This window comes from Cryptomeria japonica, chromosome 10 (assembly GCF_030272615.1).
Source record: "Cryptomeria japonica chromosome 10, Sugi_1.0, whole genome shotgun sequence".
Taxonomy (NCBI): Eukaryota; Viridiplantae; Streptophyta; class Pinopsida; order Cupressales; family Cupressaceae; genus Cryptomeria; species Cryptomeria japonica.
The window spans coordinates 268250229-268394407 of NC_081414.1; the positions used below are offsets into that span (position 1 = coordinate 268250229).

The 144179-nt window shown below is 35.9% G+C and overlaps 1 protein-coding gene and 2 pseudogenes across 1 annotated transcript; all 3 read left to right on the plus strand.

Annotated features, from left to right (window-relative positions):
• Nucleotides 1-26019: 26019 nt before the first annotated feature.
• Nucleotides 26020-72898, plus strand: LOC131858895 (cytochrome P450 750A1-like; annotated as a pseudogene).
• A 20046-nt stretch (nt 72899-92944) lies between these two features.
• On the plus strand, nt 92945-94748 carry LOC131039155 (cytochrome P450 750A1). Its single transcript, XM_057971824.2, has 2 exons — nt 92945-93880; nt 93982-94748. Exons 1-2 carry the CDS (start codon nt 92990-92992, stop codon nt 94618-94620), a joined length of 1530 nt encoding a protein of 509 aa, XP_057827807.2. The 5' UTR covers nt 92945-92989; the 3' UTR covers nt 94621-94748.
• A 14929-nt stretch (nt 94749-109677) lies between these two features.
• LOC131039110 (cytochrome P450 750A1-like) lies at nt 109678-112080 on the plus strand (annotated as a pseudogene).
• The last annotated feature ends 32099 nt before the right edge of the window (nt 112081-144179 follow it).

The following is a 144179-nucleotide window of genomic DNA, read 5'->3' on the forward strand; positions in this document are numbered from 1 at the left end:
AATAGTCTAACAACTTCAATTCTAGCTACAGGTGCAAATATCTCACCATAATCAATTCCTTCCATTTGAAAATATCTTTTACAAACCAATCTAGCCTTGTTTCTTACAACTTGACCATCCCCATTTAGTTCCAATAACATTCTTATTTTTAGGTCGGGGAACTAAAGTCCAAGTTTCATTCTTCTCTATCTGATCTAAGTCATCTTCCATAGTCTTTAACTAATTTTTATCCATACAAGCTTCAAGAACAGTTGCTGGTTCAACTTGAGAAATAAGACATACCTCTTCATTAGTCAGTCTCCTTCTAGTCATAACTCCCTTGTTCCCATCTCCAATGATTTTATCTTCAGAATGATTTAATCTTACATACCTTGGTATCTTCTGAACTTCAGGTTCACTGCTTTGATCATCAGTCATAGTTGAATTTTCTGATTGTGTCGGTGTAACTGTCTCAACTTCTTGTACCGGTTGAGGCATTGCTGGTTCAATTATGATCATTTCCATTGTCGGTTCCCTGTCATATGATATAGAATGATTTATGTACTATTCATCTACTTTCACATTAGCACTCTCCATAATTTTCTGCAATCTTTTGTTATAACATCTATATTATTTTCTTTGAATTGAGCAACCAAGAAATACCACTTCATCACATCTATGATCAAACTTTCCAATTGAGTCATCTCTTTTGATATAGCATTTACTTCCAAAAATTCTGAAATACTTAACAGTAGGTGTATGTCTAAACCATAGTTCATAAGGGTTCTTATCGATTTCACCTTTGATGTGAACTTTGTTGAATGTGTAGATTGTTGTACTCACTGCTTCTCTCTAGTAGATATGAGGCAATTTGGCTTCCATCATCATAGATCTTGATGCATCCAAAATGGTTGTGTCTTTCTTTCCACTACTCCATTCTACTGAGGAGTCTTAGGTGCAGATAGTTGTCTCTTGATTCCATTTGTCTCACCCTAACTATTAAATTCATGAGAAGTGAACTCACCTCCCTGATCTGATCTTAGACATTTTATTTTCAATCCATTTTCAGTTTTAACCTTTGCTTTAAAGATCTTGAATTTCTCAAAAGCTTCAGACTTCTCCCTTAGAAAAGCCACCCACATCATTCTAGAATAGTCATCAATAATCAGCATGATATACCTATCACCTTGAAAGCTTCTAGTCCTTGTTGGACCACATAAGTCAGTGTGAATCAAATCAAGTACATCATTAGATTTATCGTGTATTCTCTTAAAAGAACTTCTAACTTACTTTCACAATTGACATTCCTTACATACTGAATTGTGAGGCTTCATAATCTTAGGTATAACTCTAACTGCTTTAGTTGAGCTGATCTTAACAATACAATCAAAATTAACATGACACAACCTCTTATGCCATAACCAACTATCATCAATATGAGCAATCAAACATGTCTTATTACCAGTGTTCAAGTGAAAGATATTGCCTCCAATCTGAATACTAGTTTCAATCTCCAAACCAGTCTTGTTAATGATTTTGCATTTTCTATCTTTAAACTAAAGTTGGAAACCCTTGTCCACCAATTGACCAACACTCAAAAGATTATGCTTTAAAACTTCTACATAATAGACATTATCAGTGTTGTGCTTCCCATCCAAGGAAATAATACCTCTACCTTTGATCATACATGCTTTGTCAACTCCAAATCTAACTTGACAACCATTGTATTCTTGCAGGGATGGAAATTTCTCTTTATCTCCAGTCATATGATGTGAGCATCCACTATCAATTACCCATTCATCCTTATCTTCAACTTTTGCTGCCATGGACTTTTCTTCATTCTTGATAGCCACTTCCGGTTCATCTTCCTTCAAAGCATATAACACCCATTCCTTTCCATTGTCAGATCCACTAGCAGAGTCTTCTGTCAGTTCATCTCCAGAGTCATTAGTTACTCCTTCCTCATCTGCTATGTAGCATTGTTTACTTTTCTTGAATCTATATCTGTTAGGGTTAGGCTTAAAAGATTTCTTAACTCTTTCCTCAAACCTTGCATTCCTTTCAGGATATCTAGATGCAAAATTACCAGTCTTATTACATGCAAAACATTTAAAAGGTGATTTTCCTTCATACTTACTTCCTATAGGTCCTTTAGGTACTCTTCTAGCAAATAAGGCTTCAAGTTGCTCAAATTCTTCATCTTATTTCCTCATGTCTTCCAATTCTTTTGCATATAGGAGTTTCCAATCACTTTTTCTCGTAGATGATGATGATGATGATGATGCATGAAAAGTAGGTTCAGACTTTACAGCTCCAGAAGATTATTTCCCAATCAGAATGTCTCTATTAACTGAAGTGTTTGCCATTGTTCTCAACTCATTAATTGCAGTTGCCTTCATCTTGTAAGCCGGTGGAAGGGCTCTCAAGACTTTGGAAACTATTTCATCTTCACTTAGAAATCCTCCATGACATTGAATTCCCATAACAATCTCATTTACTCTTTCCATAAACACAACAATTATTTCATTATCTTTCATTTTCAAGTTTTCATATCTTACCCAGTAACCATCAAGTTTAGAAATTTTGACAATAGGATCACCTTCATTTAGAGTTTTCAATTTGTCCCACATGACCTTTGCCAATGATTTACTAGTCAATCCCATGATCTTTTGATCAGTTTGTGCATACAAGAGGGCTTCTCTAGCTCTGCAATCATTTTTTAATATTCTTATCCAAGTCTACAGGAGCAAGATTGCCAGATGTTGGATCATAAGGCATGTATCCTTTCTCAGCCATCTCCCAAATATGCTTTCCAAGACATCTAAGATGAGTCTCCATTCGAATCTTCCTTATCCCATAATTTGTTCCATCAAGCTTAGAGATTTCTCTTCTGAAAATAGTTGCCGGTGGATTAGAAGTGTTAGCTGTCATAGGATCTACCTCAAGTGGTTAAGCTTCTGCAAAAGAGGACCAAAGCTTTGATACCAATTGTTAGGATAACCAGTGAACAACTGAGAGGGTGGGTGAATTAGTTGTTAACAAATTATAACATTTAATCCACAATACAACCTTAAACCGGAGTACATAAATATTTAAATATCGATAAAACAGAAGCAGATGTCGATACACACATATACCGGTAAACAATGCAACTCAACAATTAAACAGATAATCAATGCAAAGCAATCATACCACATAACACCAAGATTTGTACATGGAAAACTTGGAAAGGGAAAAACCATGGTGGGAATCCTACCCACAGTCAGACAATACTTTTGCAGAAAGTATGAGATACAATGAGGAGCCTACACATGCAAGAAGGCACACTACCTAGAGAATATTGCTCATTACAAAAGAGTCTCAATGACTACAGAGGTTAAAACCACCTCAAGATATTTGGACAACAATCCAATAGAGTGAATTGTCAAAGATAGAATCTACCATGCCTGATTATAGTTCCTGTTAAGCTCAATACCAAAGGCCTTTGACCTCTTCCTTAATCCCAATTTGAGCCTCAATGATCGACCTAAACTCCTTCACATATGATATTACAATTCATGATCATGATTCCCAATCTACAATGATATCTTACATCATTTTATACCAACCCTAAGACCTAACCCAATTAGGTCGGCCACCTAAAAGATATTACAATAAGATCATTACATAAATCCATTTTACAATGATACGCCATGTCGGCTTAAGACCAAAACAACAATTACAAATCTATAAATCATCCCTAAACATCCCGGTAATGTGTAGAGTACACATTATCATGATACCGATCTATAACCTAGATAGGCATCAGACCTATTCTTGGTCCACTACACCAAAGCAATGTCTTCAAGCAGTTGAAGCATGATCAAAGAACATCTTTAGCATCCTTAAATCCATTTAGAAGCCATACCAACACCACTTATGCATCCTGTCAAGATTCCTTAGTGAAAGCTTCGCCAGTAAAACCTTAAACCAATGTTGGTAAGGGTTTACAAGAGTGTATGATAGCATCTGATTACCAAGTCAATACCAATTGACCAAAACATTCTCCAGAAGCACATACTACATGTAACCAAACATACTCCATAGATCCAAACATGTCAGAATTGTCCAACAGATAATCTCTTCTATCGGTAACACTAGATCTTCTACTGGTAACGAAAACCTGTCTGTTGGTAACTGTCCTTAACAACTAGTGTTGACATCAATGACAAAACATCAGTGCAACACATAATCAATTCATCCATAATGCCAACATATTTTTTTGTGAATATATATTTATAATTATTTTATGAGAAATCGTCAATGGTATGCTATAATTGTTGCATTTGTTGATTTTCGAAAAAATAGATTCTAGAATTTCTTTTGATTTTTTTATGGAATTGAGTGCAAAAACTTAATTGATGTTTTCTCATCCTACCATCTATCAGGGTGGTATATGTGAAGGTGTCATATATAATAATTTTAATATGTATGCATGGGTTAAACAAGCTTCTTTGTAATGTTGGTAGTCTCAGCTACAACAATTGAACATTAGATGGTTTAAAACTTAGATAATCTACCTAGTATGTTTGGCAACCTATACATACATTGCAACACTTGAATATGATTGTTGAAACCCAATATCGCCTCTCTATACACTTGGCCTATATTTTAACCATATTAGATACATTTAGAAATGTTATGTTGCAATTAGTTTATGGAAAACATTCAAAACTTGAAAAAAAAAAAAGACATGGCATTGTGGTCAAGGGTGTATATTTTCAAATCGTTGATTTGAGGTTCTATGATGTTGGAAAAAATGAATGATGGAGATATCGAGAGGAAATATTTTTTTCCCTCCAAGGAGAGATGAAAGTTTCACTTCGGATTTTCCTTCAAACACATTTTCCACATTACATTGGAAGAGGGAGGAAAATACACTAGATTCAACCTCTAGAGAAAGAGATTGAATTCTGAGTGATGGTAAGTGAATCCCCGCTTTTGAGATTGAGATTTGAATTGATTGAATTGTGTACTTATGATCAAGTGTAAAAGTGACAAAGATATGATTATAACTCAAGATAGAAGCATAGGATGAAGTTGTGCACCTAGATCTAGCAATAATCTGTCGAAACAAAGTCACCCTGTAAATTTGGGAAAAGTTGTTCGGACGATGGTGGGAATGTACACGATCCTCTAAAAAAATCCGCAAAATGAAAAGGGTTTTCCTGCCTTTGCAAATGGATGGTGAATCTAAAAGTATAGTTATGCACTTGCAACCTACACATAGAAAAGAGAGGGAAAGGTGTTGGGATTGGGGGTTTGCCTTCAAGTCAAACCCTAGTTTTCAAATTAACCAAATGATGAAGGAAATTAATTGCAAGTAAATGTAAATGAAAGACTGAAATGTAAGTCACCTCAAGGAAGGTTGTGATAGAAATGTTGATAGAAGTGGTTTTGTGGAATTGAATGTTGGAATGAATCTCCTCTTCAATGGTTGAATCCCTGACTTGAATGCAACACCTAGCCTTGAAAGGAGACTTGAGAATGCTCAATGCTGGAAAAGAATGCTTGAATGCTCTTGAATGCTTGAATGCATTATCTCATGTATCTGTCTTATGCCTATTGAACTTATGCCAAATGGGAGGGGAAATGAGACTTAAATAATTATCAATTAGGGATAATTGATTGATTTTATGTCATAGGCCAACATTGGGGGAGTCTTCCCGCTCAATGTGCAACCTCCAAAGCACATTTGAAAAGGGTCCTGCCCCAAAATGGGGTAGGGGACATGGGTGCCATGCCCTTGTCCAACCCTTTTGTGCAGGACAAGATGCAGTCTAGGCAGTGCAGAGGGAAAGCAAGATGCGGTTCTTGGGTTTTGAGCAAGTCTCTGGCCTTCAATCATGCTTAGGGATTCAATTTGCATGCATGAGGACCCTAATATAGTCAAAAATTGTGAGGGACACAATTTTATGACACTACATTTAGCTCTCACTTTAACGAGAGTATAAGCATACACCAATACTATCGGTAAAGTACAAGGAAACAATATTGAAAGACTTCTACCATGTCAAAGAGGCAAGATGCACCAAGCCCTCAGTGGACTTAGGATCTTACGAGATCGATTGATAAAGTAAAAGTGAATATCAAGAAGGGAAAACCATGACTGCAATTAGCAAGGTTCCCCTCACTATGAGTCACGAAAAAGATACCAAGATTATTAAGCAAAGCCAAGTTCATTAAATAATTCTAAGTGTCAAAAAGGAAAATATGAGCGAAGCGTATAGACCCATGTTAAAGCGATTGCGCGTGCCTTATCAGGAGTGATTGCTTTAAGATAGGATACACCTAGGAGAGAGAGAAGAGAAGGACCACATTATCGCAAGGATTTAACCCCCAAGTGAGCAATAAACCCAAGGATAATGAACACAAAACACAAAGGAGGTAGTTTCTCTTTCCTCAGGGCCAGTATATTGTATGATAACTCATGTATATCATATATGTATATGTGCATATAATAATCACCATTCCCCAAAGAAGGACACTGCCTTGGAAGAAAGCAAAGAGAGGATGTCTTTCCAAGTCAACACAAAAGAGACCAAAAGAGATCTCAATGTTTTGCATCGTCTCCAAGTAGAAATTGAGGGAACAATAGAAGAATAGAGATACACATAGAAGAATGGTCACAAAAGAGCGAGCAAGAGAGAGAGAGAGAGAGAGAGAGAGAGAGAAGATCTACTATGCTAATATTGCTAATCTAGCATGACATCTGCCTCCTCATCTTGCTGACCACTATTTTGGGAAGGCGAGCAACATGCCAGAGGAGCGACCTCAACCACAGTAGGTGGAGCTATCAAAAGATCCAAACAAGGACTATGCTCATGTGGTAAGTAACTTTGTTCAATTCTAGGAGCTAGGATTAGGGTTTGTGAAAATTCAATTGATAAATGCTTGTCCACATCAACAAATTCATACTCACTATCATAACATTAGGAGTTGTATTTCCATCATGAATAACATTTTCACTCATTTCCTCATCAAAATTTAGAGAAAGAGGAGCAAGAACATGAATGGGAGTAAAACCATCACATGTTTTATCCAGCTTATGATTTAGAGATGTAGGTTGAACATCTTTCTTAGGAGAAAAGGGAATCATTTCAACTATTGGAGTCTTATGAGTGATTATTTTGAGGGACAACTTCACGAGCTCAAATACTGTGTCTTCATCAACATTCTCTCGCACAACGATTTTGTCGAATCTTTGTGGAAGGTTCAGAAGGAGGAGGAACACTTGAAAAAGTAGGAATGTTTCTCTCCTTGATATTTGAAGGTTTAGGTTGACATCTTTTAGGTTGAACAAGAGGAGAAGAAGGCCTCTTCTCTCAATAAGAGGAAGAAGGTGGAAGTGCACCATATAAAGGAGGAATTTTAGGGGTAGGAAGAAGACTAGGTCCATCATGAGGAGGCTGTATAGGTCTAACCTTAAAGGATTATTGTTTTTCTTCTTAGGAGAAGGTATAGTCACATCCATAGGAATACATTGAAGATCGTCCTTAGGAGGGAGATTAGTTCTATCTGTGAGGGGAAGAACTTCATCTTCAAGTGTGATAAGAATGTCAAGTGTTGGGGATCTAGGCTGACTTGAGGATAAGATCGTATCTTTCTTCCATTTTTTATAAGATTGAAAAAGATCATCGCTCCTTGATGGAAGAGATTGAAATTGTTCAGGCCAAAAGAAATCAATAGGAACACTAGGGCTTCTTTCGAATGGACGAAATAAGCTATGGTTTACGGTTAAGATTTCTCCATTGTGAGGAAATTTCAAACACTTATGGATAGGAGAAGAAATAGACTTCATGGAAGATAGCCAAGGATAGCCCAACTTCACATAGAATTGCTCAAAAGAGGGTATGATAACAAATTCAACATCCATGGATTTAGTATGAACTTCAACAAGAAGGATGATAGAGCCATTGGTAGGACAAGAGAATCCATCAAAGAACTTCACCACTACATTAGAGGCATCATATATGGTTTTATACAGTCGTAAAGTGAAAAGATACTCCTTAGTGATAATGTTAACCATGCAAGAGGGATCAACAAGAGCACCACGGAAAGGGATATCATTAACCTTCGCAACTATGTATAAAGGACCATCGAGTTCTCTAACGGTCTCACTAGGGTCAAATGTAAGACGAGAATCCTTAGGCGTATGTTTTTTTCTACCATATTTACTAAGTTCGGAGCCACAGATGTGAATTCCTCAGAGGAGAAGGAAGTATACTCAGTCTCAATCATGTTAGAGGTATGAGAAGGAAAAGGATCAGTAAAAATTTTAAGATTTTGATTAGGAGGAGCTACTGATTTATTGCCCTTATCATTCACACCTGCCACAGATATAGTATTGTTGTCAATCAAATCTTGAATCTTATTTTTCAATGTGAAACATTTCTCAGTATCATGACCAGGCTGATGATGAAATTGAGAAAAGGAATTGTTATCAAAATAAGGGGATGCAAGTTTAGAAGGATCAAATTGTTTTATAGGAGGAAGTTTGATAAGATTTATTTGTAATAATTGAAACATAATACTATGTAAAGATTCATTCAAAGGAGTAAATTGTCTTTCTCTTTTAAAGAATTTAGAAATAAGAGGCACACCTATTGTAGCATTCACATCGTTTTTGTTGATTGTATCATTGGACTTGATGAAGCTTTTTGTTGGTTTGAATTTCACAAATAGTTGTTGAACACTCTCCCCTTTATCACTCAGAGCCATAGGAATAGATTGCTCCATTTGACTCATAGTCGGTTGATAATTGTGGAGGGTTGCACACAACTGCGAAAAGGAAGTAAACTCAAACAAAAGAATCTTTTCCCTGATATATTTTTGCAAATTAGAAATGAAAATTTGTTGAATATCATTATGATGTACATGAAAAGAAATTTGAGCACACAAATGCTTATATCTACCAATGAAATTAGTCACTTTTTCTTTAACACCTTGTTTAGAATGCATTAAATCAGTCAAAGTGATTTTAGGACCAATGTTATTTTGAAATTGTTGTATGAAAGCATTTGCTAGTTGTTGAGAAGAAGTGATGGAATAAGAAGGCAAAGAGAAATACCATTGTAAAGCCTTATCTCGTAATGTTCTTGTAAACAGTTTTGCAAGCATTATTTGATTATAAGCAAAATCAATACACAAGGTTTGAAATGTTTTAACATGTGTAAGAGGATCACCTTTTTCATTATAGAGTTCCAATTGAAGGACCTCAACATTCTTAGGTGGCACAACTTTAACAATATCTAGAGAAATTGGGCTCGCAACATCAAAGGTGGGCACACTAAACTTGGATTGACTCATAGAAGCAATTTGTTGTTATAAGGAAGACACAATTTGAGCAAGATTGTTGATGGTTGCTTTGGTAGAAGAATTGATGTTAGATATGGTTGATTGAGAAGGTGGTGTGATGTTATCGAAGGAAGGCATGTATTGAGAATAAGGTGGTGGGACATTATGATAAGTAGGCATAGGTGATGATTGCATAGGAAATGGGACACTTAAAGAAGGAACAAAATTGTTGAGTAAATTGCCCCCTTGTGTCATAGTGATTGGTTGAGGGATAATAGGAATACTTATGGAAGACATAGGTAAAGATGGAGGATTAAATGAAGAAGAGAGATTTCTCCCATGACCAATGGTTGTAGGAATGACATTTTGAGTTGATGTAGCCATGATGTTTGAAGTAAAAGTAGGAACACTAGCCATTGAAGTGTTCAAAGGAATAGAAGAATTGATTTGATTTGAAGGTTGTGAATAACCTAAGTTCTCATCACAACTCATGATAGGCATGACATTAGAATCAACAATATGAGAAATGTCACACAATATATCAATTTCATTCTTATCACTTTGAATCATGCGTTTAAGGCCTTTAATTAATGGAAGAGCTTCACTATTAAGGTATTCTTGGGACATCCATTGTTGAAATTTATCAAATTGATTGTCCAATTTGGAAAGTTGATCTATGGAAACTCTAATCAAAGCTTCTTCGTGTTCATCATGGGTTTCATCGATTGGATGGATAGGAAGTTGATTAGGATGGGAAGAATTAACATTATCCTCATTAAATAAGTCACCCAAATTTTGCTCTATCTCCTTGGTAATCAAACCTTGGGAGGCCTTAATTCTAATGCTTCATCTAACGGGGATAGTGTAGGTAGGACTAATAACTTAGTGAAACTCATGCACTAGAGGGAAAATTGAAATTTTGAAGTTTGAACAAAGCTTACAAAATTGAGTAATGAAAAATTTAAGAAAATAATGATTAAACAATTTGAACTTTGCTGGAAGAAGAGGATGACACAATTTCCAAAAATGAAAAGAAATTGGAATTTTAAAATTAGGGCCAAGGGAATACCACTTAATTTTAAAATCAGAATTTTTAAAATCAGTGATCCTTATTCTTAATTCTACTTCCTTTTCCCCTACAAATGATTACATAAAATCATATTTATACCCACCAGAACATATCTGGGTCGGCCTCATACGATTGCATTTACCAATACAAGAAAATGAAACGTGTAACTAGGTTGTCCCTAAGAGTTAAAGAAATCTTTCTGGAAAATAACAATCATGAAGTACGATTCAGCGGGAAGGTAGGCCACATGCCAAAGAACATTGGACAAGACCCAAGATAGTTCCACACACCAAGAATCGCATTGGTAATGAAGGAAAACCAATCAGTAAGCATAAGAATTATCCCGAAACCCAGAAACAGTCAACCAAAAGTGATAAATGATCGGAAAAGAATCCAAATGAACTAAAAATATGGAATCAAACACATGAACCTTCTTGGAAATCGAAAATAAGTTCTCCCATGAAAAAGAAACCAACTACTGGTGCCAAACGGTAAGAACACAAAAAACTACATAAAGAACTAAACAAGAATAAAACTAAAAGGAAGTATTTTTGGTTGATGCAAGATTACTCATCGATTGGAGATGCTCTTGCATCATGAAGAGACTGAGAAGGATGATGAGGCTGATGATATATAGGCTCCACAAGATGAATCTATCTAAGATCTAGCCATGGGTGATGAGGTTGAGATTATCCAACATGACAGGATGGTGAGGAACATAGTGAGGTATCAAAAAGAGCATATTACAATGCTACAAAGATAGGGAGTAGCCTTTTAGGTTGCTGGGATATCTTGGAATTTTGAGCAAGCATCTTTGATTTCAGGTATGGAGAGGTTGATAGTGGAAGGGGATCAATTGACAATAGAGAGGGATACCCTCATAGCCTCTTGAGATATAAAAGATCAGATAGCCTGGGATGGAGAGTACATGCATATTCGATTGCAGAGAGATCAATTGACAATAGAGAGAGCATCACTATTGGTAGAGAGGAACAAGTATATAATAGAGAGAGCTTCATTGATAACCTCTTGAGACACAACATTGTCTAGGGCACAGAGAGTTGATAAGGTTATCGAGGAGTTTATGCAAGACATCACAGGTGGCGGTATACATGAGGTAGAATGGGAGTTAGGAGTGATAATGAAGGAGGACAAATATTAGAGGGATTTGTATGAGTGTGGTACCAACAAAGAAGATGACACCATCACATTGGGTATAGAATAGATCACACAACATGACACACTCTCAAAGGACAAAGAGTAGTTCAAGAGTGATAGGGATAATGGGGTATGAAGGACTAGGGATAGGAGGAGCTTCATCTTCAGTACAAGATAGAGGCAAGGAGGATTGAGGGAGCACCAAGTGATACTGGCATGCGTTTCTTTTGTAGACACTTTTTAAGATTGTACTAAGCTTGTGAGCTCCACTTGACACAGATACTCTAAATTTTTCACTCTAATACTTTTTTTGATATATATGAGATGTAATTTCTGATAGCGACTACATGATGTGTTTATACTATATGCATGTTTTACTTTGATAGGATAACATTTTCTTATATGTATATTATCATTTTCTATTTGATGTTGTTTATATAATGCCATGATGTTATTATGATGTAATTGATATTTTATGCCATTATTGAAATGTATGCGTTAGATAATGATACTAACATGTAAATCCATGATGATATGATATATGTATTATATTCATGTGATCTAACATCTTCAATGCAGGATGCTTGTGTGTTTTTGGGTACCAGAGTATGAAACTAAGAGGACTACAAGGACTGAATGAAGAAGTGTTAGTTAATTTAGATGAGGAACAATTAGTAAGGACGAATCCTTTCTTTCATAAGTGCACTTTATCAGTAGAGAGATTTATTTAATATGATAAGTCGATGCATTGTGTCATGACATATAAAACTAGAGAGATAATGTGATCCCTTTGCCTAAAAACATACATATTGCAGACAAGGAATGTTTCAATCTATCCTGAAATGTTTTTGGATGCTAAGGGTCAAGGTATGTGTGATAATTATGAAGTGAATCTACCAACATAGACACTCAAAAATTACTTGGCTCAAAACATCATGAAAACATCCCACCAATAGAAGACAAAAACAAAAGACCATGAACCATCACAAACACTCTCATCACTTGTGGATATCCTTGAGTAGCATAAGAACATGACCAAAGATAAATCAATGAAATATAATACTCACTATCCACCAAGCGAGTCAACAATCATTCTGATCTTTGTTTTCAAAGTTGATAGTTTGTGTTTTATTGGACAATCATATGTCTGGTTTCAAGAATGAAGTACCTTGTTTAAGATGGACATAATCTATTTTCAAGAATGAAGTACCCTGTTTAAGATGGACATAATCTAGTTTCAAGTATAGCATACCTTGTATAAGACATATATTATAGTTTGGATAATGTTGAAATATTGATTGATTGATATGACAAGTTGATATATCTAATTGTTGACTTGGTTGATAGTTTGTCTATTGTTGGATGATTTGTAAGCATAGTGTTGTATGAGTTTAACATCTATGTCTACTCAAATGTTTGTCTATTGTAATGGACAATTTATTGATGAACTGAAATGAGTGTATTATGATTTTTGTATTGTTTTCCAATTTTATGGTATTGTGGTTATTCAATTTTTTTGTGATTTGTTCAAAACGTTTTATGAATATTTTTTGATTTTTTTAGGACATTATATGAATATTTTTGGAGTTTCTTCAGGAAATTATATGAATGCTTTTGGAATTTTTTTAGGACATTATATGAATGATTTTGAATTTGTTTTTCAAGATACTACATGAATATTTTTTAATTTGTTTTGAAGACTATATTATTGTTTTTGGAATTTTTTTCAGCAATTTTTAGATATTTTTTTAGGACTTTATGCCTATGCACATATTGGATCCTTCGATATTGTTGTAAGAATGACTCCATATGTTAATCATGGTACAATGATTACCCCCAATCTAGTTTGAACAATACACAATGGTCAAACAAAAGCAAACTAGCATATGTACAAATTGGTTACGCAAAGGAATGATAGTAAATAACGACCAATTGTAGGCCACAAAGGATGAAAAGGGGCTAACAAATTGAAAGTGGATCACAAATGCAGACGTAATACATATATAGTGGGGATAGATGATGGAGCATTAACTTACTACACGATCTGTTTGCCAAATTTTCACTGTGCAGTACTTACCCAAAGTGCCTGTTTGCTAGGTTTTCACTAGTGGGTGAATGATTTATCTTGACTATTTATCATGATCCAACAACTAGTAAGGTATTTTATTCTTATGAGTTCATGCGAAAGAGAATAAGGAAATAAAGATTCCATGAGCTAGAAAGCTATATTATGCTAGGTGATCTGTCGGAGGAAGCAAGAGAGAACGTGGATTTCTCAAGATACCAAGTTGTGTTATGCTAGGTGATCCATGGAAGTACAAATTCTAATAGGAGAACAAGTTGTATTATGTTATGTGATCCATGTGGAAAGGAATAGTCAAAGTAGAAAGCCACATTATGCTAGTTCCATTTATCTTGAAAAAGGGAAAGGAAGAGTCAAAAGCTCTAACTAATTGTGTTATTATTGTAAACTCATCCTACAAAATAGAAAGGAAGAGTCAAAAGGTATAGAAATTATGTTATTCTAGTCAACTTATCTTGCAAAATGGTGCAAAGTGATGACTAGGAAATCGAGAGTCAATCATAAACATGATAAAAGAAAATAATTAAACTCATAAAATAATGTTAGTTCAATCCTAATCTAAACAGTAAGACCATCAAAACAAAACGTGAATGAAAACATGAATAAAAGCATCATTCCTACACTCCTTTTATGAAGCCTCAATGCTTTTTCTTTCTTCTCTAATGTTGGTTTGTGACTCTCAAGTTACAAAGTGCACAAATATGAATGAAAGCAAGGACAATTAATAGCGATAATACTAGAAATCATGATTCTAAGATTATTTAGACAAAATAACAATGGAAATTATAAAAAAATAATTCAATAGAACAACAATGAAAATATTAGAAAATTAGTTCGACAGAATAACAAAAAGAATATTGGAAAGTTCATTGAATTGAATGAATAATGAGGCTTAATTTTATAGAAATTTAGATTTTATTAAATTGCCAAGATCAAACTGATTTTAAGAAGTTAAATGGACATGATCAAATGCAACTCAAAGTTGCCATTTAGAAGATGTGAAAAAATGGAAAAGCCAAAGAGATCAAGCCTATCAAGAAAAGAGGATAATATGAAGACTTAATAAATAAAATTTATTAATTATCTCCTCATTACAATTAAATTAGTAGGTAGAAGAAGATATTTATGACAAATTTATAAATCTAAGTTATTAATTTTCTCATCATATTTATCGATTAGAAAATGAAATAAAATAGATTTATTTAATTGTGGAAGTGATAAATAAATAAACATTTTATTTATTTTAGAAGAATATATTTATGATCCATTAATAAACATAATTTATTAATCTATTCCTCATATTTATTGATTAGGCAATTAAATAGAATAGATAGATAAAGGGATGAATAAACAATAATCATTTATTTATCGTAGAAGAAGTGTTAGTATGAAAGAGGTTTAATTAATAAAATAATTAATTAAACCTAGGAGGGAATCAAGTCAAATTGATGTCAAGGGACAAATATTTGGTCACATTGACTTAAATTGGGTGAAATTCAAAAGAATTAAGAGGAATTTGGAAGAATTGGTCAAAATGATTTAGTATAGGAAATAGGATCAAAATGATGTCATGGGACATGAAATGGGATCAAAATGATGCCATAGGACCTAAAATATGGTCAAAATGACATCATTAGGATAGGTTCTAGGACTAATTGATATCATACAATCGAAATGGGGATAAAATAATATCAATAGGATAGGAAATGAATAAAAAGGAGAGAAGAAATGAGACAGGATTGTTGAATAGTTAAGACCAAACACACGATGAGAAAACATGTTAAAAATATGAGATGTAGGCATTGACCATTTTTTAGTACTTGTCTACAGAAAGGATAAGGTCAAACAAAGCATTTTCTATAAGGAAATCCACAACATAAATTTGAAAAGGATAACCAAGCAAAGCATTGTGTGCAAGGAAATCCAAAAACTTAAATTTGAAAATGATAACCAAGAAAATAATTATATGAAAGGAAATTTGGAACTTGAATTTGAAAAGGATAACAAATCAAAGCATTGTATGCAAGGAAGTATCCAACTTGAATTTGAAAAGGATAACCAAGCAAAGCATCGCAGGCAAGGAAATTCACAACTTGAATTTGGAAAGGATGCATTGTACGCAAGAAAATATGCAACTTGAAATTGAAAAGGATAACCAAGTAAAGAATTGTATGCAATGAAATCAATAATTTGAATTTGAAAAGGATAACTAAGCAAAGCATTATATGCAGATAAATCTACAACTTGAATTGAATATAAGCTACAAAGAAGTTGTGATGCATTCCCCCCCCCCCCCCCCCCCACTTAAGATGTCAAAATATCCCTATGTTGTTGTCCTAAGGTAGAAAGAGAGACAAGGATAAACACCTTTGATGCTAAGGAGATATTTTTTAGGAAATAATATACATGCAATCCAAGCCAAAGAGGGCATACCTCTTTTGAGGCAAGTAAGAGATAGTTGTAATAAGATATCTTACATAGCTATAAAGGGATCCTTTCGAGGGATGCAAGGAGGAATATATATTTACCCAAAGATATCTACCTTCGAAAAAATAGAGGAGATCTTTAATAAGGATAACATATTTTAAAGGAGAAAGTGATTTGGAATACACACCTTCTCCACTACCAAGCCAAGGTGGATCCTTAGGATGGATTAAACACATTCACTAAGGAGGGATTATTCATAAAAATACATATCATTTCAAACAAAGATTAAGTCCAAACCAAGGGACACACATATACTCATATAGAGGACCACTATATGCAAGAGCAGACTTCAAGTTATGAAAGATGCAATTCAATAAAGGAAAAATGCGATCCTTGAGAAAGAGAGGGAATTGAAATATTATTCTTACCCCCAAGCATGGAGACAATTAAAAGACTATTATGTTTCTATCAAAGTATTATTGCACATGAGATTGTACCATTGTGAAAGACAAAGAGTCCTCAATAGGTAAGCTACTAGGATCACATAGTGAGGAGAAACATAATAGACAAATATATTGTTATTCATCTATCATTTTAATAATACCACTATCAATGAGCCTTTGCATTGAATTTTGGAAATTAAGAAATTAATTTGTGTGATGGTCATGAATTTGATGATATGTGCAAAAAGTGTTATTGTCAAAATAATGGGTAAGTATTTGAACTATAAAAAGATCATCCATATATGTTTGAGGTGATGAGGGGGGATATAATATTTCCCCTCTAGTGCATTATGATGGAGGATCTATAGGGACCTTAATTCTGTGTTCCATTTTTCCAAGTCCTTGTCCACTATAACCTTGTTTAGAAATCATATCATAGCCAACATCATAAGATGCTTTCAATTATGAAGGAGAAGGACTTTCAATATGGATTTATTTGAAATTTTTTGTGTAAGGAAATGTTAAAGGATTGAAGGGGTGAATAGTGGAGGAAGGAATATCCTTTGTCAAAAGATCCTCCTTTGTATCATGATTATTCATGTCCACTTTATTGGGTTGGGAGGAGGATCCTTATCATCTATGATTTCATATTTTCTCAATGTTATATTAGGGTATAAGTCATGAATAAAATTCATAACATAATCTCGCCTCAAAATATGTTAATGATTAAGATAATCTCTAGGAGAATAAGGATGATCTAGAGTGATTGTTCTACTAACATATTTTCCTTTTCCCCTTGCACCAAATTATCTCAATGAGAAGAGGATGGTTCAATATTGCCTCCCCCTTGGAGAGATCATTGATAGGAGTGTTGATTAACCTCGTGAATTAAAGATACTTTAGGAAATGTACAAAAACTCACCAATCCTTCATCTCTAGAGGAAAGGTCTTTGAAATAAAAAGTAGCTATGGTATCAATAGGAGAGGTAGCCACTGTATCGTCCCATTGCACAAAATGATCTTCATAGGTGGGACCAATTGTGGGAGAGGGTAAATCATGTTTTTGGATAAAAGGAAAACATCATCTATCATCATATGCATAAAAGGAAACACCATGAAGATCTTGCAGAAGATGTGATATTATTTAACAAAGAAAGATAACAACTCCATTTATCAAATCTAATAACCAAATCAATGTTCACTTAATGTATGCAATGAAATTATGAAATTATGTCATAAAAAAAATGGAGAGCGAAACGCAGAAGACCGCCTATGAAAAGAAGAATGGAGATGCCGAGGACACGGGTTTGAGAAAGCCAATTTAATGGAAAATTCTTAAAGTCAATTGGGATGAGCATGGTGATAAGCAGGCAGAGTCTGAAGAAAGTGTTGATATCACTAGTGGAAACCTGAATCATCGCCAGTATACATGGAAGGATGCCTCATCAAGCGACATTGATATTGACCTAACCAAAAACATTGAAAGGGAAAAACTGATCTTTGATCGACACATGATTATTGCAAAAATTATAGGGCCAAAATTATCAAGAAAAGATATTTGCTCCTAGGTAGTGAATCATTGGGGGAAGCACATAATGATAAAATTCCTACCCAAGGGCTTCCTCATTGCTGGTTTTCCCAAAGAAGAAGATAGAAACCATATCATTAGCCTTCAAAACTAGTTCTTGGACGAGCACCCACTATATATTCAGCCCTAGGCTCCAAACTTTGACCATACATCACTGGCAGTTTATGATAAACCAGTATGGGTCTGATTATACAACCTTCTTATAGAATATTGGAGCAAGGCGTGTTTGGAAACAATCGGGAGATCCCTTGGTACTTTATTGGAAATTGATGAAGAGATCATTGAGGGAGATCTATACACATATGCTAGACTCAAATTAGCAGTCATTAAGACAATCCCCTCTTTGGTTATGTTACTCAGTGTGGATGGTGGTTGGAAACAACACATAGAAATCGAAAAAGAAATTGACGTGTGTTCTTGATGCGGAAGTAAATTTCACAGTACTGACAAATACAAATTGTTTGTAAGAAAGGCCTTTAAGCACCCTCACAAAAAACCAAAACAGGTTTGGAAAGCAAAGGAGAAAAATCAAGAACCTAAAACCCTACTTTTAGAAGGCCCTAAACCCATCAAAAGCGATGAAAACCAAGATGAATGCACGAAGATTCCCACACAAGACATCCCACTGGTTTGTAACACCATCCCAAGTAATGACACAATGTTGTATCTAATTGAATACCCCATAGCAGAGGAGGTTTTGTAGGAGTCAGATTCGGATACATCTAAGCCGGTTAGTGATGGTGATGGTCTGAACATAGTGGATCCTAGATACATCAACCAGTCTACTAACATCATCCTTGGAAGAGAAAAAGGCACAAGGGGGAGGAAAAGTCACAAACCAGTTAGGGAGCAGAGAGGAAATGAGAAGGGCATTGTAAGTATGTTGAAATTCTTGAATCCTGGTAAGGGAGGTAAGCCCTCCCTTGGGAGAAGATGAGGCTCACTTCATGGAATGTCAATGGCCTTTCGGCCCCTGACAAAAAATGCATGGTCAAAAGAACTTTGGCCAAGCTTGATTCAGAAGTTTATATTCTACAGGAAACAAAGCTAAGTAAGGAAAAGGCATTGGAGTTCATCAAATATTGTTATAAGTGGGAAGGAATTTTTCAAGATGCCAGAGGCTCGGTAGGGGGCTTGGGAATCATGTGGAACCCTTCCAAAATTGATGTGCATCCCATTACCTCATTTGATCACTGGATGGCGTGTATCATTGTTTGCAAGCAATCTAATATATCCTACCCGCTATTTAACATATGTGGACCCATTAAGACTGAGGAAAAACTAAAAGTTTGGAATGAGGTCTCCAATCAAGCTAGTCAGTTGGATAATGGTAAGGTCATTGTTGTTGGTGACTTCAATGCTCTTTTGGACATTGATGAGAAGGTGGGAGGCCTTCGGAAACCTTCAAAAGTGATGGATGATTTTAAAGAATTTGTATCTAACTAAAAATTGTTCGATATCATACCAAAGAATGGGAGATTCGCTTGGACTAATAGAAGACTAAACTTTGCCAATATATTAGAAAGACTGGACCATTTCCTGGTGGGGGAATGGTGGATAATGTTAGGGTTTCAAGCAAATCTGAAGAAAATATGAACTAACAATCGATAAACAAAATTTTAATTGATAGACATGAAAATATTATTGTGTTTAGCTTCTAGTATCAATTGTGTGAGTTTATTTCTTTGACATTTCGTATCAAACTCCATGATTCGTCATTAGGAGTTTGATCCAAAACATCAAGAAAATAAACTCGCATAGTTGATACCAGAAGCTAAGCAAAATAACATTATGGATTATTGAAATCATATGACTACAGTCATGAAAACATCCAAGATGATTGTTTCTTTTAGTTAACATTTCTTGGCCTTAGGGAAAGAGCACTAGTAGCCATTATTGCTAACTTCACACACTATAAGCTCATAAATAGTACATCAGATTTTGACAAAAAAAAATTTAGTTGTAGCAACTTAATTGCTTATAGCTATTGATATAGCTTCTAAGAAGTAAGAAAAATTTTGTGGGATCCATTATGTGTGCAAGGGTCAAAAAGTGATCATTTCGAAGTGTTGTCTGAAACATATTCCCTATTGCCTCACTGTCCATTTTATTTGACAACCAAAAAAAATTGCACAATTGATCCAATACTTATATACAGTTGTCCAAATAATCGTGCGTTATTGGTATGATAAAGTTCCACAATTGATACCAATTACTAAATTTTCTTTCAATTATTGCATATACCAATGCACAGTTGTTGGGTCATTAGATGATTTTAGTGAAATCCAATCAACATCAGTTGGAATATGGATAGTAACTTGAACCCTTCTCTTACTCATATTTTCATAATATGAAAATGATCTGATCTCCATAAATGAATGATAATTTTTAGTAATGATCACTATATAAAATGGACGTGTCTATTCTAGCTCCAAAACGACAGTACGGATTGACTAACATGTGTGTTAGTTGCGTATTTTACACCGTCGATTTTGCAATAAATGACTGCGACTAACACTCGCTATCACTCTATACAAAAGGTCTGTTTTGGAACCAAAATAGCTTTGGCCATATAAAACATCCTATAAGACCCACAGATATTTGGTGACATCTTCGGGATACTAAAAAGATGTACAATCATCCATGTCATTACATTGGCAATAAAGAAAATATTATTTGGGTTGCAAGTTGCATTATTTACTTGTACATTGAAATTAAATGGAATCACATGAGTTGTTTTGTTCAGCCACTAAAAAATGACACTTTGAGCATTCATAGGAAGAGGAAAGGGATGCATTGATGATATACGTACTACGTAAGACAACTTTTATTGACCTTGGGCTAGTAGTGTGATAGCTCAACTCATAAATTGTATGGCCATAGGCAGCACCGAATATCTTTATATCTCAAAATAAAACAAAATGTTATAAAGATGACAACAGTGACATTGAAAAAAAAAACAAGTTGGTACACTCACGTTTAATGATAGAATAAGAAAAACTTTAAACTACAAATTGATAAACATTTGATTTTCTTTCTTAATTTCAATTTTAAGATATACGTACTTTTTTAAATTGAAGATATTTACTCTTAAATAAATTATTATGAATTAAATAATATGGTAGTATTGCTAACAATTAATAGTAAATTATATGTTCTTACAGTGTTTATTAACATTATAAAAAAAATAGATATAAGTTAAAGATTTTAAAAAGAAATTAAGTAATGAGTTGAGAACGAATCTATTTTTAAGTGAGATGCATTTACAAAGAAAGTCTTGTTCCATATCCTAAACATTAAGAAAGTGTTTTTTAGGTTTTTGTCGTATTCACAAGATGATTAATATTGTCTATACTATAATAAAATATCACTTGTTCTCCTCCCTTTGGAAGTAAAAGTTATAGTGTCATTCACAATAGTTGAGCGGTAGTATTCTCTATAGAAGAAAGTTTAAGGCTATAAATTAAAATGTCTTAATTTTAAGTCAATTTATGAATCTTCTTAGAGATTTAGTATTGAAGATGAATGAGAAAGGAAACAAAGCATCCTCTTGATAAAGATCCTTAGAAGAAGAGAAAAAACCACATATGCATTCATTAGCATGGACAAAAATGAAGGTTGAAACATAAAATCAAAGACCCATTCATTCCAATCTTTACCGAAACCAGATTTTAACAAAATTCTATCAATGATCACAAGCTTTATAAGGTTGAGTTTTAAGAGCATACCTTTTTAGTAACTAGCAATCTATGAGAATATGATCCAATGAACTAAGATAGCACTACCCATTATTACTCAACCTTTTGAAAATGTCATTTATTCTTTAATAATTAAAGAAAAATTAAAAGATAAAGTATTTTAGCAATAATTTTATAGAACTTACCTAAAATGGTTATCTTTTGAATAATTACTTTTTATAGAATAAGAGAAAGAAATATAGAGTTCATAATCTTAAGAAGTGACTTTAATTTCATAGATTCTTACACCACTTTTAAAATATCTTCATCTATGATATCTCAAAATGTTAAAAGAAAAAATAAGAAAAACCATAAATCTAGAAACACCATCCCTATTCATATAAGACATAAAAGATCTTACTTTATTTAAGAATATCTTCGTAATCAAGACTTTGTTTCTTTTTTTGTCCAATTTGAAAATGTTGGTGTAAATAATTATTTATCTTTGATATTATTACATTATACTTAAGTTTACTTAGGAAATACATTTCATAGTAGTTTGGGTATGAGACACTTGGGTGTTTGTGCCACATTGGGATAGTGTCTGTAGGAGAATTTCCACCTTTTATGGTGCTGATCTTGTTACTACTCTATCATATCCACTAATTGTGGAGTGATAACTCCACCTTCGGTGGGTGATCCACCTCATGTGGAATATTATATTGTTTCTCCTACCTACCCACACCTATTTCCTACCTACCCTTGTTTCTTATTGAGCCACATGTCATGTTTGTGTGCTCACATATCCATATAGCCTTGCCTATATAAGCAGACTCATATTCATTGTATGTAACGCTTGATGATCTAGTTGATTAGTATTTTCTTCTTGATAGAATACAATTTATTCCTATCAATATTTTGTCCCTCTATTGTATTTTTCATTGAGCCCTTAATCTTGGCAAAATCTCACAGAAAAGACTAAAAATTAAACAAGAAGTTTTTTTTTTTCCTAATCATTTATTAATTTAACATATTCTCAACTATAAAACAAAAAACAAACAAATATTATTAAAAACAATAAATAATATATAAAAAGGATTTTCTTTTTTAATTCAATTTTAAGAAATACATATCTTTTCAAATTGAATATTTATATCCTTGATGAGAACAATAAAAGGTGTACAATATGGCTGACTGTTTCACATTGGAAAATAAGGAAGTCTATTTTCAAGATTAAATTTAAGATAACAAAAGAGATATTAAGATTACATTCAATAGATCCTTACTGATTACACAAAAAATATCTATGTAACCAAGACAACGACTCTTTAATTCATTAACAATTTAGAAAAATATAATTTTGTTGGCCGCATAACTAACACCCGACCTCATCACGACGACCGACAGTGTCGACCGATAATTTTGTTCGGATCACCTACCACTATCTTTATCCATTGCTCAGGAAACTCGCAGTCATAAGAACTACTTCAAATTCTTAAGCATGTGGTGGAGGGATGGGAAATTCCTTGACAATCTAAAAAACTAGTGGCTGGAAGGAAACATATACTCTGGGTCCCCAAGCTTTAAATTTGTCAAAAGACTTCAGTTCCTGAAAAACAAAATTAAGGATTGGAACAAGATCTCATTCAAAAATGTCTTTGCTGAGAAATGTAGAATCAAGGAAAAACTTGAAGAGGTTGGTAATCAAGTAATGCAATTTGGCATGACCAATGTGGAGTTCAAATTGGGGAAAACACTTAAAGCCCAGTATTTGGAAATTTTGAAGAGGGAGGAACTATATTGGAAAGATAAATCCAGGGAACTTTGGATAGCCGAGGAGGACCTCAATACCACATTATTTCATGCTTCTTCTAAAGCTAGAAGGATCAATAATAAGATATGTTCAATTAAGGATAAGATCGAGATTTTGAATACTTCGGCTACAGATATGGAGCAAATTGCTCTCAATTACTTTGTGGAAATATTGGGCAACACTGAGGATGAAAACTCGATTGCAACGTCAATTGTTGAGGAAGTCATTAACCCCTTGATTATCGACTCAGATTGTGATATGCTACTGGCTCCTTATTCATTGGAGGAAATAATAAAGGCCACATTCTCACTTCATCCCCATAAGGCGCTTGGACCCGATGGCATTATGTATGAGCTCTTTCAGAAATGTTGGGATTTCATGGGCAAGGATATTTGGGTGTGGATGAAGAATTTCAGAAAAAGCATAAGTTTGTGAAAGAGATCAACCATACCATTATATGCCTTATTTGTAAGAAACAGGATTGTGACTCAATGTCTGATTATCGCCCAATATCATTATGCAACATGATCTACAAAATATTATCCAAGGAAATGGTTGAAAGATTGAAGTTACTACTACCAAAGCTGGTTTCAGAAAATTAGAATGGATTTACTCTGGGTAGGGAAATTGCGGATAGCATCATCCTAGTAGCGGAAGTCATACACTCACTCCATAAAGAAAAAATAAAAGGTATGATTATTAAACTTGATGTTGCCAAAGCCTATGATAAGGTGATTTGGAATTTTCTTTTGCATGTTCTAGCCAGATTTGGTTTCCTGGTGAAATGGATTGAATGTATAATATTTTGCATTAGCACAGTTAAATTCTCAATTCTTGTCAATGGTAATTTAAGTGGGTTTTTTGGAGCCAGAAATTGTCTGCGACAAGGAGATCCTTTATCTCCCTCATTATTCGTTCTCATGGCAGAAATCTTGGGGAGGCTAATAAAAAAGAGGCATAATGAAGGCATCTGAAAAGGAATCAAAGTTCATGAGCAATTTGAGGCAATTGCACATTCCCAATTTACAGATGATACCATCATATTTGGTGAAGCTTCTACTCAAGAAGCTTTAGGTATTAAGGGCACACTTGAGGAGTACACAAGGGCTTTAGGTCAAGTTATGAATAAAGAAAAATCTCAGTTGTTCTTCTTTAACACCAATAGGAAGGCCCGGAGAAGAATTGCACAACACATGGATATAAAATTTGCAGAGCTTCCAATCAAATACTTAGGGGTTTGCATTAACAAAGGATGCAGACAATCTCAAATTTGGGAAGATGTTATTAAATCATGCCAATCTAAATCTGAAAATCAGAAAAATAGATGGCTGACCCAAGCAGGTAGACTTACCATGATCAAATCAATTTTATCGGTCATCCCTATATACAACATGTCCTGTTTCAAACTATTGTTCGCTGCTGGAAAAATTCAGAACAATTTGCTCAAGAAATTTGTGTGGGATGGAGCTAAAGATAACAAGAAAATTTTGCTTATCAATTGGGACACATTATACCTAATGAAGGAAGACAGGGGAGTTGGCTTAAGGAAAATGGAGCTACAAAACTCTGCCATTGGTCCTAAGCTCTCTTGGAAGATGTGCAAAGAGCCTCAAAAAATGTGGTGCAGGTTGTTCCAAAAGAAATATCTAGACTAGGAGGACCCTAATCAAATTCTCATAGTGGCCAATACTGAAAGGGGTTTGGCTATGTTGAATTTCTTATGGGATTGCAGACACATTATCACAAAGCACATTTCATGGTAGATTGGTAATGGTAGATCAACCTTGTTTTGGAGAGACTCATGGGATGGGTTTCCATCTCTCTTAGAATCTTTTGAAGATAAGGGGTGGATAGATATGGTTGAAAAATGCATAGGGCAACATGTATGCAATTATATGGAAAACCACATGGACACGAATGGTCTGAGAATATGGAATAAAATCAATATTGGCAATCCTTCATTATGTGAAAAACTTTAGAAAGCAATAAAAGATAGGAAAATTACGGTCTCTTGTGAAAGGGACAACATCTTTTCGTGTGCATCGAAATCTGGGATGTACAGTTCCAAACTTGGGTATGAAGTATAAAGACAAAGGGGCTCCTATGATACCTGGTCGTACAAATTATGTTGGAATCATAAAATACTTGCAAAAGAAGGGGCTTCTATGTGGATTGCTTTACATAGTAGAATCCTCACTCATGATAGACTTAAAATTATTGGCATCTTGTGTCCCAATTGTTGTGTTATGTGGTGTGCAGATGAAGAAACTACCAACCATCTACTATTCAGTTGTCCCGTGGAAAATTTTTGTTGGAACTAGTTCCTTGATTAGGTCAATTGGGCTATGGTTAAAAATGAAAGACTTTTGACTTCCTTCTTTCTTGGCCAATTAGACAAAAGTCAAAATGGAGTGATCTATGGATGATTGATCCATCCATAATTTGTATGGCACATCTGGAAGGAAAGGAACAGAAGAATTTTCAAAGAAACAACACTGTCAAACATAATGTTGGTGGACAAAATAAAAGTTATAATCGAGGAAGTGATAAACGGAAAGATATTGAAAGGTGGTCCCAAAATATACAATAACTGGGATGCCTTAATGGAAAAATAGTGGGCTCTTAAAGATCCAATTTTTATGCCCCCCCTTTGAATAATGTTGATAGAAACTTAAACAGATGGAAGGCCCCTCCAAAGGACTAGACAAAACTCAATTTCGATGGTGCCAGTAAGGGGAACCTTGGGGAAGACAGTATTGGAGCCATAATCCGAGACGATCAGGGCAATATATTATATGGTTTGTTTGGTGGCATTGGAGCTGCCACAAACAATGAAGCTGAGATCCATGCACTTGAGGTGAGATTACGCCTTTGTGTTCTGCAGGGAATATCTCAAATCATAATAGAAGGTGATTCACAAATTATTATAAATGTGATTACTAAACCAAGTTTGCATAACTGGAAACTTAGTAAATAGTTACCACTGATATACAACCACCTTAAATCAATTGAGTGCTACGAGGTTGTGTATGTCTATAGAGAAGGCAAATCAAGTGGTCGATTACCTTGCGAATCTTGGGGTTGGACAGAATAATGATTTTGTATCTTTCAATCGAGCCTTGGCTATGGAGGATATTACAAGACAATGCTTGAAGGACTGCCATAGATCTTCACGACAAGGTATCAGGTAGTATGCCAGCAGGCCGTCTACTGTCGCTGGAAAATACCTGTTGTGGTTGCGTCTTCTTCTCAGACGGCCAAGCAGTTTCTGAAAACCCATGACTTGAATTTTGCCAGCAGGCCGTCTACTGTCGCTGGAAAATACCTGTTTTACAATCGCAAGGACCTCGTGTTTGGCCCCTACGGAACTTATTGGCGAAATATAAGAAAGATTTGCATGACGGAGCTCCTGAGTGCCCAGAGAATCGAGTCCTTCAAAGGTGTGCGGGAGGAAGAGGCGTTGGCGATGGTCAGATCGATCTGGGAGAAGAGTGAGCAGGGCAAAAAGGGCGTAGATGTGAGCCACAGCGTTGCCTGCTATACCTCCGACTTGATGTGGCGAATATTGACGGGGAGAACAAATGCCGACCGCCTCTCTGGCGGCACAACGTTTGAGGAACTGGTTTGGGAGGGTAATGAGTTGATGGGTGCTGTCAATATTGGCGATTTCATTCCTTGTTTGGAGCTGCTGGACTTGCAGGGTCTGAGACGACGCACGAAGAATGTCCACCAGCGGTTGGACGCCGTCTTTGACAAAATAATAGATGAACATGTGAAGCGCAAGGGGAGGCGCGGCGTGAAGGAGGAAGATGAGCGACAGAAGGATTTGGTTGACGTGCTTGTGGACATGGAAATCACAGTAGAAGAAAAGAAGGCTATCCTTATGGTAAGTACTCATTTTTATTGTATGTTAGTGTAGTAATCGCATTATTTTGTATTGATTATATCTATGTGTTTATAGGATATGTTTCTTGCGGCAATTGAATCATCTACATCTACAGTGGAATGGGCAATGAGTGAGCTATTGAGAAACTCACATGTGATGAAAAAATTGGAAGAAGAAATTGATTTTATAGTTAAAAAAGATGACAAAATAACATCTACTCATATTGTAAGCATGGAATATTTGTATTGTGTGGTGAAAGAGACATTGAGCTAATATCCAATAGGTCCTTTGCTCATCCCTCATGAGTCTACTAAAGATAGTATTGTGGAAGGACCTCATCATGACTACTTCATACCAGCAAAAACAAGGCTTATTGAAGAGATCCAAAAGTATGGAAAGATCCCTTGGAATTTAGCCCTGAGAGATTTATGGGTAAAATTTTGATATGATAATAGATCCAGAATTAAACATGATTCCTTTTAGGGCAGGAAGGAGAAGTTGCCCCGGTGCTTCGATGGCCATTGCCAATATTGAGATTGTATTACTATATCTCGTTCACTACTTCAATTGGAAATGTGAAGGGGAGTTAGACATAAAAGAATCTTTTGAATCACCATTCCCAGAAAAGTGCATCTATATGCTAGACATAAACATGATTCCTTTTAGGGCAGGAAGGAGAAGTTGCCCCGGTGCTTCGATGGCCATTGCCAATATGGAGATTGTATTACTATATCTCATTCACTACTTCAATTGGAAATGTGAAGGGGAGTTAGACATAAAAGAATCTTTTGAATCACCATTCCCAGAAAAGTGCATCTATATGCTATTCCAACTTGGAGGTTAAAGGTGAATGAACATTTCTACCTTAAAATTTAGTCACTGTAAAAAATGTTGATTACCTTTTCATTCAAATTATGTAAAACATAATCCTTATAAGTAAATATTCTTCTCATTATGAGATGGATACAAAATGTATATATATTAAAATAAGTTTGATTTCAATATTTCCACTATTTTCCTTCTTCATATCTATTTTACTTCTTCTTATCTTCTATTATTGTTTTTTATTATAGTAATATTAATTAGCATATATTATTAAAAATTTACAATTTTTAAGTATATTGTGTTTTTTCTTTGTATGATATTTTTGATTATTTGAATGAGAAGTGTGAATTAGGAAACTTGAACCTTGTTTAATGAAAGATTTTTATACAAAAAAAATTGTACTCTATCTGAAACATTAAGATTTTTTTTTATAGATTTTCCTATTGATAAGGATATCAAAAACTTGTTCATAATTTAATTAAATATCTCTTGTTCTCCTTGATTTTAATAAAGAAAGGGAAGAAAAAATTATAGTATCATCTACAAATTCTTGATGAGTGATAGCATAAGCTATAGAAGAAGTTTTAAGGCCATATAAAGAAGCCTTATTTTTACTAGATATTATACATCTTCCTAAAGATGATGAACAAGTAGGTAGGCAAATGATCCCCTTGATGAAGACCCTAAAAGGAAGAGAAAAAACCTTTTTAGATCCATTAACAAGGATACAAAAAGAGATAAAAGAATAGCACCTAACAACCCACCATCCAATCCTTATTAAAATAATTATAATAATATTTAATAATGTTAGTTTTAGGAGGTTACCTTTACTATTGCTAGCAATGTATAGTATAATAAAATAAGATAATACCATCTATTTTCAAACAACTCTTAACAAGTCTCTTATTCTTGAACAATTAAAAAAGGAAAGATTTGAGTATTTACTATATCGAAGTTGTTCTCCCTACGAGAGGGAGTGACCTAATTTGGTATATTTATGGCTATTACAACATTTGTATCAATACAAGATGATTTAATATTTTTTGTCAATCTATCATCAAAGATACCTATAACCTCTTGATTGGTTTTATGAGTTGTTTTCGTGTCGAGAAAAGTGTCATGGAAATTCATACACAGAGAACTTGTCGTCAATGCTTAAACATTGTCTTCCATCTCAATACCCATAATCTTGAGCCCACTTAAACCAAGATCAACAGTGCCAACATCTACTTTTTATTATTTGAAATCACAATGTAGGAATTACTTTCTCCTTTTAAAATTCACTATTAGTTTTTTAAGCATTTAGATAACTATCATATTGGTGTGGGTGAATTATGAATCTATGGTAGAGAGGAATTTTTATAATTTAAAGATTTAATATTTTTAAATAAAATTATGTAGGAATCCTATTAAGTCAACTTTATTAAGAGAAGATATAGTTAACAAATTGTTGATCTAATAATATACCTATTTTATCATTTAATATTTAATGCCTCTATTTTTAAAAATTGATGTTTATTTTAACACAGATGACCAATAATTAATAATAAATGATATATCTATTAAAATTTTGAGGACTCAAATATAAAATAAACAGGCATCCAACAATTAAGACAAAATTATGACTCGGATTTAACATAAACAAAATTATGACTCAAATTTAACATAACTAGCACTTACACCAGGGGTTTGAAGGTTATTCTAATAGAAAAATATATGTAAGTAAATTTGTCAAAGAAATATAGTTTTTATTGTCTATAAATTTTTTTAATACAACTTTGAAATACATGTACAATTTTGTTTGGAACATTGAAAAAATATGTATATTACATACTTGTTCATAGCATATTGAAGAAAATATTTTTAACAATTTCATGTTTGAGGATTTTGTAACTGATTATGTTTGTATTGAACTAACCTAGAAAAAATTTATAGGTTGTTCTTTACTTTCATTCCTACACATTGAAATAAGAAGTTAGTGGACTTTTTTCAATGCATGGGTGGTCATGTGTAAAAGGTACAAAATTTATAAATTTTAAAGTTTGTGTTAAGCAAAGAAATTATATGTGAGATAATATAATATCAGTAGCATGGGAACAACACCCAATGTAGTAATATATGAATACCAAGTAGTAACCTATACACTATGAAGTTGTGAATATATTAGGTTTCAATTGTTCTTCTAAAGAATATGCTATGAAGATGGTAACAAAAATAATAAATTGATTGTTTTTATAGAAAAGGTTGCACTAAAAATTGTGTATCTTTACTCGTTATAATGAGAGTAGATGTAGTTGGGACTCTTCCTTTTTCTTGATAATTGTGTATGGATTGTAGTTTGCTAACTGATATCTTGTTTCTCAGTAGTAGAGAGGTTTCTAATGTGAGACTTGTTTCAAATCAACTAAGTATACATATAATTTCACATATTCTAATTACCTTTATACATTATAAAAATATAATATCTATTATATAGGTGATAAATAAATTAATTAAATTAATTAGCATGACTATCTACATATGATGATAAATTAGTGATAAGCCAAGAAAATTTACAACTAGGAAAGAAAATTTTAATTTCCAGGCATGAAAATATCATTGTGGTCAGCTTCTAGTATCAATTGTATGAGTTTATTTTGTTGACATTTTGGATCAAACTCCATGATTCCTCATAGGAATTCAACTTGAAATGTCAAGTAAATAGACTCACACAGTTGATACCATAAACTAAGTACAATAACATTATGGACTATGGAAATCATATGACTACAATCACATATGAAAATATCTAAATTGATTGTTTCTATTGGTTAGCATTTATTGGTCTTAGGGAAAGAGCACCAGTAGCCATTATTGCTAACTTCACGCATCTTAAGCTCCTAAATGGTAAATCAAATTTGACAATTTTTGTTGTTGCAGAGACTTAATTTATTATAGCTATTGTTATGGTTACTGGGTAGTAAAGACAAAATTTGTGGGATCCATTATGCATGCAAGGGTCAAAAGTTGTCATTTCAAAGTGTTGTCTATAATATATTCCCTGTTACCCCACCATCTATTCGCTTTAACCAAAAAATGCAGAATTGATCCAATATTTATATACAAATGTCCAAATAACTATGCACTTTTGGTATGAATAAAGTTGCACAATTGATACTAATTATTAACATTTTTCTAGCTATTGGATATACCAATGCAGAGTGATTATGTCATTAGATGATTTTTTAGTGGATCTTTACTTAATGAACACCAATGAACATTAGCTAGAATATATATACTAATTCAACCTCACCTCCTCCTGATATTTTGAATAATGTAAAAATGATTGATCTCAAACAATAAATATTTTTAATAACCCCATAAGATCAAACATCCTAAGACCCACAAACATTTGATGATATCTCCCTGACCGTGAAAAGATGTACAAACATCCATATTGTGACACTATCAATAAAGAAAATATTAGTGGATTGCAAGTTGCATCCTTTACTTGTACAACAAAATTAAATTGGCACTGGCTATCCTGCTAGTAGATCTCCCCTACTTAACTTCCTATATGCATTCCTATCCTTTGCAATATCTGGAAACTCTTGTTGCATAAATATGGATCCACACTAATAAATGCAGATGTAGAACAAATTCAGTAAATTCAGGACAAAGGAATATAAAGTGTTACAATTGCAACAACTTTGGACATTTTCTAACATATGTAGTAATGTGAACACTGGACAATAAAATCAAATGAACCTAAGAAGAAGAATGATATGGTACTGAGAAAGAAGGAAGAGACTAAGTCTACTATACCTAAGTCCGATACAGGCACTTCTTCCTTTGAGAATTGATCTGGCAGCCTTGTCTTAGGGGGAGCTTTAAAGAAAAATGTATTTGTGATTGTGTAGTTAGATGACATCATTATGAAAAGATAGTTTTTGGTAATATAACCCTAGGTGTATCAAACAAGTTAAATATTTAGTTTTTTTAGAGTAATTTAGGATTATGCATCAAAGAGTTTGAAGAGAAAGAGTTGTTGAAGTGCAAAAGAAGATTTCAGAGCAGAGTTAGTGCAAAAGGTATTTTTCAGATCTTTTCTCTATGGAATATAGGATGTTAGTTGCAAGAGAATCTAGTAGTACAAATATTCAGAAAATGGAAAAGGTGCAATTGGAAGAATATGGTCATAAGAAAATCAAAAAATTGGAAAGTTCTTTGCTTGATGAAGAATCACATAAAATTAAATAATTAGGGCATAAATTTTTGGATATTTGGGGTGAGTTTTTGTGGTTTGTAGATGAGGATTCAATCAATTTCCTTTTGAATCATATTGAGGATTATTTCATGATATTGGACTAACCCTATCAGATTTCAAAGGAATCTATATCAGCTATTTCTAGTCTTTGTGATGTTGGACCTATTCTGATGAAGAGATCAATTAAGAACAAAGAATTTGAAACCCTGACAGGCATTGATAATTGACAAAATCATCTATTGGATATTATAGTTGTTGGGATATGTTGTTGTCATTGATGTCAACATATTCCTGTGTTGCGGAGAATTGGTTGTTTCAGAGAGTTGGTTTTGGTGATCTGTTGAAGATGTAATGAAGCCATTTATTGGGTTTTGAGATACTTATCTCTTATTGATTCAATATGATTTTCATGATTCTATGTAGAGATTTGGTCAAGTTATGAGGTCCGGTATGTGGACTAGATTTTCAATATTCTATGTTGCAGAATTTCGGTATTTGATCCTTATTTCTCTGGAATGATTATATCTTGAGTTGTGGATTTTGGAGAATGTTTTGGACATTCATGTGTGTCCTCTGATTGGATGGTTCATGATTTGGAACTTAACAAGTGTATCTTTTAGTTTGACAGTTAGTGTTTTTGAGGTCCGATGATGGTGTTAATGATGATTCATATGATCTGAGTCATTGCAGTGATTGTGGTGGAATTCATATTGCTTGTTGACATTCTCTGATTGTGTGCTATTCATTTTGGCAGTCCATGTTGATCATGGTACCCGTTAATGAATATCTTATTGGTCCGGTGGTATTCTTTGTGTTATGCGACATATTCGGTGGTGTAGCATGTTGCAGATGATCTTGGCAAATTATTTGATGGTGTAGTGTATTCAAGGATTTGCTTTGGGTCAATGCTATGTTGGAAACAACATTATATTAGTTTATTTATTAATTTATGTATCGTGTGATGTAATTTTGTAATTAGGTCTTATGTGTTGAGCTGACCTTAAGGTTAAGGCTGATAAATTGTATAAATAGGCATTGTAATCATGTTAGGTGTGTAGATTTGCAAGTGTCTGCGAGTGTTTTATGATTTGAGAGATAATTGTATGTGTGAACAAGATAATCTATCATTCAGAAGTGTGGAAGAGAAGAGAAGAGTTGTTGTGCAGACTGTGTGCTTAACCGATACTGTAAGCAGGCATTTGGAGATGGTATTCCTTTAGTTCATGTAATTTGGATTGTTGTTCGATCTTAGTAAGGTAGTGAGCCTTCCTCAAGGTTGTAGCCCTTCTTGTATTTGAGAAATGAGCTCTATGCAGTGTGCCTGAATGCATGTGCATTCCCCAATATAACATTTACACATACTACTGCAGAGTATCATCTTAAATTATGGTTAGGTTCCCGCCATGGGTTTTTCCTTAACTGATTTTTCCACGTCAAAAATCTATGTGTTATGTGTGCTATTGATGTGGTGATTATTTATGTTATTGTTGGTCATAATTAGTTCTATAATTAAGGTTAATCTTGGTTATGTTTGGTGAAAACTGATTCAACCCCCCTCCCTCTTAGTTTTCATGTTGCTTTGCTGCTAACAATTGGTATCAAAGCTAGATCCTCTAGAAGGAGATTGACGGCTTGAGGAGATCTAGGATGATAGATATTGTTTTCAAGAAGGAGAGTATGAGGCTTGATGGAACTAATTACTCTATATGAAAGCACCGAATGGAAGTTCACCTAAACTGTCTTGGAGAAGATTATTGGAAGATCACAAAGAATGCATACACTATTCCTTTGAATGGTCCTATTACTGTTGATGAGATCAAAGTTGTTAAACATAACATAAGAGCTAAGGAAGCATTGTTGAGCACCCTGACTGATGTAGAGATGACTAATGTGATGGGATTGCAAACTAAACATGATATTTTGGTGAAGCTTGAAACTCTATATGAAGGAGATTAACATGTAAAGGTTGCTAAACTTTAGAGCTTGAAAGGAAAATATGAGAAGCTAAAGATGGGAGAAGATGAGAATATTACCTCCTTTATGGCTAAAGTAAATTTTCTTGTGTTGAACATTAGATGTGTTGGTGGAGTCCTTGAAGAAGATGAGATTGTGCCTAAAGTATTGAGATCTTTGTCTCCTACTTACAAACATAAAGTTGTTGATATTGATCAAATCCAAACTATGATAACTGTGACAAGAGATATGTTGATTGGTAAACTTGTTGCTTTTGAATTGAGTAAACTTGGTGAATCACATGGAAAAAATGAGACTACAATTAAAGCTACTGTATCCGGAAAGTAGAAGTATGATCTGGGAGAAAGTTCAACTAGGGTATCTAGATATGAAAGAGAAATGAGAGAGATCGAAGAAAAAGAAAGAGAGCTAGAAGATATTGAAGAACTTATTGCAAGAAGATTGCCTAAGGGAGCCGGTAAGTATGAAGGGAAGTTACCTTTGAAATTATTTTCTTGTAATAAGATCGGTCATTTTTCCTCTATATGTCCTAATAGAGGAGAAAAATTGTCTAAGTATGATAAGCCTTACAAGCCAAGCCATAAGTATAGATATAAGAAGAAATGCTACTATGTTGCTAATGAAGGTGTAATAGATGAGGAGTCCAAGAAAGGGAAATCAGAAGATGAGTTTGTGTTCATTGTTATCAAGGAAGATGATTTAGTATCTACTAATTCTACAAGTTGTATCATTGAAGAAAAATATTTGGATACTAAGATTGATGAAAATGATGAATAGATGATTGATAGTGGTTGTTCACATCATATGATAGGTGATAAAGGTAAATTTGTGAATATGGAGAAGTATGATGGTGGTTTGGTGAGATTTGGAGACAACAAAGCTTGTCTAATCCATGGTAGAGGGGTAAGTGCACAAAGATGGTGTGCAGAAAAGTGGACACACACCTAAAAAACTTGAAAAAATAGGCACCGCGATCGCGGTACTAAAAATTTAAATCACCCCGTACGTGCTAAGATTCTTTGTCCCCAAGCCTAAAGGGACAAAAGCATGTATGGGGTTCCTTTACCCAAAAAACCACGTACATGCTACTTTAGGATTTAGCACCCAATATGTGGTTTTATGTCCTAAAACAATGCATACGCGGTACCTGTCAATAATTTTTTTTTTGGCCGACTTTGTTTTACTTTTCACGTGGTCACGAGTTGATAGTTGGGGTTTTTTCTCACTAAATCGTGCATGGTCTTGCCCTTTTCTCACCCAAACGCCATGGATCAAGGTTGTTTTTGCTTGATTTTTGTTTTTCTTTCGCATTTCTTCAAAAAAAATTACGTTTTGAATTTAAATTCATTTATTTTGATTAGGTTTTTTTGTTTCTTGTTACACAAACCAGATTATGAAAATCCACAACAACAAAAACAAGATGCACCTCCTCAAAACCCTAAACAAAACCCACAGAATACACCTCCAACTCCTCCTTTTGATCGTACACCTGATACACATGAGCAATTGCTTAATCAGTTAGGGAAAAAACAACTAAAATAAATAGACTCATTAATAAATTGAAAAAATCTGAGCTTGAGCATCATAAATCCCTCGCCACTAGCCTAGAAACATTAGCTAGTGGTGCCACTGCAATTTCCACTCAAATTACAAACTAAGGAAACTACAGGGATAGGTGTCGTCAATTTTGTGCTAGTGGGTTATCATATGAGGGAGTGAAAAACAAAAACATTAGTAACCAATAAATATGTGCCCTTTTTGTTGATCGTAGAATTGGTTAGTCGTTACCTCTTAATGCAAAGAGGTTTCCCATACATTGGTGTACCAATGTGCAGATGAAGATTCTTTTTTGGCAGAGGTGGTGGATGGTCTTTGACGAAACACCTTGTAATAATTTTGAGGTGCCATTTTATTTTTTGAGGATATTATACTATGAGTTTGTCCTCAATGTGTTGCCTAATTATTTTGACATGAGAGAGTTCCATTGTAGAGGTGGCGGCTCTACCCAAGATAGCCCTAGAGCCCATAGACGAGTAGCCCAGGAGAGTCGTCGCCCCCTAGGACCCAAACCCAAGGTGCATTTGTTTGTCCCAGTAGACCTAAAAGAGTTGATGGAGCTACAGACTCTTCAGGCGGCCACAACATTGACTGATACGATCATATAGCATGGGACATAGCTAGCACACCCTCTTGTACCAGATGATGAGCCATTAGTTGTTGCAGGTGGTGCTAGTGATCCCATTCAGCATGTGTGTGCCACTTGCTCGGGGATAAGCATAGGGACGAATGACAAGGCCACTGCAGATGGATCCACATCCCATTCATGCATGATTTACAGAAGTAGATGTCAAACCTGTATGACTGAGGATGTGGCACTTACAGATGAGTTGATCAACATGTTGTTTGGCAGTCATCCGCAGACACAAGTGTGTTGATTTGAATTCATAGCATTTTATTTATCAGTCACTTAAAATTTGTAATTGTAAATTAATTTTAATTTATAGATTATTTTAAATTGATACAAAAAATATGCATTTCAGGATGCAGCAACAGTATCTGATATTCCTCCTACAATTACTACAGCGACAACTTCGACGTCTGAGGTATAATTTTTGTAACATGTTAAAATAGAATAGTTCACTTTGAATTCAAAAAAAATACAAGATATACTAACTCTCTTTAATGCTTGGCAATTTTTTGTTTGTAGAAAGACAGGGGACCAAATGTCCCAGATTGACGATGTCACACTCTCGGCCATCGAATTTGGCCTACAAGGCTATAGGGTATCATATTTTGTACACCTTATTTTATGTATTCTTTTGATGGAATATGCAAGTCATTTCATTATCTGTACTAATATCTCACGTTAATTTTATTTTTTTAGGGTACCCCCCCCCATGTCTAGGCCTTGTCCTCAACAAAAGAAATACTCAAGGATGCCAAACTATGGGAAGAAGGTAATTGAACACATTTTTAGTTGTACAATTTTTTGAAAAAGGTTGAATTTGTCTTAGTTGTGATTTGTAGATTGATTAGTGTTTTTTATCATTTTTATTTGTACAATGCCCATTGAGCTATGTAGATATGTTGAATGCACCTGATACGCTCGAGGATCGAGAGAGGGCGAAGGTATGTATCTCTACTTTATTTTCTTGATTTGATGATTATACTCACGTGTAAATGTGAACTTGTGATAAATTATAATATTATCATTTTTTTTATTTAGGAAATATCCATAGCTACTTCATCAATGATGAGCCCTCATCTGTGTATTGGAGAAGCGTCTCAAGCTCCAGTACACTTTTGTTTGATATATTACATTAATTGTTTTTAACCTATAGTACTTATCATTATATTAATTGTATTTAATCTTTGATGATTTTCATACAGGGAATAGCAATAACTACTCCATCAATGGTGAGCCCTCCTCGGTCTATTGGAGAAGCATCTCAAGGTTCGTTACACTTTTTTTCACTATATTATAGATTTTTAGTGTTTTTGATGTATATATGTTAGTACGTTATATTAATTGTACATATAATCTACAATAGCCCCCTTCGCGGTTCGGCCATAGCTTGGAGCCTTTGAAGTTTGTGTATGAGAAAACTCCTAAGACTAACAAGGAGAAGAGAGTGAAGACATTAGATCCAAGATCAGACAATGAGGTAATCTACATTTCAATTTCAAAGAAATTACAGTTAAATGCATAGTTATGTTGATAATTGTGAACTATTTTCTACAAAAGGATTCTAACTTGGCTTTTGAATTGTGGTTTTGTAGCCATCTACAGAGTCACATACTGCATCGAAGAGGCTCGATTTTGATGATCCACCACAAGTATAGGATCATATAGTGGTAGTTGTGGTCATTGAATGACCAATACATGTAGATATATTCTACATTTTTATTGTATATCGATTTGGACATGGTATATGCCACATTTTTGTAATACTTGTATTGACTTGGCATACATGCCTTTTTTGATATATATAAATGTTGATATTTGATCCAATAAATGTGTATTTAGTTCATTATTGTGTATTTGTTGTATTTAGTGGCTACCCTTTTATAAAGTTAAATGATTATTCACCTATGTAATAAACAATATGAATATAAACAATAAAATTCTATGATATAAAACATTGCAATCGTGGAATATTATTTGATAAACTTTCTAAAAAGTTGAATTAACCCTACAAAACTCCTTGTATTGAGTTCATTATTGTGTATTCGTTGTATTTGGTGGCTAACCTTTTATAAATTTATATGAATATTTCCCTATGTAATCAACAATATGAATATAAACAACAAAAATCTATGATATAAAACATTGCATTTGTGGAATATTATTTGATAAAATTTCTAATATGTTGAATTAACCCTACAAAACTCTTTGTTTCAATGAAAATGAAATTCAATGGTAATGGTCAGATTTGATCTAGGGTAATGATCAGTGGATGCTTTTGATTCCTTTCATTTATATTTGTCAATGTGTGTGGTGCGAGAGCACCCTCATGCTCAAAATGGTCAAATTTTGGTCCACGTCTTGTTTTACCATTGTTTTGTCTAAATAGGGTAATTTGGGACCATTAATGATCATTTGAAGCCATTTGTGAAAGTTTGAGGTCATTTGGATAAAAGATGTAAAAGTTGCTCAATTGTTGTCAAAGTTGCTTAGTTGTTGTCAAAGTTGTCAAAATTGTCAAAGTTTGGGCTCATTTGGATAAAAGATGTAAAAGTTGCTCAATCGTTGTCAAAGTTTCTCACTTGTCAAATTTTCTCAGTTGTTGTCAAAGTTGTCAAAGTTGTCAAAGTTACAAGATAGGCTAGAATTTATTTCATTCGTCATGTGCACAAAAAAATGTCACGAGTACATCTAGATGGGCAGGTTTATGCTAGGCATGCTCCTATTGTTCCTTCCAAAGCGTTGGAATGTCGAGAGCCATAGCCTATCAATGTGATGTCTCAAGTGCCCTAAGTCCAAAAAAATTGTCAAACTTTGACAGACTATTTCTCGCAATCTAGGATGCATGTGAACAATTTGTTTGAACCTATGGTCACGTGAGGCTCCTCTACAATTACCTATCTCAGTTTCTGATGACTCGGAACCATTTTCAAATGGTAGCATTTTTTCACCTACTGCAAAAATTGTCAGTGGCATGCAATGCAAAGTTGCAAGATAGGCTAGATTTGATCTCGTTCATCGTGAGCACAAACCAACATCATAAGAACATTTGGGTGGTCAGGTTTACACTAGTAATTATCCTATCATTCCTCCCAAAGCATCAAAACATCGAGAGCCATACCCGATCGACACGATCTCTCAAGTGCCTTGAGTCCAAAAAATTGTCAAACTTTGATGAACTTTTTCTCCCAATCCAAGATGCATATGATCAATTTGTTTGAACCTATAGGGTCATGTGAGGCTCCTCTACAATGATCTATCCCATTTTTTGACGAATTAGAGCCATTTTCAAATGGTAGCATTTTTCACTTGCTACAAAAACTATCAATGACATGCAATGCAAAGTTGCAAGATAGGCTAGAATTGATTATGTTTGTCGTGTGTACAAACCAAAATCATGAGTGTGTCCAAGTGGTAAGGTTTATGATAGGTATTCTCCTCTTGTGCCTCCCAAAGCGTCGAAACATCGAGATCCATACCCTACCGACACGATGTAGAAGTTGCTTGACAACTTTTTTGACAATAATGATAATTTTTGCTCAAATTGTATCTAGACTCAATCTATGACTCCCATGACCCAATAATGAATCAAATAATTTTACATGATTATACAAGAATCAAGAATGCTCACGATTGACCTTATTAAGAATGGTCATGATTGACCTTATCACATCACATAAACTAAAAACATAGTCACAAAACATAGTCACAAAAAATAGTCACAAAACATTGTCACATATTATTCAAAAATTTCCCTCTAAATATGGACAAATTAGCTCTTGGCTATTTAAATATTCAAAAAAATGTGTTACAAATCATCTAATGGGATTTTATACCAAATTTGGCATTTAAATATGTGTGATTCATCTCATCGCCATTTTAATATACAAAATTTGGCATCTAAATATGTACAAATCAGCTCATGGCCATTTAAATATACAAAATTATGCCCCTAAACATGTACAAATCAGCTCATGGTCATTTAAATATACAAAATTTTGCCCCTTAACATGTACAAATCATCTCATGGGAATTTATATATACAAAAAATGAATATAGAACAATTCACCAATGATATATACAAAATTCTCAAAATCATTCTACTCTGAACTATAGAGTCAATCAAGTGAGCCTTCAGGATTGACTCTAACCCGTATTGTGTCAAGTATTGCCTCGTGGACAGATTCATGAACTTTCCATAAAATATTGTTATGAGGTCTACCACGATACTTCATCAAATGAATATTTGTTGCAACAACAAGGTTAGAGAAATGAAGAATATGTATATGTGTTTCAAAGTCCTCGAACAACCAAACATCAAATTTCTTGATAGGGTATCTCCTAAGCCATGTTCCTGTCACAACAACAGATCCTATTGGGTACTCAATACCCTCTCCATCAATGATTATGGTTGTCTTTTTTAGGCTCAACACAGCGACACAAAAAGTAATCCATTCCTTCTTCATTCTTCTATTCTGCAACAACTGTATACACATGACCTGCATTTTATAAAATGATAATTAATACAAAAAATAAAGTGTGATGTACAACAAAATGAACCAAAAAGAATACTTACAAAAAAATTAGCTCAAAAAACCACCTGAATCCACTAGGTCGGATACATGGTCAAAATCCACTGATGTCTCCATCCAACTCAATTGTAGTGCTCTGGGAATTTGATATGTATTAATGGGAACCAACGGTCTACAAGACCATTTGTCAACCAACTCTTGTGATTCACAATCTTCCCATAAAAAATGCATGCATGAAGAGAAAAAACATACCATCTGTCTCATATAAATTACTAGTGAACTTGCATTTGAACTCATAAATGAGTTCATGTCACTCAATCCTACAACTGTACAACAATCTAGATATTTTTCAACGTTAGATTCAATGATCAACTAGAAATATCTACGAACCATTGACATACCTAGATTACTTGGACCTATTGTAGAGTTAAACCATCGCACAATTGTTTGTACATCTATCAACTCAGCACCACCTTCATACTTCAAAGCTTCTCTAGCCAGGGCTCTTTTTACACATGCTCCTGCACTATCGTTATCTCCCTTACCATGTCCAGCCTCAGTTAAATTCCAAAAAATGTTGTACACTGCTTTTCATATGCATCCTTGTCAACTAGTAAAACATCCTTGCATTCTTGAATTTTGTGGTGCAATTACCTGACCATATTAAGTGTCGGTTGTATTGTATGCTTCTTTCCTTTAAATTATCATAGAAAACTTTAAAGCATCCTTGTACAAACTCTGAGGAATGAGTATGATCATCACTTGTGTATAAGTGATACTCTCTTACAATCTTTCTATCCTCCTCTATGTTATCATCTGCATGCATGAATGTTATGTGTACAAAAATAGAAACTTGTGTAGAATTATAATACATAGATTGCACTTCATTTTGAGGTTGCAGTGTATAATTTTCAGAAAAATCAATGACAGAGACAATGGTGCCAAGAGAAAATGTGTCCTTACATAACTTGAATTGTTCATCTAACCATCCTATCACCCTTCCTATTGAGGTTCATGTTAAATCCATGAAAGTTGACTTTATTATCATACCTTCTTCTGAGCAATTCCGTGTGAAGTTGGGCTATCCTTGGCTATCTTCCATGAAGGCTATTGCTTCCCCAATCCACAAGTGCCTTAAATTTCCTCACAATGAGAAACCATAATCGTGAACCATAGTTTATTTTGTCCATCTAATAGAAGCCTCGGTGTTCCTATTTCTCTTTTGGCCTAAACAATTTCAATCTCTTCCATCAAGGAGCGATTCTCTTTTTCAATCTTATCAAAAATGGAAGAACGATATGATTTTATCCTTAAGTCAACCTAGATCACAAACACTTGACATTCCTATTATTCTTCAAGATGAGGTTCTTCCCCTCTCGGATAGAACTAATCTCCCTCATAAGGAAGATTGTCCACCTACCCCTATGGATGTGACTTTACCTTCTCTTAAGGAGAACAACAATATTCCTCCTAAGTTTAGACCTATACCTCCTCCTCATGATGGACTTGGTTTGCTTCCTACACCTAATATTCCTCCTTTCTATGATGCAATTCCACCTCCTTCCTCTTATTGAGAGAAGAGGCTTGCTTCCCCTCTTGTTCAACCAAAAAGAACTCAACCTAAACCTTCCACTATCAAGGAGGGAAATGTTCCTACTTTTTCAAGTGTTCCTCCTCCTTCTCAGCCTTCCACTAAGACTCGACGAAATTGTTGTGTGAGAGAACATCGACGAAGACGTCCTGTTTGAGTTCATGAAGTTATCCCTCAAAATAATCAATCTCCTCATACTCTGACAGTTGACATGATTCCCTTTTTCCCTAAGAAATATGTTCAACCAACATCTCCAAATCATAAGTTGCATAAAATATGTGATGGTTTAACCCCTATTCGTGTTCTTGCTTCTCTTGCTTTAAAATTTGTTGTAGAAATGGGTGAAAATGTTATTCATAATGGTAATACAACTCCTAAAGCTTATGATAGTGAGTATGAGTATGTTGATATGGACAAACATTTATCAGATGAGTTTTCACAAACCCTAATCCTAGCTCCTCGAATTGAACAAAGTGACTTACAACATGAGCATAGTCTGTGTTTGGATCTTGTGATAGCTCCATCTATTGTACTCAATGTTGCTCCTTTGGCATGTTTCTCACCTTCCCTAAATAGTGATCAGCAAGATCAGGAGGCATATGTCATGCTATATTAGCAATATTAGCATTGTAGATCTTTCTCCCTCTCCTTTCTTCCTCTTTTGTGACCATTCTTCTATATGTGTCTATGTTCTTATATTGTTCCCTTAATGTCTACTTGGGGATGATGCAAAGCATTGAGATCTTCTCTTGGTCTCTTTCATGTTGACTCAAAAGACATTCTCTCTTCCATTTCTTCTAAGGCAGTGCCCTTCTTTCGGGAATGAAGATTATTATATGCATATACATACATGATATACATGAGTTATCATACAACATACTGACCCCAAGGAAAGTGACACTACCTCATTTTTTATGTTCATTATCCTTGGGTTTATTCCTCGATTGGGGGCTAAATCCTTACGATAACATGCTCTGTCTCTTCTCTCTCTCTTGGGTGTATCCTACCTTAAAGCAATCACTCTCGATAAGGCACATGCGATCTCTTTAACATGGGGGCATACACTCCACTCATACTTTCCTTCTTGTGATACTTATAATTACTTAGTGAACTTTTTTTCGCTTTGTAATCTTTTGTATTGTTGCTTTCATGACTCATAGTGAAGGGAAATTTTCTACTTATAGAAATGGTTCTCCCCTTCTCGATCTTCCCTTTTACTTTGTTAATCACAGTCATAAGATCCTAAGTCCACTGGGGGCTTGGTGCATCTTTCCTTCTTGATGTGGTAAAAGTATTTCAATCTTGTTTCCTTGTACTTTATCGATAGTATTGACGTATGCTTATACTCCCGCTAAATTGGGGGCTAAATGTAGTGTTATAAAATTATGGCCCTAGCAATTTCCAATTGCATTAGGGTCCTCACGCATGCGAACTCGAACCCTCTAACATAATCGGAGACCAAAGATTGCTCAACTTGCCAAAACAGCTTCTTCCTTGGCCTTTGCATCACCCCGGCTGTATTCTACCCTGGCGAAAGGGGTAGGACAAGGGAATGGTGCCCCTGTCCCTGCCCTATTTTGGGGTAGGACCCTTCCTAGGGCATGCCTTATGGGTTGTGCCTTGGGCAGAAAAATCCCCCGACGTCGGTCTGTGACGAAATTCAAATCCACCAACATGTATTTAAGAGGGCATTCTCTCTCTCATTTGCAGAAGTTGGAGAGATTCAAGTTGCACAAGCATTCAAGCATTCAAGAATTCAAGTATTCTTTTCCAACATTGAGCATTCTCAAGTCTCCCTTCAAGGCTAGGTGTTGCATTCAAGTCAAGGATTCAATCATTGAAGAGGAGATTGATTTCAACATTCAATTCCACACAATAATTTCTATCAACATTGCAACTACAACCTCCCTTGAGGTGATTTACAATTTAGTCTTTCATTTACATCTACTTGCAAGTACTTTCTTTCATTACTTGGTTAATTCCAAATTGGGGTTTGACCTAAAGGTAAACCCCCAATCCCAACCCATTTTCCTCTCTTTTATGTGTGTAGGTTGTAGGTGCGTAGCTGTACTTTTGGATTCAGACTTCATTTGTAGAGGCGGAAAAACCCTTTTCGTTTCATGGATTTTTCAGAGGATCGTGTACATTCCCGCCATAGTCCAGGTAACTTTTCCTCAAATTCATAGGGAGACTTCATCTTGACATGTTATTGCCAAATCCAGGTGCACAACTTCATCCCACATTCCAATCTCAAGTTATAATCAGTTCTTTGTCACTTTTGCACTACATGATTCATTCAATTTCCTTTCTAAATCAAACAAGGAAGAGGGGATCAACTTAGCATTCCCAATTCAATCTACCATCTTTGTGTGGAGGGATTGAATCTAGTGAATTATCCTCCCCCTTTCCTAATGTAATAATGAAAAGTGCTTGAATGGTAATCAATAGTGAAACTCTCATCTCTGTTTGAGGGAAAGGGTAGTTTCCTTCTTGATCTATCATTCACCATTTTCCCACCATTACAACATCGTACAACAACACGTGGTGGGTATATGATTAATATTAATATAAAAAGGTTTTGCCATTTCAAATAATCTTTGACAAATTCTTATTTGAGGAAACTTTTCAAGAAATCTTTCATAAAATTTTGTTTGATTCATATCCAAATAGTGTTTGGCATGTGGCTCTCGATTTGTAGACCCAATTCCCCTTCTAACAACATCTCTTTGGTTGGGTGAAACTCTTGTTTTGTCATGTCAAACATTTTCAATTAATGATCTTAGTGCATCAACAACAACCTTGTCTTTGCATGGTAGTCTACCCAAGAATGCCCAAAGAGAATTATTGCTAGGTTCCTCTATTTTTTCTCACCTTTGTAATGCTTTACTTAATGTTGTTCTACTAACGTTTAATGACTTGTTTTTCTTATCAAACAATCTTTTTTAATTTTATTGCTCATTATGGTTGATATAATGACACGTCGAGTAGCATTAGAATCTTTAGTATGTGATTTTGAACCAATAGCTTGATATGCATCAAATAGATTTCTCACAATAGTTCTTCCACTGTTACTTTTAGATGATTTTAGGCTTAGAATTTTCATTGTCTCTCTAAAATTTAAAGTTTTAATCATTTGAACAATTAATTTACATCTTGCGGTTTGATTTAAGTTTTCAAAATAGTTATTCCATATTCTTTTAACCATTCTCCTACAAGTTCGTTCATTCATTTTATCAGGCATTGGCTTCAATATATTTTCATCAATGTCAATTAGATACTTTGGTTTCCTACGAATGATTCTAGGAGGTGTTAACATCGGTGCATTGCATGCATTGGGTACATTCAATTCATCAAATAGAGCAGGTGTATGTACATCATTTAATTGGTTATTCAATGTGGTCTCTTCTTCAATTGCATTAGGTTCATATGGTAAATCAAATGTTTCTTCTTCAATTGCATTAGGTGCATTATGTTCGTTTGGTAAATCGAATTGAGATGTTGAGGATGACATACCTTATTGTCCCATTGTTCTTATGTCACATAATTTCTTCATATGCTATCTTTATCTTCCCTTTCCAGCCTCTCGTTGTTCCATTGTTACTACTTGCTCTTTCCCATGGTTGATATCAGTTGTCCTAAATAGAATCATATTACATATATATGTAAACAAAAGTTCATAAACAATCAAATAACTATAAATTTGAGAATTATCATTGTTTTTTGAATCAAAACTATTAAACAATCACAATAAAATTGATAAAACTAATATTACAACAATTCAATCATTTGAAATCATGCAAAAACAAAAAAAATTCACTTACTTCTATGTATAAAATAGTCATAGAAGCATAGACATAGTTGCAGTGGGGCCTTCAACGACCTCAAAAACTTCTTTTGAGGTCGTTGAGGCGGTTGGGAAACTAAAAGTATATGTCCCAGTACCGCGTACGCGGTCTTTTTAGTAACCCCGTATGTGTTGTTAGGTCCAAAAATGTTTGCAGACCAACATTAATATTTTTGGTACCTTGTACGTGATTTAAATCTATAAAGACCCCATACACACTGTTAGCCTTAAAAATGTTGTATACCAGCGAACTAATAGTCCCAGCACCCCGTACGTTATTTTTGTAGTAAAGAAAGTGTGAAGGAAAGGGGGGAGGGGGAAGGAGTGGGAGGGAGAGGTGGAAAGGGACAAAGAGAGAGAGAGAGAGAGAGAGAAGGAGGGAGAGAGAGAGGGTGGAAAAGGGAGGGAGAGCGAGGGAGGGGGGGAGAGAAGGAGAGATAGGGAGAGGGAGGGAGAGAGAATGGAAAAGGGAGAGAGGGTAGAAAGGGGAGGGAGGGAGAGGAGGAGAGAGAAGGTGGAAAAGGGAGAGAGAGAGAGAGAGAGAGAGAGAGAGAGAGAGAGAGAGATGATGATGATGATGTAAAAGGGGGAGAGAGAGGGAGAGAGGTATAGGGGGAAGGAGGGAGAGAGAGAGAGAGAGGGAGAGAGGGAGGGAGATAGGGAGATAGAGAGAGGGATAGAGAGAGGGAGAGGGAGGGAGAGAGAGAGAGAGAGAGAGAGAGAGAGAGAGAGAGAGAGAGAGAGAGAGAGAGAGAGAGAGATGATGGAAAAGGGGGAGAGCGAGAGAGGATGGAAAGGGGAGAGGGAGAGCAAGTGAGAGGGGCAGAGAGGGAGAGAGCGAGAGGGGAGAGAGGGAGAAGGAGAGAGAGAGAGAAGAGAGAGAGAGAGATTAACATTTAATTATCATTAATAAAATATCTATACACACATTTTTTAAAGAACTTATTTATTTGACATGACTGCAAAATTTGAGAATCTTTATTTGACGTGACTACAAAAATGTGAGAATATTTATTTGAGACTGTTAGGTAGACCGTCAGCTTGGAAACAACTTTGTTGTGTGGCTCTTAGTATTCTGAGAATTGTAGGGGAACAAATTGGAAAGAAAAAATGTGCATTACCAAAGATTACCAAAAGCCCAACAACAAGAGAAGTGTGGTTGAGGGATGATGCACAATGGGTTTTGTACACTGATTCAAATGCTAAGAATATCAAGGAAAGCATAGCCTCTGCTACTCAAACTGGGGACCTTTGGATTATTAGGTCTATTGGTCATCCAAATGGTGACAATAGACCTAATTTAAATACAACAATATAAAGTAAGGGAGATAAAGGAGGTAGGGGGAGGGAAAGAGTGGAGGGGGAGAGGGGAAGAGGGAGAGAGAGAAAGAGAGGGAGAGGGGGAGAGAGGGAGAGGGAGGGAGAGAGAGAATCAAATATGGAGAGAGAGGGTGGAAAAGGGAGGGAAGGAGAGAGAGAGAGAGAGAGAGAGAGAGAGAGAGAGAGCAATATAAAGTAAGGGAGATAAAGGGGTTAGGAAGAGAGAAAGAGTGGGGAGGGAGAGAAGAAGAGAGAGAGGGACGAGGTATGGAGGAAGGGGGAGAGGGGGACCATGTTGGTTTGTTATTCTTTTAAGCAGTATTGGTATTGCTTTTTATATTGTAATAATGGTTCATCTTGCCATGTTAGGATACCGTATGACCCCTTAGGATGACATATGCTTCTAAAGGGTCATGTGGTGCTATGTGGGGTCATACAGTGTCCTATGACCCCTTAAGGCACCATATGACCCCTTAGGTGTCGTTATGGGTCATGCAATGTGTCCTACCACCCTTTAAGACACCATATGACCCCTTAAGACACCATATGGTGTCGTTATGGGTTGTATGGTGTTATAAGGGGTCATATGGTGTCCTATGACCCCTTAGGACATCGTATGACCCCTTAGGTGTCAAATTTTGTAAGCAATATTGGCACTACTTTTTATATTGTAATAATGGTTCATCTTGCCACCTCGAGACATCGTATGACCCCTTAGGATATCATATTACATGCAGGTACATTGCGGGTTACCTCCCCCCCTCCCCCAAAAAAAAAATCGCCTTTTTAAAAGACAAAACACACAAAAAAAAAACACCCCTCTTTTTACTATGAAATTTTTATTTTTTTATTTTTTTCACAGAGTACTACAGTTACTCGCAAGTACACTGCGGGGCCGTAGTGCCTACGGGTTATCCCCCACCCAAAAAAAAAAAAAAATATTTTGCCTTTTTAATAAACGAAACACACAAAAAAAACGCCCCCCTTTTTAATATGAAAATTTTCGCTTTTTTATTTTTTATTTTTTATTTTTATTTTTATTTTCTTTCTGATACCATGTCAGATTTTGCCAATATCTAGAGGCAATGGAAAGCACAAATAAGAGAGAACAAAATAGATGATAAGAATAAACTGTACTCTATCAAGATGCAAAATGTGATCAACTAGATCATCAATCATTGATTGATTGTCCATAAAAAGTAGATGAGCCTTCTTATATAGGCAAGGCTATATGGATATGTGAGCACACAAACATGACATGTGACTTAATAAGAAACAAGGGTAGGTGGGAAATAGGTGTGGGTAGCTAGGAGAATTTTTTCAACTCAGGGTAATAGAGGCCGATTTTGATGAATTGACAGTTGATCTTTGGGATTTTGGACCTTCTGATCGCAATGGCGATGACGGATTTGGCCATAAATGCTCCAAAATTGCAGATTGTTGCGAGACAAGTCACTACCCTCCACCTTCAAACGGCTCTATATTTGGCCTTGGATGTCAGATTTGACCCAACAAGCTCTAATAATAACCTGCAATAGAAAGCTCCAAAATGCCAAACCCCAAATTTCTCTCAATTGGCAAACCAATGACACTCTAATGGCTCTAATACCATGTGATATTTTGCCAAGATCTAGATGCAATGGAAAGAACAAATAAGAGAGAACAAAATAGATGATAGGAATAAATTGTATTCTATCAAGATGTAAAATGTGATCAACAGGATCATCAATCATTGTTACATACAATGAATATGAGCCTGATTATATAGGCAAGGCTATATGGATATGTGAGCACACAAACATGACATGTGACTCAAGAAGAAACAAGGGTAGGTAGGAAATAGGTGTGGTAGGTAGGAGAAACAATAAAATATTCCACATGAGGTGGTTCACCCACTGAAGGTAGAATTATCACCCCACAATAAGTGGATATGATAGAGTAGTAACAAGATCAACACCATAAAAGGTAGAAATTCTCCTACACACACCATCCCAATGTGGCACAAACACCCAAGTGTCTCATACCCAAACTACTATGAAATGCATTTCCTAAGTAAACTTAAGTAAAGTGTAATAATATCCATGATGAATAATTATTTACACCAACAAAATCTAACTATGATTTTTTGGTGCGCATGTCAGACACTATTATATTTTTCAAAAAAAAAATCAGGGTCTTTTTTTCATGCGCAAAGGATTTGACCCCCTTAATCTTATCCAATTTTGAAAAAATTTAGTTTGGAAACTAGATTCAGAGTACTACAATCTTTTTTCTTTGAGTATCTTCATATCTTGAGTGGATGGATCTCAACTTTCTCCTCCAAGTTCAGATTTACCTAATTTCAAAAAAAAAAAGTGTCCGCCTATACCCCCCTTTTTGCACACCATCTTGGTCCACTTACCCAGAGATTTTTTTTCTCTTGATGGTAAGAATAATACTAATGATGTTTTGTATGTTGAAAGTTTGAACCATAATATTTTGGGTGTTGGATAGATGTTTAATAAGGGATATGATTTGCAATTCAAGAATGGGAAATGTAAGATCTTGAATAGCTCTGGTATAGAGATTGCATCAGGTACTAGGACTAATGGTAATATATTTCATCTAAATGTTGATGATAAAAAGTTGTTTGATTTCTCAGATTCATGAGAGTTGGTTGTGGCATGGGAGAATGTGTCATGTTAACTTTGACTACATGATTAAGATCAGTTCTACTCAAGTTGTTAGAGATCTGCCCAAGATAGTGAAGCCTACTAATCTGGTATGTAAAGAATGTCAATTGGGAAAGAAAAAAAGAATTTCATTCAAGAGAAAACTGTATACAGCTAGTGGATTATTAGATCTTCTGCATACTAATTTATGTGGACCTTCTAGAGTGAGAATCTTGCAGGGAGACAAATATTGATGACTATTCTAGGATGATGTGGGTTACTTTTCTAAGGGAAAAATATGAAGCATTGGAAAAATTCAAAATATTCAAAGATAAAGTGGAGACAGAGATAGGATTGAAGCTAAAGTGTCTAAGGTCTAACAGATGAGGATAAATCACCTCCGATGAGTTTAATTATTTTTGTGGAGAGCATGGAATCATAAGACAATTATCTTCTCCTAGAACCCCTGAACAAAAAGGAGTTGTTGAAAGGAAGAATAGAATAGTTTTGGATGTTGCTAGAACTATGGTGATTGAAGAAAATGTTTTGCATATTTACTAGAGATAAGTTGTTAGCACTTCTATATACACATTCAATCGAGTGCATATAAAAGGTGATTCTGGTAAGACCCCTTATGAACTATGGTTTGGTCATGTTCCTACAATTGTAGAATCTTGGAAGAAAATGTTATATCAAAAGGGATGAGGATATAGGAAAATTAGATGCAAGATGTGATGAAGGAATATTTTTGAGATATTCTACTAAGAGCAAATCCTACCGGTGTTACAACAAAAGACTAAGAAAGATAGTGGAAAGTGCAAATGTGAAGGTTGATGAGAATCATGAGAAGCAAATCAGACCATGTAGATATGAGTCTAATGATCAAGATGTTTCTACAAAGCAAGAACAGACTAAGAGCATGAAGCAGACTGATCTGGTAGAGGTATAGATAGTGAAAGATGATGCCATTGCCAGTGAAGAAGTTCAAGAGCCTAAAAAATCAGAATAATTAGAAGACCCCGAGGTATGTAAGACTGAATCATTCAAAGAATGAGATTATTGGTCATAAAAATAAAGGTGTGCTGACTAGAAGAAGGATTGTTGTTGAAGAGACATGTTTGATTTTTAAATTGAGCCTAAAGATGTTGTTGAAGCATGTAAAGATGAGAACTGGATAAAAGATATGGAAGAAGAGTTAGACCAAATTGAGAAGAACAAACATGGGAACTTGTTCCGAGACCTAAGGACAAGAATATGATTGTTACTAAATGGATGTTCCAGAATAAGATGAATGAAGTTGGAGAAGTTGTTAGAAACAAACCGAGATTGGTATGTAACAGATATTCACAAATGGAAGGTATTGATTTTGAAGAGCCTTTTGCTCCAGTTGTTAGAATTGAAGTTGTTAGATTGTTTCTTGCATATGTTGCTATTAATAAATTCAAGGTATATCATATGGATGTGAAGCCGGCCTTTTTGAATGGTGAATTGGAAGAGGAAGTCTACATTGAGCAACCAAATGGATTTTCATTGAGAGATGAAGAAGACATGGTATGTTGATTGAAGAAAGCATTGTATGGTCTTAAACAAGCCCCTAGAGCTTGGTGTGCTAGATTGGACAGGTATTTGATGAAGTTGGGATTTTGTAAAGGTACTGCTAATAGTAATTTTTACTACAATATTGTTAATGATAATATTTTGATTGTTGAAGTCTTTGTTGATGATTATTTTTTGAGGAGATGATGATTTAAGTAAGATATTTGTTGATTATATGCAAAAATAATTTGAGATGTCTATGATAGGTCAGATGAAGTTCTTTCTAGGATTTCACATTTCATAAACTAATAAACACATTTTTATTTATCAATCTAAGTATGTGAAGGAATTGTTGAAAATTTTTGGGTTAGATGATTCCAAACCTGTTGGAACTCCTATGGTGACTGGATGCACGATGTCAAAAGATGATGAATCTTCGAAGGCTAACCAGACCTTGTATAGATATATGATTAGTGGACTGCTTTATTTGACTCAAACTAGGCCTGATATTATGAATGTTGAATGTTGGCATTTTGATGATGTTTTGATTGTCATTGATGGACACACACTTTCTTGATGTATGAGTTATGCTCAACCGGTAATTGTTCCAACCGGTATTGTGTATTATTGAATGAATAGTCTTTAGACTATCGGTATTTTGCAGAAGATGGCTTACCGGTCACAGATTCACTAAAGATCCCAAGTGGTATGAAGACCCCAAGTGGATCGAGGATCTCAAGCAGTACAAAGGACCCAAGCGGTAGTTAACTTTAGAATACTATGATCTTCCAGTCTTCATTTTTGACAACCGGTAATTGGTATATTGTATTAACCAGTATATATCTATGATGAGTTACCAACCGATATTATTGTAATGTGTGATGAGTTATCATCCACTGACACTTTGGTAGTGTTTTTGTGTCATGTTACCAAATGTGTCTAGATGCACTGTACCTAGGAACCTGTAGTCTAATTCTATTGGACCAACATGAAATCAGATTCCTTTATAAGAACATCATGTCTAGGGTTTGTATGTACGAGATATAGAATAGAAAAGGTTTTGTGCGATAATAGAAGAGAAGATTAGGTCTGTATGAAGAGATAGAGTGTGGAGATATTGAAGACTGAAGTAATGCTGAAATGCATTAACAATGAGTTGTCAAGGATCTAACTAAGCATATTGTGCTATTATCTAGATCATTCACTTATTGATTGCTAATATCTTTGACAAGTCTAAAACCCTTAACTGGGTAGGCCCAGCAAAGCCTTTGTAAATCCTCTAACAAGGTGGTTCACAACTGTGGATCTAAAATCCTTTAACAAGGTAGTCTTTAACATGACTTATCTCCTAATAGAGATCTAGATTCCTAATAGGATCTGTTTTGGTGAAGAACATTGTATGACCTTAACTGGTCTGGTTACTATTCTGCAGATAGTTACTTGTGAGTTTCTGCTCACCGTGGTTTTTCCCATTTAGGTTTCCACGTCAAATATCTTGTGTTATGGTGATTGTGCTTTTGTGGGTGAATGCTTTGTTTTCTATTTGGTTTGCACTTATCTTAACTGGTTTATTAGTGAATATATTGCACCAGTTACTTGCTAAACTATTTAAAAGATTGATTACAGTATTTTTTGGTACACTAATTCACCCCCCCCCCTTAGTATTCATCAATTGGTATCAAAGGCAACCTTTCTATAAGTCTAACCACTTGGAAGGAGATATGGGGGAATATAGTGCGAGGGAACATACTCATCGCTCACTTAGACTGAGAGAGCCTATGATGAACTCAAAGTCAAGTATAAAGCCTCTTTGGCCAAGAGAAGAGAGCATGCTAAAAAACTGATGGAACTTACTGAAAATAGCTCTTTTGATGAAGCAGACATGGATGCCCTAGTTGAAGAAGTTGAAAAATTGAATGAATCAAAAGCCAACCTGAGAAGGGAGTTGGAAGGACTAACTATCAGAATATGTTAGGAGCTTGAGAATAGAAGGAAAGCTGAATATTTGGTAAAAGACAAAGATCATGAGATTTCCAAGCTGAAGTGAGAAATCAGCACCCTTGCCGCTCATCTCTAGGAGAGTAAAGTGGAAAAAGAAGAAATGCAAGGTGAAGTAAACATGGCCATTTCTAAGAATGCAACCTTGATGGAATCCAATATTTCTATTTCCAAGGAACTTACTAAGTCAAAGAAGATACTTGCCAAATTCAATCAGAGTATTGCTAAGCTAGAGCAAAAGCTAGAATTGGCAAAGCCAACAAAGAATACCACTAGACTTGGTTTCTCTAGATATGAGGAAGGTGAGACCTCTGGAACAAAAGATGAAGCATCAAAGAAGCAACCGGCATCCAAGGATAAAGGTAAGCAAAAATTTAAACCTGTTTGCTTTAATTGTCTCAAAGAAGAACATACTACCAATGTGTGTAGAAGCAAGGCCTACAAAAATTTTTCTTATTTTCAAAACAATGTGCCTAGATCCAATAGATTCAATGGAAACTATTATGCATGCAACAAGTTTGGGCATAGAGAATTTGAATGCAGGTCGGTTTTGCACAACACTGGGAGATATCCTTGAAGGACTCAAGGAGTTATTCTGGAACTTCCTGTGAACCGGAATCCCAACCAATACAATACCTATGACCATCGGTCAAGTGGTTATCAAGCGGCTACTAGTTGGAGAGAAAATTGTTTGATCTATCGTGGTAGCAGTCACACTACTGCAACATGCAGAAGGAAGTATGAATAATGGACCATCGAGAACACCTGGAATGGTATGCTATCATTGCAACAAACTGGGACACACTGCCAGAACTTACAAACTGAGAAAGAACCTATCGGATGATATACCGATCACTCCAGAAGGGAAGATTGATGTTGAAACCGTTCAGGTGAAAATGAATAAAACTTGGAAAAAGAAATCAGAATTAGAGTCACAGGATGAACCTGCTTCTGCACCTAGTGTGGAAGTCTCTAAACTGGCAAACTTAGCTTCAGAAAAGCTTAGGGGGAACATATTGGTGAAATATTTCAAACCCCTGATTTATATCGGTAAAGAACTTTACCAGTATATGTTACCTATGAGTCGGAAGAAGATTTGAAGCGGTAAAAGGCAAAATTAGGGTTTGTGCCCTAGTGGTGATGCATTTATTATGGTAGGTGAGAGTTTCTTTAAAAGGGTTTTCGTCATCATTTTCACTTATCTATTTTTAAAAGAAGAATTTTCAAGAGCAGAGAAACCAAAGCAATTTGTTTAGCATTTGGAGAAATTGTGTGCGAAATCTTGCAATCATCTTCAAGCAATCAGTGAAGAACACTAAGCGGTGAACTAGCAACCGAAGCAGTGTACTATGCACGATATTGGAAAACATAAATTTTCGATTATGAAGGTATTTTCTGAAAATTCTTTCTTATCATTTGGTTATGGCTTTTGCATTGCATTCTAGTTCTACTACACCTGAAGATACATGTGAGTTTCTTCAAAAGAAAATGAGATACAATGCCCTATCTCAAATTCCTATCAGAGTCATTGTGGAGGGAGATATTTCAGGGTATATAGACTGTAAGTTGGAAGACCAGGGATCCCTAGTAATTCACTCCCAGCTAAGTCTATTCTGTAGAGATGACAAGAAGATCAAACCAGAGTATAGCATCCTCGAGAAGATGAATTTGCATAATGCAGTATACTTTCTGGAAGAATTTACAGAAGAACATATTCGCATTATCCTTCGCAGAGTGTATGGTGACAAGATGTATCTCAAGCGGACCCATGACATCACACTGGAAGCGATTCATGTCATCACTGGATTCTGCAATGTTGGAGAAGTACGAGTTCTACGGAAGGTCACCAAAACTAAAATGACACATCTCACCGGTTCTATGAGTGACCATCGGGAAATGACCGTCAACACCATTTTTTATGATATGGTAAAATATACTTGCATGGTGATTGGTTATAGGATATTTTATGCCAGCAGAATAAATTTTGTCCCTGCTACTACGATGAACGTTGCTTTTAGGATGATCAAGGAAGATATTAAATATGACCTATGTACCTGCTTACAAAAGCAATTGTTGGTGAATCTGAAATCCATCAAACAGGACAAATCACTGAGGTTCAATTGTGGCCAACTTCTGGTCGGCCTATTCTTCTATTTTCAAGGTTATTTCACTAGAGTAGGTGATGTTCAATGGTCTACTGACCTACCGATTTCCAGACAGATTAAGGAGAGTCTACAAGTAGTGGGAACTGCATATCCTGAGGTTCTAAATAAGTATTTTGATGAATTCAAACAAAACATGAGCCAGAGAATGAGGATATATGGCGATATTGTGAAGAAGTATGAAGATGACATCTGCTTCACAATAAGGACAAATGACTGTATAATGGAAGTTGTGGAACCTAGAAAGGAGTTAGTTGGCCCTATGGTGTATGAAGCGGTGAATAACATATTGATCGGGTATGCCTCTACCCTACTTGTCTCACCGCTGGATGCAAAGAAGAAAAGAACCGATACCTACTTGGAGAGGGTCACACCGATTGAGAAATCGAAGCAGAAAAAGGGCAAAGCAGTGCCATCGGTATCTACACCGGTTACATCTGCCAGTCCGAAAGTGACCAAGCGGTCACCAGCCAAAAAGAAACCTGAGATTATTCCAGAAAAAGTATTCAAGAGGAAGCAAAAATCCGGGAATCACTCACCAAAGTCAAAAGACACTGAACTGAAGGTTGAAACAAAGAAGTCAAGGCAATCAAGAAAAAAGCCAAAGTCTACCGGTAATGTACCAGCAACTTCTGTACTGGTAAATATAGATATTTCTTGCTATAAATGTTAGGATTCCCAAAGATATTGAGAGGGGGGGTGAATCAGTATCTGACCAGTAAAAGAATTTTCTTGAATTGTAACATGAAAAGCATTTTAAAACTGTGTACTGGTAAACAAAAATTAATGCAGTAAATAAGAACAACAACCATAACATGAAAAGCACACCATAACACAATATTTTTAATGAGGAAACCCAGTGTGGGAAAAACCTTAGTGGGATTTGTAACCCATAATATTTGCTTACTGGCCAATAAGGGAATATTACTGTTTACAATAGGGGCCTGCACATGCAGGAAGGCCAAGTGCCTAGAGCTCACTACTCAGTTACAAAATGAAGTCTCACTGACTTACAAAATTGGATTATACAAATCCAATGTCATGTACTACTTCAGATCAGCATCTACTATGCCAGATTCAGTACCGTTTTAAGCTCTGCAATATACATAAACCCTTATCCTAATAATTCTCACATTAGGTCTGCTATATTCTTTTCATTCTTCACATCCTAAATGATCTATAATAATCTCATACATATATGAGTCATATTACAATCTTCCATGTCGGCTTACAAAAAGATTTTACAATTAATTACAAATTATAATTACATTAAATTCTTGTCAGCCATGGTGTCGGTGATTAGTCTTTTCGGTGTCGGTGATCTGTATGTCGGTGTGGAGTCTGTTGGTGCTGGTGTCTGCTGGTATCCTATGATTGCAAGGTTGCCATCAATGACAATACCTTCAATCACCTACAATTTCTCATTGGAGTGTGCATTTGCCAACAATCTCCCCCTTTGGCATTGATGGCAACACTCATGAGAAAAATCAAAACTGTATATCCAAAAGTGTTTTGCCAAAATTGTCTTACCAAAACTGTGTGCTCCCCCTGAGCTGATGATCTCTTTCTTTTGATCATTTTTCTCATCTCCACTACTCCCCCTTTTACATCAATGACAAAGGTTGTCATTCACTAGCAGTGGAGTGTGGTTCCTGTCTAGATCCTTGTAACTGGTGGGTTACAATCTGGAAAAGATATGCCAATACAAAATTTGGATTGTCACTGAATCTTTTGCTATCCTTTAATGCCGCTTCTATTCTCTGAACTGTACCGGTGAGTATGTGCATTTTCTCTTCCAGTGTCTTAAGTCCAGGAACCAGAGCCTCAGAAATTTCTTTTCTCAAAGAAATGAGGTAATCTAGTTTAGGACCTAGTTTACATTTTAAGTTCTTTGCCTTAACCTTTATCTTTTCTTTGTCATTTTCTAACTTCTCAATTTTCTCTTCAAGATCTATAATGTTCTTTTCAATTTCCAAAAATGAATCTAATGATCCTATTAAGTTGTTAGCAATATTATTGATTTCATCTTGTGCTTTGCTGATCTCTGAATCTATGTCCTCGGTCAAAATATTAGTTTTATAGATATCTCTGTATAGTTTCTTGAAATCCAAAATAGTTTCTCCTAGTGCCGGTAATAAGGTTTCTATTTTCTCCTTATTCTTCTTCACTATTTCCTCAAAGAATTTTTCTTTCTCCTTATTCATTCTCTCCTTGAATGTGTCTTCATTTATTTGATCAACTGTCAAAATGTTACCGGTGATGTATTTAGACAATGTGTCTAGTTGACCTAAAGAATCTTTATTGTCCAAAATGCACTTGGGTGCTATCAATTTAAGAATAGGAATTGTGTCATCAATAGCCTTATAGGCTTGTGCATTACACTCAGTGATCTTCTTAATAGAATCTAATAATACTTTTGTCACATTCATTGGTTTGAACGCTGTCATTGAAGAACCAGATGTCTACCCAACTATTTTCACAATTTCCATGCTATCGGTTGTTGTAATAACTTTTCTTGTTTCGACCTCTGGTAGGTCAGTTTGTGTTTGCATTTCTACTAGCAAAGGTTTAGGATTTTCAGCTGTTGCTAGTGGCATTGTCTCTGCATGAACCTGTACCTCAACCTGTTTCTATTCTTGTTTCTCAACCTGTGTCTCAGAGGGTTTCTTTGTGCTCTCAACTGTCGGTTTTTCTGATGTAATCTTAGTATGCATTGTTGGTTTCTCTGTATTCACCTCTGCACTGTCAATTTCCGGTTTTCCTAATTGTTTCTCATTTTTATCTACCAGTGCTTCTGATGGTTTCCCAGTGGTGTCCTCTATCGGTTCCTCTATCTGAGTAGGTTTTTCTTTGCTTAAATTTATAGTATCACTAACCTCAATGTCAACATTTGCAGACAGTGACTCAGTAGCAACATCTTTCTTCTTATCCTCAGTGGTCTCTTTGTCCACCACAATGTTTACTTCTTGGGTGTCTATATTCATAGTGTACAAAATTTCAGACTCAGGATTTGTATCCTCTTAAGGAGTCTCCATATGCTCTATAACCGGTTGATTGTCAGTAGTATGTGTCGGTGGAGTATCAGAATGAGGTAGGGTAAGTCATCAGTTATCTTAAGGTTTGGAGGTCCACCTACCTTACCTTTCCCCTTATCCTTGTCCTTTTGATAGACTCTGATAGTCTTAGGTCTTTTAAGTTTTTCCTATTTTTCCTTTTCAATAAAGACTATGTCCCATCGATCCGCAGTTTCTTCAGAAATTTCATTCATTCTTCCTGCCATAAGTGCAACATGTCAGTGATCGATTGAAAATATTGTTCAGTTGGCCTCACTGATTAATTGATCCATCTCTTCTGTGGAGTTCACTGGGTGAAATGCAAGCAATTTTTCAATTTTTATCTTTTTATCTAACTCAACAATAGCTACCCTTCTATCTTCTAGTCTCCTATATAAATCATTGGGTATTTCATCAAAAATCTCCATCAAAAATTTATTGTATATGTCCAAGTGTAAAATTACACTATTCTCTACGCTCTATTTATCATCAGCTGAAAGTGTGTTCCATAGTTTGCTAATATTTTTCAGTTTGCCATCTTCTGTTATTTCATTTAGAAGTTTATCTAGTGGAGAAATAACCTGTTTTACCTTCTTTTTCTTCGGAGTTAACTGCTTAACTGGAGGCCTAACTGCCTATTTATTTTGTCTTGTTCTTCTGGGTGTAGGTGAGGGTGCCAGTGAAGGTTTTCATTTCCTTTCTACCCTTTTGAATACCACTGATATATCACTTTCAAAAGAAGTTGTAACTCCTTCTAGCTCACTTTCCTTGATACCAGTTTGCTTCAATACATCTTCCTTAATAGCTTTAGCTTGTCTAGTTCCCTTCCTCACAGTTTGTTCAACTTTCCTAACTCTTTTCTTAGACTAAATGACACTTTCAATTGTTTCTACATTTCCAAAAACATTCTCAGATGGTTCCTTTGGTGCTTCAAGGAGGGATTTTGCATAAGTTTCAATGATGTTATCATCTGTTTCATATCCCATTTTAGTTACCCAGATAGTCCTAGGGACAACCGCCTCCATCCAGATTTCATCTTTATTAATTACAAAACATATTTCCTTTTGATATTTATCTATAATTTCTTGAGACAGCCTTACTCTTGTCTTCATTCGAGCCTTCAGTGCTTGAAAATGTTCATTTATATTTTTCTCTCTGTTTTCTCCCATGTTGTTTAATGTATCCAATAGTTTCTTTCCTACCGATATATCAAAGACAAAGTCTTTTCTTCCAATACCGGGTACTTCCTTAGTAATGTACAACATCAAACACACAAGCAAATTTCCAAATCTAAAAGTTCCTTTCTTATCTCCTTTGATCTTCTTTAGATTGTCTATCAATTCATCTTTAAGCCATTCACAGATGTCAATCTTAGCATTGTTGTTCACTAAGTCATAAGCACTTTTAATACACAAGCTAGAGACTGAGTTTAATCTATTAGCATGTGTGGCTTTATAGCCAAGGATCATACTGACAAATCTAACATTTATGTCCTTTACATCATTGACTAAATACATCACCAGAGGGAATATTATTGTTTACAATAGGGGCCTACACACGCAGGAAGGCCAAGTGTCTAGAGCTCACTGCTTAGTTACAAAATAAAGTCTCACTGACTTACAAAATTGGATTATATAAATCCAATGTCATTTGATGCTTCAGATCAGCATCTACTATGTCAGATTCAATATCAGTTTAAGCTCTGCAATATACATAAACTCTTATCCTAATAATTCACACATTAGGTCTACTATATTCTTTTCATTCTTCGCATCCTAAATGATCTACAATGATCTCATACATATATGAGTCATATTACAATCTGCCATGTTGGCTTACAAAAATATTTTACAATTAATTATAAAGTATAATTACACAAAATTCATGTCAGCCATGATGTCATTGATTAGTCTTTTCAGTGCCGGTGATCTATATGCCAGTGTGGAGTCTATCAATGTCGGTGCCTGCTGGTATCCTATGATTGCAAGGTTGCCATCAATGAAAATACCTTCAATCACCTACAATTTCTCATTGGAGTGTGCATTTGCCAACAATAAACCAATGACACATTGTCAGAGAACAATAAAGAATATTAGGAGGAAAGTGCTTGATGACTTAAAGGAATATTTTGATGACTTTAATGATAGTGAGAAAGAGGAAGTAGAACAGGAGGTCATTAAATATTTATGTTTTAATGATTGGTCACCTTCTGAGATTAAATCTATTACTCCAAATTCTTTGTATAATTCTTTGGATAATAAATGGTGCATTGCCATTGAGAGAGAACAAGAGATCAGGGAGAAAATTTTTGTATAATACTTTCCTGATGCTTCAAATTTTGAGTTATTTGAAATTATGGATAAGAACAAAGGCATCTTCTTTATGAGAAGGAGGTGACTCAGGTTACTAGAAGGTAAAACTTATGAAGTAGAAAAGGATACACACATAAATGTTAAAGTTGTTGTCAATATGCACCGTGTATCTAAAGCTGCTAGGTAGGCTAACCAAGCACCTGACCTATCCTCAGACAAATCGAATGAGGTATTTGATAGTCAAGGTGAAAGAGTGACAAAAAAAATTGACCCTATTGATGTTGATGCATTAGATAATGAGGATGTCACTCCTGCCAAATAAAAAGTTGAGAAAGAGAAATAGGACAAAGAGAAAGTAGAGAAAGAACAAGAGGAAAAAGAAAGGCAAGAAGAAAACAAGAGAAAAGAGGAAAAGAAAAAGCAAGAAGAAGATAAGGAAAAATAAGAAGAGAAGAAGAGAGAAGAAGATAATAGAAAAGAAGAAGACAAGAAGAAAGAAGAAGACAAGAGGAAGGAAGAAAAAAGGAAGAAGAAAAAAGAGAAGAAAAAGTAGGAAGAGGATAAGAAGAAGGAAGAAATGGAGAAGAAACAAGAAGAGGAGAAAAAGAAAGAGTCAGAGAAGAAGAAACAAGAAGAAAAGAAAAGAGTGGAAGAGGAGAAGGAAGTATAGAAGAGAAAAAAAGCAGAGATCAAGACCAAAGAAGGAGGGCGGACTCCTAAGGCAACCGATGATCAAACCAAGCAAGTTGATTCCACCAGTCCTATTGATCTAACTCTTGCATGTCTGACTCAATCAACAAATGAGTTTGAGCTACTTTGAGGCATCAAACTTGCACAATAGAGAATGGAAGAATTACGAAAGAAGAAAGAACATGATGTCATACAAATTGCAGTTGACACCCTTACCAGTCTAATTCCTGGTACTAACCTCCCTAGTATCGACTCCTCTCTATCCAAGCTCAAACTTCTTTGTACCGTAGTAGAGGACCAGGTACAATTCCTGGAAGATGTTGCTCAAGCAACTGCAAGAAACAACCATGAAAAGGCACTCAATATTGCCTTAGTCAATCAAATGAATGAACTCAAGACATAACTACTGAAGCAACATAATGATATCAGTGTTGCTATGGGTGAGGGTAAATTATTTTTGAGTAAAATCTGCCAACCCCATCTATTTTGTGAAGATGTGCTCAAATAGAAAGCTCAACTCCAATTAGAGTTACAGGAATATATCAGCAACTTCAAGATGCCCTATGATTTATTCACTGTCTATGGACAAACTATTCATCGTTTTCAGCATTAGACTGCCAAGATGGATTAGAGATCAACAACCAGACTCAAGATTTGCAAGAGCTTCAACTGCTCCTATTACCTAAATTGTAGGTTCTTCAGAGATGTTTTCTCAACTTGGAAGCCATCACGATAACTCAAGAGCTAAGTACCATCGATGAAATGGAAGAACTGGCATTCCATATGAAGATTGAAAGTGAGGTTGCTACCTCATTACTTGAGTCATGGACATTGGACATGAAAACTTTTGTGCAGAACTTTAAATCTGTTTTTGAGAAATTTCATTCCTTATTGTCATGAACATCTACTCTGTGTTATTTTATAAAAAGGATAGTTTGCATTACTTTGTCATTGTTGGCAAAGGGGGAGTAGTGTACATACATTAAAATTTTGGTGAATGTTTATGCACTTACTTGTAATTTTTGCAAAGCGGGTAGTGTATACGCTTAGGGGGAGTAATTTTGAGTGTAGCATCTTTTATGTTATTGTTGTAGAAACACTTAGATGTCAAAATTTTCCTAAGTGTTGCCATCAATACCAAAGGGGGAGATTGTTGGCATTTTGATGATGTTTTGATTGTCATTGATGGACACACACTTTCTTGATGTATGAGTTATGCTCAACCGGTAATTGTTCCAACCGGTATTGTGTATTATTGAATGAATAGTCTTTAGACTATCGATATTTTGTAGAAGATGGCTTACCAATCACAGATTGACTAAAGATCCCAAGCGGTATGAAGACCCCAAGCAGTTCGAGGATCTCAAGTGGTACGAAGGACCCAAGCGGTAGCTAACTTTTGATCAGAACACTATGATCTTCTAGTCTTCATTTTTGACAACCGGTAATCGGTATATTGTATTAATCGATATATATCTGTGATGAGTTACCAATTGGTATTATTGTAATGTGTGATGAGTTATCATCCATCGACACTTTGGCGGTGTTTTTGTGCCATGTTACCAAATGTGTCTAGATGCATTGTACCTAGGAACTTGTAGTCTAATTCTATTGGACCGACATGAAATCAGATTCCTTTATAAGAACATCATGTCTAGGGTTTGCATGTATGAGATATAGAATAGAAAAGGTTATGTGCAATAATAGAAGAGAAGATTAGGTCTATATGAAGAGATAGAGTGGAGATATTGAAGACTGGAGTAATGCTGAAATGTATTAACAATGAGCTGTCAAGGATCTAATTAAGCATATTGTGCTATTATCTAGATCATTCACTTGTTGATTACTAATATCTTCGACAAGTCTGAAACCCTTAACCGGTAGGCCCAGCAAAGCCTTTGTAAATCCTCTAACAAGGTGGTTCACAACTGTGGATCTGAAATCCTTTAACAAGGTAGTCTTTAACATGACTTATCTCCTAACAGAGATCTAGATTCCTAACAAGATCTATTCCAGTGAAGAACATTGGATGACCTTAACCAGTTTGACCTTAACCGGTCTGGTTACTATTATGCAGATAGTTACTTGTGAGTTTTTGCTCACCATGGTTTTTCCCATTTGGGTTTCCACGTCAAATATCTTGTCTTATGGTGATTGTTCTTTTGTGGGTGAATGCTTTGTTTGCTATTTGGTTTGCACTTATCTTAACCGGTTTATTAGTGAATCTGTTGCACCGGTTATCTACTAAATTGTTTAAGATTGATTATAGTATTTTTTGGTATACTAATTCACCCCCCCTCTTAGTATTCATCATTGTATGCCTTGTTTGTAGATTTCAAGTTGATCCTAAGGAAAGTAATGTTACTAATGTGAAGAGGATATTCAGATACTTGAAGGGGACAATTGATTATGGTCTGTGGTATTCGAAGGAAGATGATTTCACTTTAAATGCTTATACTGATGTTGATTGGGTAGGTGATGTTGATGACTGGTAGAGCATTACCAATGGAGCCCTCTTTTTGGGAAAGAAGTTGGTTGCATGGACAAGTAAGAAGCAAGATTATATTTCTTTATGTACTGTAGAAGCTAAATACATTATTTCTATACCAACTATACTCAGGTTATTTGGATGAAGCAGATGTTGAAGGATATTAGAGTTGTTTATCATGAGCCTATTGTTATCTATTGTAATAGTTCTAGTGCTATCAATATGTCTAAGAATCTAGTGTTGCATTCTAAGATCAATCATATATCAATCAAGTTTTATTTTTGAGTTGATTATTTAAGGGGGAGTTGATCTTTGTGATTTTGAGGGAGATTGTTGGTTGATTTCTTTCTTTGCATTGATTGTTTTTCACATTCATATGTTTCTATCAATTACAAAGGGGAAGATTGTTGGATATTAGAGTTGTTGGGATATGTTGTTGTCATTTATGTCAACATATTCCTATGTTGCAGAGAGTTGGTTTTAGTGATCTGTTGCAGATGTGCTGATGCAATTTATTGGGTTTTGAGATACTTATCTCTAGTTAATTTAGTATGATTTTCATGATCCGATGTGGAGATTTGGTCAAGTTATGAGGTCTGGTATGTGGACTGGTTTTTCAGTATTTTGTGTTGTAGAATTGTGGTATTTGATCCTTATTGCTCTGGAAAGATTATATCTTGAGTTGTGGATTTTGGAGAATGTTTGGGATGTTCATGTGTGTCCTCTGATCAGATGGTTCATAATTTGGAACTTTGAAAGCATATCTTTCAGTTTGTCAATTAGTGCTCTTGAGCTTCAGTGATGGTATTAATGATGATTCTTATGATCAAAATTGTTGTGGTGATTGCGGTGGAATTCACATTGCTTGTTGATTTTCTTTGATCATGTGTTATATATTTTGGTGGTCTGCATTGATCGTGGTATCCATTAATGAAGATATTATTGGTCTACTTGTATTCTTTGTGGTATACGACATATTCGGTGGTGTAGCATGTTGCAAATGATCTTGGCGAATTATTTGATGGTGTAGCATGTTCGAGGATTTAATTTGGGTCCATGATATATCGGCGATGACATTGTATTAGTCCGGTTATGGATTATATATTGTGTGATGTAATTTTGTAATTAGGTCTTATGTGTTGAGCCGACCTTAAGGTTAAGGTTGATGAATTGTATAAATAGGCATTGTAATCATGTTAGTTCTATGTCTGCAAGTGTCTGTGAGAGTTTTATAATTTGAGAAATAATTATATGTGTGAACAAGAGAATCTATCATTTGGAAGTGTCGGTGAGCAGAGAAGAGTTGTTGTGTAGACAGTGTGCTTAACCGGAGATGTAATCAGGCATTTGGAGATGCTATTCCTTCAGTTCATGTAATCCAGATTATTGTCTAATCTTTGTAAGGTAGTGAGCTTTCCTCAGGGTTTTATCCCTTCTTGAATTTGAGCAATGAGCTCTAGGAAGTGTGCTTGAATGCATGTGCATTCCCAATTGTAATATTTACATATACTATTGCAGAGTATCATCTTATTGTGGGCATCTTCCCGCCGTGGTTTTTCCCTTAACTAGGTTTTCCATGTCAAAAATCTATGTGTTATGTGTGTTGTTGACATGGTGATTGTTTTTGTTATTGTTGTTCATAATTAGTTCTGTAATTAAGGTTATCTCGGTTATGTTTGGTGAAAACTGTGTTAGTCCCAACCGATGCTGAGAGGGGAGGGGTGAATCAACACTTTACTGGTTTTAACCAATTAAAACATTTTACTCAAATTTGTACTAACATCATTCATCAATGTAAATATTTACTATAGAAGATTATGCATGCATGAAAAGATACACAATGACACCAAGATTTATCTCATGGAAACCCAAATGGGAGAAAACCACGATGTGAGTAGGAACTTGCAAAATTTGTACTCTTCTGGAGTACGTCCGGTAAGAAGCTATCTCTGTTAGGAGATTACAAAGACACTGTTAGGTGTCACTCGGTTAAGGGATTTTGTCTAAGGCCTGTCAATGCCTTTACCCTGTTAGAGGTGGCCTTGTTAATGCTCTTAAGATCATCAATTAAGAGGACACCCTGTTAAGGGGTTTTTACAATGGGACCTATTAGAGTCCACCCTAATAAGGGATTTTAGTTGCAATGGTTAAAAAAGAAACCAAAGGATGATCTGCTAGAGTAGCTATCGATAGCTTGATCAGATCACACTGTAAAAACAAACTCTATTTGCATAGGTTGTATCTTCTTTGCACACCACTGGTTTCCTACTTATACATTCAACTCTGCACTCTATCAGTTCTATATCCTTTGGCTCTGTACTTATGTCGATCCTCTGACCTTCAGCTCTATACTATGCTTGGTTCCCCCTGTATTCACACTTTCTCACCTCACTGTCTACATGAGAAACAACTCTTTCAAAAAGAAATTATGTGAACTTATTACCCTTCCAATATTTCGCCAACTTTCCCTCCAAAACATCCTATTCAAAATTTTGTTACCATGCCTTGAATCACTCTCTTGAAATCACTGCAGGAATCTCTATCAAGATAGTCGATCATGTCGATAAGTCTGTCGGTTGATTGGAGAAGACTATCGGTTTAACTAAATGTTAACTGAACACTACCAATCTATCGGTTACAAACTCTACCAGTGTACTGATTAATGTGAGAGTTGAGAAATACAACACCACATGAGCCCAAATGATCTTTGCAAGCTGAATAAACCTGTTACAAGGAGAAGAAAGGGAGCAACAAAGAAAATCATAAACACAAGAAAATGCTCAAGAATGTGAGAGCTTTGTATTCACAAAACTGTGTAATAGAATAATGATACAAAAGAAAAGATTCAACCTCTAATAGGTCAAGAATCCCTAAAAGGGAAAACCCTAGGCTTGCACATAATAATTAATAAAAGAATTAATTATTATAAACCTTTAGAATGTTAGTTTAAGTGTAAAAGAGATAAAGGGGAACTTAATTAATTAAACAAATGTCATTTAATTAATCAAGTAAAGACCCAATTACTCTAACATCCCCCCTTAAGCTAGACTTAGGGAGAAGCTAAAACCTAGAACAGCTACTAAAATCAAGAAAGATGGGTCTCGGCAAAAAGGCCTGATCAGGTACCCAAATACAATGAAATCTCTATGAAATGGAGAAAAAGGAGAAAACCCAATGGGGGAAAAATCCTATCCAAAAAGAGATAAAAGAACATGATGAAAGAAATAAGGAAGGAAGGCCTCATAAAGAACCCCCAAGGACAAATTCCTTCACCCCAAGCATAGAGCGCAACTGAAGATAGCGTGGCGATACAAAAGGTTTCGTGAAGATGTCTGCAAACTGCTTAGCAGTGGGAATGTACTCCAAAATGAGAGAACCATCCTGAATCAACTGGTAGATGAAATGGATGTGAATCTCAATATGCTTTGTCCGCTGATGCTCTACCGAGTTGCGAGAAATGTGAATAGTACTCTGATTGTCACACCAAAGAATAGTGGGACTATCAGGAGGAAAACCAAACTTAGTCATCAATTGTCGAAGTCATAAGATCTCCTGACTTGCGAGAACGGTAGCTCGGTACTTAGCCTCTGTAGATGATATTGCATGAGCAGTCTGCTTCTTGCAAGACCATGTGATAGGACTAGAGCCAAAATAGAAAACAAATCCAAAAGTAGACTTCCGATCATTGACATCACCAGCCCAGTCTGAGTCAGTGTAGCCAACAATGTGAGGTTCCCCTGATGTGTAGTGAAAACCATGAGAAATAGAGCCCCGAATGTACTGAAAAATATATTTGGAAGCTTGCCAATGACTCTCATGAGGATCATGGGAGAATCGAGACACAAGACCAACCGCAAAGGAAAGGTCAGGATGAGTGTGTGTCAGGTACAATAATGTGCCAACCAACTACCTATAAAGTGTAGAATCTACTAAAGGAGTGGGGCAAGTAGTAATCAAAATAATCCCTGACTGAAAACAAGTGGGGGCAGGCTTGCAATCAAGCATGCCAAACTGTCGAAGCATGTCAAGAGCATACTTCTGCTGGTAAATGTAGATCCCATTAGAAGACTGAATCACCTGAAGACCAAGAAAATAGTGTAGAAGAATGAGATCTGTCATCTCAAACTGGTCCATTAAAGCTCGTTGAACATGTAGAGTCATAGAGGATGAGCTACCTGTGATGAGGAGATCATCAACATAGATCACAAGAATCAGGATCTCACCCTCAAGATGCTTAATGTACACTGTGTGATCAAAATGACAGCGGCTGAAACTAGTGGAGAGCAAGAAAGAGTGTATCTTCTCATACCAAGCTCGAGGGGCTTGTTTGAGACCATACAATGAACGTCGAAGTCTGCAAACCAAAGAACTAACCTGCACAAATCTCTAAGGCTACTCCATATAGATTTCCTCATGTAGGTCTCCATGCAAGAAAGCACTCCTCACATCCATCTGAAAAATGGCCCATCCCCTAGAAGTTGCAAGGGATAGTACAAAGTGAATAGAGTTCATCTTGGCGATGGGGGCAAATATCTCAGAGATCAATACCCTCAACCTACAAGAAACCCTTTGCAACAAGACAATCTTTGTACTTATCAATCAAACCATTAGCAACATACTTGGTGCGATACAACCATCGGCACCAAAACAGCCCTTCTACCCTTAGGAAGAGGATAGAGATCCCAAGTATTATTCCTCATCAAAGAAGAATATTCCTCCTCCATAACACAATCCCACTCAAGGTGTCTTGTTGCCTCTGAAAAACTTCTGAGGATCATCGAAAATGGCATAAATCAAAAGACTAGAACCCACAGTATGAGAATGGATGTGACAAGTATCTGAAGGATCACCAGCCATAGATCCTGTCGCCTTAACAGTAAAGTGAGCCCACTTGGGCATCTGAGGTGGAGAAGATGGAGGTGGAGATGGTAGATCATCAGCAACATCATCATAATCATCCTCAAAATAAGCCTAAAGATATGCAATGGGAGGAGTAGGTAGAAGGGTGGATACTGGAGATAGGGTATCCACTGTGGGAAGGCACTCATCAAACTAAACATCCCGTCAAAATAGGACCTCTCTTGAATCAGGATCAAACAACTTGTATGCCTTAACATCCTCACAATAGCCAACCAAAATGAGGGGTCATCTCTTCCGCTCTATTTCTCTCCTCTAAGCATTAGGAATAAATGCCCATGCCTCACTGCCAAGTACTTGAAAAAAAGAAACATTAGGCTTGTCATGAGACCAAGCCTCCTCAGAAGTCATATGTCTAATCACCTTGTGAGGCATCTGATTCTAAATGTAGTTGGCACAATTGATTGCCTTAGCCTAAAAAGACAAATTCATGGACCTGGATTGAATCATACAATTCGCCATCTCCTGTAAAGTTTCGTTCTTTCTCTCGGCAACACCGTTCTACTGAGGGGTATAGGGAACAATAAATTGATGTTGTAAACCATGCTCAATGCAAAAATCTTAGAAATCTTGATTTACATACTCCCCCCCATTATCCGTCGTATCTGCCGAATAGAACAACCAGACTTGTTCTCTACAAATGTCTTGAAGATTTGAAATGAATCAAAGACATCATAATTGTACTTAAGAAAGTAAACCCATGTGCGTCTGGAGAAGTCATCAATAAATGTGAGTACATACTTGGCCCCAGAAAAAGAAGGAGTAGGGAATGACATGAGGTCACTATGAATCAACTCCAAATGTGCCAAAGCATGAGGGGCTCTTTCCTACAGAAAGGGATCCCTGCAATGCTTGCCAAGCACACAACCTTGACAAACACCATCAGTGCAGAAAATTAGTGGGAGCCCAAGAGAAAGTGTCTGCGTACTCATCTACTGAAGATATCTGTAATTGACATGGCCCAAGCGCTCATGCCAAATCTTACTCACTGAATCTGCATGTGCTATAAGAGATGAACTTGTACCCACAGAGGGCTCAAATCCATCAAATATGTAAAGACAAGATGTAGTATCAACACTCCTAGTAGCCACAACCAAATCAGAGTCATGGAAGTCCCGAATAACCACTTCATGTGGTGAGAAATCAACTGTCTTACCAGAGCCATAATGGAAAATCTGATAAATGGATAGGAGGTTTGTCGAGATGTCAAGGACAACTAGAACATCCTGCAGAGTACCCCCATGCAAAGAGACAAAACCAGAACCCAAGACTGAAAGCTGAATAGAGTCACCCACTGCAATCTATGAAGTACCACAAGAGGAAAAAGAAGTAACCAACTATTGAGTGTGAGTCATATGGTGAGACGCACCAGAATCTAAAATCCTTGTGGACCCATAGGTTGAAGCTCGAGCAGTGAGAGCATGGCCTTTCCCTGTGGAAGGAGAAGACGCCCGAGGTGAGTAGATGTGATATTGTTGCATGGCTTCCTCTAAAGCCCCTAATCATTTCCAACACTTGGAAACTGGATGTCCTTCCTTGCCACAAAAACTACAAGTATCTCCTTATTTCTTCTTAGTCTTGGAGGAAGACTCACCAGACTTAGGAGGTGGCTTGGAGGAATGCTCACTGCCTGCAAAATTCTTCTTTGGCTTTAGTTTTTTCTTTTACTTCTCCTTAGAGGACTGAGCAACCAATTCTTTGTTCTTGGACCCTAAGAGCATGTCCAACTGAGAAAGGTGAGACTTCTCACGAGACAAATGCTCACAAAACACATCAAAGGTAGGCATGGTAAAACGAGCACCCAAGCCATCCATGGTGGAGTAGAAAGAAGAGGCAAAAAACTAAAAAGGACCTTGAAGCTTCAAAAGGATCAAGTGAATGCACTCTGGGTCTGTCTTGATATTTCCACACCCATGGAGAATGGAGTTGGTAGTCTTGAATTTGTTCAAAAAATCCTCAATGCTGGGAAAGGAATCATATGACAAGGAAACCAGCTCCTCCTCAATCTGTAATGCCTAGATCTCATTAACTCTCTCGAAGAGATTCTCAAACTTCAATTACATAGCTTGAGGAGTGAGCAAATCATCAAGGTGAAACAAAAGACTATTGGAAACATGTAATGCGAGAAAACCCATGGCCTCATCCATCTTGTTTCTGTGTTGAAGAATCTCAAAAGGATGCTGCAACAGAGGCTGAACCTCATCCAAACAAGACCACAACCCTCGTACTCTGAGAATCCTCATGATGCAAGGCTTCCAAGTGTGATAGTTGTGTGATGTCAACAACTCAACTGAAGAATCTGCCATGAAACTCTGCACCTGTACCTGCTTGTGTTTTTATTATTATGTGATCTTTCAGAATAGACAGAAGATGCAGAAGGGTTTGTTGGTTTTGAGAGTTTTTGTGTTCTATATTTATGATATAAATGACAGAAAGTGAGAAAAAAACACCCCCCACAAGAGATAAAGCCAAACCCTAGTACATACTAGTGAGAAGGAAGCGGTGCATAAGTAAAAAACTTCAAACTAAAATATCATGTACCTGATGAAAAATCTGAGAAAAAAGATCACATATATGAATAGATCATGCTGAGAGCTTTCCAACGCCTATTCATTTTTGAAAAACGAAGTCTATTTGCCCATTCTATGGCCCTGAAAGTGCAAAAAATAGATCCCACTTTGACTGGAAAATAATACAATCAAACATAAAAGTTGGAAAAAAAATTTCAAAATCATGAGATCCGGCTTAGAACCAGCTTTCTGACGATTATTCATTTTCAAAAACACGACTTCATATGCTCAAGATATGAAGAAAAAACCAACCCTCCCTTCAAAGGCAAGAGAGAGGGGCAATAGTGGTTGTCTGGTGGCAGGGTCAGGTGGAGGTGGCCTGGGGGTGGTCCTTCGGTGGTGGAGCGGCAAAGCGGAGGCGGTGGCCAGGCTACAGCGACGGGCAGGTGGCGTGGCAGCGATGGGCAGGCGGTGCAGGGAAACGGCCGGAGGAGGAGGCTGGCGGGCGGGGGACGATGGTGGTGGGGCCCGTGCTGTCAAGGTCGGCGGTGGTGGGGCCTGCTGCAGGCCAGGGGGCCCATGGTACCCTCCGTACCGTGAGGTAAACCCCAAAAAATGATTTTTTGTTTGAAAAAAAAAAATTCCAAAAAGACTTTGCCTTTGCACAATTTTTGAAGGTTTTTTTTATTTTTAAAAAAAATCAAATTTCGGCCTGCATTTTGTAAAAAGGCAAAAACTAATTTTTTATTTTTATTTTTCTCAAACTGCATGCCAGGTCCGTACGGCCTGGTATAGAACAAAAAATACCCCCAGAGGCTCAGGTGTCGAAAGTGGTCAAGATTTATATGACCATAAGGGTTTTTGGGCCTTTTGAGTATGATGGTGAGGTCCATTTAGGCCCAAAGTGCTCAAAAGAAAAAAAAAATGGGCTATCCCTAGGTGCACAAAAAAAACTTTTGAAAGCCCAGATCTGCTTCCAATGCAAAAAAAATCAAAACAAGAACAGGTAGCTGCAGATCTGAAGCTTTGATACCATGTGAGAGTTGAGAAATACAACACCACAGGAGCCCAAATGATCTCTGCAAGCTGAATAAACCTATTACAAGGAGAAGCAGGGAAGCAACAAAGAAAATCATAAACACAAGAAAATGCTCAAGAATGTGAGAGCTTTGTATTCACAAAAATGTGTAATAGAATAATGATACAAAAGAAAAGATTCAACCTCTAATAGGTCAAGAAACCCTAAAAGAGAAAACCCTAGGCTTGCACATAATAATTAATAAAAGAATTAATTATTATGCACCTAATGTTAGCTTAAGTGTAAAAGAGATAAAGGGGAGCTTAATTAATTAAATAAATGTCGTTTAATTAATCAAGTAAAGACCCGATTACTCTAACAATTGAAATCTACCTAACCGATTACCTCCTGTATACCGATTTGTTCTTTGCTTAACCGGTTTTCCTCTTCTATGTCGGTCTACTCACTGCTTGTCGATTGACCTTTTGTGTGTCAGTCTACTCACTGCTTGCTGGTTGACCTCTTGTGTGTCGATCTACTCCCTATTTACCCTGTTTACTCATTGCTTAGTCAGTTAACCTTAGTATATCGATCTACTTACTATTGATAGACTGTGAGGACTTGGGAGATGATGTTGCCAACAATGACAACCATATCATTCATCGATTATACAAAATGCACCAGAATGCCAACAAACTCCCCCTTTGGCATTGGTGGCAAATACTACAAAACTATGTCGATTTTGGCCCCTATAATTCACAAAATTGTGTCAGTTCTCTAAAATTCTCCCTTTTCCCATCAGTGGCAAAGACTATACACAATAATGTGTCAAAGTAAAGAAAAAAGGTCCTTCAAATTTTCTTGAGCTACTTTCAATGAGGATTCCCATGAAGATTTTACCTGTTTCATGGTGGTGAAATGTCCATGCATAACTGCAATAAAAACCTCCATATCATCAAATGTTTTATAGTCAAGTTCACATATGAGGCGGTCTACTTCTTTAATGTTCATTTGCATGAAGTCAATAATTGGTGCCAAGTAGCATTGTAGCTCTAACAAACTAAGACCTTATTTGTCCTCTTCTTCTTTCAACCTTTTGATTTCCTGATTGAGTTTTTTTACCTTGCCAGTGAAAGTTGATGTTGAACTAGTGAGAGGATCAAAAGAACTTATCAGATCTTGAATTTCTTTTTGAGTCTGATTTCTTTTGTCTTCTAGATCTCTAATGAAATCGGTAAAACTTGAAGATTTGACCAGTAATTGACCAACTTCCTGAACTATATTTCAGACTTCTTCTGTTAGGGTAGAGAGGGAAACCTTTCCAACTAATATTTGTTCCATTAAATTATCTCCTCTCTTTGATTCATATTGCCTTACTGCAACCTTGTCTAGATCAGTTGCCTATGAACCAATTGTTGTAACAAGATTATTTAATTGATCAATGATGGGGTAGTATTATCAACAACAATGGACCAGGGATTAGGTCAGAGAGAATTGTCTTGGCAGAATTGAGAATTCTTGCCTTCTTTTTCTTTGCTCTCAACTTAGCCTTTTCAGCTTGAATTTTTAGTTTTTTTGAAACCTTCATCAGCTGCTCGGGAGTCATCTTCTTTATATCAATGACCGATTCTCCTTCTTCTTCCTCCTTTGTTTCATCTTCCTTATCTGCAATCTCAACTTCTGAACTAGTTGTTGTGATAGTTTTTACCTTCTTCGTTCCACTTTCAGTTTCTAAGTCTAACTTCCTCTTTGTCGGAGGAGTATCCATCATTGCTTTCTTATCCTCTACTTTCTTCTCTTCCTCTTTGCCTTCTTCAGTCAGAATAGTATTTGGTGCCACTAAGTTCCTATGGGATGTATCCTCATAAGGAATGTCTTCAATTATCACCTCATCTTTACTAGTATGCCTAGTATGTTTAGCTTTCTTCACCGGTGAAGTATGAACCGATTGCTCGACATCCTTTGTCAGATTGGGAATATCTGACACAACACTGCCTATGATGTCCTCAACTGTGAAAGTATCAAAGTCTTCAGTGGAGTATTTTTCATTACCTTTCCCTTTGTTAAGGGCAGCTACACCTAGGTCCTATTTTTTCCCTTTGCTATTTCTTATTCAACTTCCTTTTGCTAATCCATAATTTTCTTCCACAAGGCAACACCTTCAGCGTGCACTGCTCCAACTTCACCTACTGCCACTCTCCCAATTCTATTCCTTATTTTCAAATGTTGAATGCATGCTTCATCCATTAGTGAAGCTTGATCAAGGTCTAATTCATGTTGCACTTCCATGAGTGCTTTTATTCTATTGGTAAACAGATTTGTCTCTTTTATGAAATCTTAATATAAAACACAAAATATGACTTTGATTCACCCTTTGTGAAAAGAAAACAAATTACCAACAGTTGGATGAATTAATTGAAATTCAACCTCTACATTAGAGGGCAACTCCTCATTTGATCTGCAATGAATTTATTATATATACTAACACTTTTAACCAGAAAGCATTGAAAGGCTCCAACATTTATCCATCAACACAAATAAACACCTTCAAAACTACAACATAGTTAAATATTTTAAAGAATATTCAAAGGAGAGTTCACAAACTCTGATTCATAACATTCTTGCCGCATACATTCAAAAACAAAATGGGACTCAGCAAGAGAAACTAATAGCTCAACCGAGACTCTCTCATGCCTCACAGGGCAAGGGGGATCAAGCAAATCAATACAATCATGTGAGTCATCCAACATTGAATAGTAAACATGAATTGAAAGGAATTACAGAGGTAACTGATCATCAAATTTTATTGTGCCCTTAGTCAACCTAAGAAAGATTGCAGATCTAAGAACACACAGATTCAGAGATAACACAATATTTCATTAATAACCAGTCATTGTATCATCCCGGCAATTCACATCAAAATTTTATCTACTACTCCCAAAATCACAGTTTTTGGCACCCATTCAAAGGCAAGCTTTTCAGCTTAAATAGCCATCAGGCCATAGTTTTTTACATGCTTTGACAAATAACATTCACTTTCACTTCGGTGAAAGAAATCGTTAAAATAACATAAAAGAAAAACTAAACTAATAGCCACTAAAAGGCCGACATTTCATTGTAAAACAACTAAGCATCCACCACAGCTAAAGAAGTTATGGGCTTGTCTTGCTTTGTCATGGATCCATGCCATTCTAGGTGTGCTGCCAAAAAGTTTAGAATGACTTGGAAATAGGGCAGGCCAATGTCTATGATCCTCTGCTTCCACACTTCTTTGTCCATATTCACCTGTGTGACCTTCGCTTTATGAACCTCTAAGTGATCCGAACAGACAATGAGCATTGATTCAATCCTTGCTACTTTTGAAAAGTCATTGATAGTTAAGGATTTTGTGGTCTGAATGGAATGAAATCTGTCTTGAAATACTTTAATCATGTCTTGAACTTCCTCAACTACCTTGGCTCCCTCCTTCATGAGTTGGATATCAATATATTTAAGGTCCTTCTGTATAGTGTCAATCAAGTCAGTCAGTCCCCTGAGTAGCTTGGTGGACTCCTCATGGCCCTACCCGATGATTGAATTGTGCCATTCCACATTCTTCTTTGATACGTATAGCACATTATCATCTAGGTTCTCCACCGGTTTCTCAACTATGAACTTCATTACTCCATACTTTTGGACATCATTCATTTGTGCAAGAACCGCTACCCACTTAATTCTTTCCTTTTCCCAGGCGACCGTCTCCAGCTTGAGCTCTTTACTCATGGTTTTTGCATTCTTATAAACCTTAACTAGATTAATGATATATTTTGATCCTTGTTGAACTATCAGGTCCAGCCACTTGTTAAACATCTATGTCACTAACCTATTTCTTTGAACTTGGTCGAGCATCTTCTGGTTTGCTGGAGACTTGGGATCAAATTACATTGGTATCTGTGACAATGTTTGATGATCTAGATTGTGAATAGCATTGATGTATTATGCCATCTCTGTGACCATTTGCTTCATTTCTCTCTTGTCTTTTTTATCTTTCCAAGTCCTTGAGATTATCCTCTTTATAGAGGATTCCAAATGTTTTACATCCACAGCCCTTGATGCAACCCCCAAATCTATCTTCTCCACAATAAAATCTTCCTTTGTGGCCTTATCTGCATCTCTCTTAGGAATGGGCTTCGCTACTTCAGTTATCCAGTGTCCTGTGGTGTCATCCACATCAAGCATTGCTCACGTTTTGAGCTTTTGGGGATTTAACGCTTTTCCTATGCATTTACTAACCATGTCTTCTAGTGGAATGGTGATCAACACCACGCTCCTTCTCTTTCCAATGGCGGCCTCTAGCCATCTTGGTGCCTGGGTAGGTTCTTTAGGTGGCAAGGTGATATGTGCATCTGAGGAAGTAATGATTGCCAAAGTATTCATGGGATTCTGTTGAATTCCCATTTCTTCATTTGTATCCATTTCTTGCATCCTGGGCTCACCTTGATCCTGTGAGTTCATTGTTTGTTAAGGCTCTTCACTGGGGTCTAAGTCCACCATTACCTATTACAAAACTGGCTCCCTACTCTTCTTTTTGCTCCTTGACCGAGTTACTCGGGTAGCTGTAAGACCGAATGACGACCTTCCTGACCTTCTTGGCGGTATTTTTTCTATAGCAAGATTTGAGACACCTACAATATCAACAATTTCATTAGTGGCAGAAACAGGGGATTGAAGTACAATGTGAAAATAACTTCTTGATTTGTGTGAGGACATGTGAGGACCCTCCTTGAATTTCAGTTTCCGTAACCATCTCTTTGTTCTCCTGATAACATTGAAGGTCCTTGTTTGGATCCTATCATCTTCTTTTTTACTCTAGTCAATTTCTGGAATCGGTTTCCCTTCAATCTCGATACCAAACTCAAGATCCAAGATGTCTTCCTCTGTATCTTCCAATACACTTGATGTATTAATCAAGAGCCTCAAGTTAGCTATCTATCGTAAAGTGAATCTTGACCACAACCTCTTTCTTACTTCCTAATCATCCTTGTTGTTTTCCCAATAATCCTCTATCTGAGGTTCATGGCAGAAATGACTGTCTATATTAAGGTTCTCCCTTGCATAACCGTTGCTGTTGAATATTCGCCTAGCCATATATGGCTTCAGGTTCATCCTTTTGAACTCCAGTTCCAGATTCAAGGCATCTGATACTGATTTCCAACTGTAATACCCAAGTTCAATAGGAAATACCACCCCAAATTCACCCTTTGCCCCTAATATTTTATCTATATAAGCCAACTGCCTACTCACTTCTGTAAGCACGTAGCTATCAAAGGCATACCTGGGTAATTTGAGTGGTTGGCCTTCAAAACCACCTACCCGTATGTAAGTAAACCGTGGAAATTGGATAAAGAAACTCTCATATCTACTCACAAATTCCATAGCCTCAATGGACATTCTCTTGTTTACATCACCCTGAAGCTCAAAGGTCACCCTTCCTACAAAGACTCCATTCCATCTGTCAATTTGTTCAATATATCTTTGTTGTTGCAACAAGGGGTAATAATTGTAAACCTTCATTCCATCAATCCAGGGTTCACTGGGTAATCCAGGCCAATCTCTTATGCAGGCTAAAATATAAAACAGGTAAGAAGACATGTAAAATCCAGTCATCCCCACAAAATTTCATAGTCCTTCGTGAAGCCTCTCTACAATTACCTGAGACCAATCCAGAAATTTGTCACCAGATAGAACTACTTGGACGAAGAAGTACATTCAGTCTTCCCAGTAGAAGGAATGTGAATGCCCCTTTACTCTGTTCAAAAACACAATGATGTCTTGCACCTCTGTGATGAGGTGTTCTCTGGTTAGGGGTTTGGGTAATCGTGACCCTCCTTTCTGAACTCTTAAGAGCCAATTTCTTGAAATTACACTTCTATATTTGCTCTTCTTCTCAGAGAAATAGGCATATGAATTTCCAATGGTCCAATCCTCATACTCATCTTTATGCGGAATACCCATTGTCACCATCATCGGTTTCCTATACCCCACCATCATTGTTTCTGATGCACCTGTTCTCAGAGTTATATCTGTTCATGCAAGCCAACACTAAATCTGGACACAGCGCGACAAGTGGGAATGCAGCAGCTTCCACAAGACCACTCTTAACTATTTTCTCCATTAATGAACCAGCCTGAGGATTCTTAGTCCTTTCAAGGAAATCCCCTAGATCCACATGAACTAAGCAGGTGTCTTCCATTTCCGGCAAGATACTCACCAAACATGAGGTTCGGTCAAGCTTTGGCAACACTGGCCTCATTTTTACTAACTATTTCCTTTACCAAGAAAATTTAACAGCAATATAGTATGCTACCCCAACAATTTTCAGATTTCCCCCTTTTCTATACTAATAAAATTCCAGTACACAAAGAAACATAACATAGGAGAGAGCAACTAAACTACCCGATAACACCATGAAAACTAGAAATTCTTCCGGAGAACAGAGCTAGGTTTACCTTTGGTGCCTCCAATTTATTGAAGTATGGCAACTACGACCTTTCTAAATATGGAAATAAACTCATACATCTTTTCCTTTGATGAGACGGGTAAATATCTATAGGACCACACACGTTTCATCATGATTTACCCAAGCGTGCGAAGTAATGGTGAAATGACAAACCTTACACCTTAATTATCCATCACTTTCACACAGGAAATTTGATGTTTGCATGATTACTTTCCTCATTTAGAATTTCAAAAAGTCAAATAAGGGAATATTCCTTCTTGTAGCGTCGCTTTTATTTCCACTAAAAAGATTTTGGGTTAGTTGAAATGAACTTATGAACCTTGAACCTCTTTGAACAAAAGGTTCAACAGTTCAAGTTCACTTAAGAAGTATAACAGTAACAAGCAGCACATAAACAACACCGAGAATGAGCGGCAAAAGAAAAGGACTATTTAAAGTGAACCTTGAACCTCTTGTACCGCTTGAAATTTGGTTCAAGGTTCAAGACCGCATATTAACTCAACACAAAAAGGAAAGAAGACTCACGCTTGTCATATAACAAAACATTGTTGCGACTCACAAAAGGGCATTTCGAACCTTGAACCTTGAACCTCTTTGAAAATTTGGTTCAAGGGGTTCGAAACATCAATGACCAAAAACAAAACAAAAATGCACTTGCTCACACGGTGACAAAGACCAAAACAACCCTCTTTTAAAATCATGCTTTGAACCTTGAACAATATGAACTTTTGACAAAAGAGTTCAACGGTTCAAGTACGAGGAGAACTAAGGACCCGATGGAACAAAGGCACAAAAGGCAACCCACGAATTGGAATATTTAAAAAGGGAAAAAATTGTGGGTGGACTAACATATTCTGAGTTCCTTTTCAATAGCTAGAGCTAGTTTCCATCTCCCTTCAATTTGATCTTGCAAATCTGATGGGATTATATCATATAATTCACTAGGAGTCCTACAAAACTTTTGCAAGTTCCAGATCAGGGCTTCTTCAATTTTCCTTTGTCTTCTTCATTACTGAGGGATTATGATCTCCCAACACTAGATAGACCTCCAAATTCTTTGATCCCATGGACCAATTCATCAATTGTTGGGGCTTTGTTCCTTCCACTTTTTCTAACCTCCTTGATTTCCACATCTGATTGGGTTTCAGAGATGTCACCCTCTTTTTCATCCTTTTTAAGCTTTGTATCAATTCTTCCTTCACTCTTCTTCTTTCTGGTATAAGTCACACATACCGGTCTATCTTTACTAGGGGAAGAGACAAGGGTACCTAAATCTTTTTCTTTTGTATATGTTGCAGGCTTGGTTGTTGTAGTCCCCTTTGGTTTAGTTCTTGGCACTTTCTTCTTTTCACCTATTAATTCTTCATCTTTATTAGGGTTGACTCCTAATTATTCACAGGCATCGGTGGAAGTAGTGTTACCTGATGCTTCTCCTCCATACTTTTTGTCAAGAGTGTCAATCATTATTCTTACTTTTCTTTTCATGATTGGCACCTGAAGTTCTTGTTTTATTTTGGAGCTTTCTTCCTCATAGGTTCCAAATCTCTTTTCCTTCGAGTCTACTGGTTTGGACAATAGCACATTGACATGAATTTTAACAATATCTGCTGCAACCTCATAGCCCATAGGTGGAACCCACAATTTTTTGGGTTGAACCGCTTGAATGATACAACAATCTATGTCTACAGGAAAGAAAATGTTGTCTTTGTAATTCTACACTATACTAGTTGGAATTATTTCCCTCTTGTGCATCCTAATTTGGAATTCCTTAAAGTATCCCCACATTGTTTCACCAAACTTATCTCCTATATCCCTAATCATTTCACCTATCTGAACCATGACAGGTTTCCCTTCATACCATACTACATTACCCTTACCAGGGAAAACACTTTGCACATAGAAAAATATACATACTAGTAGTGAGCCATATTTGAAGGATTGTTTCTTGTCCTTCTTAATTATTTCCATGTTCACCATAATTTGACTTTTAATCATCTCAAAAATATCATAGGTTGCATCCTCCTTGATAATTCGATAGCTAGCATGTATGGCACCGCTCGACGCATTATTCATCTGACTTGATTGATAAACCTCGTAACCCAACACTGCAGAAGCAAATCTTACTTCAGGATCTTCAATATGGGTGATTGTCATTTCTCTACTATCAAATCGGGATTTAGTTAACTAGATGACTTCAGATGATGAAATAGTTCTTACGTTCAACACTTCACTTGTTGCACTAAACCATGTCACTCTTTGAATCACCTCCTTTGTAATCTTGATCGGTGATTGAGCTTCTAGCCTGAAAAATTGATCATGAACTCTGCTTAGTACATACCTAACCCAGTCATCATGAAACTGATCAAGAAAATCAACAACATTAGCCAAACCCTTGGTCTTCAGAGGTAGAAATTTTGCCTTCATTTGATCATTAACACAAAACCCTTTAAACTCATTTCGAATGAACTTGTCTCCAAGTTATTCAAGCTTGCAGTGAATGTAGGAGTGAATGTCTTCAACCAACAATACACCAGAGGGTACAAATGATAGGGCTCTAGTCATGTCGATCTCAACAGCTTTCATCGGATGCAGCTTGAACTTGGGTTGGGATTCTTTGATAGCTTCAACCAACACAAGAGTCGATATCGATGCTGCCATGATGACCTTCAAACAAACTTTTCTCAGACAAAGTTGAATACCTTCTCCTTAGAAATACCAAACATCACTATCGCTCTTCTTGAACTTTTCGCACAAAAATTTCTTAGCAAGATTCAAATCGCCTTTGATTCCGTAGGAGCTCGACAGATTTCACAAGAAAACAAGATAAATGAAAATGTGTTGATATTTCCTTATTTATCCATTGATATTTATTGGCGTTATCATACAACGATTAGTTTTGAAATTTATAACTTAAAGTACACCGATTTGCCTTTAACGGTTGTTTGGTCTCGATACCAATACACAAACAACTAACTCACAAGACATTCTTCAACCAAGAACTTTTAGACTAGCTTTTATGCATCACAATTATATAGATAGAGATATCCTTAAATTTCTTAAGGGGATTCAAAAGTAATCTTACCATATGTGATCCCCCTAGGCATCGGTATGCCTAGTTAGAAGAGGAACTGTCATCACCGATGGATGATGACTTGGTTTCAAAATGACCTTCTCCTTCTTTTCTTTCTTCCTTCTTGATCCATGTTTTTTTTTATTTCATTTCTCACTTCTTCAATTGTCTTCTTTCCTTTTAGGTCATTTTTCTCTTTCTTCTTGCTAAACCGGTTCTTGTCTTCAGACTGGTTGTAGGATTGGTTCCTGCACTCTCTGGCTAAGTGAACGATCTTATAGTAGTTGAAACATGCCATACCAATTTTCCTCCATGGTCCTTAATTATTTCTTTGGCCCATTCTCATTCTTTAATTTTCTACAACATGACCAAAATTACCACATGTGTAATAGGTGGCAGTGAACTTATTACTCTTTTTTTCAGGACTGACGGGTTTGAATGGTGATCTTGATACATTTGAATTGAATCTGCATTCTTCATATTTGTGTCCAAACTTATTGCATGTGAAGCAATGTCCATTAAATATTTTTCTATTTGACATACTGCTAGATTGAGATCTACACTCATAAGCAGTGTGGCCATACTTATGACAATTATGGCAGTAACCATCAAAAGTGAAAATCTTCTTTTGACTAACCGGTTTATTTCTACACTCATTAGTCTTATGACCCGATTTGCCACAATGATTACAAGAGGATTTGGAAAACTCCATACCTTTCACTTCTGAATGGTTCCTTTTGTCATCCTTCATCTTTTTGGCTTTAGATGATTATCCAGTTTCCATAGGACCTATACCGAGGTAACCAAGACCAGTTGTTTCCTTTGATCTTCTCTAAGCCTTCAACTGTTTATCTACCTTCTCAGAGCTTTCATTGAATTTCCTCAACTTCTTATTTCTCTCATTTTCAGTTTTTAACTCACTCTTGAGTTGTTGAATCTCTTTCATCATCTTCTCCTTTTCTTCTATGTTGTCATGCAAATGCTTATGTAAATATTCATTCTCCTGAGTGAGAATTTTGATTTCTTCATCTTTATCAATCATGATTGCATCATTTTCTCTTAGGGCATATTCAACAAGGCTCCTGGCTCTTTCATCTTTTGACAGATCTTCTTCTCCCTCCCTCTTTCTTTCATCAGCATTTTTGTTGGCTTCCAGTATCTTAGTCATTCTCAGGGCCTGACCTTCATGTTCTCTTTTGAGATGTGTGACTTCTTTAGTCAGCTTTTTGTTCTTTTCCATGAGTTCTGAGACTTCTTATCCATCTTCTTTAGATCCACTTTGTTCAAAGAGTTGATCTATGATGTCTTGACTCTCATTTAGCTATTGAGCTAATTCCTTCCTTTTTGCAAGAGATTTTCTTAGTCTCTCTTTCAGCTGGGTGATGATTTCATTTGCTTCATCAATCTGCTTCTGATACTGATATTCTTCCATGACCTTTATCCTCAAGTTGTCAAGCTTCACATCAGAGAAATATGGCTCTGATACCAATTGTTAGTCCCAATAGGTGCTGAGAGGGGATGGGTGAATCAACACTTTACCAGTTTTAACCAATTAAAATATTTAACTCAAATTTGTACTAACATATCATTCATCAATGTAAATATTTACTGCAAAAGATTATGCATGCATGAAAAGATACACAATGACACCAATAATTATCTCATGGAAACCCAAATGGGAGAAAACCACGGTGTGAGTAAAAACTCACAAAATTTGTACTCTTCTAGAGTACACCCAATAAGAAGCCATCCTTGCTAGGAGATTAAAAAGACACTGTTAGGTGTCACCCGATTAAGGGATTTTGTCTAAGGCTTGTTAGTGCCTTTACCTTGTTATAGGTAGCCTTGTTAAAGGTCTTAAGATCAACAATTAAGATGACACCCTGTTAAGGGATTTTAACAATGGGACCTATTAGAGTCCACCCTAATAAGGGATTTTGGTTGCAATGGTTGAAAAGCAACAAAAGGATAATCTATTGGAGTAGCTACTAATAGCTTGATCAGATCACGCTGTAAAAACAAACTCTATCTGCATCGGTTGTATCTTCTCTGCACACCACTGGTTTCTTGCTTATACATTAAACTCTACACTTTGTTGGTTCTCTATCCTTTGGCTCTATACTTATGATGGTCATCTAAACTTTAGCTCTGTACTATGCTTTGCTCCCCCTGTATTCACACTTTCTCACCTCACTATCTGCATGAGAAACAACTCTTTCAAAAAGAAATTATGCAAAATTATTACCCTTCCAATCTTTTGCCAACTTTCCCTCCAAAATATCCTATTCAAAATTATGTTACCATGCCTTAAATCACTCTCCTAAAATCACTGCAGGAATCTATGTCAAGATAGTCGATCATGCCGATAAGTCCGCTGGTTGACTGGAGAAGACTATCGATTTAACTGAATGTTAACTTGACGTCGCCACTCTATCGATTATAGACTCTACCTGTGTACCAATCAAAATCTACCTAACTAATTACCTCCTGTATACCGATCTGTTCTCTACTTAGTCGGTTTTCCTCTTCTGTGTCAGTCTACTCACTGCTTCTCGGTTGACCTTTTGTGTGTCGATCTACTCACTTCTTTCTGGTTGACCTCATGTGTGCCGATCTACTCCCTGTTTACTCATTGCTTAGCCGATTAACCTCAGTATACCAGTCTACTTCTTGTCGATAGACTGTGAGGACTTGGGAGATGATGTTGCCAACAATGATAACCATATCATTCACCGGTCATACAAAATGCACCAGAATGCCAACAAACCAATTTACCCCCCCTCTCAGTTTTCCTGTTGCTTTGTTGCTAACATCATCAACCATGTGGTGAGGTATGTTGCTTATGGAATTTATTATAATATTTGTTTCAAAAATAGAGAAGAATCAACTTTGCAAATCATAGTATACATTGCACATCAAATTGTAAAAGAAAGCGAAGATTTCGATTTGTGTGAGTTACAAAGGAATAAATTAACATAAAATATTACTATGACAAAAAATAAGGGATGTCTTTTCCAGTTTGGTTCTTTAATCATATGCTTAATGTTTTATTTCTCAAAATATTTACCATTGAAGGAAAATATTGTATGACAGTCGAATATCCCTGTTAGAAAGCAGATCTACAAGTATCTGACTTGTTTGGTAGAAAAGGACCAGGTATGCAACAATCATTTCATGAACCTTCATAAGATATGGTGTTCTAATCTGGTTCTTAGCATAATCAGTGCTCTTGAGGAGAGTTCCTCCTCCGACAGAAGAAGTTTAAAGAGAAGAAGTGTTTTTTCTTCTCTGAAAATGATGAAGATAATGAAAAGTGAAGAAAAGAAAGAGATAATTTCCTTTGATAATCTAGAACATTCTACAAAAGCTATAGGAAAGATGGCTTTGATAGAAAAAAAAAAAGAAGACAATATGGATGATGATGACCTGTGTAGAACTGAAAACATCTTAAGTATGCTTGAAGTAGTGGATGGCATGAAGAAGATTGAAAATTATGGCTTTCACATCCTTCATATGATCGGGATAAAATTGAGGAATTTTTAGTTGATTATTTTCTCTGGAATGACATTACTCTAAATAGTCTAGAAAATATCCTCTCGAATGTTCTTTTTGAACTGCTTAAAGATCATATGAATCAGTCTCCCAAGAAATCTGATGAAAAAGGTGAAGTTCAGGAAGATATGCAGAGAAAGTTTACGTATTCTTAGAAAATATTGTTTGAAAGCATTAAGGAAATGAAAGTTTTTGTTGAAGAAGGGGCCAAAGTATATAAGTATTATCTCTAGTGGCCTACTACTATTGAACATTTTAAAGCTAAAATTGACTCCATAAGTCTGAGTTGAATTCCATTGGTAATTCATTTGATATTTTTAGTGACAAAGATGGTGAAAAAAGAAAGAAGATAAATTCTTTGCAGTCTAACCTTATATTTTTCCATAGGTAGAAAGAAGATGTGGTGAATACTTTCTGGAAAGTGAAGGAGATAGTTGAAGCTCTAGACTGGAATATCTTTTTGGTCTCCTTATTGAAGCACAGAAGTGTGAGCAGAACCCTTATGTCTCAAGTTCTTTATTTGAGGCTATTGATTTGCTAGTAGAAAATAAAATTTTAGGTGTGAGTCTCAATTTGGCTGTGGATTCTTGGAAGATCTTCTTCTAGAATTTAAAGAGAAGTATAAAAGAATTTTTAAGGAAAATCGTAATTGAAAACTTTCTTTATAGCGCAATTTTGGTAACCTTTTTCATTACCCTTTGTCCTTGATGTCAAAGGGGGATAAATATGGAGAGATATAGTCATTATCAAAGAAGAAGTATTTTGGAAAATCTTAGAGATATTATTTAAGGGGAAGATACGGTGAGATATATACAAATGATAATACAGAGAGTAGAGTATAAGTATTTTTCCATCAATCACAAAGGGGGAGATTGTTAGAAATGTATGTTGGTTGTCATTGATGTTGATCCCAGTGATCCAGATTGGTTTGGATATTACAGTATGTAGTGTATATAGAGTGTGTAGAGTGTTGGTAGTGTAGAGCACTGGAAGATAAGTATGTATGTATGTAAGGTAGCCAATAGTCATTGTAAGTATGTTGCTGGTATGTTTTCCGGTAGGATGTTACTCCAAAAATGTGTAGTTTTAGTATGTGGATATTTTCTCATAGTGTCTAATTTTTGGTGTTGGTTGTGGCAATTGAGTTTGTGCTCTAGATGTATATCCAATGTAGTCTAGCAGTATTTAGTTGACTTGTCTCAAGATTACAGTGCTCCATATTTTTGTCTCATTGCAGACATGATAACACATTTTTGGTATGTTAGTAGTCATTTCTTAAGATTGCTATATTCAAGTTTTGGTGCTATAAAATTTGTATTCCGGATGTTATTCTCTAGAAGTATATTTGGTTGTGCAATATTTGATTATTCTATGAGCTCTGCATTCCTCCAATTTTTGGTCTCTAATGATGGTCATTTGGTGATTAGTCATTTATGTCTTTAACTTGTTTATGTTAGATTGGATCGTTCTTTTTGTGCTTCAGAAGCTTGTTCTTGTGGAGGTTCAAGGAAATATTTATTTTGGGTCTAGCCATCCTTGAATGCCTTTAACTTTTTTTTTCTTTTTTGCTTGTAGCATGTGATCTGACAGTTGGAGTATCTTTGGGGAAAGTTTTTTTGTGGTAGACTTGGTGCTTATACTGGTGGTGTACATATATGTGTGTTATGCTTTGGTAGTAGGTGAGAAAAAGAAAGAAGTGAGATGAATATGATAGTGTGTGTGAGAGACAAAAGGTTAAAAATGAGGATTACATATTGAATTGTGAAGGTAGAATTGGTGTGACAGTGAATTAGTGCAAGTGTATTAAGAAAGAGTTGTAGTAATTCCTAACTAGATCTATTGTAGATTGTTATGGTGATATTTGAGCTTATTACGAACTAAGCTCATGCATATGTAGATGAAATTTTTCTCAGTTCATACATGTTTCTCTTGATAGTGAGCCTTTCGATAGTAAGAAATTGTAATCTAGGTAGTGAGCCCTCCGATAATGAACCTTGTAATCCCATATAACTAGTTATATTATCCTGAGAGTTTACCCTCTCCATGGTTTTTATTATTTGAGTTTTCCACATATTAAAATATGGTGTCTCTCTTATGGTTGTGTATGTCTTGCATTTTATTTATATTACATATATCACTTTATGCTAAGGGTAATTGAGATCAAATTAAGTTTCAAAATTTCAAATCATTTTGTGGAGGGAATATTAATTCACCCCCGCTTTCAGTGTTCCAGTCTGTTCAATAATGATCATTTTATGTGCAATTATTATTATTAATTTCCTAGGTTAATTGGCCACTTATGAGTGTTTATTTCTATCTAACCTCTATGTAGTATAAAACTATTTTTATATAACTTGTCTTCTAGTAAGGATGAATATTTCAAATGTTTTTCTAAGTAAATGTTTTGATTAGATTAAAGTAGGATAGGCCCAAACCATTACATAACTACCACATTGGTGCACAAAAGGGAGAAGCTCACAAGCAGTGAGACCACCAAGAACACAAAACCAAAAAAGGATAAACCCATTTTTGAAGTAAGCTTTTGACTGGAGCAACAAACCAATGGGAATAGGGTTCCCAACAAATCAAAATAGAAGAATTTAGGAAAGCACCTTAAACCATCTTCCTAACAACACCCCTTGAGTATGTTGGAATCATAGCAGCCAAGGGAGAAAACAAGAACCTTAGCACTATTAACAAGAGAGTCAAGGAGACAAAAACCTAATAGTGGGTTTTGAAATTCTCCTTGCAACCTTTTACCTAAAGGACCACCTTGAACTGAGACATTCTTAGCTAAGGACGAAGACCCTGAAGACCTTGGAGTCAACTGGTTTTGGAAGACACCCAATAACCTTTGAGATAGAAGCCCTATAAGAGAAATAATAAGAATCACCTCCATAGGCCCAGTGTGAGTAGAAAAAACAAACATCAAGCTTTGAAAGGCATCCTGCAAGCTTGTACAAATAGGAATCCTACAAACAACCTTGTTCATAGAATGTGAAAGGGGCACCAAAAAGCCCAAGGACTCTTGAGAACAAGCCCCGCCAAGCTCAGTATGGGCCCATCTGAAACTTTGAACAGGATATCCAAAGAGAGTCACCTCAGAAGAGCCCACTGGGTGACAAGGGTCAAGTGATCCAAAAGAAGAGACCCAAAATGAAGTAGCATTTACCAAAGGAACCATCTTTCACCATAGATGTAGGCACAAGAGAGGCAAGGCCCTCTCTGGTTAATCTCCCACAAGGAAACTATCCCATAGCACTCCTCTAGAGAAAACCCACAACTACTAATGAAAGACTAGCTCCATTAGGAATGCTTATTTTCTCATAAATCTATATAAACACACCCTATGAACCCCATCACAACCAAAGACCCTATGATTGTAGCCCTAGCTCTCAAAGCCACAAAGAAAAAGTCCCTCCTTGGGCAGAGACAACAAATAGTCCTAGTAAGAAGACCTTTGCAAGATGTACAAGGATAGGGTACAACCAAAAAACTCTAGTCAACACACTAAAAACCCTTCTACATTTTCCTACTAGTATCCACATACAATGTTGAAGTAGCACACCAAACCATAGCACCCCAAAACTTGAGATGTCCACTCAACAACAATAGGGCACAAACAATGTCTTGTGAATCACAACAAGAGATAGAACCCCACATAACATAAGGGAACACCACCACACAAGCCCTGTATCAACAACACATGCAACCATAGCAAACAAAACTACAAGAGAAGACAAGAACCACCCAAGATAGAGGGAGGAGGAAAGGAGAATTCATGTAGTCTCCACATGCTTCCAAAACAAGGCAGCACTCATCAAGGCCATCCCAAAAAGGGAAAGCCCAAATAAATAGAACCTACTTTCCTCCACAAACAAGCTCCCCACAACAGTAAGGACCTAAACCCCATAGATTAGCACCAGGGGGAAAATGCAAGACACCACCCATAAAGGGGCACTATCCATAGCCACAACAGGCCCAAAAACCACCACCAAACACCTATGTGAAGATAAGGTAAGAATAGATAGCTCATTGCCATCTCCATATGCATCTTCTACATCAGAATCCCCTACAATGTCTCCACCTCTTGAAACCCTATCTCCCCCTACCTCGCTCCCAATCTCTATTCTCACTTTTGAATTTGTTAATTAAATGTTAGATTCTTTGACTATTTTCATTATTATTCCTTATACCATACTAACACTAGTTGTTTAGTTAGCATGTACAATCATGCCAAAGGAAAGGGAGGAATATACAACTAGATTATTCAAAAATTTATTTTGTATTGTTGTTGTGAGTCGTGTAAGTTTTTTGTCAAGTAATGATGGTATACTAGCATAAACATATTAAATATTAATATATAAAAAATACACCAAGAGATCTCCTTGTTGAGGTGGCTATTGCACTTTAGAAATTGATGAAAATAAGCATCTCAAAAAAGATATCACTCAAGTCACATCTTTTACATATATTAATATTTAATATATGAAGGATATCACTCAATACGTGATTAAAATTTAACCCTAACCCTAAACCAAATATTCACCCTAATCTCAACCCCAACTCTAATTAAACACTAACCCTTACCCTAATTGTAACCCTAAGTAAAAAAGATAACACAAAATAACCTAAAATTTTTGTAAAGCTAGATTGAGTTTATAAGTATGTTTAGAAGACACCACAATCAAAATTTTTGAATATCACTTACAAGTATTTTTCAATCTTTTTCTTAGATGCAGTATTTACAAATGTCATGTGTATGATTTCATGATAATGTATTACAAACATTTCATTCAATTTGACAAAAAAAATTCAGAAGGCTAATACCATTCGTGAAACACTGTGTGGAATTTACAATAGTGAAAAAAAAAGCTATTATTCACTTTTGTGTAAAAACAAATTAAATTTCTTCGACGAACGTGGGACAATGCTTTGCATTCCTTCACTCAAAAGTTTTAAAAAAATGACCAAAAATTGTGAGAATATTCGCTTCCACACAAACAAAAAACAATTTACAACACTCTCATCCGACTAGAAAAGGGAAACAACCTTTCAATTGTGCAACCTTCTTTTCATGAACTCTCATTGGGAAAAAATCACTTAAAATCCAGGCAAATAGAGGACAAATTCATCGAATTTAGTGTCCAAGATTTTCTCTTTCTTTGTCTTTCAGTATCTGTTGAAAATCAACCAGGAAGCTCAATCTACTTAGCCTTCCATTTTTGGAGAATGCATCCAAGGGATTTTTTCTTCGTTGTGGTAAGTTTTGCAGAACATAGGCATTCCCTTGAAAACAATGTTACATTCTAGAATTACAGTGTCCATCTCACAACGCAACCGAAGCACCAAGCCGATGTTTAACCTACGCTCTCAACATACCTTGTTAACACTAACAGCGATGAAAAACATAACTTGTTGCTTCTGTTGTTCCATTTATGCTGGTGCAGCAATCTTTATAAAATGTTCCTTTATGATGGTTCTTTACAAACTATAAGATACTTTGTAAAACAAAAATTATGTTATTTCAATAACAAGAGGATCTTGTTTCATTCTTGTTCAATCTTAAAAGAAAAGAAATTAAATAAAATGTCTATTTTCTTCCCAACGATTTATTGAATTAACCTATTCTCCACTTTAAAGATGAAAACAAATAAATATTATTTAAAAACAAAAAAATAATATAAAAGAAATGATTTTCTTTCTTAATTCTATTTTAAGAGATACGTATCTTTTCGAATTGAACATTTCTTTTCTTAAATAAAGTGACGACAATAAAAGTTGTAAAAGATGGCTGACCGTTTCACGTGGGAAAGTCGTTGTTTCACGTTGAAGAATGCGGAAGTCTATCTTCAAGATTAAAAACATGGAGTAAGGAGATTAAAAGCCATGGAAGTAAATAGAGAGTTAAATATGTTTAGTGGCAGCAGCTACTGTTGATAAAGACTTCCCTCACCAGCAAAGTGAAGCAGCTGGACTGTCGTTTTAAAGAATAAAAAAGTTGAAAGATACAAAACAAAAGTGTCATTTTCATATCATGGACAGTGCAATGATAGCGTATTTATTATCATATCAATCCATCCCCACCACCTGTGGAACAGAAAGATTCACATGGCAAACATGTCCCGCTCTAATTCTTTTATATAAAGACTTCCGTCCCCAGCAAAGTAAAGCAGTACTCTGCCTTTCTGGGTTTCCTGCATTGAAAATATGTAATCCTTTTATCATTTTACACCCAGCAATTAAAAGCCATGGAAGTAAATAGAGAGTTAAATATGTTAGTGGCAGCAGCTACTGTTGATAAATACTTCCCTCACCAGCAAAGTGAAGCAGCTGGACTGTCGTTTTAAAGAATAAAAAAGCTGAAAGATACAAAACAAAAGTGTCATTTTCATATCAGCGACAGTACAACGTCAACCTGTGGAACAGAAAGATTCACATGGCAAACATGCCATGCTCTAATAATTGAGGGCACAAGTAGCAGCAGCAGTTTTATATAAAGTCTTCCCTCCCCAGCAAACTAAAGCAGCAGTCTCCCTTTCTGGGTTTCCTTAATCATGGATCTCAATATGAGTGTTTCTGCAATAGGACTTACAATTATTTTGTTTACTGTTTTGCTGTCCTCTCTATTGGGATGGGCGAGAAAAAACAATGGGAGTATGCCTTTGCCAGGACCATTTGCGCTGCCCATCATAGGAAACCTCCATCAGTTGGGAGCTCTTCCTCACCGCAGTCTGCAGCGGCTGGCTGAGCAACATGGGCCTATAATGATGCTCAAGTTCGGTTCTGTTCCCGTCGTGGTCGCCTCTTCTTCTCAGGCGGCGAAACAGTTTCTGAAAACCCATGACATGAGTTTTCTCAGCAGACCGTCTACTACTGCTGGAAAATACTTGTTTTACAATTGCAAGGACATCGTGTTTGCCCCCTACGGAGATTATTGGCGAAATATACGAAAGACTTGCATGTTGGAGATGCTGAGTGCCAAGAGAATCGAGTCGTTCAAAGGTGTGCGGGAGGAAGAGGCCCTGGCAATGGTCCGATCGATCTGGCAGAAGAGCGACAAGGGCAGAGTGGGCGTGGATTTGAGCCGCATCATTTCCTGCCATACCTCCGACTTCATGTGGCGAATATTGACGGGGAGGACAAACGCCGACAGCCTCTCTGGCGGCACAACGTTTGAGGAATTGATTTGGAAGGCTGCTGAGTTGATGGGAGCTATCAACATTGGCGACTTCATTCCTTGTTTGGATTGGCTCGACTTGCAGGGGCTGAGGGGACGTATGAAGAATGTCCACCAGCGGATTGACGCTGTTTTTGACAAAATAATAGATGAACATGTTGAGCGCAAGGGGAGGCGCGGCGCGGAGGAGAAGGAGCGGCATAAGGACCTGGTTGACGTACTTGTGGAAATGGAAATCACAGTAGAAGAGAAGAAGGCTATCCTTATGGTAAGTATAATTTTATTATATATGTGAATGCAGTGGTCGCACTGTTTTGTATTGATTATATATATTTATGCCTATGGTTTAACTCATCTATGTGTTTGTAGGACATGTTTCTTGGGGCAATAGAGACAGAGACATCTACATTGGAATGGGCAATGAGCGAGTTATTGAGAAATCCATATGTGATGAAGAAATTGCAAGAAGAAATTGATTTTATAGTTAAAAAAGATGAGAAAATAGCGTCATCTGATATTGTAGGCATGGAATATTTACATTGTGTGGTGAAAGAGACAATGAGATTGTATCCAATAGGCCCGTTGCTCATCCCCCATGAATCTACGGAAGATTGTGTTGTGGAAGGACCTCATCATGACTACTTCATACCAAGAAAAACAAGGCTTATTATTAATGCTTGGGCAATAGGAAGAGATCCAAAAGTATGGGAAGATCCCTTGGAATTTAGGCCTGAGAGATTTATGGGTAAAAATTTTGATATGATAAGAGATCCAGAATTAAGCATGATTCCTTTTGGGGCAGGAAGGAGAAGTTGCCCAGGTGCTTCTATGGCCATTGCTAATTTGGAGATTGCATTAGTATACCTTGTTCACTACTTCAATTGGAAATGTGAAGGAGAGTTAGACATGAACGAATCTTTTGGAATCACCATTCCGAGAAAAGTGCATCTCTTTGTTATTCCCACTTGGAGGTTAAAGGTGAATGAACCATTTTACCTTAAAGTTTAATCACTATAAAAAGTGTTCATTACCTTTTCACTCAAATTATGTAAAACATAATCCTTATAAATAAATATTCTTCTCATTATGAGTTGAATACAAAATTTATATATATATTACAATATGTTTGATTTCAATATTTCCACTATATTGCTTCAACTTCATATCTATTTTCCTTTATATGTCATAGTTCAACACATAATAACTTATCTCTTTTAGAACATGATCACGGGTAAAAAATGTTGTCTTATTGTTTCTTTGGGGAATTTATATTTCTTTTTGTTATTTAGTAGGCTCATCAAGTAATGGATATTTATGTATGTCAAAAAATATTATGAATTAATTATTGTTTTTAATTAGCAATTATTAATACAATTTTACAATTTTTAAGTGTATTATGTTTTTTCTTTGTATGCTATTTTTTATTGTTTTGAAAACTATGAATTAGGAAACTTGAACCTTGTTTAGATAATAGATATTTGTATAGAATATTTTGTTCCATATCCCAAACATTAGGAAAAAAATTATATATTTTTTTATTGACAAGATGATCAAAAGCTTGTTCATAATCAATAAAATATCTCTTATTCTCCTCGGTTTTAATAAACAAAGGGAATACAAAATCATAGTATCATCTATAAATTCTTAATGAGTGATAGCATTAGCTATAGAAGAAGATTTAAGACCATTGAAATAAGTATTATATTTAATAGATATTATGCATCTCCCTAAAGATGACAATGAACAAGTAGGTAGACAAACAATCCCCTTAATGAAAACCCTAAAAGAAGAGGAAAACACTTCTTTAGATCCACTAACAAGGATACAAAAATAGATAGAAGAATAAGACCCACCATCCAATCCTTATTAAGAGGATTATTATAATATTTTATAGTGATAATTTTAGGAGCATAACTTTGATATTACTAGCAATATATTATAATAAACTAAGATAATACATCTATTTTGACAAAACCCTTAACAAGTCTCTCTTATTCCTTAATAATTAAAGAAGGAAGGAAAGGTTTGTGTATTTACTACGTCAAAGGTGTTCTGTCTATGAGAGAGAGTGGCTTGATTTGGAATATATGTCTATTTCAACCTCTATATCAATACAAGATGATTTAATGAATCTTGTCAATCTATCTTCAAAGATACCTATAAGATCTTTATTGGTTTTGTAGTGTCGTGAATTGTAACCTTGTACAATTCACATCATATTTTTGTGCACCTAATTTAGCGTGTCTCATCCTAGTTCTCCCCTAAGTCCATTTTGGCCCTTTTTACCTCAAATCGGATATCACCTAGTTGCACGATTGAGTGGACCCAAACTTGGGAATGTGCCTTCCTAATTTCCTACTTGTTTTCCCTATTTTGGGAGGACAAGGGTTCTTGGGGGGGCCTGTCTAGACCAAGGTGCTTGAGGCACCATAATCTACCTTAAACAGGCCTTAATTCAAATGGGTTAGTACACTTTTTCTCCCTAATGTTTTTTGGTCCTTGTGCCTCCATTTGACTTTTTTGTGGGTGCTTGCAAGAAGTTGAGTCAACTTTTTGGCCAAAAAGTGAAAGTGTTTTTCTTGTTTTTCAAAATTCGTCAAGTTTGACCAAAAATTTAAATTACTTAAAGAATGAAGCTTAAAAAAAATTAATAATAAAAAATGTAGCGCTTGAAGTGTAGTTTCTAAATATGTAACTTATTTTAATACCTAGATGATAGAAATTAATTTTCAATAGGCATTTCTAAAACCTATATTTTAAAAGGAACTTTGTCAAGACCATACCATGCTCGTGTATGGCAAGCATATTTTGACCTAAATGAAAGTATTTTTTAAAATCCTTTTGGGACAATATTTGTAACTTACTCACCTTTGATGAGGATATTTTTTGTAATTTTTTTCTGAATATATTTCTTTTTGTTAATTATGAGGACTCTCCCTCAAAATTTGCACCATCCTACTAACTTCTCCTTGCTCCAATCCTACTAACTTCTCCTTGCTCCAATCCTACTAACTTCTCCTTTCTCCAGAGCTCCAATTCTTCCAAAAAATAGAGAGTTAAAATGAGCTATTTTTGCCCTCCCAGCCACTTTTATAACCCTCTAACCTGCCTAGATGGGTGTGCATGCACTCCCCTTTGCATTGGTCATAGTATTTTTCACCTTCCCGAGCTAGTAACCTTTTGCGTTTTCACCCCGTTTTCACTTTCGTTCATGATTTTGGAATCTTGGCATCATTGTTGACAAATTAAATTTTTCCTAGATTTTTCAACCAATTTCTCGAGGGGGCACCCTTATACCCTGTTATACCAGGGACATGTTTAATGTGATATTTTCTTGAATTTTCTTTGAAACAATGTTCTAAATCAGATTACCTAAAAAAGGGGCAAAATATAGACACTAAAAATTAGTAAATGTTTGCATTCTTCATTATTAACCTAATTGCGCACATAGTTTATTATTTGTTGGTCCTGTCCCACTTCACCTTTCCCATTTTTTGTCTTGTTGGCATTATTTTCTCCCAAATCCTATTCTATGACATTATTTTGACCTCTTCTCCTACCCCATGGCATCACATTTGTCCCATTTCCATCTTGTGAGCTGCGTTAACCTAGTTTACCCACTTTTACTCAATTTAACCTAATTTTCCCATTTTCACTCAATTAATTTCCATTTTATGTCTGAACCTTCCCAATTCTTCCCAATTTCACCTAATTTGACTAAATTTGACTTAATTTGAACTAATTTAAGGTCTCTAGATGTTAGTTTGACTAATTTGTCCTTTTTGGTTTAATTAATTAATTAATTAAAGTCCTTTTTACTAATTTTCCCTAATCATTTAATCATTCATCATTAATCATCTCCTTTTAATATTTATTTAAATATATAATATAATTAATTTCAAATCAACATTTTAACTAAATGAATTTAATTATTTAATTAAATGGTCAATTTCTATCTCCTATAATCGAATAATTTATTTAAATTATTTGGTTAACTAATTATGTCATCATGATTAAATAAATATCTTTATTTATTTAATTATTTATCCCAATTTATCATCTCCTAATTTTCAAAATGGAAACAAAAATTTATTTGTTTTATTTGATTTTCCCCAAACCCTCCTAATTTTTGAAAATGGGAAACTAATATCTTCTTTGATTTTCAAAAATATATCCTATTGGAAATATCTCATATATTTTACTTTTAAAGCTGAAAATGAGACATGAATCTTCAAAAACCTACTTATTTGCACTTTCTATACTTTTTCTTCATCATTTTCATCCTTCCTCGAATGGCAACTTTGTCATGTGCTCAATCAGGTCTGTTCATATAACCAAAAATCTTGTCAATCTTGTCCGTTAATCGAGTCTTCAATTTTCTATAAATTCGGACTTCTTTCATCAATCAAATCATCTAATTTTTATGCATTTTCATTATGTTGAATTGTCTAGCGATAATCAAATTTCCATTGTTATTTTCTCTAAATTCATTTAGTCATCTAGTGATTAGCATCATTATTTTGTCAAAGAATCACGTTCCTAGTAAATCTCGCATATCACATCCTTACTTTCATATTGTATTTTGCACCTACACAATGAGAGCAACACATCAGAATTAGAGATGAAAGGAAGAACAAGAAAGTTTAACTGAAGAAACACACAAGGATGGTATGCATCATGAAATTTTGTTTCAGTTATTTTGTTAGTAAAATTAGGATAGATTGGCATGATTGATTAAGTTTAATGATTAGCTTTATTAGATCAATTTCATGCTTTGGTTTTTCTCATTTAACCTCAATCTAATTCTGCAATCTATAGCTCTAGTTAGCTTTCTTCCTATGTAGATCCACTTAAGAAGAATCTCGTTTGTTGCTTTTGGCACCAAGGTTGTTTCTTTTAGGAAAATAAAGTGTTTTATTAAGTTGATAGTACCCTATGTTTTTGTTTCTCTTGTTATTCCTCTAGGGGGCCTAGTGCTCTAGATTTTGAGGACTATTTTGCCAAACATGGCTTAATCTGTAAGTTTTTTTTAGTTTTTGGCCTTCTCTTCTTGATGTTCACTACTGGGTTTAGGAGGTTTGTTCTTCTATGGCTAAGGGTAAAATGTATCTTTACCCTTCTACTAGAGGATTTTTTGTGGTATGCTTCAATTCTAAGGATAATTCACAAGTTGATCTTGATAGCAGGCCTTAGTGGTGAAATTCACTTCCCCTCTTTGTGTGCCTCTGGGTTTCTTATTTTAACCCTTTGATAGATTTAACTAATATTTTTCCTATGTGGGTAAGGTTTCCTTATCTTCCCAGGTTCATTTCAAGACTATTGAATCCTATGAGGATATTGGTAATACTTTAGGTAGATTCCTAAAGGTGGATTTTGTGACCAAAGTCTTTGGTCATACTTCATTTCATTACTTTCTAGTTGAAGTGGATATTTTAAAATATTTTCTTGGAGAAGTCATTCTACATATTAATGGTAAATATTGGTGCTAGCTAGTGGACTATAAGGGGGTCCCCTTTTGTTATATGGCTTCTAAGTGCTCTTGTAATGCTCACAGGCATTCTTTCTCAACTTGATTGAAGAATGTTTTTTATTACGTCAGTAGGGAGGGGGCCCTGAACCCTTACAAAACAACAAAATTAGACAGTAGCACCACAAATGTTGGTATCAAACAACATCTCTCAGAAGTAATAAAAAATTATCATATCATCATAACTAAACATACTAATCTTATCCAGACACCATCTATCCTTAAGAAAACTACGAGCAACTAAATATAAAGAGTCCATAAACTTAATAGAGAATATAATTCTAATAAAATTCTGAGGCATACGACACGCGGGCCTATTCATAGGAAGGTCATTAAATAAACTACACCTAACTATACTTAAAATCATCATGGAGCCAAAAAAAGGAAAAAAAACTTCAACTTAGTCCTCCTTGGTGGAAGAATGTTGTTCATAACCATCTTATTATTTTTCTTGATGTTGCTTCTAAGTATTTAGAACCACTCATTCCTTCAATTTTATTGAGATTAATTTGGATCTTGGGTTGTCTCTTGATCTATTTTCTTCTACTCCTATCCATCTTACTATTTATTTACCCACAAGAGCTATTTATTGGTCAAAAACTTCTTCGGACAATAAAATAAATGGTATTGGGTATTCTATCTTTCTAGATGATGTTGTCAAAGATCATGTTACAACTTCTCTTGGTAAGTTGTTCTCCCTAATACCGGGGTGTTTTTATTGGTAATGGTGTCATCCCTGATATTGTTGGCCCACCTTTTTATGTAGTTTAATCTTTTCTAATTGTAATAATGGATCCACTTGGATAGTTGCTCAACATAAAAGAAAGTATCCCACTAACAAGTCTTCGCAACTTAGTATGTTAGATAAGTGGTCTCAAAGTTTTGATTGAAAATAGGATGTAACATGTTTGGCTCCACCTTCATTGTTTGGTTTATTGCCCTATTTTGTTGTCTTTGTGACTAGTTTTGTTTGAGTTCTAGTTTTTACCGATTTCTGCTAGATTTGTAATGGGTTGGGGCCCTTCCCCACTTATTTTAATAAAAAAAAAATAGTTGAGGAAATCCATCACCCTTTTCTTCCATCTAAAATTTTCCTAAATATATTTAGTATAGGAACCCATACGCATTTATTATTATTTTTATAAAAAATATGAAACATGAGTGTGAATTACGTAAATAAGCATTTCTAAATGAAATGCATCTATAAAGAAAAGTTTATTTCATATCAAAAACATTAAGGAATAAAACTTTAGATTTTATTCTATTCACTACTCGGCTAGATGCTTATTCATAATATGATAAAATAATTATAATTATCCTTTCATTTGATAAAGAATGAGAAGAAAAAATCATAGTCCCACCGACAAATTACTGATAAGTGATAGCATTCCATATAGAACAATCTTTAAGACCATGTAAATAAGCCTTATTTTAAGATATCTTATAAATTTCCCAAGGATTAGTCCACAATGATGAACAAGTTGGGAGATAAAGGATCCCCTTGATGAAGACCTTAAGATGATGATAAAAATCCTTATGTGGATACATTAACAAGTATGATAAAGAAGGAAGAAGAATAATATCTAAATACTTATTTTCTCCATTTTTTACTAAAACCAAATTTTTTTTAAAAATCTATAAAGAAATTCCTAATTAACATGATCATAAGCGTTCATAAGGTTGGGTTTTGGGAGCATGCCTTTTTTTATTATCAGTGCTATAGTCCATTACTTAATGAACTCAAACAATACCATTTATTATCAATCAACCTTTAACAAATTTTCCCTTTTCTTTATAAAGCAAAGAAAGAAGGGTTTGAGTCTATTATCAATTAGCTAGAAATGTATATGCCTAAAATAATTATCATTTAAAGAGTCCCATTTAGGAATAAGAGAAATCTAGGTGAATTTCATAGCTTGGACAATTTATTTTGAATTTTATAATTTAATATGCCACTTCTAAAATATCTCCATTGATGATATCAAAAAATGTTATAAGAAAAAAGAAGGAAAACCATCAAGCTTAGGGGTATGAACTTCATCCATGAAAATAGAAGATCTAGCTTGCTCAAAAGATATCTTTTTGATAATATTCACATTGACATATCAAGAAAGCTTTATTAAGAAAGAATAAGAAAGAATGTCAAATAAATAATATGTCATCCTTCAATGTTGCAAATAATCTATAGATAGTGTTCTATGAACCAATGCTATAGAAGTTCTATAGAAGGTACTCTATGAAGGTCTTTACATGTACCAAATGAAATGTGTGCTAGCGGGAGAAAATGTGTTAGAGTAAAATGGGACCAATTGAGTTCAAGGTATGAATCACATATCATTTCTTAAACAATTTTGTGTTTAAGTATTTAATTAGGGGTCAAGCTAACTAAATTTTACATGTCATTTTGAATTTAGGATTAATCTTTAGCCAACATATTGAGTTGTGAATGATTTCAAAAGGTTATAACACAACATGTAAATGATAATAATATAATGGAATAGATATATATCATAAATCATTCATACAATATGTTAGAAGTAAAAAAAGTGCATGGTGTGTTCTACAAAAATGTAATATCTTGTTTTGCACTATTATAGTATGAGTATATTGTTTCATTCTTAGTTGTAGAATAGATGTGTTAAGAAGTGGATAATGTTACGAATCATCCACTAGTTGATTCAAACTGTGAATATTCGCTACTTATTTGTGAATCATTCTTTTTTAATGTAAGGTTGGTGCCTCTTAATTTGAGTCGGTGCTTAGTGACTACATGAAAGATTAGTCTAAGAGAATTCGAGTGCTATATAGGTTGGTGCTCACAAATCATCCTTGAAGAAGGGATTGGTGTATCTTATGGGTTGGAGCATGCAAACCAATTTATAGGATTGGATTATCTTGTAGGTTAGAGCATGCAAATTAGATTGTGAGGGATGGGTCTCTCTCTTTTTGGGTTGTAATTGAAAAAATATTGTAACATATTATTTTTGTGAGGCTATTGTTGGGTAATTTAGATCCAAGAAATTATTCTCATTATGGATTTTCCCTTTTGGGTTTCCTTATAAATTTGTTGATCTCTTGTGTTGATGTGTTCATTTCTTGTATGGTTTATAATAATATTTTGATCTAGTATTGTTGATGTGGTGATTTTAGTTAGCAAATTTAAATTATCAATTCACCTCCCCTCTCAATAATTGTGTGCCAAACAATTGGTATAAGAGCTCAATTCCTTGGTGAAGCTAAACAAGTTGAGGTAGATCTTGGATGGCACACAAGGTAGGACAAGAAGGCCTTTCTTCAAACAAAGAACAACTATTTGATGGATTTAATTATGAATTATGGAATATAAGGATGGAGACCTACCTTATGACATTAGGATTTCATGCTCGACAATTTATTGCAAATGGTTATGAAATTATTGAAAATCCTCTTATAGATCAGGCTAAAAGGAAATCCAGTGAAAATAATGAAAGTGCTATAAATGCTACTATAGTGTCATAAATTGTATCCCTTTACAATTTCACACTTAGTTTGGACCCACTGTGGTGGTTGTGGCTAATGGGTACCCAATTCATGTCTGATTGTGCTTATTTTAGGGAATTTTTTTGTTATCTTGGAGCATTCCTCTATCCATGACCTTTTTTCCTAACCTAAACTATTAGGATGAGGGCACCCAATGCCCTTGTCCAAGCAGTTTGGTCCTAAAATTTTAATTTTAAATGTAGACATTGTAAGTAGTGGGAATGCACTTCAATGTTAGACTTCCCTAAAAATTAAATTTTAAAATGTGTAAGTTTCATACGAATACAAATCGCTCTCTCATTTCAAACTCTAACCTGCCTAATTGAGTATTCAATCAAGCATAAGCAAGGGATCACATATCTCCTATCAAGGAGTTAAGCATTCAAGTCTATATCTTTATTTCAACAATCAGATCAATCATAATGTGTTCCTCTATGATGAAGGCATGCATTAATATCTTTAAATCAACATAAAGACTTATGTCATACATCAATCCAAGGGTTTCATATTTAGGGTAATATTTATCAATTCAAGAATTTTCATTATTGTTTCATCCTTTTCTCCTTTCAAGGAAAATCTCTCTTTTTCACCCACTATTATATAGTGGAGGTGGGAACACCAACATAAATTTTAACTTAGGAAAGCTCCTATACAACACAACACTTCTTTCTCATTTTTCATATGGGTAAGTTTAGATCTAAGTGTTTTGAAAATAAAATTAAAAAAATCACTAAGCAACATCATCACGAACTTTTATAATGTTGAGTTTTAAGAGCATACCTTGTTGTAACTATCAATCTATGAGTGTATTATCTAATGAACTAAGATAATGTCATATATTATTAGTCACCCTTATAAAAATTCTAGTTATTCTTTAGTAAGTAAAGAATAAAGAAAATCTAAAGTATTTTAGCAATAATCTTTTATGAACATACCTAAAATTTTCATCTTTTATTTAAAGAATCCCTTTATCAAATAAGAGAAAGAAAGATAAAGTTCATAACCTTAAGAAGTGACTTTGATTTCATAGATTCTTACACCACTTTTAAAAAAACTTCATCCATGATATCCCAAAAATATTAAAAGAAAAAATTTTAAAAAGTCATAAACCTAAAGACATCATTTTCATCCATATAAAACATTAAAAATCTTATTTTATTTTAGAATATCTTCATCATAAAGATTTTGTTTCTTTTTTGTCCAATCTTAAAAGAAAGAAAATTGACCAAAAAAATATACTTTTCTTCCCTAACCATTTATTGAATTAACATATTCTCAACTTTAAAGATGAAAATAAATACATATTATTAAAAAATAATAAACAATATAAAAACATTAGTAATGGGTGAAATTTCACAGTCTAGGGTTCGGCTATGAAATTCTACCTGGGGCGAAGATGCCCTCGATGATCCTCTTCCTCCCTTGGATCCCTTTGGTCTGCAAGGTGATCATGTACCTCAATGGGTGTTTGAGAATGGGAAGGGGGTTGATGTTCTTTCTCTGGAGAAGCGGGATTGGCATCACAGGGATAGTGGTTGGCCAAGATCAATTTACTTCAAGGGTTTCTTTCGTCCGCAAAATAGGAGATTAGTTAAGCATTAGCCAAAAGCCTCTCTGGATTTACCTTCGATTTTTAGACGAAATGGGGGGTTTGGAAACAACCCTAAAAACAATGTGGGCTCTGGCAAGGTGACGATCGAAAAATCCATAGGGATTTTATGGCCATCTATGGCCACTACAGTGACTCTTGATTAGGGCAAGTCTTTGGGTAAGGAGAATTCAGTGAATAAGGTATGGCTATCAATTCCCTGTATAACTGTGACTGAAGCTCCATTGGATAAGAAGGCTAGGGATTTGCATTCTTTGGCTGTTTCTATTCAAGTTTGGGGAGATAATATTTTTCTTTCAAAGCTTCATCATAAGATTCATGAATTTTGGTATGGTACGCTTTGTTTTTAGGTTCTCTCTTCAGGTTCTTTCATTGTTATTTTTAATTCTAAGGGTGCTATACATAAGGCCCTTAAAAATCCATTTTTATGGTTTGGTCGTAATTTAGTTTTTATAGAAAGATAGAAACCTTTTTTCTTAACTTCTTAGGATATTGTTAAAACTATCTCTACTTGGTTTTCGCTTCCTGGTCTTTTGTGTGAATTTTTTGATCCTAATATTTTGCAAAGAATTGGGGATTCCTTTGGAAAGTTTATGCATTCGCATTCAGTATTTGAGGATGGGGTTTTTAGGGTTAAGATTTGTGTGTAACTTAACTCATCTTATGTGGTTCCTTGCAATTGTAATTTAAAGTCTATTGATGGGATTTGGAGGCAGAGCATTGTTCGTGATTCTGACTGGTTTTTACATTCCTCTGTGGTAATGGATTCTCCTTTATTTGTTACCCTTAAAGGTTTATCTTTTGGTAATAAGGAGGTTCGGCCTTCAAAACCTACTAATAAAGGTGTCAGTAACCTTGATTCTTCTCTATGTCATGAAAATCGAATGCACCTTGATTCCCATCCTGTTTGCCCATCAATGTTGAATGATTCTATAAGGGTTTCTATTCAGGAGAACTATGTCCCTCTTGGGGATGTTTCTCTCCCTGTTGGGGATGTTTTGCAGAAATCTAATGATCTTGTTGGAATGGACTCTTACTTAGGGTTCCCCAATGAGGGGGGAATGCTTATGGACTCTGTTAAACCTGCCCAAGACATCGGGGGAGGATTTCCTTAGGGGAGTCTGACCATTTGGTTCATGGGTTTGATGCGTCTTTTGTTGCTCTGGATGAGGGCTTAATTTCTCAAGTTCGGCAACTTGTATCTTAACATAATATCACTATGAATCATGATGTTACTGACAAGGTAGTTTATGTGATTGATCAAGATTTGGTTAATTTGAATTCTTCCTTGTTTATTACTCTGACTTGCAATCCCTTTGAAATTCTCTCTCCAAATAAAGCTTTGGATTGTGAGGGTATTTTGTGTGAGGATTAAGGTAGGATTTGATCCTGTAATTAACAAGCCTTTAATTCAAACTCCTTTGTCTCCTTCCTCTCAGTTACTTTCTCCTACGAAGCAGGGTAGGAAGCCAAAGGCATTTTATACTCAGTTGGAAATAGATGCTGGAATCCAGTCTACTCTCTTGAGCCCGAGTTCTGGTTCTGCAAAGCCCAAGTTCTGGTTCTGCGAAGAGGAAACAAAAGTTTAGCCCTCCTTTTACTAGGTTTGTTTCTACCAAACGAAGTCTTCAAGCATCTTTTGGGGTGGGTAAAGATGGTCTTGGTGATTCTCCTAAAAAGAGGGGAGATAATGTGTCCTATCGAGGATAATGAAGCTCATTTCTTGGACTTGATTAAGTCGGAGTTGGACTTAATGAAGTGTAATGTTCTTATGTTGCAAGAAACTAAATTGAGTGTGCAAGGTGCTGATTTTTTGTTTTCTAAATGGAAGGCTTGGAAATTTTGTGTCTCCCCCTCTGCGAGGGCTTCTGGAGGTTTAGTTTTCCTTTGGAATGATATTACTACTAAATTATCTTTGGTTGTTTATGCTCCTTTGTAGATGTTGGCTTTGGTAAAAAGTAGGGTTTCAAATGTTAAATTCTGGTTATTTAATATTTATGGTCCGATGTCTATCTTGGGGAAAAGAGATCTTTGGGATTCTTTAGTTGTCTTCTCCTCCCCCTTTGAGGGCAGTTTGTGATCTTTGGCGAAGATTTTAATACTATCTCTTCTGAGGATGATAAAATTGGGGTCATTTTACTGAACAAACTTATTGTGGTTGATTTTAATACTTTCATTCAGAATAATTGTTTATTGGATTGTAAAACTTTAAATGGTCCTTTTACTTGGACAAACATGAGGAAAGATTTTTCACAGATTGCTGAAAGACTTGAGAGGTTTTTTTATTTCTGAAAATAAGATTTCTTCAGATGTGGATGTTGTTGTTGTGGTTTTGCCTAACTCAGGCTCTGATCACTTCCCAATTATGTTGTCTATCTTAGATGATAGGGCTCCTCAAAAAGATTCGTTTAAATTTGAGCCTATGTGGTTTAGAGATCCTTCTTTTCTAATGGTCTTGGAATCTTGGTGGGCTTCAGCCCCTTTTATCTCTGGAACTAGAATGTTTCATTTTGTCAAAAAAGTCCCTTTTATTAAGGATAAGATAAAGTCCTAGAATGTCTTGCATTTTAAAAATATTTTTTTTGAGAAATCTAGAATTCAGAGGGAGCATGAAGCTTTAAATACTATGGTAATGAATATTGGGATGGACTCTGCTGCCCTTGATAAGCATAAATTATTAAATTCTCAGCTTGAGGAAATTCTTTCTCGTGAAGAAATCTATTGGTGGCAGAAGTCTAGGGATTTATGGCTTGTTGAAGGAGATAGGAACACTAAATTTTTCCATTCGTCTACTAAAATGAAACGTCAAATGAGTAGGATTTCTTGTATTCAAGACTCTTTTGGCATCTTCCTTTCTGAGGAGAAGGATATTGCCTCTGAGGCTGTTAGGTTCTTTAAATCCTTGTTGACTGAAGAAACTTCTTCTTTTGATGATAGTTTTGCTTTGGCCATTCCTCAACTTATTTCTGAGGAGGACAATAAAATGCGAATGGCTCCTTTTTCCAGTCAAGAGGTCAAAGAGGTTGTTTTCTCTATGGCGCTTGATAAGGCCCCGGGTCCAGATGGTTTTACTGCTTTGTTCTTTAAAAAGTGTTGGTCTTTTCTTGGGGATGAGATTCTTCTTGTCTTAGAGGAGGCTAGGTGCAACAGGTCTATTCTAAAAGAGTTGAACACTACTCCTATTGTCATCATCCTTAAAACAGAGAATCCTATGTCTTTTGTTGATTTTTCGTCCAATTGTTTTATGTAATACATTATATAAGATAATTACTAAGGCAATCTCTGTGAGGCTTGCCAAGCTTATCCCCAAGATTATTTCAGGTGAGCGGGGTGGTTTTCTACCTGGTAGGGAAACTGAAGAAGGGGCCATTGTGGCACATGAGGTCTTGCATTTTATCTCTCATCTTTCTCTTCCTGCTATGATTCTTAAGTTAGATATGATAAAATCTTATGACAGGGTTAGCTGGCAGGCTCTTTCTTTTGTTCTTAAAAAGTTTGGTTTTGGGGTCAAGTGGGTGAGATGGACTAATGCATGTATTTCTACTACTAGGTTTTGTGTGATTTTGAATGGTTCCCCGTGTGTTTTTTTTGCCTCATCTAGAGGCCTTAGGCAAGCAGATCCTTTGTCTCCTTTCCTATTTATCATCTTAGTTGAAGCCTTTAGCAGAGCTATCTTGGCAACAAGGGAGATTGGTCTTTGGAAGGGTATTAGTATTCCAAATATGGCAATTAGGCATTCACATTGTCTTTTTGTTGATGATACTTTATTGTTTGGTCGTGCCCCTATGGCTGAGACAAAATTTATTAGTAAGATCATAAGAGATTATTCAACTTTTTATGGTCAAAAGGTGAATAGTGCTAAATCTAAGGGTTTTTTTCTTAATGTTTCTCCCTTGGTACAGTCGAGGTCGGTTAACTTTAGGAGATTTAATGTTGGTAACTTTCCTTACAAGTATTTAGGGATTCCTTTTTATACTAGTTCTGAAAAACACAACTTTTGGGAAAGAATCTCTTCTTCCATATCATCAAGGATTCTATCTTGGACTCACAAGTGGCTTACTTTCCTAGGTAAGATAGTGCTTATTAAGGTTGTCTTGAATGCGGTTCCTATTTTATCCGATGTTCATTCTAAAGGCTCCTAAAAAAGCAATTATTAATTTGCATTGAGTTATGAAGTCATTCTTGTGGAATGATAATGTGAGTAGTAGGGCTTGAATACCTTTGCTGGCTTAGGATAAGGTTTGCTCTCTAAAGGCTAGGGGAGGTGTTGGTATTAGAGATTTAGGTAAGAAAAATTTGGCTTTAGGAGCTAAGTTAGTGTGGAAATTATATAAACAGCCTTCTTCTAAGTGGGCATCAATTTTGTTTGCTAAATATTTAGGAGATTGCCCCAAGGAGACTATTTTTACTGCCTCCTCGCTTCCCAAAGGTTCTACAATTTGGAATTTTATGACTGGATGTAGATCTGTCATCCTACTCGATTTATCTTGCCTTGTGCCCAATGGTAGAAAAGCTAAATTTTGGGAGGAAGTTTGGAATGGTTTTTTTGCGCTGACTAGTCTTAGAGATTGGTTGTTTCTCATACCTCAATTAAAGTCTTCTTGGGGAATTTTTATGGCAGATTATTTTATTTGGGTTTGTCTGGTCCTATGTCAGTTGCCAGATGGAAATCAATAGATTATTTCCATGTTGATAAAGAGATCAAGTCTGCATATGTTGAGGAGTTAAATAAACGTCAACTTATCTTTTTTGATTCTGACGATGTGCTAATTTGGGTTCATTCTAAGTCTAGGGAGTATTCAGTTAAAGATGGGTATAAGTATTTATCTGCTAATTGTGGGGGGAAGTATGGCCCTCTCGACTTTTTTGGCATATTGCATGTCTTCCAAAAGCAAGAGCTTTTACATGGCTAGTTGTTCAGGATAGATTCCTCACTGGTATGAGATTGGATAGACTTGGCATCACTATTGTGTTTCCTTGTGTTTTGTGTGGTTGTTCCTTGGAATCGGTTGATCATCTTTTTCTTCATTGTCCTTTTGCTTCAAAATATTGGTACTGTCTTTTTGATAAATTAAATTGGTCTGCAACATTATGTGGGGATTTACGGTCCCAATTTAGGGGTTGGCTATCTTTATGTTCATCTTGTTTTTATGCTTGTCTGTGGATCATTGCCCCTTATATTCTGATTTGGAAGATATGGCTGGAGAGGAACAATAGAATCTTTAGGAAGAAGGCTTCCTCCTTGTCAGATGTACTTTTTTGCATTGAGAAATCCATTTATGAATTTGCTTTGGCTTTTATTTATAAGAGTCTGAGCTCTAGATGTACTTTCACCTCTTGGGATAGTTGGATCAAGAGGCATTGGTCGGCTTTGCATTTAATTCCTTCTCAGGGGGCTATTTCTAGGAAAATGATTTCTACAATTTACAGAAAAGAGGTAGTTTGGTTACCACTTCCTAGGCTCAAGTTTAAGTTAAATTTTGATGGTGCCTCTCGTGGCAACCCGGGGAAGTCTACTATTGGGGTGGTGGTTACTGATTATAGTTCCAAAATTATTAGAGCTAGGTGCCAATGTATTCCAGATGGGACTAATAATGTTGCAGAAATTCATGCTCTCTCTGTTGGGTTAGATTTGCTAATTTTATTAGATTTTAAAGATGTTGTGATTGGAGGAGATTATATGGTGATCTTTTATGCTGTTACTAATCGAATTTGTAATTCTTGGCATTTACAATATTGGTTGGATAAGATTTTGTTGCAACTTAAGTTTTTTAATTCTTATTCTATTTCTCATTGCTATAGCGAAGCCAATTTCGTTGCAGATTTTTTGGTGAATAAGGCCTTAAATGAGAATATTCAAATATTGGTGGATATTAATGAGAGTTGTTTGCCTTCTTTGCCTTCGAAGTGTTCAATTTTTTCTTTCGGTCATACTGTTCAACTTTTCCTCGACCTTGCATTTTGCTTGGAATTGTTAATATGTATGCATTTTGGTGGGATGATGTACAGGGCCTGTTTTTTGGCCTCTTTACTTGATCACATCAATTTTGCATGCTTGTTCATAATTACAAGGGATATGTTGGCCGGTTCTTAGCTTTTGAGTTGATGTTGGGTACTGTATTGTTTGAGGGGATCTTCTCTTATTTCATTATCATATCTCCCGTACTATTATGTTCGCACGATCTTTTTGTTGTTAGGCATTGTTTACTGTCTTGCTGTCGTTTCTGTTAGGATGGGTGAGGAAAAACAATGGGAGATTATGTTTGCCAGGACCATTTGCGCTGCCCATCATAGGAAACCTCCATCAGTTGGGAGCTCTTCCTCACCGCGGTCTGCAGAGGCTGACTGAGAAACATGGGCCAATAATGTTGGTGAAGACGGGTTCTGTTCCAGTTGTGGTTGCGTCTTCTTCTCAGGTGGCCAAGCAGTTTCTGAAAACCCATGACATGAATTTTGCCAGCAGGCCGTCGACTGTCGCTGGAAAATACCTGTTTTACAATCGCAAGGACATCGTGTTTGCCCCCTACGGAGCTTATTGGCGAAATATAAGAAAAATATGCATATTGGAGCTCCTGAATGCACAGAGAGTCGAGTCGTTCAAAGGTGTGCGGGAGGAAGAGGCGCTGGCGATGTTCCGATCGATCTGGGAGAAGAGTGAGCAGGGCAGAAAGCGCGTGGATGTGAGCCACAGCGTTGCCTGCTACACCTCCGACTTGATGTGGCGAATATTGACGGGAGGACAAATGCCGACCGCCTCTCTGGCGGTACAACGTTTGAGGAACTGGTTTGGGAGGGTAATGAGCTGATGGGTGCTGTCAACATTGGTGATTTCATTCCTTGTTTGGAGCTGCTGGACTTGCAGGGGCTAAAGCGACGCACGAAGAATGTCCACCAGCGGTTGGACGCCGTCTTTGACAAAATAATAGATGAACATGTGGAGCGCAAGGGGAGGCGCGGCGAGGAGTGGGGGGAGGAGGAGCGGCAGAATGACTTGGTTGACCTGCTTGTGGACATGGAAATCACAGTAGAAGAAAAGAAGGCTATCCTTATGGTAAGCACTAATTTTTATTATATGTTCGTGTAGTGGTCGCGTTACTTTGGATTGATTATATGTGTTTTGATTTATTTATGTGTTTATAGGATATGTTTCTCGCGGCAATTGAGTCATCGGCATCTACACTGGAATGGGCAATGAGTGAGTTATTGAGAAATCTACATGTGATGAGGAAATTGGAAATTGCAAGAAGAAATTGATTTTATAGTTAAAAAAGATGAGAAAATAACATCATCTTATATTGTAAGAATGGAATACTTACATTGTGTGGTGAAAGAGACATTGAGATTGTATCCAATAGATCCTTTGCTCATCCCTCATGAATCTACAGAAGATTGTGTTGTAGAAGGACCTCATTACGACTACTTCATACCAACAAAAACAAGGCTTATTATTAATGCTTGGGCAATAGGAAGATATCCAAAAGTATGGGAAAATCCCTTTGAATTTAGGCCTGAGAGATTTATGGATAAAAAGTTTGATGTAATAAGAGATCCAGAATTAAGCATGATTCCTTTTGGAGCAGGAAGGGGAAGTTGTCCCGGTACTTCCATGGCCATTGCCAATATGGAGATTGCATTACGATACCTTGTTCACTACTTCAATTAGAAATGTGAAGGAGAGTTAGACATGAAAGAATCTTTTGGAATCACCATTCCCAAAAAAGTGCATCTCTTTGCCATTCCAACTTCGAGGTTAAAGGTGAACCTTCTTGCTCTCAAATTTAATTACTATAAAAATTGTTTATTACCTTTTTAATCAAGTTATGTAAAGCATGACCTTTATAAATAAATATTCTTCTCATTATGAGATGAATACAAAAATTTTGTATATTACAACATTTTTTATTTCTATATTTTATATTACTTCATCTTCATATCAATTTGACATAATATGTTATACTTTAACATGTAATTATTTATCTCTTTTATAACATGCTAATATTTGTTTTTAATTCTTCTGGATTTGACCATGTAGCTTTTGATGTTGTGAACGTTTCAGATCTAACACCGTGATCCATCATCAGGACAAGAAAGCAAGTAATTTGTCCTATTGATAATATGACCAAATAATTTTTCATAATATAATTAAATCTCTTACTCTCCTCAATTTTAATAAATATTTAGAGCTCATCTTATTCTCTAATATGACAAACTAGAAATCACCTTGTGCTACTTTAAAATTATAACTATTAACATATCAAACAAAAATAAAACACAACTTACTATTAAGCTTTTAACTTTCTAAGTAATTGTTTAATCAGAATGGGTGAACTATGAATCTATGATGGAGAGGAAAATTTTAATTTAAAGATTTAATATTCTTAAATAAAATTATGTGAGGATCCTACAAAGTCAACTTTATTAAGAGAATTTATAAAATAAAGACAATTTTAAATTATACACAATTTATAATATATCTTTATTATATTATAATTATAATTAAAAAATATATATTATGGAGCATTGGAGTAGGGAGAAGCAGATTCGTAGGAGCAAAGAGGAGCATATTAGTAGTGAAGAGCAGGGACGAAACTCGACTCTCAACAATGGTGAGTGGCAAGAGCATTGATGTCATGGAGAAAACAGATATTGTGGATGGAGCAATGAGGTGGGTTAGGAAATCCCTATGGAAGAAATTTGTAATCAGGCCAAGGCAAATACGGATAACCAAAACCAAGGATGGCACGAGAATCATAAACCCCAATGGGTTTATGAAGGAGGGCAATAGGTTGACAAATGCGCATTGGCCAAAAGATTATATGGTCGACATCGAGAAATTAATGGAGAATAAATTATACAGTGGGGTAGGTATCAGATGGATAACCAGGAGAATTGGCAAATTCAGAAGAAAAATGCCATAAACAAAAATAAGCCAAAATTCATCAATGGAGGTTTTCAAAGGCTAAACCAAATTTAGAGCAGGAGGGATCCTCTATGGATTAAAAAACAATGGAAAAATTCATTAAGGGGGTTTTTCAATAACACCTCCCAAGGGAAGCAACAATTTTGTGGGTGAAAAAATATGTTGGTGAAAATCCTCAATAAATGAGGGTTTAAAAGAGGAAGGAATGGTGGTCCACAAAAATCAAAACAAATAAAGAAGAATCATTTGATAACTAGCAAAGAAAAGGAAAGATAGCATTAGGGAAGGAGAATGGTATCTGAACCAACAAACCATGGAAAGGAAGAAATATCAAGACTAATGGAGAAGGGGCATCATGCCATGATATGAATAAAGTTGATATATCTTCCATCATTGTTGGATCAAGTCACTTTGTAATTGATGAAAATAAAATTAAACAAAATAGGGGAAGGCTTAATGATGTAGGAATTTTCATCAAATGGGATGGAAAGCATAATGAAATAGGAAGTATTGAAAATTGGTGCTATCAAAAATGAGGTCCCTAGATATGTGTAAAATCTTTTCCCAATGGTTTCATTTGGTAGGAATTTGCTAACTTATCAGAAAAGGAGAAAACTTTAAATAGTGGTCTATATTATTTAGAAAACACTGGAATACATTTCATTGAATGGCATCTGCATTTCAATCCGTGGGAGCACAAGGTGGAGGAAGGGATGATCAACATAAAATTATATATCATTCCTGTGGAGTATTGGGGCAATGAGATACTTAGAGATACTGGAAAGGGTTTGGGAGATTTAATATCTATGGACCAAACAATAAAAGATAAGGTTTGGGGTTCATATGCTAGAATGTGTATAGGAGTGAACCCTCAATAAAGATTACCATCTAAAATTGAATTACATAATGAGGAATAAATTTGAACACAAAATGTGGAAAGGGAAGATCTTTTATTTCTATGCCCTAAATGAAAATCTAAGGATCATGGCACACTAGATTGCAATGAGGTGGTTGAGGTTAATAGAGCCAATTAGTTTAATCAGAAATTATTTCATGGACCAATAGAAGATGTAAGAACTTTAGGTAATAATAAGAATACAAAGAAGAGTAGAGACGAGGACATGGTGGCATCTAATTCTTTACCAAAGAAGAGCATGTGATGGATTTCACCCAAGTTATTACTGTGAAATAAATGTGTGGCATCAAAGCTTATCAGGAAATGGAGGATCAATCCTTGATCAATGAAGGAAACGATCATGGTGGGGTTTAGATAACAGAAGACTTCATGACTCGGTATGAGAAAATAGCGGAAAATAAATAACTTGTCCCAAAGAAGGAGGATGAAGAAGGAATTGAGTACAATATTCAAGACTTGGAAGACTCTCAAAGACCAAATATAACTATGCATATGGATTTGCCTCAGGTCCCCCTCTCAATACCTGAGGACATTAATGTAGAAGAATATGGAATCCCCATAATGCATATAAATGAAAAGGACGCAGGAAATGAGCTAAAAATTGTTAAATTTGAGACAAAACAGGGGGAGGTAGCATCAATCACTGATGATTTAAAATTTGATTCTGAAAGATGCTATGAGGATGCTCGGGAAAGCATATTAGCAGAGCGAAGCATAGAACATACACAATCGAATATAAAGAAACCAAACATAGAAGGAAAAAAACAAAGGGGCGGAAGTCCAATAAGGAAAGACTAGAAATGGCAAGGAGTGCTAGGGGTCAAAGGAAACTACGAAAGGGGAAGGAAATATCCCTTCCCGAGGAAGCATGAAACTCATTACATGGAATGCTAGGGGCTTAAATGCCCCTAGAAAGTGGCACCTAATTTGGCATCAAATTGATACTAGCAAAGCAGATATCTTCCTAATTCAGGAAAGTAAATGGAGCAAGGAGGAATACCAGAAAAGACTAAAAATTTGGAGACAATGGAAGGGGTTTTTTTTGGAGTCAGATGAGGCTTCTGGAGGGTTGGGTATTTTATGGAATTCATTAACTATTAAATTCAATATGATTTTAGAGAACCAGAATTGAATGGCTATCAAATGCAAACATCTTAATCATAATACATATTTTATAGTTATTAATGTCTATGGCCCCATCTCTACCATAGACAAAAGATAATTATGGAATAATATTACCAATTGGCTAAAGCAGCAGGATGGTGAAACAATTGTAGTAGGAGGAGACTTCAATGCCACTCTTGACAATTGGAAAAAACATGGTGAACTGTAAAATTTGTCAAGGGTACAAATGGAGTTCGAAAGTTTTGCTGACGAAAACCATCTCAAGGATATTCCAACCAAAAATGGAATATTCACTTAAATGAATTTAAGTGAGGGATTCACCAACATTTTAGAGAAATTGGGCCAGTTTTTGATGTTTATAAAATCGGATGACACCACGGACTCCTTTACGAATGACATTTTTCCATATACTAGCTCAGATCACTATCCAATGCTACTTACCAGTAACCCTGATGATAGGAAGATTGTCTCTCCATTTAAATTTGAAAACAAATGGCTCGGGGATCCTGCCATACCATATTTGATGAAAATTTGGTAGAATGAGATTAAAATCGGTAATCACTCTAAATTGTACCTTCTCAGTAAAAATATTTCTCACATTAAACATAGGTTAAAGGAATGGAAAAAGGAACATTTCAAAAACATATTTGAGGAAGAAGAAAAAATAGAGGAGGAACTTCAAAAGCTCAATGAGATAGTCATCACGAATGGTATGACATTGATAGAATTTGAAAAAGAAAGAGAACTTAAGGCCCAATTGAATGAATTATTGGCAATAGAAGAAACCTACTAGAGACAAATTTTTTGAGAAATATGTTATAAGGAAGGAGACAAAAACACTAAATTCTTCGACAAGATTGCCAATGTTAACCAACGTAGAAAAAGAATTGTAGAAGTAGAAAGGGAAGATGGCTTGGTGACACAAACCATGGACCCGAGGAAAACCAAGAAGTAGTGAGGTACTTTCAGTCCATTATAAACCAAGACACTCCAATCCATAATGTTGAAAGGGATAGGTTCTTAAACATAATACCTTCCTTGATAATTGAGGTAGATGATTTGGAATTATCCAAACCTGTTTGTTTGGAAGAATTCAGAATTGCCACTTTCCAATACAACCTTGACAAAGCACCAAGCACAGATGGGTTCCCTGCTAATTTTACCTAATTCTTCTAGGATATATTGCAGGAAGACCTTTGGAAGGTGATAGAAGATTCTAGAAGGAAAATAACCATGCTTGGGGCAATGAATCGTACCTTCATTGCATTGGTGCCCAAAAAAGAAATAATCTCAAAGCATGAATGACTATTGACCAATAGAACTATGCAATATGGCTTATAAAATCATTACTGATGCAATCCTAATGCGATATCCATATTGGCAATGGCCATGGAAGCACCGGGAAATTTTGAAGAACAAATTCATTAATGTCTCAAAGCAAGCTCATATCATCAGATGGTGTGTATCAATAAATGGGGAGTATTTAAGGATAAGATTGGTTATAAAGTGAAAGAATCTACTATGAAGGACAAACAATGACAAAAGGACTTGTTGTGGGGAAAGAATTGCCTACCTAAAGTGGGGGTTTTTTCATAGATGGTCATACAAAATAGGATTTTGATCCAAGATAGATAGATCAAACTTGGCATCCCTGGTCCTGATAGATGTCCATGTAATAAATGCAAGAATGAAGATGCTAATCGCATTCTACTATCATGCCATTATTTAGAAGATTGTTGGAAACACTTTATTTCATTTAACTCAATCTGCAAGGCCCTCTACCATCCAAACTAAAGGATTGAATTGGTGTGTCACCAAAATGGAAAGCAAAAAGTGTGTTTGGTAGTCTATGGCATGTTATCCCTTCATCAGTTGTGTGATAATTATGGAAGGAATATAACTAAAGGATATTTATGTTGGCATTGTGTTGTCATTGATGTCAACCAGTATGGGATGACTACCGGTAGAAGAGATGGTTGTGCAACGCTACTATGGAGGAGTACAGGATGTTATATCTTTGATATCACCTTGTGTTGTATAACACCGATAAGGTAAGGAAGAGTGATCACTGGTGACACCGATATACAAGTTAGTGCCTGAGTTGTGTGGATGAGATGGATAGGTTACCGGCACAGTGTATCACCAGTAAGGAGAATATGTCAACTAATAAGTGAAGTGTTGACAATAGGCAAGATGTCTTATTGGTTGTTTGTGATGAAGAGATAGAATGTTACCTGAATCACATCAACACTGGAAGACAAGAATGAACTGGTATGCTATGAGGTTACAAAACAACAAGACTCTCACCGGATGAAGATGCAATCATCATGAGAAATAATGACTGACAGTGAATGTGTCTACACCGGATCACATGTGCATGTTTGAAGAGATGTTGAACAAACAGGGAAGTCACATGAGTGCATTGCAGGATGCAGATGACAAGGTGTCACTCCACTAGTAAGTGGAGCATATCTCCTATTATGCATTGTATGCATCATGGTTATATGAGATAAGGAAGAAGAAGTAAAGGCGTGTGCTCAAAGGCTCACACTAGATCCACTAGTGAAATAAAAGGAATGCCTCAAGTGCATGAAAATAGGGTTGTACACTGGACCAACTAAGATGGCATGATTGAGATGCCGATACAGATGAAGTGTGAAGTGTTTGTCACTTTGATAAACCGATTGAGACATAGTCTGACCTGATCAAGGAGAAGGCATAGTTGAGAAGATGCAGATAGAGGGGGAATCGCCTAACTAAAGGTAGATTCTGGTGAAGGTTGATGAATTGTGTTATCAAGAGGTTTTACTGATATGCATGTCCACCGGTAATATGGACAAGATGCAAATCCAGAAGACTTCCCACTTTTGGGAATGAGCATGCTTTGGATATACATGTCTGGCAATCAGTTTGAGTGTTCCATCGATAGTTCAACTTTGTGCAGACATGAGGAGTTAACCGGTAGAATGCAAGATACCGGCAGGTATAGTGTATGGGCAAGAAAGAGGAACCAGTAGAGTACTCGATCAGTGATCCTATCTAGACCAACTTGAAGAGACAAGTTAACATTTGGTTGATGTGGATGCCACATGGAATCAAGGTGGCAAGATCCTAGAGGTTGGTGGAGTTAGGTATCTCGAGAGGTGTGCATTGAATATGGATCTCGTGATTTGTGGATCGGATTAGAAGCGTGTGGCTCGAGGAAGAATGAACAACAGAAAAGAATCTGGGAGTTGTTGGTGCCTGGATCGAAGCAAGAAGATCAGATTATGAGATTACCTCAAGAAAGAAATAGTAGAGGCATTAATGGTGGTTTGACAGATGTAGGTCAAGGTAATGTATCGTGTTTCGTATATTTGGAAAACGTGTATTGGAAAGAGCGACAATGGCAGAGATGAACAGTTGGCTACCAGGAAGATCAAATTGGGAAGGATTTGACTGGATTTGGTTTATCTCGAGGATGGTGAGGAAACCCTAACTGCCTATTTTTTGAATTGGGCATTGGCGAGAAAATCTGGCTATAAATATGAAGGCCAAAGACATAATAAAGTTGCTAGAAAATAGAAGATCATTTACGTTGCTGCGAAGTGTGTTACTTCTGCAAGTAAGAGGGAATCAGCCAAGTGCCAAATGAGCACCTGAGAAGAGAGTGAGAGCAAGGGAGAACCTAGTTGAAGTGTTCAACCAGTAGGAGAGAAGAACCGGTAGTGTCCATACCAGCAGAGAAGAGGTGAAGGAAGTTGTAGAGTAGGAAGACACAGAACCGGTTGACTGTAGTACCAATAAAGTGGAGAGAAGCAAGGCGGATATCCAATAGAAAAGAAGAAGAGGAGAGGTGTACAGGTAGAATTTACTGGCAGTGAAGCAGCAAATGAGAGCAGCAGAAGAGTGAGTCGGTGCAGTAGAGAGGGTGTCTCATCGGCAGAGTAAGATGTATTGAGTAGTCACAAGATTCACTTGTAACTAGATTACTACTTTTGTATTTGAAGTTTTCATAGTGATCACTGAGTTGTAGCTTGGTGCAGGGGTTGTAGCTCCTTTGGGTTGTAGCCCATAAATCAAGCAGGGGCTGTAGCTCCTTGGGTTGGTGCCCTAAATCAGGGATTGTAGTTCCTTTGGGTTGAAGCCCATAAACAAGGCAGGGGTTGTAGCTCCTTGGGTTGGTGCCCTAAACATTGTAACAAAGGTTTGATTGTGAGGCTGGATTGGAATAGTAGACTCCAGCAGCATTGCTCACCCAGGTTTTTCCCATCTAGATTTTTCCTTATACATCCTGGTGTTATGTGATGTCCCTTTGTGTGATTGCATTTGTGTTGGTCTTCTTACTAACTGGTAAGTCTGCATTGAGTTAGATCTATCAACCGGCATTCTCACATAGGATTGTTAAAGGGAAAGGTTTGAGAACCACCGATTCACCACTTCCCCCTCTCAGTGGTGCATTGTGTCTAACCATTAAATATCGATCAATGACGAGATAATCTGATAAAGAAAATGGAGTCTCTAATTATCGAACTAACAAATTTGGCTGCTAGGAACAAAACCTTAAAAGGAAACAACTATACAAATTGGGATGAGAAAATGATTAAACTTTTCAAAGGCCTGATAATTCCCCCTTTGTTGGGAAATAATATAAGCAATCTACCAAAAGCCCATCAAAATGTGAAATGGGAGACACTAGAGCCTATGTGTGTCAAAATTAATTTTGATGGTGTCTCTAAGGGAAACCCTGGCCCAAGTTGTATAAGATGTATAGCTTAAAATGAATTTGGAGTCATCATTATAGAAAGAGATAAATATATAAGAACTACAACCAACAATTTGGTATAAGAATTGAAGGTTTCTCTTAAAGGTCTGAAACTAGGTAGAGAGATTGGAGCAGAAAAAAATCATCTAGAAGGAGATTCTCTCATTACCGTTAATTCTATAAGATAGAACCAAACACCTAATCGGGAACTAAGAAAGTGGTTAGTGTCAATTAAAAGGTTGATTGATAGTTTTTAAAACTTCAAAATTAGCCATTTATATAGAGAAGGCAATGACATGGCAGATGAGTTGGCAAAGAAGGCTTTGAAATTCAATTTAATTTTATAAATATGAAGTTAGCTATGAGTAGAAGTTTTGCGTCAGTTCACATGTGTGAATGAGATGTCTATCACAATTAAGATATGTGCCACATTAAGAAAGGATAGCTCTAATTATGATTTCATAAGGTATAATGCAACTCAAGCAATGATAAGGACTCTTTGACAACACATATGACACTCAAGAGGATTAATCATGGCATGCTATGAGGAGTTACCATATATTTCGAGAAACCTCTGGCACTTAATTAAATTGAATATGAAAAGTATCAAAAAATGATCAAGTGGGCTTATATAAGGTAAAAGTGACTGGTAGTTAGGCACTTTCTTATCTATCAGTTATCTTGGTGAGCATCAGCAATACATTATGGACACACCATTATTATTAAAATCCACTAAGAGACAAATGGCATTCATAGGGGAAGTAACAAACAAAAGGCTAGTCTTGATTATGAAGATGAGGCATCATTTAGTGCTACATGTGGTGAAGGTGGTGCTAGGTGATGAATTTTTTAGAGCATACCACCATTACGGTTAATTCTGACATTACAATAATGTTTCTTGGTGTACTTCTATTTGTTGGAGTCAAAAAGGGTAAGGCAAAAAAGCTATGCCAAACCCTCTTTAAGCATGAATTTTTGGATGAAATAGATGGGGCTTTGGATAATGCATCTGGGAATTTAACAATTCCCATGCCCTAGAATTACTACATGGTGAGCAATGGGAACAATGAAATCAAAAGATTCCCACTTATCATGACATTGCAGACTAAGGAATTTGATAAGTGTTGGGAGGTTATGAGAAGAAACATTATATTTTTGCAAAGCCTAGCTGGAATTATTGAAATCAAGGAGGATGGTTGGGTTAGTGCATAGATGAGGGAGGAGGGTTTGATAGATGATTATTATGGGTCTCAGATGGATAAAAAAAGCATAGAGGCATCAATATGATGAGGTGTCCAGTTGGAGGAACGCCTAAGGGACTTCTTGGTGAAGGCAGGAGAATCAGTTCATTTTGCATGCAACCTTGAATACCCTATTGTGTCATGTGCTATGATGGAGCAACAAACCCTAGGAGACAAGTATGAAGAAGAAAAGATGGATGAAGAAGAAGAAATGGAAGAAGAAGGATAGAGGCATCCTATTACATCAGGTTTATATGCATATTTTGGTCCATTTATTTAGATTTAGATATAGTAGGTGTCATTACTATAGAGCCATTTTTGAATATGTATATGGGTTAGAAGATATATGGGGAGGGGAAATTTTTGTAGGTTTTCTCTTCTCGGAAGGTTGCATTATGTCATAGCATAGAAGATAGGTAATCTAGTAGTATGTTGTTTACTACAGTAGAATGATAGGATGTCAGGGGACTCTCTTTTCTGGACCCATGAACAAGTCTTATGTAAATTTTGAAACTATCAATATAATGGGAGTTGGCCCTATCCATCTATTTACTCATAAAAAAATTAATTATAATATATCTTTAATCCCAAAAGGGATTGGAGAATATTTTTTAAGTGCACTAATCAATCAAATTTTAAATCTCATAGTCAAATAAAATTACATTATGTTTTCAACCACAAAGTATATTATTTTTCCACTCTTGAGAATAAAATGTTTGTGTCAAAGTAGCATTAGTAGATTATTTATTCACTTTGTATCAGGTACAAACATTTGAAATATTTATTCCTCTCATCCAACATTGTGTGGGACGTATATGTTGATAAACTTAAATAATACCATATTTAAAATATATCTTATATCAATTAAATGATGAATATTATATAGAATATGATATATAACAATAAATATAATTATAATATAAAATTTATATAAAATAAATATATAACTAAACAATAAATATAAATAATATAGATACATTTGCAATGGAAAAATATCAAATATTTCGTATACCTATAAATAATAATTGTAATGTTTAATTTTAGATTCCTACCAGTGTTGACTATAGAGGATGCACTCTACTCCATAGTGATGGGGTTCCACAAGATTGTCAAACCTTCAAATGCACCCATACCGTCCTCAAAATAGTCTTTGCCTTATCTCCATTTTTTAATGAATCTTTAGTTCTTTGTTTTGTCTCTTGGGCTAATAATTAAATCATATATAGAAGACATAAGTTCATACTTAAGAAGACATCTCTTGGAAAGGGAATTTAAACCCATAAAATCCCAAGAGAGATCTAGAAGACACCTCTTGGAAAGGGCATTTAAACCCATAAAATCCCAAGTGAGAACTCTCATGACTCACTTAGAAGTATGATTCTCTTCTCTAATGATCTCAATTTTATTTATCTCATTTCTATCCCAACCATTTCTAGTCTTTCCTTGTTGGATTTCCTCTTCCTTTACTTTTGTCCTCTACACTCGGTTTCTTGATTCTTGAAGTATTTTGATTGACCAACCTATCTATTAGAATGTTTAACTCATCCTGCGTGAAATCTCTTCATCTAATCACCTTCAAAATTATGGCTAGAGTCTAAAATATCTCTTTCTTCCAAAGGTTATATGCAATCCTTTAGTTCCTCTAAAATTCTAATTAATTCCAAAACCAAATAAAAATTGGATGGGTTGGATTCTTACAATCCTTGGTTTCCTTATATTTTTCGACCTAAACAACTACAATAGGGTTGTCCTTCTCAAGAACATTTTTTTTTCTACAATTTTTCATAATTTTCCCCAAGTGGCATCTCTTGCATTTCAATGAAACTATTTCCATCTCAATTTTTTAGGTCCAATTGCCAACATTTGTCTTGGAATAATTTTTGGAGGTAGATTCTCTAGATATAGAGAAACAAAAATCCTAACATACATACCAAGTTCTTTAACTTCTATATTTTGGTTATTCCTAAGGAAAGAAACAAATGAGATTCTGATATTTGTTAATATTTTTAAGTCCTAATAGTTTGATGGAAAATGTGTAGTCTAGTTTACACTGTGGTTTCCTTTAGAGGGTGAGAAAGAGGATTGAAATTCAGTTCACAATTTGTTAGGTAAAACACGATCTCATCTATTAGGAATAATCTCCCATTGATAATATCTTCTCTATTTTATCTAGTGAGTTAGACTTTATCAAAGAAGAACCTCTTTGTTGTATTTTTATTTTGACTTTTTTTCCCCATTTCTTCCTACACCAATTCTATACCTCTTTCCCTTAATATCTATGTGTTGAGCCATTTGATATAGAGGTTGTGTTCTCTAAGTCTAAATAAAAATATTTAAGGATTATGGCATCCAACTCAATGGTCTTCTTCTACTTATGTGTTCTTGGGATGATGGAGATTTTGTTCAAATTTGTGGTAGGAGTGGAACCTCTAAGAATTTAGGTCTTCTTGGACACTCTACTCTTTTCTCTAAAAATCATTTGCTATTCTTTCTAGCAACAAGGCTTAGTAGATATTTGATACTCCTTTGCTTCATTCGTCTTCTCTATGTTTAGTGATAAAAAAATTGTATTCTTCACTTTCCTCTTTTTTTCCACATCAAATTAATTTTTCCTATTGAATGTAGATTTTATAAACCAAAAATATAATAACAACAAATAAATTTAACTACTTTATATTTTGATAAAATAAACAATTATTAGATATTAAATTAAAATAAAATAACTCTTTAGTAACTAAAATAATCCTAGAATAAATAAATAAACTTTGAATGCTCTTTCTCCAAATCCATTGCTCCAAGGAAGTTCAGACTCAAAAAGTGGATCAAGAACCTTGACAATCCTAATCTAGACTTCAGTTGGCATAAATATGGGAAATTTCTGGTTTCTATTGAGGATCCTAACCCTGCTATTAGAGCTATTATTGCCTCTCCTTAGGTGTTGCCCTCCTCTCATCCCATTCAAGTTCTCAATGTGCACCCCCCTCCCAACAAATGAAGACTCTCCTGACACTAATCAGTTTGTTGAGGTGGTTGGTAATGGGTTTGACTCTGAGGGCTCTTACCCCTTTATGAAGGATTTAGATGATGAGTTTGTTTATTATTTGGATTTAGATGATGTGGCTCTTAACAAAATGTACTATCTCCTAAACTGATAGTGTCATCTTAAAACCAAACATCCCTATCAAAAGGAAGAAAGGATGCAAATCCAAAGCTAAGAAGCTCTATATTAAAGGCCATAATGTGATTGATGATGGAACTCAATGGACCATGGATGCCCTCCTCACTAGGAGCAAGAGGAAGGGGATGGACAATAAGGCTAGTTGAGGAGATCCTTCAAGGTAGTCGATCTTATAGTCCTCATAGTTATAACAAGTCTATTTATTTTATGTTTTCTTTATGTTGAGTGTTTTTTTTTTGTTTTTTAGCCCTCTTTAGAATTTGTTAGCTAGTTCAGTATTCTATGTTCTCCCCATTCATGGGTCTGAAGCGTTCTTTATTCTTTTTATTGTTCATGTATTAGGAGTGGGCCCTAATCCCAAGAGATAAAAAAAATATTTATTTTAGTTATAACTGTTTTTAAAGTATTGGGTCAGGTACCATGAGAAGAATGGATCAAAACTAAATTTTGTACTAGCTTAGAGATGTCGATGATGGTACAAACCCTAGTATATATGCAATGAGGAGCCACTGAATCTAAATCCAGCTTCACAGAGGAGCCAATCTGCTCAATTATATACTTAATGAGCCTCGGATCCTGCATGATCAAAAGAAGATTGTACAATCTAATCCAAATGGAAATGGAAGTGATCACAACAGTAGCGGGGATCAAAGAAAAGAGACTAGGAGGAAATGAAATGCCTGACCATAGAACCAGGGACCATTCTGCTTCACATAAATACAGTCCTCCATGCAAGCAAAACGAAGTAGAAAAAACCCAAAATCAAGAGGGTCAATATGGGGTGTAGCCAAGTTGCTCCACGTAACCTTCATCCAGTTAACAAACTTATCAATCGGAGGTCACTTACTCATGCAACAAGTAAGAAGAGAACGACTCCCAATCTTAGAAGACAATGCCTCAATTTATAAATCTGAAATATGAAATTCAACAGGGTCGTTAGCCAGCCAAATCTCTGAATCACCCATTGTGCAGGCTTGCATGCCGCCTGAGAACAAAGTAGCAATAGGATCAGTTGATCCCAACACATATAGAATTGGCGACAGTTTAGGGTTTTCTCTAGCCATGTGTGTCTTGCAAAAATCGCAGCAAACATGGAAAGGGTTGCTTTGACTCTTTCAACCCTCAACAAAAGCAGATGTCGTTGCCTACGGATCGATGAGCTCGACAGTAGGAGCCAAAATCCATGTTGCATTTTTTAGATTTACTAGAATGCAACGCAAAACTCTTCTTGCCCACAACCTGTGACTTTCCCTTATTTCCACCATTAACACTTCCTGTAGCAGCAAGCACCTATATGCATTGCCTCCATAACCTGTTCATCCTCTCCCATCCGCTGACACCCTCCATTCTCCTCTTTACCGACACAAACCTGAGTATGTTTGCACATTTCGCTGAAAGGCATATGCAAACTATCATGTTTCAATTTTTATTGGATGTGGTTAATCTCCATGCTAAACAGCACTTCATACCGATTCTAAAAAAATTTGTAAAACAATATAGATCTTCCTGAAATGTTTAGCAGCTAAATCTTTATGATTTGCATCTTTATTGCTGTAAAACCAGAAAAAATCCCAAAAAAACAGTGATTTGCAGATTTAAGAAAAAATTTATAATGTCATTTTGTATGGAGATTAGCAATTAGTATTTTTATTTGCATAATCATAAATCATTTTTTCAATTTCCTAACCAAAATAAATTATTAAATACAATAATATAAAATCAATTTATGTTGAGAAAATAATGTAAAAGAAATATACTAATATTTATTTGTATCATTAGCTTATAATTATTAATTATAAATATATTTAATATAATTATTATCATTAATTTATAAGTTAATTATTATAAGATATATTAATTGCAAAGTTAATTTGCATAATTTTAATATTATATATAGTCTGGATAATATTTAGATTATAACTATAGCTTGAGTTAAATATGTAATATATAGATTATAATATAAATTTATTTATTTAGATTAATATATACATAATTAAAAATGATAGACATATATATATATAATATAGTATTAAATTATATATTTATTTTAAATTAAATAATTATAATTTAACAAATCTACAAAATAAATAATATTAAAAAAATACAATATTATAAATAATTGAGAGAGATTGTATAATTAATATATTATAATATTATAATATTATAATTTATATAATATATAATATACTCTAGATTTAATTACCCAAATCAATTAGTATAATTGGAAAATAATAATGAATTCAAGTTTTCGCTCTACCGATAATTGCAATCATGATTAATCTACTACATTTATAAATAACTAAAAAGAAAACAAGATTAGAATGGAGAAGAATCCACAATTCCTAATTTGAGGAGAATTTAATTTAGGCTCTAACCAAAAGTTGGAGCTCTTTTAAGATTTCTTTACAGTTTATCACAGATTTTTACGAATAAATTAGAGCTTTTATAAATTATTTTATTGAACATTATTCTTTTTACTCCGAACATGATTCTTGCAAGTTTATAACATGATTCTTGAAAGTTTATTCAACCATCTTTGTATGCAATTTATAATCTTTACACTATCAATAGTGTTGATGGGTGTTTTGACACACTCACCAACAGTCAGGTATTTTGTATAAACACTCACTGCCTCTCCTGAAAAGTTGTAAGTTTTGGGGAACTAACTACGGTCTCTATAGTCAGGTCTCAACAGTGATGGCCATCTCAGTGGTTGATGCGATTGTACCTATCAAGGGGCCAACTAGTTCAAACAACTTCGAATTACCTACTTTTTTTGTATTTTCTGATTTAGATTCTCTCAAAAATAAATAGCAAAAGATAGATCAGGGGAACAAGGAAATAACAATGAAATCAATACAATAACAACTGAATGATCCACATGGTCAAAATTTCATAATCCCAATGTTATGGATATCACTAAATCAGCACTCAGATAACAAGCTTCAGAAAGTATACGAAGTCGATCAACTCCACACATCAGTGGAAATTAATATTACCCAACCAATTATCGCCCTATCAGTTTAATTTTCATATACCATTTACATGCGCAATATGATTTATTAAATAACAAAGAATCCAAAAAGAACTAGTTGATGATTCAAATAATAAAAGTTACCAAATTATGAAGAACATAACCATATAGAACACACAAGTAGATCAGGCAATCCACAAGCTACTTTTTGTATTAAACTTCAGAAAATATCATAAAATCTTCTAAACTCATAAAAATCTCTACTGGAATCTCTAAATTGGACCTCAAATCATCAATTCGCAGACCCTTACAATGAATCAAAACCTCTAATTTATAGAGTTTCATGTCCTAAATTCTAGGAATTAAAACTATCAGAACTAAGAGATACAAAAACAAGGAGTTGTAGTTGACATGCAAGTCTCTGCCTTGAACTCCAGTGAAACTACTAATTAACTATCACTACAAAACATGCATTCCCGAAATTGGCCATCACAACAATGCAAAATTTACCCAAAAACTGAAATTGAATTGCACAGCAATTAAACTCCCAGCCTTGGTGGCAACCAAAAATATATTCAAAAAGTTGTCATCCTTTACTCCTTTTATAGTTCTTATAGTTACTAATAAAACATGTAACTGTATCTTCAGGAAGATCAGCAACATACAAAATCTGGAACTCAGACTTCTTCAAAATTTGTTTTGTCTGCTCCCACTTGTTGACCAACTTATCAATTACTCCCTCCGTATATATACACTGAGAGGCCAAAAATGAGTATATATCCATTAACTTTGTACCAAACTCCACTGTAGGAGCAAAATGATGAGCCGCATACTGATCCCATTGATCTAGCACTATACCCTCCTTCAGGCGACCATCTTTCAAAATATCATGACCATATGCCCCCAACAACTTCTTCACAAAATTATTATATTTACTAATTGATTTCAAAAGAGGAGCATGTACCTCCAATATCTTTGACCTGCACTACTCAAGAACTTTTATCTCAAATTTTATTAAAAAGATATAAGATTATAAACTACCAAAATCATCTCCTCCCAGCAAATCTTCATTTTTAATCACTTCTTCACCCAAGGCCAATATTTTATTCAAATTTTTGCACTTCTTAGTGAAGTCTATGATCCTTACTTCCCAATTTGTTGCACAATCTCTCATTGCCTTCTCTTCTTTGAGGACCCTTTCATAAATACATGTTGTATGATGTAGGAAGAGTTTTACCTTCAAAACATTCTCTTTCGCCCAAAAATTGGTAGTAGTAGCTACTTTTCTTATTTCAATTAAAGTTCTTACATCACCCTCTAGTAGGGATAATGTGCATGGAAAAGCATCATCTGCCCTTGAATCCAAAGGCTTCCCCATCTCCATAAGCAATTTCTTATACTGCTCTAATTGTTCCTTTACCTGCAGATGGGAGTTATGCTCCTTCTCCATTCTGCTCCTAACTGTACTATTGGCAAACTCTAAAGTATCGAGCCCCCCCCCCCCCCCACCACACATTGTTTTCCTTCGAATCCTAGCCTGTGATACTTGATATTTTGAAGGACCCTCTCCTTCAGTCTCCACAGGAGATGCAATATCGACAATTACTTCACTAGAGCCAATTCTAGATAAATGATGAATTTTTTTGGCCCTCTTTGTTTTCTTTGGTTCCTCCATAATAGCCTACTGCAATATAAGTTTGGGCAGCACCACCTTCTATTTCTTATAAAACGTGAATTTTAACCATTGTGGTGTTCCTTCATCTGTACTTCCTCCTTCGGTGGTTATTTGTGTCATCACCCTTCCAGCTTCTTGTGATGGTTCCTCTTCCTGTTGCTTCTCTTCCTCTCCAACCTGTGTATCTAGAGGAGTTTGAGTCTCCCTAGGTAGGAAACACTGGTACGGTGATTGGTTATTGTTGTGAAAGTGCTTGCTGAGCCAAGTTCGATTGTACAGCACTATCAATATCAAGTTGTTGTTGATATTCTTCTAACTTCTCGCTCACTTGCTCATTGAAGTCCTTGGTTGGCTCTTGACTTTGTTGCTTTTTATCTCCACCTACAATATCTTTCAATAAGTTTTCTACATCTCATGGAGTGAGAACCAACCTTTCATCTTGTTCTTGATCATGTCCTTGCTCCATTTCCCCTTCTTCATCTTGCTTCTTCTCCTGTAGACCTTGATCATCTATATCCATAGTGGTTACTTGTGGAAGTTCTAATTCTTTTTGTACGATAGGATCCCTTCGTTTATCTGCACTAGGAGTCATTATTTTCCTCTTTTTAAGCTCTACCTTCTTTGGTGCTAGCTCAGCCTCCTCTTGGTTTGAGTTTGACTCCACATTATTAATAGTTATTGTTTCAGTTGTAGGAGTCATCGTAGGTGCAGGCATCTGTGAAGCAACAGAAGATGGAGTGACAGTTGTTGTAACCAAGGGTGGAGGTGTTATTGAAACAGTCGGTGCAACAGATGCAATTGATGTGGTGGTTGGTGTTGTTGTAGCAATGGTGGTGGTAGCAGTGGTGGTAGGAGTGGTGGTTCAATTGGTGGTTGTTATAGCAGTGGTGGTAGAGGTACTAGAGGGTTGAGCCTCTTGAGAAGTTTGTTCCATCGTTGCTACAACACCCTCAATAGCAGGCCTAACAAGATGAATTTATGCTTGTGGTGTGGCCCCTAGGCCGGTAGTAAGTCCTGAACTCACCTGTTTTGCCAGATATTCTACCTCTTTCATTTTTTCATTAAAATTTTGCCTCAATTCTTCTGTGGTCAAAGGAGTTTCAGCTTCCTCTTCAAGTTCTGTAGAGGTGTTCTTCCTCGACTCTTACTGGGTTCTCCTTGTATATTCCTTATGTATCCTTGATTGAAGATTGTTAGTCGGGATATTCTTTTGTTAACCCTTGGAGGCAGCTAGTTTAATCCTCAAACCTAACCACTTCCCAGTCCTATCTACCACTACTTGAGAAATTGTATCAATGTCCATTACTTCCTATTATGACCATCTGATTAGAGGGAGCAGCCTTTTATCTATTCCTGTTTCTTTATACATTAGATCTAGCAAAATACCATCATCATGCAACTGTTTGGGTAGGTTGGTCGCGATACCAAAATCCCTTATTTGTGGAATAGTGAGGCGATTGTAATATTTTTCTCTTGCCTCAAAGCTATCTTGAAGATTGGCCTAGAAATCCTCTAGGGTAGGCTGATGTCCTTCATACACTTTTGACATTAATCCTTTTAATTTATTGTATGGATCATAAAATTATTTGGCATAATTAAAAGGCTTCAATTGTAGTTCCTACAGTTCTTGTTCTGCAACCTTTGCCACATGAATTTTCGGACATGAAAAGAATGATAAATTTAAGGGGAAATCTTCACATGTCTTATGTCTTGATGACAACAAATTTTGCAAATGCACCATCTATCTTGCATATTCTAATAAAATTACTCTATCTGTACAATACCTAGGTACCAAAAAATGGGTCTCCAGTAAAGCCACTTATCCTCAAATAGGTAGATCAAGAGTTCTATATGAACCAACACCCCCACTTCTTTACCAGTTCCATTTCCTCCTTATTGAGCCTAAATCCAGTGTCACCTGTTAGCCTTATAATGACTCAGAACAAAAATGTGTCATTGATTCTCTTATAGTGCAATCTGGATTCCCTTAATAGAAATTGGGTTTAATATTCCCATACAGCATTTTTTCCTTCATCTTCACCCAAACTACCCTCAGTCTGCAGCCCTAGGAATTGACCATACCTAGCTGCCACCCAAACAACACAAGACGTAAAGAAAAATTTATTCATGTTATCTACTTCCTTTAGTTGGTCTCTTAGGATATCCAACAAAATTTGAGCCCAGTCATAATATTGCCTCCCATCTAGAATGGTTAACATGAATGAGAACGTCCATGGCTGGAAGTGTCGGCATGCAGGTTTTCTGAATGCCTTGCTAAGCATTAAGATCAGATCCCTCTTTGGTTATTAGAAATCCTACCTCAAAATTTCATTTTTCTTCAGGCCTATTTTCTCTCTTCCTCAAGCCATTCCTCATTCATTTTTTTCTTGCATTGGCTCATGTTTTGATTCCATTCTCTTTCTCCATCTTCTTCCCCATCAACCAGTACCTCCTTCCTAGTGGGAATTTGGAAGACTAGGGCCAACATATCTGGTGACAAATCAATCACTGATTTCCCATCAGCATCGACACATTACCTAGTGTCGGGATTATAGAATTTTTCCACTTGCATTATGAATTGTAGCGCATGATTGTGGGAAAACAGTCGCCTCTACCAGGCCAGATCAATTAATTTGCATGTATTATGCACTCAGTCTAGGTTTCTCCACTTGCTTTTCTATATCTTCAAGCTCAATATGCACGATCATTGTATCTGTTACCCATTGAATGGCATCCTCCATCTTGGAAGCATATGTTTGCCCCTAGTATTGGTATTTCATGGTGACTGACAGCTTCTCGAGATCTTTCACCTTTTGGGAAGATTCCATTAACACTACTAACCCTACAAAATCAAGCAAACAAGCATCAAAAACTACTCAGCGAAAAATATCTACAAAAACAGCTCACTTCAGGACTCCGGGATCCCGAGGTTCGGAGGTGAGAAAATAGAAAAAAATACAAAGAAAACCCGAGAGTTCAGGAGCTCGAGGTCCCGAGTTAAGACTGCTAATAGAAATAGCAAATTTGGAACTTTGAGAACCCGAGATACCAAACTCACCAATAGCACAAAAGGAGACCACTTCAGGAACTCAGGAACCTAGGTTTTTGAAGTGGTAAGACAGCAGACTCATGAAAAAAAACCTGAGACTTCGAGGTCTCGAAGTTCTAGGGTGGGACTCTAACATGCAACGTTAAACTTCAGAGAGCCAAAGTCCTGATAAACTATAAAGATTGAGAAGGAAAGGAGCTCAGGACCTCGGGACTACGGGGTTCTGAGTTGAACAGACATGCAAAACAGAAACTAATTCGGAAACCCGGGAACCTAAAACCACCAAAACCATCATTTCAGGAACTCGAGAACCCAGATTTCCAAAGTGATGGAAAACAAACAAAAACCTTCAACTGTTATTTGGGGAACTCAATAACCCGGGTTTCTGAAATAACGCAAAAAGAAAACAACCAAAGAAAAGACTATCATTTCGGGAACTCAGGAACTCGGGAACCCGAGTTTTCGAAATGAAATGGAAATGAGAAAAACCCCTAACCCAGAACTTCAGGAACCCAAGAGTCTGAGGTTAGGGAAGAACAGAAAACTGCAAGAAAAACACACAAACCAAGCAAAATATAAGAAATCAAAACTAAACCAAATGAAATCTAACCTAAGACGTACAAAAATCCACATGAAGGAGGTGAGAAATCCACCTACCTGGCACGAAAAAATGGATGCGGTGCTAGATCGGTCTCGCTGAAGTTCGAAATTGCGAGGTCAAAGCTGGATTCAGAAGAGTGAGTGCACAAATGATCTCCTAAATGACCACCAATCATATTTATACCCTAACCCTACACTGCATTAAATGCAACTTCGGGAACTCGCTAACCCGGGTTTCTAAAGTACAACATAGGCGACGAGCTCGGAACCCTAGGGACCCAGGTTTCTAAAGAACATAACAAAAAAACAACCCACGAGTTCGGGAATCTGAACTTCCGGGGCGAAAACCAAAAAGGAAAACAAACACTTTGGGAGTCTAGGAACCCGAAATTCTGAAGTGACACCCCGAAACAAAACAAAAAAGAACTCGAGAGTCCGATAACCCAAACTTCTGAACAAGGAAACAAAAACAAGCAAAAGCCCACCCCGGAACTTTAGGAACCCGAACTCCTGGAGTGGCCAAAAAAAAGCTTTAAAAAAAAGGGAAAACTAACAAAAAAAGACAAAAAAGGGAACCCCTATTTTCATGGAAATAAAAATTGATGGGACTAGATATGCAAGGCATAACAAATGGCAACTATTTCGGAAAAATTACTCCAGCCATTTTAGAACTTCAAAATCTCTGGTTTATCCAATGCCTAAGGCTACTATCATTCAAAACAATGTATAAGAGAAAAAGATGACTAAAATGATGAACAAGCAACCGAATCTAGAACTGAAAAATATCATCTTTTAAGTGTACACACATGATTCATTACTCCATTATTTTCAATAGTGAAGATAAACAAAGGAAATTGGGCTCGAGCTATGTAAGTGAATTCAATCAACATGTTTCATGCAAGGTCAACTCGGTCATAGCTCTACTGCCAGTCGAGTGTCCATAGCCCTGACAGAGATACCTCTGGTTGTTATCAAGCAGTGCTCCACTGCCAGCCAAGCATCCATAGCCCCAATGGAGATTACTTGAAACACCCAAATTTAGTTGTTGCAAGTGAGTTATTTATTTTCTCTCTTTTTTTTTAGTTCATTTTTCACCGAGGATCATAGAATATAGAACGATTATTTTTTTGTAACCTTAAAGCAACTTTCAAACATTGAAGTCTGATTACTGGATTGGGAGCCATGGTAGACAACGTGAAACATCCTGACTTCTGATTTTTCACTTGGAAACAAGTTCATCTAATATCTTACAAAAAATTTGATGTAACTTAGTGTGAAGGTGGTGTTGAGTAATCAGGTTAGCCTTCTCCAATTGAGATTCAAGAACTAAAATCATAATTAAACCATTATATATCACCTTCGATGAATGTAGACAAATATTTCAAGATTAACCAAACAATAATGAAGTTGTAAAGAGCAAAGAGTCGAAGTCTCTCAATATTTTTGTAACTTGTTATGCAAAGAACATCTTTTCCTTAGAAACCTTAAAAAATAAACATCTACCTCGACACAACAAACTAAATGAACCAAAGAGAACCAAAAGGGAAACAAACAAGCAGCTAAAACAAAACCACAAAACCAACACGCAAACCCAAGAAAACCACAAAACCACAAAGCAAAAGAACACAACTAAACTACTATAGTACAAAATATCCAGCTCCATCAAGGATTAATCAAAATAATGCTTGAGAAACTGACCACTGATGGGCAATGGTACAAGTTCTCCATTCAAAGAGCTCAATCAGAAGGTGTTTTCTCCTAAGATCTCAGCAATCTAATAAGGACCTAACCACAATCTCTCAAACTTATGATGATCACCCTTCTTTTCCTTGGCCTTGTCCCATAAAAGAACTAAGTCAAAGATCTAAAAGACTTTCACCTTGGCTCTTTTATCAACCTATCGCTTAATGATTGCTTAATTCTTAGCAAAGTGTTGTAGGGTATTTATCCTTTTCTCATCAATTTTTAATAAATTCAGGAGGCAAACTTCTATCTGGTCCTCAATTTCAAGTTTGTTCATCAGTTGGAGGACATGTATTTGTAAATTAACTGGGAAAACAGGGTTTTGGCCACAAACAAGATAGTATAGAGAAGTCCCTAGGGTGGCTTTAACTCTGGTGTGATCAACCCATAGGGCGTACCTCAATTGATTATGCCAATCTCTAGGATTTTTCTCAAGTAGCTTCTTAATAACATCTAGAATATTTTTATTTGTGGATTCAGCTACTCTGTTTCCTTGTGGATAATAATTAAACGAGAATTTCAAAACTACCTTGTACTCATACGAACATTGCATCAATTGTGTTGAAGTAAAAGTAGGGCCATTATCACATACTAGAGCGAACAGCATACTAAACCTGGTGAGGATATAATCATCAAGGAATTTCAGAACAATTTTCACAGTGGCATTATTGCATGCTATGGCCTTCATCCATCAGGTATGGTAATCTGTTGCAGTGAGAATGAACTTGTGTCCTCCAAATGAATTAGAATTAATAACACCAACAAAATCTAATGCTCATTGGGAAAATGGTCTTACCTCAAATACTGGTTGGAAAGGCATGACAAGGTTCCTCTCCTTGGAAGCATCCATTTGACATGTATGACAATGCCTAACATGTTCATGGGTATCTTTAAAAATGTTAGGCCAGTAGTATCTATACTTCAAAATATAGTGTGTCATTGCTTCCGCTGACCCATGGCTTGTACCATATTTCCCATGGAATTCCTCTATCATCTTATGGGCTTCCTGGTGATCAAGACATCGAAGGTAGATACCTTCGTAGTTTTTTCTATAGAGTGTTGATTCCTTGATCATGTAGTTGGCACTCTTGAGACTTAAAGCTCTCCTTTGTCTATCCATCAACCCCTCAAGACACTTGTTATTTAGCAAGATGAAGACCAAGTCAGTGTACCATGGGTCTTGAATAAATGACTATAATGTATACTGTGTTGGATATTGTTGGCATATGATGAACCGGCATGTTGATATGATAATAATGTATATTGTCATTGATATCAATAAGTACAAGTAAATCAGTATGCAGATTAAAAGAAGTTGGTGAACCGGTATGAAGATGTATGAAGAGATGATGTGAACCGGTGTTGGGGTTTCACTAAGCATGATTAACGGTTGGTAGTCTCAGCTCTAGGGTTCTCGTTTGGCAATCCAGCTTGTGCGATGCAGCCAATGATACTCTATGATGAGTTAGCAATGAGATTGAGGTGCCACGATAGTTTTGTGCACGTGAAGGATTTCCTTGAGGATCTTGCATATGAAGATTGATTGCATTAAATGTCTACCTCGGGAATGAACATTCTTCTTAGTAGTATGAGAGGAAAGCGTGATGGGTTACTGATTCCCATATGTAGTGAAGAATGAGCGATGCAGATTGTCTTGTGATCTATTTAAGATTGTATTGCTCTATGCAAAGTGCTTGGACAGTCAGGATTGGACCGCTTGTATTGTAAACCTAAGATGCTTAGGGTTTAGGGTTTGTGCTACCGACCTAACTGTTGTCTATAAGGTCAATGATGTTTGTTATTGTAAAGTTGTTGGCAAATGTTGTGTGTGTATATGAGTGATGAGATACTTGCCAGACCAGTAAGAGGAAAACTGCAGAGTATGATTGCAGAGAAAAGAAATTGAAAAGGATCTGCCTTGGCATGTAGTGCTGCTATCATATCAGAGTTTTACCTGTTGTCTTCTAATCATTTCAACAGTTGGAAAATCCCTTTACGGGGTAGCTTTAATAGGCTTATTGTAAATCCTTTAACTAGGTGACTCAAGATCATTGAGTTCTTCAACTCCTCTAGCGAGGTAACCTCTAACAGGGTTTCAACCTTTAACAGGGTAAATAGCCATCCCTTAACCGAGTGATCTTTAACAGGATCGGTTCCTAGCAGAACCTTATTGTAAAAGTCTTTAATCAGACTAGGCTCTTAACAGAGTGAGCTTCAAAAGAGTTCAAAACAAGCTTGTGGGTATTCATCCCCACCATGGTTTTTCCCATTTGGGTTTCCACGTGAAAAATCTGTGTGTCATAAGCTGTGCATTTTTTATGTGATGATTAAGTATTTTGTGTTTTAGTAGTTATGCATTCAGAGCTATTAGGTTATGGTATTACTAGTATACCACATGCATGTGTTTATGGGTGAAGTTGCTATCAAGTATTGAATGTATTTGAAGTGTTCAGACTTATCAGTATATGTTGTCTAGAGTCTTACTGTGTTTAACCCGTATTGCCATGGTTAAGTTCAGTAATGAAGACAACCAGTTGATATTGTTTTAACTTGATAAGTTGATAAGAAAGTTTTTGTCTGTACTGATTCAACTCCCCTCTCAGTACCATTTAGGGTATTTATTGTTCATCATTATTCATCAATTGGTATCAGAGCAACTCCAGGTCCTCGGTGATATAAGCTTAGCCACTTGAGGTAAAAGATCATGTTGTAATGATGAAGAGGGAAGGTCCTAAGTTCAATAGAGATAACTTTAGGATATGGAAGGACAGAGTGAATATTTACATCAAAATTATGGGTGATCAACACTGAAGCTATGTTGAGAATGCCTATGTGATTCCCACTGGTACTCTAATTGATGATCAAAAGAGAGAGATTCAGGAAAATGGGCAAGTCATGGAAGCCCTTATCAGTAGCTTGTCAGATATTGAGTTTATTGATGTACAAGACAAGGACACTCCTAAGGATGTATGGGATGCACTAGAAACCATTTATGGTGGTGATGAGTATGTAAAGAAAGCTAAGGAAGAGAGCCTTAGAGGAAAATTTGAGGACATGAGGATGGTTGAAGGAGGGACCATTCAACAATATGGTATTAGGATTAAGACTGTGGTTGGATATATCAAAAGTGTTGGTGGAACGATTGAGGATGCCACCATTGTTATTAAAGTCTTGAGATCATTGTTATCGATCTATACAATCAGAGTTGCTGCTATCTAGGAACTAAGGTCTATTGATAAAACCAAGGTATCCTTAGACTCTATCATTGCAAAGTTGACTACATATGATTTGAATAGCTATGATGGCAGTGTTCAGAAGACTGAGTCGGCCTTTAGAGCATCTACTGCACCATCTAGAAAAGGAAAAGAAACTAGTACCAGTTATGAATCCAGACAATGCAGAGATATGGATGATGAAGAGATTCTGATGGAGTTTGAAGCTCTTCTTGTTAAAAGACTTCCGAAAGGAACTAGAAAATATAGAGGTAAACTTCCTTTAAAATGTTTCTCCTGCAACAAGACAGGACATATAGCTGTTAATTGTCCTAATAGTGATAATAAGGATAAACCAAACAAGTTTAGAAAGTATAAAGGAGGAAATAGGAGAAATTGTCTTGTGTTTATAGATGAAGGTGCTACTGATGAAGAATCGGAAGATGAAGAGAGTGAAGATATAGTGTTTGTAGTTGTAAAGGAAGAAGTGTCTGATAAGAAAGCACTTGTCTCTCGCATTGACAACTCAAATGAGTGGATTATTTATGGTGGTTGTTATCACCACATGACTGGTGACCAGAGAAAGTTTCTGTCTCTAGAAGAATATGATGGAGGTGTTGTCAGATTTGGCAATGATGCACCATGCTTGGTAAAAGGTAAAGGATTCATCTCACTGAATGGAAAGAGCAATGCAGATGATGTCTACTAGGTAGAAGGCCTTAAGCATAACCTGTTGAGTGTTGCTCAGCTGAATGACAAAGGACTCATTTTGGAATTCAAAGGCGAAGTCTGCAGTATAATTGGGAAGAGTGGTGAACTTGTTGCCACTAGTAAGAAGACCAGAGGTAACCTATTTCAGTTGAATGCCAAGATTAGTCAGTGTCTGATGGCTAAGTTTGATGATAGTTGGATATGGCATAGGAGACTCTGTCATATGAACTTTATCAATATTGTTAAAGCCGATAAGATCAAGGTGGTAAGAGGATTGCCTTTGCTGAACAAACCTGAGAATTCTTTGTGTAGAGAATGTCAACTTGGGAAGATGTCTTCCTCAACTTTTAAAGGTAAGTCTTTTTCAGCAGAATATTTACTTGACCTTGTGCATACTGATTTGTGTGGTCTTATGAAAATTAGAAGTATTCAGGGAGATAGGTATTTTATGATTTTTACTGATGACTACTCAAGAATGATGTGGGTCACATTCTTGAAAGACAAGTCTGAAGCATTTGGAAAATTTAAAGCCTTCAGAGCATTAGTATAAAAGGAAAGTGGTGAAAGGATAAAGTGCCTAAGAACTGATCAGGGGGGAGAATTCACTTCTGATGAATTCAACAAGTACTCTAAAGATAACGGTATCAAGAGGCAATTGTCTGCCCCAAGGACACCACAATAGAATGGCATAGCAGAAAGGAATAACAAAACTATAGTTGAAGTGGTGAGAACAATGTTGATCTAAGGAAAGGTTGCTCACACTTTTTGGAGAGAAGCGGTGAGCAGAGCAGTCTATAGAATGAACTGGGTACTTATCAAGAAAGGCAAAGATAAAACCCCTTATGAGTACTGGACCGGGAAGACTCCCACTGTAAGTTACTTTAAGGTATTTGGGAGTAAGTGCTATATCTAGAGAGGTGAGCATTTGAGCAAATTTGATGCTAAAAGTGATGGAATATTTCTGGGATATTCCACCAAGAGAAAATCTCTCAAGTGCTACAACAATAGAACTCAGAAAATTGTTGAAAGTATCAATTTCAGGGTTGATGAATCACCTAAGAAATCTGAGGGAACCAGTAGCAAGCAAGTGGAAGGTGAACTGGGAATATCTTTTTGGGAACCGGTTACAAAATAAACAAGAAAATATCTCAGTGTTCCTATACCGGTAGAAGCTACAATAGGAGAAGAAGAAGATGGAGAAGAAGGAGAAGAGGAAAAGCAAGAAGAACTAGCTAGAGTCATTCCTAGATATGTGAAATTACATCATGATCCGAAGAAGACCATAGGAGATAAAGATGCAGGTATACTCACAAGAAAAAAAGTGAAAGAAAACTCTTGCATGATTTTTGAATTAGAACCCAAGACTTCTAGAGAAGCACTTATAGATGAAGACTAGATTAAAGCAATGGAAGAGGAGCTAGACTAGATAGAAAAGAATATAACATGGTCTTTGGTACCCAAACCAGAACACAAATGTCATAGGTAACAAATGGGTCTTTAGGAATAAGCTAAATGAACAAGGTACAGTTATAAGGAACAAGGCTAGGCTTGTATGCAAGGGATATGCTCAGGAGGAGGGAGAAGACTATGGGGAAACCTTTTCTCCTGTGGCTAGACTAGAAGGTGTCTGAATGCTACTTGCATTTGTAGCATTTAAGGGATTTAAGGTTTATCAGATAGATGTCAAGTCTACATTCTTGAATGGAATCCTTGAAGAGGAAGTATATATAGAGCAACCGGATGGGTTTGCCCTATCAGAAGATAGTAACATGGTGTGTAGATTACACAAAGCCCTGTATGGATTGAAACAAGCACCTAGGGAATGGTATGAAAGGTTACATTCTCATCTTGTGAAAATTGGATTTCAAAGAACAAGTAAAGATAGCAACATCTACTTGAAATCAAAAGGTGATCAGATTCTGATCTGTGAAGTATTTGTAGATGACATAATCTTTGGAGGAGATGATGAAATAAGCCATGCATTTGCGGATACAATGAAGAAAGAGTTTGAGATTTCTCTGATTGGAGAGATAAATTTCTTCATTGGGTTATAGATTCAGCAAATGAAAGAGGGTATTTTTATTACCGAGTCCAAGTATGTCAAAGAGGTATTGAAGACTTTTGGCATGGAGGAAAGTAAACTGGTTGGTACACCAATGGTGACTGGCTGTAAGCTGACTAAGGAAGATGATTTAGTACTGGTAAATGAAAAGGACTACCAGTCAATGATTGGTAAGCTAAACTATGTGGTGCATGGGAGACCTGATATTGCTCATGCGGTGGGCATAGTAGCTTGTTTTTCAAAAATGTCCTAGAGAATCCCACTTGGTAGTAGTCAAACAAATCCTTAGATATCTAAAAGGAACAATTGACTATGGATTGTGGTATCCATATAATGGTGACTTCAATCTCAAAGTGTATACCTGTAAAGCAGAAAATCAAACCTTAGGTGTTCTCCCCCGCTCCAAGGAGAGAGGAGGTCACTAGGGTTGTCGGTTTTCACTTAGGAGGGACTTTACATTCAAAAGAGGGGTTGAAACCCACAAGATCCAATCCCACACAATGCAAGACTGGATTCTAAATGAGTTTCAAGGGTTGAGACATCAAGGATACCCTCTTTTGTAAAGAATGTAAATAGAAAGATTGAACTAGGAGTACATGTAAAGTAAGAAAGATTTGCTTATAAACAGAGATAAGGATACCGGATGAAGCTACGGACCTGAAATTAGCAGTAAAATGTCGAGATGATGTTGTTCTGCAAATTTGAGCGAAAGTTGACGGGACGATGGCGCCCGGAGTGCACACGGTCCTCCGAAAAATCCATGAAACGAAGGGGGATATGTTTGTCTCTGCACAAGGATTCTAAATCTTCAATTACAGCCGTGTACCTGCAACCTACACACAAAAAAGAGAGGACGATTGGGGGGTTAGGGATTAGGGGTTTGCCTTTAGGTCAAACCCCAGTTTTGGAATTAACCAAGAAATGAGAATGTTGTAAATGTAAATGTTTGTAATGTAAACAAGTACTGATACCTTGTTGTAAGAATGTTTGTATTCTTACATGCGAAGGTGTAATGAATGTTGTATTTTGTATGTTGTAAGTGATCTCCTCTTCAATGGTTGAATCCTTGTCTTGAATGCAACACTTAGCCTTGAATGGAGACTTAGAATGCTCAATTGCTTGAAGGAATGCTTGAATGCTTGAATGTTTGAATGTTTGAATATCGCTTCCGCCTCTTGCTCGCATATGTTTTTTCTCTTTTTCTCCTACCTCCCCAAATGGGAGGGGAAATGTAGTTTATATACTTGTCAATTAGGGTTGATAGACTGATTTTTCCGACCTTAGGCTGACCTAGAAACATTATTTTTCGAGTTGCAAACTTAAAGACCCGATGCCCAACAAGAGACCGGGCCCAAAATAGGGCCAGGGACCAGGGCACTGGGCGCCATGGTCCCACCTCCCGGGACAGCAGGGTGCAATGAAGGATCAGGCCAAGGTGCAAAAAGATGCAGTTTTTGGTGTCGCAAACAGGTTTCGGGGTCTCCATTCAGGTTCAACGTTGTGCCGCCATCGTGAAGACCCAAATGCAGTCAAAATTGCAAGTGTCACAATTTTAGGATGCTACATTTAGCCCCCACTTTAGCGGGAGTATAAGCGTACGCCCATACTTCCGGTAAAGTACGAGGAAACAACATTGAAAGACTTTCACCACGTCAAGAAGGCAAGATACACCAAGCCCCTAGTGGACTAAGGATCTTACGACTTCGATTGACAAAGTAAAAGGGAAGATCATGAGGGAGAACCATGACTGTCAGTAGTAAGGTTCCCTCACTATGAGTCATGCAAGAAAAATATCAAAAATTTTCAAGTATCTTGAAGAGATATGAACGGGGTATATGCCCCCCTACATTAAAGCGATCGCACCCGCCTCATCGGGGGTGATTGCTTTAAGGTAGTGATACATATAGGAAATGAGAAGAGAGAGGAGCACGTTATCACAAGGATTTAGCCCCCAAGTGTGAGATAAGCCCAAGGATAATAGACACAAAACACAAAGCACAAGGTGACTTCGCTTTCCTTGGGGTCAGTATGCTATATGATAATTCATGTATATCATATGTATGTATGCATAATTGTTCTTCATTCCCCAATCAAGGAAGGTCACCTAGAAGAAGGGAACACATGTGTCTTTTGAGTCAACATGAGAGAGACCAAGAGAGATCTCAATGCTTTGCATCGTCCTCAAGTAGACAATACTAAGGACAACAAATAGAAGAATGAGAATAACACATAGAAGAAGTAACAAAAGAGATCAAGAGAGGAGGAGAGAGTCTGCTATGCTAATGAACTAGTCTAGCACGTCATCTACCCCCCGATCTTGCTGATCAATATTTCGGGAAGGTAGGAAACACGCTAGAGGAGGAACATCCAACACAGCAGATGGAGCTATCACAAGATCCAAACAAGGGCTATGTTCATGTTCCAAGCCACGTTGTTCTTGTCTAGGAGCTAGGATAAGTGCTTTAGAAAATTCATTAGATAAATGGTTATCAACATCAACATATTCATATTCACTATCAGAAGCAAGAGAAGTAACATTTTCATCATGAATAACATTTTCATCTATATCATCATCAAGATTTATAAAAATAGGATCTTTAACTCGCACAGGATCAAGACCATCATGCATCTTATGTTTAGGAGACTTTGGCTCAATCTCCGGCTGAGGAGAAAATGGAATAATGCTAGCTGAAGGTGTTTTTGGGGATTGCAAAGTTTGAGAAGCAGCTGCCTAAGCTCTAAGACGACGCTTTCATCGGCATTCACGTGCAGAACGATTTCGTCTAGTCTTAGTAGGAAGTTGAGAAGATTGAGGAGGAGGAATGTTCTCATCCTTATCACTTGGGTGTTTGGGTTGTGATCTCTTAGGTTGAACAATAGGAGAAGAAGGTCTCTTCTCTCTATAAGAGGAAGGAGGAGGAACTGCTCCATATAAAGGAAGAATATTTGGTTTAGGAAGGAGACCAAGTCCATCATGACGAGGAGGTATAGGTCTACTTTTAGAAAGTTTATTAGGCATAGACATAGTCACATCCATAGGGATGGGTTGGGAATCTTCTTGAGGAAAGACATTAGTTTTATCTTTCAAAGGAAGAACTTCCTTCTCAAGAATGATAGGAATATCAAGTTTGGGTGTTCTAGGTTCACTTAGAGATAGGATCATATCTTTTTTCCACTTTTGATAAGATTTGAAAAGATGATCACTTCACAGTGGAAGAGATTGGAATTGTTTAGGCCAAAAATAATCAATAGGAACGCTAGAAGTTCTTTCAGCTGGTTTAAAGAGACTATGATTGACAGTAACAACTTCACCATTATGGGGAGATTTCAAACACTTGTGAATAGGAGAAGCAATAGCTTTCATGGAAGATAGCCAAGGATAACCTAGCTTCACACGAAATTGTTCGGATGATGGAATAATAGCAAAGCTCACATCAAGGGATTTGTTATGGACCTCAATAGGTAATGTAATAGAACCAATTGCAAGAGAAGAAAATGCATCAAATAATTTCACAACCACATTTGTTTTGTCATAGATCACTTGATTCAATTGCAAAGTAAAAAGAAATTCTTCAGTAATGACATTAACCATGCAAGAAGGATCAATAAGCACTCCACGGCAAGGTGTATTCTTGACTTTTGCAACTATATATAAAGGACCATCAGGTGCCCTGATAGTTTCACTGGAATCAAAGGTGATGGAAGGTTCTTTAGGGATTTTCTACTGCTCTACAAAGTTAATCACATTCGGAGTCATAGACA

What these genes read in the sequence shown, in the direction of transcription:
- LOC131039155 (XM_057971824.2), top strand. Translation starts at nt 92,990, where the DNA reads ATGGATCTCAATATGAGTGTTTCTGCAATAGGACTTACAATTATTTTG. An exon ending in AGAAGAAGGCTATCCTTATG is followed by an intron (nt 93,881 to 93,981) that starts GTAAGTATAATT and finishes ATGTGTTTGTAG; the next exon opens with GACATGTTTCTTGGGGCAAT.